At 36.0% G+C, this 141,500-nt stretch overlaps 4 protein-coding genes and 1 pseudogene across 12 annotated transcripts in view; 2 read left to right on the top strand and 3 right to left on the bottom strand.

Annotated features, from left to right (window-relative positions):
* The window catches only part of LOC109069652 (interleukin-6 receptor subunit beta-like), a 22,833-nt gene extending 9,216 nt beyond the window's left edge, over positions 1 to 13,617 (top strand). For 4 of the 6 annotated variants that reach the window (XM_019086276.2, XM_042712438.1, XM_042712430.1 and 1 more), the window contains exons 8-15: positions 3,078 to 3,300; positions 5,235 to 5,426; positions 5,789 to 5,887; positions 7,904 to 8,047; positions 8,171 to 8,299; positions 8,395 to 8,485; positions 8,693 to 8,774; positions 11,463 to 13,617. In XM_019086276.2, coding sequence (XP_018941821.2) covers positions 3,078 to 3,300; positions 5,235 to 5,426; positions 5,789 to 5,887; positions 7,904 to 8,047; positions 8,171 to 8,299; positions 8,395 to 8,485; positions 8,693 to 8,774; positions 11,463 to 11,945 — 1,443 coding nt within the window. In that variant the 3' untranslated portion in view covers positions 11,946 to 13,617. Of the gene's footprint in view, positions 1 to 3,077; positions 3,301 to 5,234; positions 5,427 to 5,788; positions 5,888 to 7,903; positions 8,048 to 8,170; positions 8,300 to 8,394; positions 8,486 to 8,692; positions 8,775 to 8,898; positions 9,035 to 11,462 lie in introns of those variants that run through there. The other 2 variants (XM_019086277.2, XM_042712448.1) reach the window with 2 other exon arrangements.
* Positions 13,618 to 14,540: 923 nt separating this feature from the next.
* Positions 14,541 to 39,623, top strand: LOC109069658 (phospholipid phosphatase 2-like). The gene is made up of 6 exons (XM_019086290.2): positions 14,541 to 14,872; positions 33,085 to 33,236; positions 34,856 to 35,118; positions 36,419 to 36,476; positions 36,952 to 37,128; positions 38,103 to 39,623. The coding sequence occupies exons 1-6, from the start codon at positions 14,809 to 14,811 to the stop codon at positions 38,247 to 38,249; spliced, it is 861 nt and encodes a 286-aa protein (XP_018941835.2). The 5' UTR covers positions 14,541 to 14,808; the 3' UTR covers positions 38,250 to 39,623.
* Positions 39,624 to 46,507: 6,884 nt separating this feature from the next.
* Positions 46,508 to 64,752, bottom strand: LOC109069659 (annotated as a pseudogene).
* A 3,756-nt stretch (positions 64,753 to 68,508) lies between these two features.
* Positions 68,509 to 85,406, bottom strand: LOC109105339 (TLE family member 5-like). Of its 2 annotated transcripts, none has more exons than XM_042712463.1 (7): positions 84,768 to 85,406; positions 76,587 to 76,681; positions 74,356 to 74,419; positions 73,397 to 73,441; positions 72,950 to 73,012; positions 72,700 to 72,774; positions 68,509 to 72,159 (listed from the first exon to the last, which is right to left on the bottom strand). In XM_042712463.1, exons 1-7 carry the CDS (start codon positions 84,792 to 84,794, stop codon positions 71,941 to 71,943), a joined length of 588 nt encoding a protein of 195 aa, XP_042568397.1. In that variant the 5' UTR covers positions 84,795 to 85,406; the 3' UTR covers positions 68,509 to 71,940. The 2 variants fall into 2 exon arrangements, with proteins under 2 accessions (XP_042568397.1, XP_042568394.1); XM_042712460.1 differs by having other exon boundaries at positions 68,509 to 72,162.
* A 5,298-nt stretch (positions 85,407 to 90,704) lies between these two features.
* LOC109105347 (guanine nucleotide-binding protein subunit alpha-11) lies at positions 90,705 to 121,590 on the bottom strand. 3 transcript variants are annotated; one of them, XM_042712469.1, is made up of 7 exons: positions 120,605 to 121,590; positions 100,624 to 100,808; positions 99,495 to 99,649; positions 97,108 to 97,236; positions 93,062 to 93,191; positions 91,934 to 92,087; positions 90,705 to 91,698 (listed from the first exon to the last, which is right to left on the bottom strand). In XM_042712469.1, the coding sequence occupies exons 1-7, from the start codon at positions 120,738 to 120,740 to the stop codon at positions 91,508 to 91,510; spliced, it is 1,080 nt and encodes a 359-aa protein (XP_042568403.1). In that variant the 5' UTR covers positions 120,741 to 121,590; the 3' UTR covers positions 90,705 to 91,507. The 3 variants fall into 3 exon arrangements, with proteins under 3 accessions (XP_042568403.1, XP_042568407.1, XP_042568413.1); XM_042712473.1 differs by lacking the exon at positions 120,605 to 121,590 and adding an exon at positions 120,451 to 120,526; XM_042712479.1 differs by lacking the exon at positions 120,605 to 121,590 and adding an exon at positions 120,252 to 120,270.
* Between the last annotated feature and the right edge of the window lie 19,910 nt (positions 121,591 to 141,500).

A 141,500-nucleotide genomic window follows, 5' to 3' on the forward strand; every position in this document is an offset into this window, starting at 1 on the left:
AGTTCATTTATTTCAGTAATGCAACTCAAATTGTGAAACTCTTGTATTAAATAAATTCAGTGCACACAGACCAAAGTAGTTTAAGTCTTTGGTTCTTTTAATTGTGATGACTTTGGCTCACATTTAACAAAAAACCACCAATTTACCAATCTTATCTCAACAAATTAGAATATGGTGACATGCCAATCAGCTAATCAACTCAAAACACCTGCAAAGGTTTCCTGAGCCTTCAAAATGTCCTTTCAGATGGGTTCACTAGGCTACACAATCATGGGGAAGACTGCTGATCTGACAGTTGACACTCTTCACAATGAGGGTAAGCCACAAACATTCATTGCCAAAGAAGCTGGCTGTTCACAGAGTGCTGTATCCAAGCATGTTAACAGAAAGTTGAGTGGAAGGAAAAAGTGTGGAAGAAAAAGATGCACAACCAACCGAGAGAACTGCAGCCTTATGAGGATTGTCAAGCAAAATAGATTCAAGAATTTGAGTGAACTTCACAAGGAATGGACTGAGGCTGGGGTCGAGGCATCAAGAGCCACCACACACATACGTGTCAAGGAATTTGGCTACAGTTGTCGTATTCCTCTTGTCAAGCCACTCCTGAACCACAGACAACGTCAGAGGCGTCTTACCTGGGTGTAACAATAAAAACTCCATAATCACGGGAAGAAGGAGGCGGGAACCGGCGAACATTCAAATAAAACATTAATAATAAAATAAACACAAAACAGCGCGACAGCCCCTCACGGTTGACTGCCGCGGACAAACAAAAACCAAACCACAAAATAAAACCCAGGCCTGGTCCTCTCTCGTCCTTCACTGTCGTCGCTCCTCTTTTATATCCTTCCGATCTCCTCTGAGGGACTCAAGACCGGTGAGTGGAGCAGGTGTTGCTTGTTTCCCAATCACTTCACAGGCCTCGCTCTGTTCCCACGGCTCTCGGCCCCGCGCCACTCGTCACACTAGTCTAAGGAGAAGAAGAACTGGACTGTTGCCCAGTGGTCCAAAGTCCTCTTTTCAGATAAGAGCAAGTTTTGTTTTTCATTTGGAAACCAAGGTCCTAGAGTCTGGAGGAAGGCTGGAGAAGCTCATAGCCCAAGTTGCTTGATGTAAAGTTTTAAGTTTACATATTCTGTTGTGATTTCGGGTTTGAATTTGATTTGGTTGTTTTGGTCCATTGTTTTTTTTTTTAAACAAAGTCACTGCACCTGTTTACCAAGAAATTTTGTAGTACTTTATGCTTCCTTCTGCTGACCAGCTTTTTGAAGATGCTGATTTCATTTTCCAGCAGGATTTGGCACCTGCCCACACTGCCAAAAGCACCAAAAGTTGGTTAAATGACCATGGTGTTGGTGTGCTTGACTGGCCAGCAAACTCACCAGACCTGAACCCCAGAGAGAATCTATTAGTTATTGTCAAGAGGAAAATGAGAAACAAGAGACCAAAAAATGCAGATGAGCTGAAGGCCACTGTCAAAGAAACCTGGGCTTCCATACCACCTCAGCAGTAACTGATCACCTACATGACACGCCAAATTGAGGCAGTAATTAAAGCAAGGAGCCCCTTCCAAGTATTGAGTACATGTACAGTAAATTAACATACTTTCCAGAAGGCCAACAATTCACTAAAAATGTTTTTTTTTTTTTTTTTTTTTATTGGTCTTGTGAAGTATTCTAATTTGTTGAGATTTGTTGTGAATTGTGGGTTTTTGTTAAATGTGAGCCAAAATCATCATAATTAAAAGAACCAAAGACTTAAACTACTTCAGTCTGTGTGCACTGAATTTATTTAATACACAAGTTTCACAATTTGAGTTAAATTACTGAAATAAATTAATTTTTCCATGACATTCTAATTTATTGAGATGCACCTATATATCATGTATTTGAGTGCAGCTGGTGTGATGTATTTAACAATCAGCATTGAGGGCGTGAATTTGTGGTTTTACTGTGCGTTAGATTTATCATGTATGCACAAACACATGATCATAAACAGAAAACAATTCTTCTGGCTGGTTTGTCTACACATACACTTATTGAGTTCGATGGAATAATGATTATTCACCTGCGGCTTCTGCTGAACTTAATAGGTTTTAATAAGCCGTTTTGTCCCAGTCTGTCACTGCTTGCAATAACCTTTGAAAACATAATAACCCCAGAATGATTCCTGGCTTACAGCTGCTGGAACATCTGGAACAGGAAATGAACACAGAACCCAAAACTAACCCTGTGCCAGTTAAATTCAGGAATGTTCATTGCTTTGCATGTTTATGCATATTTAGAGATTAAAAAAAAAAAAAAACAGTAAACATGACAAAAACCCACAACAAAAGTACTTATAGTAAAATAAAAATGGAAAATATAAATAAATAAAAAGTAAAAACTAATTCAAAATATTAATAAAAGATGTAATAGTATCGCAAAACTAAAGTAAAACTGATTCTTCGTTATTTCCATTGCTTTATACTCACTGAATAGTAAACTTTCATTTGTGGTCATGTTAAAATAAGTCTTTATAATGCCGATTTGCTGTGTGGTTCACCTAATTGCAAGGGTTGTCACCGTTAACATTTTTTATTAAATATGTTTAATGCAATTAATAATAAAAAATCTATATATTTTCTATTCTGTTTTACAAACACTGATTAGCAATAATTAGTCACTGTTATTTAATTCAAATGATTTATTTTATTTTTAACAGTACATATTAAAAACTTTAATCATTTCTTTTTTTCTTTTTTTTTCATAATTTCAAGAAACGTTTGTATTGCATCTTTCTTTCAAAAAGTGTTGATTTTGTACTTGAAACACCCCCTAAGATTTGATTTATAATAAATTTTCAACAAATGTAATGCAAAATGATTTGAATTACTAATTTTTGCATGTAGAAAAATATTATATACAACTGTGATCAATGGGTCAAGGTTTGGCTGGTCATCCTGGCCCTTTTAGTCCCTGCTTGTTGATCTTGTTACCATTTGACTGCAATTAGCATCTTTCTCCATTAACCTGTTTTAAAACATGACTAATTATTCATAACATCTCATATCTCTTGGTTTTATGTGTATGTTTCAGCCTGTGTCCTGGCCTGAGGTCAATGGTGTTGTGCTCAGTTACTCTGCGTCCTGTCACAGTAATCTGGGTTCATCACAGTGGACCTGCGGCGCTGTAAACGCATCCAGACGCTCCTGCGTCCTCACTGTCTCTGACGATACCTGTCACTGCAGCCTGACGGCAACAAACTCTGCCGGGACGTCACCTCCAGCTCACATCTCCATACCTGCACATACACATGCAGGTAAATCACTGGTGGGATGCTTCAGTGTGTTTAGGATTTTCAGTGGAATTAAAGTACAGCTAATAACAACTGTTGACATGGTTTCTAGCTGGTCCAGGATGGTTTTGATGCAACTTTCTGCATTAATAAATTTTACTGTGCTATATAATATAATATAATATAATATAATATAATATAATATTTTTTAATATTATTTTTTTTAATGTATTATGATTTTTTTTATTATTATTGTCACACCCCTGGACTCATTATGTGTGTTTTTGCCCCTGTGACCCAGTTTCTGTCTCCCGTGGTTGGTGAATTTGATTCCAGGTGTGTCTAGTTTCTGTTCCATGTCCCCGTTAATTTAGTCATTCCTCTCACCTGTGTTTCCCCAATTATCTTATGTATAAAGGTCCTAGTCTGTTCAGTCTGTGTTGGTTGTTGGATTTACCCATGTGTTGGATTAATAAATACTATTTTGCTTATCCTCGGTTCCGTGTTCCTTCCGGCACAGTAGTGTGACTATAATATATCTGTGTTTGTTCCCCCTGTGCTCTGTGACCCAGTTTTTGTCCTCATGTTGATTATTGATCCCAGGTGTGTCTCGTCTTCCATTATCCTGTTCAGTGTATAAATGGTGTTCCCCAGCGTCTGGTATTATTGATGTCAACTCCTTGTGCTACATGTGATTCCCCGCAATATGAATAAATGCGTTGGTTGTGTACTTATGGTCTCCTTGTTTCTTGCTCTGTGTTCCCGCACCGTAGCAAATCTTGACAAAATACCGGACCTTTCTTTTTCAGTTTTTTGAATTTTTTTTTCATTCCACTCGTTCCTCCACATCCCAAATGGAGGAACGAGCAATGTTTAGCACTTTGGCTCAGGCGAGCCCAGACCCCATCGTCTTTGCGAGGGCGTTCGTGCCACTCGCCCTCGACAGCTCCCTCGAGGGGGAAACCCTTGCGACACTGTTCCGGATCGTGTTGACATTCCATCATCCCACTGAGCTCCCAGACACCACCGACCTCGACTGGAAGGAGACAGTCATCCGGTGTCTCCGATCCCGATCAGGAACTCCTCAGCCGGCAGTTCCTGAGTCAAGTAAGCTAGATGTTAATGTGGCAAGCCCACCGGACATTAATGTGACAAGCCTGCCAGTCCCAGAGATCGCTCCAGTGTCGGCTCCAGCCACAGAGCTCACTCCAGTGCCAGCTCCTCGAAAGTGCTTTGCTGTGCCTGCTCCTCCAGAGCGTCCTCCAGTGCCAGCTTCTTTTAAGCACTTTTCTGATCTGCAGTTCAGCCCAGGGAGGGCTCCTGTTCCCTCCGTTAAGCCCAGGGAGGGCTCCAGGCCCCGAGTTCAGCCCTGTAAGATTCCCCAAGTATTTTTTGGGTGGGGGGGGACACGCCTTCTGGAGGGCGCCGTCATGTCAGACTCTGTTCTGTGTTTTGGTTGTGTTTTGTTCCCCATGTGCTCTGTGACCCAGTTTTCGTCCTCATGTTGATTATTGATCCCAGGTGTGTCTCGTCTTCTCATTATCCTGTCTAGTGTATAAATGGTGTTCCCTGTCTTTAGTCCAGTATCTGGTATTGTTGTGCCACGTGTGATTTTGCGCGATATGAATAAATTCCTTGGCTGTGTACTTCTGGTCTCCTTGTTCCTCGCTCCATGTTCCCGCACTGTAGCAAATCGTGACTATAATATAATTATTGTTATCTTTGTTTAATACTTTTTCTCTCTATTATTCTGCAAAAAGTCATCAGGCAGGTCTAGACATGTTTTCAAGCAGAATGGAAGACTGACATCCTGCTAAAAATACAAAGCAATTTCCTTGTGGTTGTTTAATGAAATGGTGATGCTTTATGGGAAATTCTACACAAAGGCTCATAAAAACAACAGAATTATCGTAAACCATGTGGTAATTTATCCCAAACTCTCCTGTTTCCTGTTCTAGAAGAACTCCCACCTGCTCAGATTTTAAGCGTCACCCCATTGGACAACACTCAGATAAAGGTGGAATGGACAGCTGCACTGAACCAATCAGAGAGCGGCTTTGTGGTGCAATGGACTTCTGTGCCTTACATTAAACCAACTAGTCTGCACTGGGAACATATGAATGAAAATGCAAGAAGTTTTATTCTCACAGGTCTGAAAAATCACTTTCTTTCCTACAGAAAAGTCTTCTTTTTTTTTTTTTTTTTCGCTGGTCGGTATGACAGTGGCCTGTTGGTGTGGATGCATCACACAAAAGTGTACAATTAATGATGCCATTAATATGTTTATTTTTGTCTAATTTTTTAAAAATAATCAATAACAATAAAATTATATTATGATTATTATAATTTTTTTGTATTGTTTATTTATTTATTTACTTTTGTATAGTCATATTGTGCTTAGCTATGCCTGGTTTCTAAGATATTATATTGTAGTCTTTTACTAATAATTATAGTTTAATCATAAAACTACAACAGAATAGTATTAGTCCATGTTTGTATGTGTGTGTTTCAGGTCTTCTGCCAGAAGTCCCATATAAACTGTCGGTCGTGAGTCTGTATGGGCAACAGACAGGAAGTGGCATGTCAGTCATTGCTTTCACACGGGAAGGAGGTCAGATATTACACTGAAAAATATTCAGTGCATTTATTGGAACTGAAGGTGTGGTTGTATTGCAGTAGAATTCATCAGCTGTTTTGCCTTAAGCCATGCTCAAAAAATTCAACAAAAAAAAAAATATCATCATAGAGAAACATTATCTTTAGAGGAGACTGGGGCTAGTTGTCACAAATGTTACAGTAGATCTCTATACAGTAAACTATAGCTACAGTACATAAATACTGGTTGATCTGTATGTCAAATGATGGCAGAACTATCCCTTTAAGCAATTTCATTAAGCATCATCCTTCTGCTAGAAGATCTATATTTTTAAATAGACTTAAAAAATATACAAATAATTACCAACAATATATTGCTTTTTTAGATTTTAAAATGTATTTACATAACAAAGCAATCAAAAATATTTTACTTAGATTTCCTCTTTTTTAATGCAATTTGTTTGTTTGTTAAAAAGTATTTTAAGACTGGATGTTAATTGTATTTAAAGACACATTATGTAAGATTTTCGTAATAAAATATCCAAAAACCACTTGCACATTGTTATATATTTCATGTAGTTGTGTACTTATGTTATCCCAAAAGTTCCCAAGGATTTGTAAATCCAGAGAAATTCCCATTTTAAATAATGGCTCATCCCGGTTCATTGTCGCTTATCAATGAGATAATATCTGCGCTATCAGTTTGCTTGTGGAAACTATGGCAACTCATATGGAAAAAAATGCTGCTGCAGTAAAACTAAATCTATTATGGCAGTCGTGAATAAAATGAAAATGAAATGAAAAGTGTTGACTGCAGCATTAAATTTAGATCTGCTCAATGTTGCACCATGAATCTTTTCCCGCATTTTTACAGTGTTGCGTGTTATAACCAATCACACGAGTCTGATGAGTTTATGAATGCAGCGGCCAATCAGAGGCGTTCTGAAAAAATCATCTCCCATCATTCCGCTCTCCTTCATAGCATCATCAAGTTTCGACCTTGGTTATTGATTTGAAAATGCGATGAAACGGTGAAAACTTACATATGAAAAACTTACATATTGTGCTTTTAAAGAGAGAGAAAAAAATCAATCTATATATACTATAGCAACAATACATAAATACTGGTGGATCTGCATGTCATAAGTCATAATTTTGCTGAAAAGCCATTAAATATGCTGTGGAAGATATGTGTGTGTGTGTGTGGGGGGGGGGGGGTCTATAAAAGTATATTATATATTTTTATATATGCTTTTATATAGTATATCTTATGTTATATAAGGTATTGATCTCAAATCACTGTCAATAGACTGCAGGTTCCCATTGTGACAACTTATCCCATATAATGTGACAACATGCCCCAGTCTCCCTTAAACATATAGTTTTTTTTTCCTGTATTATTTTTACTTTATTTTCTGATCATTTTCTTACCCATTAAGATAAAAAGATACAAGAAAAAGTTTTTAACTACAGAAAGGCTGTCAATATAATAATAAATAACAAAAAACAAACTAACAAAAAATGTCCAGCTGCTCATGGAATTGCATAACTTTCAATGTACACATCGATCCAGCTAATGGCAACACCTGTCTTTAAATACACACACACACACACACACACACACACACGCACACATATATACATATATATATATATATATATATATATTATATATATATATATATAAAACAACATTAAAAAGTTTTTATAATTAAAGTTTGTCTGAAAATAAAGGCACATTTAAAACAGTCATTTACTAAGTTGTTCCAATCCTGGTTGAGTTTCTTGCAGTAAACAAAAAAGTTTACGGTAGTCATTTACTTCTATAGTATGGACAAAAATACTATGGAAGTCAATCGCTACCAACAGTGTCAACTCTTTGGTTACCCACATTCTTCAAAACATCCTGTTTTGTTTTCAACAGAAGAATCTCACACAGGTTAGGAACAACTTGCATTTTCAATTGTGGGTAAACTGTCACTTTAACGGTTTGTCACATGGATGCAGTGATCGCTGTATTCCTGTTTTTCAGTGCCCTCTGTCGGCCCAGATATGACAGTGCTGAAGACGAGCAGCAGCGGTGTTGTTCTGAAATGGGACCCTGTTCCTTTAGAGAAACTTCATGGCTTCATCCAGAACTATACTGTACTATACAGCATAAATGGCAAAGACAAAAGTAAGATGCAAAAAGCAATGTTGAAATGTTGGAAAGCAATTTTATCAAAGGGGTGGGAATTAAATTAGGGCAAGTAAATGATGAAAGAACTATCATGTTTGAGTTTGATGCCTCATTTTGTAGGTGTGAAGGTAGACGCTCATGTTGAACAGATAACTCTTAGTGAACTGACAGAAGGAACCTATAAAATCTGCGTAATGGCTCATACTGCAGTAGGGGGCGCCACTGGGCCCTGTCAGATGGTGCTTGTGGGTAAGAATGAGGCCATTTGGATAAATTTTTTTTTTCAACATTCTTGCCCATATAAACACAGTGTTATCTTTAAACCTGTTTGTGTGTCTCCACAGGGCTTGATGATGTTCAAGTGATTCCCATACTGCTGTGTGCACTTCTGCTGTGCTTTCTGATTCTGATCATCCCAGTTTGCTTGAGGGTGAGGTAAGAGAACGTAAAATTATGATTCAGTTATTAAAATGTGGTTCATTTTCAGTGGATGTGGATTACTGATAGCATATTTTTTACACTAATGCACCGTTTTTCTTTTATTAACAAAAAAATAAATAAAAATATTATTTCAGTCTGTTTAATATGACATCATGCACTAACATGCAGTCTTTATAGTCACTGTTTATTGTTGTGTTTTAGGATCAAACAGTGTCTGTGCCCGACTGTACCAGACCCTTCAAAAAGCAGCCTGTCCGTCTGGTCCAAAACTAAACTGTGTCAGGTAAGATCAAATATAATATATATATATATATTTATCCAGCTGAGTCAGTGAAATTCATTAAAACCCACATGCTGTTAGGAGGAGCTGTGTTTGGTGACTGAGTTGTTTCTCTTGCTGCCTGCAGAGGGAGTTGTTATGTCTGGAAAGTGAAAGTGAAAGTCACAACATTTGCCAAGTATGGTAATCCATACTCGGAATTGGTGCTCTGCATTTAACCCATCCAAGTGAACACACACACACTGTGAACACACACCCGGAGCAGTGGGCAGCTATATCCAGCGCCCAGGGAGCAATTGGGGGTTCAGTGCCTTGCTCCATGGGCAGGGCCGTGCACAGACCTTTTGAGGGGCATGTGCTGAAACTGAAAAAGGGCACCCCCCTCCCTTTTTTTATATCAAGATTATTTAGTAAGCCTGCATAAAAGAAAGAAAATGGTCACATCTTCATGACAAATTCAATAACACAACTCAATTCCAGATTATAAGAAAACTATAGCCATACCGTTACTATAACATATCCAACATGTATCCGCCTACCTGGCAAAAATTTGATACTGTGTTGGACCAGGGATGTTGGTTCTCTTGAAGGTTTCTTATTCACTACACTTTCCCTAAAATAAGCCAGCAATGAAAAAAAAATAAATAAAAATAGTGTGAAAAGTACAGTTGCAGTGAAAAGCATTTCTGAAGGATCACGTGACACTGAAGAGTACTGAACTGGAGTAATGATGCTGAAAATTCAGCTTTGATCACAAAAATAAATTACATTTTAAAATATATTCAAATAGAAAACAGTTATTTAAAATTGTAAAAATATTACACAATATTACTGTTTTTGCTGTATTTTGGATCAAATAAATGAAGCCTTGGAATGAAGAAATGAATTACATTCTGCATCATGATAAAATATAAAGATTTCACAGTGATCTTCTGTAATTTTTTTTTAGTTACTACTACATTACTGTAGTAAAACCATGTTTTACTACATTTTATACATGTGAGTACGAGCGGAGAGTATACCATAACATGATTAGCCTAAATGTTAATAAATTAAGTGTATCAGCAATCATAAATCAAAGAAGAAATTTCTTATATATGTTATCTAGGTGACGAGGATCGCTCGTCGCTTTGTGTAAGTTCCAGTACGAAACAGCGCGGGGACGCACCTGTTGATTTTCCGATGGTAAAAACAAATTATATGTTGTTGTATTACTTATCAATATATAGTTTTTGACCAGCGAATGTGTGCAACTGTGAATTTTTTTTTTTTTTTTTTTCCGTCATTAAAACGGCGACGGCGCCTCACATTACATTTTCATCTACAGGTTACAAACTAGTTTTTGTAGTTATATAGACGGAGCGCTCAGTTTTTCCTGTGGTAAAATGCATTTGGACAAAAATCGCATTTTATAAAAGATGAAATGCTACTGTATGCACAGGCTATTTAAGTGTTGGCTATGTATTGGCTATAACTAGATGGCAAATGCTAGCCCTCTCTCTCAGGCGACGTCCCACGTCTCAGTCAGTGAGTCAGTCAGACATCAAATAAATAAAATATGAGCCTTTATAGACATAGTGTTTAGTAGTACTTATTCAAACAACAAGATATTTATTTACCCTTCGCAAAACTTTGTTCAGCTCAGCTGTTGTCTACTGTGCGGCTGCTGTGGAACTTCAGTTGATTCAATGAATATAGAGGGGGCGGAGTTATCAGCTTACTGACAGCTTGAGGATCGAATAAGATCAAGCTTACACAAGCTCGTTTTAAGAACTTTCATTTGCTAAATATTTGTAAAATAGACAGACAGACGTAAAGGGTGACCAATAGCATTGATTAAAAAAAGAAAACACCACCAAAAAAAGGGCACTTCGGAGTGTAAGGGCAAAAAGGGCATGTGCTCTGCACAGGTTGAGCCCTACCTGTGCACGTGCCTGTCCATGGGTATTGAGGGTGGAAGAGAGCGCTGTTCATTCACTTCCCTCACTTACAACTCCTGCCGGCCTGAGACTCAAAGTCCAACTCTCTAACCATTAGACCACAGCTGCTGCTGGAAAGATAGTTTTATACTATTTAGATTCCTTTTATTCCACATTATTGCATTATTTTGAATTAATTCTATTAATTTTAAAAATGTATGCTCAGTTGGCATCATTAACACCACTACAAACAATTTTGCCCATAATAAAGTTTTATTTAAAGTTACCAAGTTGCCAAGGTTACCAAGGAGACAGCCGTGTCAGAAAAGAGCATGCATGACATGAAATATAGGGCATGTGATGTATAAAAAAAGTACAATTCTGGTTAAAATATCACTTGTGAAGATAATATTTTTATTATTATTTTTTTAATATATACTAATTTATTTATAAGTATATATGCTGCTGGTTTTAGCACTGCCAAGTGAAGCACATCAGTGCATGAAATGTCACAGTTTTGCATTGCATAGCCTAGATTTATGCTTTCAGTTCAAATGAGAATCTTATACAGTATTACAGAATACAGTTGATCTAAAATGGTGATTGTGCATTAACTGCTGTCAAACATTTTGGTACGGCATGAGTGGTCTGAACTTATTAACCCAATGCATTTTATTTTTCTGCTTATGTGCACCCTTGTGTTTATATATATATAAATATATAAACCACAGCAAGATCAGTTTCATTCAGTTTTCGCTTCAATGTTCAACAGCATAAGCTACCATCCTCGTCCACCATGAGCTCCATCATCTCTGTGGGTCAGACTACAATCTATCAGGATTGTGGTGAGATAGACTATGTCCCTGTCCAGGTGCTCACCTACCACACTCCTCATGCCAGCAATGAGCCTGAAGCCATGACCTACAACAGCACTGCTGTAACACACCAGGACTCCAAACTCACACCAGCTCAAGCTTTCCCCACACATTTCCTCATCCAGAGCTACACCAAACCAGACCAAGTCATTCCTGCTGGATATAAAGAAGATCCCCAGCCCTCGTCTGACGATCTCTTGTTTGAGTCCCTCTTCTCCTGCAAAAGTAATCAAGCTGATTTATGCGGCTACATCCACGTGTCCCAGAGCTATGCGCCGGTCATTATGACCGTAAATGCATACAGGACTCTTGACCCGGAGGTTTTACCGGAGGACACCAGCACCACTATGGTTCATTGCAGCGTAAATAACGAGTCATAAATCACTGGGGTTTCAGTGTCCCACTCTCTCCAGCCCACCAAAACATGAGCCCTCGTATCAACCACCATCTCTGTGTGCTTTCTGATTGACAGATAGCTTGTGCAGGGATAGCTGGAACGGCATAAGGCTGGTACATAAAGCTGGGTGCAATTAAAATCATAAACTTTTGTACTCTGTAAACTGTGTCCAGTGTAGACACCCGCAGTTAATTATAATAGTTGCACATGATTTACAATAGTTTCATGGGCAGCTTTAAGAGATTGCATCCAATTGCATCCGCTAGGTCAAGGGCACCGCATGAGGACTGCTAGTCATTTCCACATGTGACACCTCTTTTACAAAACCACTCTGGTCTTGAGTCAAATGTGCATTAAACACTGATACCCAGTTGCCATTCGTTGTATGGAAACTTGGCCAATATTTGCTATTCCTGAGATAAAACAGTGCCATTTTACTGGTGACATAATATAGCTTTTCTCATTTTTTTTATTCGCAAATGGTGCTTGAAAAATACAAGTATCCAGATTATGTTACTTTCGTATTGTGATATTTGGTTTAATATTACATTTTTTTTTTACATAATGTCATCTTAAACCCTCCCATTTCTGTTGACACAATAAAGGACAAACAGCCCCAGACAGGACAACATGTTCCCCTGGTTACATCATGGACACAGCTTGAAATTATACAGACCTGCTAAAGAACTGGTGTTTTTCAGTGTTTTTTATTTTATTTTTTTATTTCTGATGTAGCACTGCTGCTTGCGTTATACCTGTCATCTCCTGCTTTCTGCTCTGTCCCAGTTTCCTCTGTTGGCCTTTTTGGATATCAGACAAAACTAAATTCTAACTGGGTTTGGATATCAGACAGAACAACATTTTTACTGGTTTTGAATATCGGACTACAGATTCCAGACAAAACTGGAACCTTTCTTGAAATGTTAGATCCAGTCTTTTTACAAGATCCCATCAGAAGACATCTATTTTGTCTGCTGAAATGACCACATTTGTGTTGTCAGCGTACATAAGAATGTAAGCTATTTTAGTCTGTGAATCAGACAGACTGGTAACCTGGAAAGCTGTGAAAGACAAAGGCATTCCAAAATAATGTCAAATAATGTTTATTTTTGTGGACTGTATCTGAAGATAAACCAGATTCTGTGGAAAAGGAAAGGACAGTGAGAGGGACACTCAACATCGGGAACATTTAGTTGGGAACGCTGAGACTTTGGGCCAGAGTTCACCACCGCTGGTCCGTCTTTCCTGTGCCTGGAATTCCCGATAAAGTCCCTCTTTGTTTGGACAGAGACGGGCCAGGGCAGTGTCACACATACATCCGGCTCCAGAGAGTTGATCTTTGGTTACAGGAGTGCAGATCGGCCGTGTGCCAGAGCTGGTGCAGCAATATTTATTGTGGATGAAATGTGCTATTGTTGACAATAGATGGATATTCACACTGACCTGCCAGAGCCCTGCGGACCGTTAACATACTTCTTGCATTCCACTATTCCATTGGGAATGTTAGCCTATGAATATGGCTCAAAAAAGGAATGGATTAATGCTTAGCAAGGTATCTGTCATTCCTGTAGTGATGCTGAGGAACTCAAGGCTCTGTATGTATATATTCTGACGAAGCACGTTATTGTTTGTGCAATAAAATAAACAGAAAATCACCTTGTGTTATTGATATCTCAAATCGCGAAGGTTAATATTTGAAAGTATACACTGTATACCTTGCTTAATTTGAGAATATATATATATAAGTTATACCTGTATTGAGCGCTTTGAAATGCCAGCATGTGTTGGACTTTGGTTATATTTACTGATATTTCTTGGGTGGGGTGATTGTTCATAGGTGAATTTTTCTTTGCACTTTGCCTGCTCTGCAGTGGAGATCTTTTGTGCATGGAGAAATTAATGTAAAAGATCTCACTTTTGTGTACACATTTGTTAACTTTGGGTATTTCTGTATTTAACTTCCCTAATGTCAACAGAACAATAGCACAACCTGACAAAACATCCTTGGGAAGAAGGAAGAAGGTTCATAAAAGGGCACAATAATTTATTTCTTTATTTTGTCCTTCAAAATAAAATATCATGCTATTAATGCTATAGCTGTTGTGTTAACAAGTGATCACAATAAAACTACAACTGATATACATACACATTGTGTGGCGTTTACTACATAATAAAAGTAAAAGGCTGGATTGTGCTATCAAGACAACGATGCTTTTCAGATTTAAGTTGCAGTTTAAATATTTTATACAATTTATTCATAATAAATAGGGAAAAATATTGTTACTTATCATTTTTCTGTTAAATTATTGTATAACTGTTTTACTCATTTTATAAAATATATTGATTTATAAAAAGTTTTCTTGAAATAACTTATAAAATATATAAATTATAATGGACATCATCATGTAACAATTAAAAAGTGATTGTCATTTGTGGATACATTGACACTAGAAATAACATACATAAATACTGTCACATTTGTGTTTGCTTGTAACACAATTCTAGTCTCGTCTGAACGGGTTGATCTTGTATTATATCTTTAATTACAGTGTGCGTGTCTGTGTATGTGAGAGAGAGAGCGCGAGATAGAACACGGATGACGTCAGCGGTGGGCGTGTACCTGGGCGAGTAAAGTCACTTCAAACTGTTAGTGGTTCAGTCTTCACACTCCTCACGCGTTTAGTTCACTCGCGTCCGTGAAATTAAACAGCACGAGAGCGGACGCGTTACATCATCAACGCACCTTAAACTCAGGTGACAGGACACCCGGAAGAACACGCGCACCGACTATCACAGGAGTCACTTGAGTTTCAGTCAACCCCAGAAGAGCCGAGCAGATCACAGTCATGTCAGACCTCAAGAAGAACAAGCTGTTTATGGTGCTGATGGATATCGTGTGTGTGCTCGTGGGTAAGTCTGATCTTTTCTTACATCTGCATTTCTGTCTTACATGATCTGAGCAGATGTTTGTGAAATCCACCTGTGTGTGTGTGTGTGTGTGTGTGTGTGTGTGTGTGTGTGTGTGTGTGTGTGTGTAGGCCTATGTAAAAGTCTCTCTCTAATTTACCCTTAGTGACTGGTGTATATACTGTATGAGGTAAATACTGAGCAACATATTGCCTGAAGTGTTACATTTATATGTCTAGTGTAACATTTCTCCCAAGTGTATCATAAGTGACAACTATGTATTTCGTCCCAGAGCAACAAAAAAATAAATTACAGAAACATGTGGATCTGACATTTAAATTTATTCTGAATATTGTGTCTCTCTCACTAATTTATATGATGGGTTGCATCCTGAATAATACTGTGTGTGCATTAAAAAAACAAAACATTCAGTACCATGGTATACAGTGGAGTCCAAAAGTCTGAGGTCACTTTTGAAAATGCATGTATTTTACATTATTTTCTAACTTTATACTTGCATTTTCATTGCAAATTATTTATGGCATGATGATCATGATTTCAGTTGCTCCAAAGAGCATCTTGAGCTTCAGTGGAAGCAAGAAAATCAGTTTGAGGAACAGGAGTGACATGATCAATGTCTCTGGTTTGTTTACTTGTTTAGTAACCTAGAAATACAGCAGAATCATTCCGTTTACATCAAAACTAGAGTCTTGGTATTGCACTGTCTCATCAATCAATAATTTTACCTTCTGATAAAATCATTTAAAAATCATTACACCATGGTGCTTTTCATAAGTTCAGAGCTTGTTCACACATGCAGTGCTTTTTTGGAAATCAGTCAGTCTTACAAAAGAACTGGCACTCTTTATTTCCATAATGATTAGTTTACTTGGAGCAATCATAATTTTAAAACGTTCTCCTAACTTTTTCACACTTCTTCCTTTCAAATGCCTATGCTGGTATATCTTTGATTTGAAGATTCTGCTTTATATTTCCCCACAAGCTATTATGAGGCAGCACATAATAACACATGTAATGTTACACCGGTGAATTGAATGGCATGCAGGCATTATCTGATGCACACAGCTGTATCCTCTGAAGCATAAATCATTACAGTAACAATGGTGAACTTTAGGAGTGTCTCCATCAATGCATGATTAAGGCTGAAGTTAACAATGCCTTCTACATACTGCAGCTCATACAGTATGCTCCAGTTCATCTGTGTGGTCTGTCCAGATGACTCAGAGTGAAGAACATTTGTAAATCAGTCTCACTTGGTTCACTTTAGCGTGAGTCAGATTTACATCCGAGAAATGTTCTTTAACAGCTGCTGATGCAGCAAACTCTGACAGATGAGGACCGATGAGTCTCCAAATCATGATATCAGTGCCAGGATTGGTGTGTTGGGATCTGTTCAGTTAAAGCAATAGTTCACGTCAAAATGGCGATTCTGTAATCATTTGCGTTCGAATATGACAAAAAAGAATAACTAATGCACAATATTGTGGACAGTTGTGTTCGCAAGAATCCCTATGATAGGTTTAACTGGCAAACGGTTTTCAGTCTGTTCCTCACACAGAGCAAACAAAATGCTTCAAAAGACTTGTGTTTGAATTGTGTGAACTGTTTTTATACAGAGTGCAACAGTGTCTGTCCACTTTTCAGCGACCTTGGTTCTGGAAGTATTTTTTGCCATCCTTTTCAACTGGGATTTAATACAAGTCTTTGTTAAAGAGTTATAAGAAACAAACTAACCAGCTACAAGGTGAATCACAACATTGCAAACTTTGACTTGAAGCAGAAAACTTGAAAATCAGACAAAGGTACAAGACTATGGCTTTAATGAAGGAAAGAACTACAATGCAGCACGCAAATTACATATAACTATTGATTTAAAGGGATAGTTCACCCAAAAATGAAGCTGTTCCAAACCCGTACAAGGTTTTTCTTCTGTAGAACACAAAAGAAGATATTTTGAAGAATGTTTTAACCAAGCTGCTGACGGTAACAAGATATTTTATGTTTATTGCAAAATGTGCATATATATGAAAATATTTAAGTAGTTGAGAGCGTAGCGAGACTAAGATTTCTGGAACTAATGATTTATTTGAATGTGATTTTTCTCATTGTGGTACTCTGATTGGTGGAGATTTATTTGCACATGAATATTTTTTAAATAAGTTGAACAGTTCCTGGCTCGAAATGAGGCGGAGGTGGTACCGTCCTGATCATATGCACACTTTGTACCCACCGTTCAACTCGCTTTTTACATGCAATGTATTTTAGGTGTTCTAATAATTAGATGATTAAAGAACATGTTTATAAAAAGCTGATAAATTTTACAAAAAACAAACCTGTTAAACATTAAATTAAATACAACATGACAGCTAAAAGGGGCTCTTTTATACTAAGCTAATTGTTATGCCTGATTAATATTCCTCAAGTAAACATGCTTTATTGTTATGAAAATACCCCACATTTCTTGAAAATCATACAAACCATATACTATAGTAATTGTTTGTTTATTAGCTTCATGTAGAAACGTTTCTCTGGTTTTGTTGTGGACAGAACAGTATGAGGAAGTTTAATGGAACCTTGTCTTCAGAAGAGACAGGGCGGGTTATGAACGCGTAATATGAGTGACATAATAACAGCGGCACAAAATTAAACGGATGCGGCTGCCTCATAATTCTCTGTTGCAGGAAAAAACCTGTTGAAATAATGTGGACCAACGGCTTCAACAAAAGCATTTACCATCGCTTAACAACCTTGTAGCTCACAGAAGGTATGTCTTTAATGGTAAGTTATTGTTCAAAATTTATTCCCATGCAGAGAAAATGATTTTTTTTTTTTTTTCTTTCTTTCTTTCTTCCAGAACCATGCTGCTGTAGTTTTGGTCTTTATTTTTATTTATTTATGTATTTCTTTTATTTGATTAAATAACAACAAAATTAAATATTTTGGGTGAACTATTACCTTAAAACAACTGTAAACAAGGCAAATTTCTATATAGAGCGCAGAGATTGACCGAGTGCAGGATATTTCCTGGCAGTGTGGGTGTGGCCTACAGGTAAAGCCCACCTGTGCCTTTCAGTGGGAAGACGTCAGCGTGCACTGACAGGAAAGACAAACTCAAACAAAGTGGGCCAAAGCAATGAATCCCATGCTTGTGTTTGTCTGTGCATTGTTGCTGTGCCGTTTGCGTCTGTAAATGTGATGCGACTCTGCGTGTCAAGGCTTGCTGTAGAATCAGGTTTGTGCAAGTTCAGCTTCGGGAGAGTTTCACACTATTCTCTGCTGTCAACACCGGAGAAGTGCTGATCCCCATTTGCACGTCTGTCCAGACCACTGCAAATATTTGTGCATGTGTCTGGTTATCCAGACTGGCCAATGGGGCAGAGGGGTAGAATTAGTGTGCAGTTTAATAATAGAAATAAAATTGTGATATGGCTTAGTGAGATTTAATTAAATCAATAAATGTGCTGCTTGTTTTAGAGTGAAGCGAAGCACGGTGTGTTTTTACACCCGAGCAGCTTGTGATCCAGTGTTTTCAGTGTCTCAGATGGACATAAAACTATTGTTCCAAATTGAAAATAAGAAGTACTTCTAAACCGTACAGCTTTCCACCAAAATAAAATCTTTAGCATTTGAAAATTAATAAATTACGACAGCGATAATATTGGTATTGTAATTTTACAAAAAAAAAAAAAAAAAATGTACAATAATTTTACAAAAAAAAATTTTTTTACAGTAATTTTACAAAAAAAAAAAAATCTTAAATAATTAAAATAAAAGTATTGTTTTTACAGTGAAATAGTAATAGTAATATTTCTTATTTTATTATTACTTATAATAATAATAATCATTATTATTACATAAAATATTAAAACAAGATTTTTTTTTTTTTTATCTAAATCCCTAAATCCCCAAATCATGCATCTATAGATCTCAGTCAAGTCTAGATATTTGGGGCTGGACTATTAAATTGCTGAAATGGGAGATGTATGTGGAGCTTTCTCCCTTCAGATCAGAAGGATATTGTTCATTTTTGGCTGCAAAATTGATTTGTAGCCCAGCTCAGGTGCTAATATTCCATGAATATGGTTTATCTCTGCTAGACCAGCCTTTCTATGCTAGTTCACGGCTCATTGGTAGGCCTTTGTGGGATTTGGTAGTGGAAAATCTGCAGCGGTTGGATTGGCAGTTTGCATTGTTTGTGACATTTGAGTAAATCCTCAGACGTCCACACCCATCAGAACCTCTACACACACATCAGTGGATGTAGAAACATTTCAAAGCTCTTCATACTGAAACTGGAAGACAAAATATCAGATTTCAAATCCTGAATGTTCCATTAAAGCTTCACTCTTAAAAATAAAGGGGATTTTCACTGCGATGTAATAGAAGAACCATTTTTGGTTCCCCAAAGAACCTTTCAGTGAATAGTTCTTAAAAACACATGATACCTTTCCCCCCACTATATAAAGAACCTTTTGTGGAATGGAAAGATTCTATGGATGTTAAAGGTTCTTCATAAAACCATAGATGCCAATAAACAAGCTTTATTTTTAAGAGAGTTGTGCAGGGATTCATGACTCTGAAGCTTCCTCTCTATGACTTGATGTCCTCTTTCCTTTGATGCATCAGCAGTTTTTGTGTTTGGCTCGTAAAGTCCTTCACTGGATGCAGAGGTTGAGTCTCTGCTCTTGCCTCTCTGTTTCTCATGTCCCATGATTCCCTCTGACTTATTGGAAATGCTCCATCTACTTGAAGTATGTATAGAATTCGCAAACATCCAAGCCTTCTTAAAAAATGCTAATTACAGGATTTCCTCAAACTATCTGGACTATAGAGTTTGATTAGAAGAAAATCTACCCTCATGTTCTTCCAAATCTGGGTGACTTTCCTTTGAAATATCTTGTTCTGCTGAAGAAAGAAGGTCATTTAGAATTTTGGAATGACATGAGAATAAATAATGACTAAATTTTCAATTCTGGTCCCTTTAATACTTAAAAATATGTTCAGACATGATCCGGACCTGAGAAGGTTTGCATTCCTCTTCTGTTTGCCTCCGATACACCCTGTAAATATATCTGTGAGAAAGGTTTGTTTGTGATGGTCCAGTACAAGTTGTCATCAGCATACTGAATCAAATATTTAGTTTTATTTTATACACATGAGGCTGAGCAGTAAGGACAAGCTCCTAACATTTGATTTGGAGTGTTTTGTTCTCTTCTCTCTGAACTAGTTTGGGACGGCCCGGCCAGATAACATCATAAAACATGCCAAACTGATTTAACCAAAATCCTCTGATTTTCAGAGAAGCTGTTGTGCTTTGCGATTAGAGGCTCCGTCTTTAATTCTTATCAGATGCTTTCCTTCCTTCACTTTGCTTCAATTTCCCCTCCCTACATCTGTGCAAGTCTGCAGATCGGTTCATATTGTTCACAGATGCCCTTATTTCCTCATTTAAATGTTCAAGCAATTACAGTGTTTGTGGGCAAAAATAACTGACAAATGATAAAATAATAGTACATACTGGAATGCTTCTGTTATTTTGTGTCACGCAGCTCAGTGGCTCCATTCCAAATTTTGCACTATTTATATATTATATTAAGTATGCAGAATTAAGATTCCTGCATTATAGTATAGTATGTTAAAAATAGCTTGTCAAAGGTGCTCAGATGGTGTGTTATGTCCATATTTTTGAAGTGTGGATCCATGCATGCTTTTTGCAAACATTTTTTCTTTACACTAACGAATCGTACACAGTAAGACCAGGAACAGGTGTTAAGGAAGTAAATAGTCAGTTCTGATTACATGAAAAATACAAGGCCTCCAAGCTCAAAAGTTTGAGGTTGGTAAAACAAAATATATATTTTGCTCTTATGCTCAACAAGGCTGCGTTTATTTGATTAAAAATACAGTAAAACATTAATTTTGTTAAATATTAATAGAATTTAAAATAAATGTTTCATATTTAAATATTTCTAAAATGTAATTTATTCATGTGATCAAAGCTGAATTTTCAGCATTATTACTCCAGTCTTCAGTGTCAATTGAGCCTTCAGAAATCATTCTAATATGCTGATTTGAAGTTGAAGAACCATTTCTGATTATTATCAGTGTTGAAAACTGTTGTGCTGCTTCATATTTTTGTGTAAACCTTAATCAGTTAATTTTTGTCAGGATTCTTTGATGAAAGTTCAAAAGAACAGCATTTATTTGAAATTGCAATCTTTTGAAATATTATATTATATATAAATATATATTGTTTTTACTGTCACTTTTGATGAATGCTCCATAATGCATATTTATTGATTAAAGCGTCTATTAAAAGTTAAGTAAAAGTAAATTTGAAGATGAAGAATTTATTTAGATGTGTACTTGCTAACAATGTGAACAGTTCATAGCAAAGGGGTGTGTGATCTCAAGATGCAAAACAAACTCCCTGCTAAAAGAACTGATTAAACTAGCTTAAGCTGGTTTACAAGTATTACCCGGTTTCCTAGCCTGACCAAGTTGATGTTTAGCTAGTTAGACAACTTGTTTCTCAGGCTAACAAATGGCAAAAACAATATTAAAAACTGGCCAACCAGACCAGCCAGATCAGCTGACATCACAGAAGTACATATTTGAATGAGTAATATAGAATCCATGTTAAAGAGGTTAAAGAACCTGTGTGTGTGTGTGTGTGTGTGTGTGTGTGTGTGTGTGTGTGTGTGTGTGTGTGTGTGTGTGTGTGTAAGTCTTGTTTAGTAGAGTGAATGAATCTGATAATCAGGTCTGTCTTCACTCTGTTGAACATTCAGAATGCATGAAACAAAACCACACACCACATGACAGATGGAACGAGGGACCAGAAGAGTGCAGGAGAGATGTGGGTGGTGATATTTGGAGATGAGGGAAAGAAAAAAGAAAGAAATAAAGAAATGAACAGGCTGAGTTAAGAGGGAAAGAAAGAGGAGGATTGGAAGAGGGAGGGGGTCTGTCCTATCCTGTGTGGATTAGATGTGTCAGGTTTAACGCCAAGTTCTGTGAGCACATACCACTGAGTATTACTCACACACTCTCACACACACACACACACACACACACACACACACACACACACACACACACACACACTTTCACTCTCACTCTCACTCTCACACACACACGTGAGTAGATCAAGAACTGAAAGGAACGTTTCTAAAACCTAGTGAGCACCCTGTGTAGGCAGAATTTAAAAACATCATAGCCAAGGCGATAAGTTCAAGTTCAAATTTTGGAACAGTGCTATTGAATACAGTTCTTCTGAAGGTTCTTCACAGAACTTCAGTTTCAAAGATGTTCTCGATGTCTCATTACAGGTTCTTTTGATCAGATTTTTGGTTTCTAGGTTCTTTAAAGCACCAGAATGTTGATGGTCTTCTAAAGACCCAGGATAGAATGTTATGTGTGGAACTTTAAAAGGTAGTGAAATTAAACTGTTTGTGTCTCTTTGTTTTAAATTGGACCTTTTTTTTTGGCAAACGGCAGTGTTTCTAAGGTGGATCTGAGGTTTCTGTCGGGCTGTTTATTCATTTGGTTTTGGGGGTGTATAATGGTTATCTTTTTGTCATGTTTGTTATGATGAAGAGCCATGGTGCTCAACACTCCCAAGGTGAGAACTGAATAAATTGGATAGATATATATTTTTTTAGAACTGTGCAAACTTTTCCCCTTTTTTTTCAATTTACCTTATTTTATTTTTATTATTATTTTAAAGAAATTACTACTTTTATGCAGCATGGATGCATTAAATTGATAAAAAGTGACAGTAAAGACATTTTTAATGTTATTAAAGATTTCTATTTCGAATAAATGTTTCCTTTTCATCAAAGAGTCATAAAAATATAAGGGTTTGGGTTTCCACAAAAATATGAAGCAGCACAACTGTTTTCAACATTGATACTAATCAGAAATGTTTCTTGAGCAGCAAATTAACCTATTAGAATGATTTCTGAAGATCATGTGACACTGAAGACTGGAGTCATGATGCTGAAAATTCAGCTTTGCAATAAATGCAGCTCACTCTTTGTGAATGCAGTTTCTTATGCAGTAATCCTGAAAGACTTCCTCTCTGTTATCATCTTTCACTCAGTCCTTTCTCTTTTAAACAGCAGAAGTTAAATGTTTTGCTTCATCCTGTCTAAACTGTGCTGAACTGTCTTCTATCCAGCTTATTTTCTTCTTGCTAACCAACAACGTCTGCAAAACAGCTAATATTTATCCAGTGTCACTGAACGATGTTTGTTGTTTAGTGACCCCTTTTAAACCCTTCTCTCTGATTGGTGCAGAGACTCTGTAGGGTGTCTGTTAGTTGCTCAGTGTGTCAGCATGATGGAAGTCACACAGATTGACCCTCTCAGCATGTCCGATTCTAAAGTTCATTGAGAAGTGCTTCGGGGTTTTTGTGCTTTCTCAAAAGTGGGAACATTCAAAGCATGCACACATGATTAAAACCCAAAACTGAAGTGTCTGCCCTTAGGTTTCTGGTATCTAGATACGTATTCAGTGTAAATTTGTGGGTTTCTTTTTTGTTTGGTTAACTACTAATGAAATATGCAAAAGTAAACTGGCATTCAAAAGCCAGCAGAAAAGCTACCATAGAGTTCATAATAGTGTATGATGAGTGTTGACCTCAGCTCTTCTTTCTGCTTGTCTCTTAAATGTTGTGAGGTCATTGTTCTTTAATTGTGCTTTCTCAGAGCCTGCACTTGTCCGGTGCATTAATTTACACTTGACATCATTTATAATATGTCAGGATATCTCAGGACTTGTGATGTTGAGGAGAGCAGCATGTTTGAAACAGCTTTCATCAATCTGTGTGAAGTGACTTATGTTTTTTTCTGTTTTCTCTCTTTCCTGTAATTTGCTCGGACTTCGTCTGTGCATTCCTTTAGACCCTGTCTCTTCATATATTGCAATGTCTTTCTTGGAAAAAGGAGGTCTTTTGTTTTTTCAATTGAAGTCAAATATCATGGTCAATCCTGGGTAATATTTGATATGTGTGATTTATTTCTCAAAGCATGCAGTTGTGCTGTTACTTTACTAAATCATTAGGCTTAAAATATTTGAATATTTTGTATTTGAAGTATTTGTAGTGTTTAGTGATTTGCAGTTAATAATTTTTTATATTTTCTTTAAGAAATGTGTGAACTATTGAAACAGTGGATGTAAATTCTGTCATCATGTTTTGATATAATGCAGAGACTGCACAATAATTTCTCTCAGCGGCTGTGTGTCTGCAGTTTTGTGTGAAAATGACACTGATTCCAGTTCAGAGAGAGAGTGAGATTTCACAAGCACACATCCAGCTCATAACTCAAGGGTTTTAGACCTTTTCAAGGTTGCCATGAAATACAATGGAATTTTAAAACGGTTATTTGCAAGCATTTAAAATGTTTACATTTACTGTAATAAATACACAGTACCTGACAAATACTTTGAGGTCGGTACAATTTTTTGGTTACACTTTATTTTAAGGTCCGATTCTTGCTATTAACAATGTTCAATGTTCAATTTATTTATAAAGCACTTTAAAACAACCTTAGTATACCAAAGTGCTGTACACGTTACACTGATCCAATCACACAATAACACGTCATTAGAAAACCACAGTCACAAAACTAACCATTAACTATGACTTTGGCCTCAATAAACTCCTAATTTCTGCTTATTAATAGTTAGTAAGGTACTAGTTTAGTTATTGGGTAGGATTAGGGATGTAGAATATGGTCATGCAGTTCTAATTAACAGCCAATATGTTAATAATATGCATGCTATTAAGCAACTAGTTAATAGTGAATTCTTTTAATAATATTTTTTAAAGAAGTCTCTTCTGCTCACCAAGGCTGCATTTATTTGATAAAAAAATTACAGTAAAATCAGCAGAATAGTAATATATTATTACAATTTAAAATAAGTGTTTTCTATTTGAATATATTTTAAAATATTTTATTCCTGTGATGCAAAGCTAAATTTTCAGCATCATTACTCCAGTCTTCAGTGTCACATGATCCTTCAGAAATCATTCTAATATGCTGATTTGCTGCTCAAGAAACATTCCTGATTATTGTCAGTATTTTAATGAAAACCATAATCCTTTTTCCATTTTCAGGATTGTTTGATTAATGAATAAAAAGTTTGAAAGAACAGCATTTAGAAATAGGTTGTGTAACATTCTTAATGTCTTTACTGTCCCTTTTGATTAATTTGATCAGTGCATCCTTCCTGAATAAAAACATTAATTTCTTTCGAAAAAAATAAAACTTCATTAAAGCTAGTGTTTATTAAATCCAAGACATTCCAAATGATCAATAAATTAGTTTAAGCAAATTAGAAGCTGATGCACAAGGTTTTTTTCAGTAATGGCTCATCATATTTTGCAATCTTCCGCAAGATTTTTATCATCTCTGTCTCAGCCAGCATTGCTGTTGAAATGTTGTCATATCTCTTTATCATTCCAGCGTGGCAGCACTTTCTCTCTAGTTTTCCATCATTGTAAAACCTTCATTTTGGCTGAATGCAGCCACTTTCTTCAAGCGTTTGTGAAAGAAAACAAGTTCCCTTCAAAATTCTCTTAAATTTGAGACCTGAACAGCTGTCTTTTTAAAAAATCTCTTTGGCTGCCGTTGAACACGGATACTATTGTGATATGATGTGTATTTTGGCTTTATTGAGCCTGGGAAGACAAATAACATGTATAATTTCAAATTTCTCTGGCCATGGGAAACGCAGAACAGAGTCAAAGGCCACAAGGATAGCAAACTCTGTCCAATTGTGAATTCTTGGCAGTTTCTTCATCCTGGCTGAAACACGAGGACATTGTGACAATAGCACTTCTTATTCCGTGAGTTCGGACCCATGCGAGCGCGAAGGCAAATGATCCTTTGGCGTAGCTCCCGATCACTCGGCACTGTAATAACTTCAAAATATGCCTGCCATGCAGTCGATCCAATATAAGGCCGAGCTGTGTGTGAGTTTTGCTCTCCGGGGAGGAATTACAGGAACTCAATGCGTCCCTGACCTTCGGGACAAACCACTGCGGTGAATAAGAAACAAGCTTATCTCTTGTGATTACAGAGGCGGGCCGTTTGTTTTGTTTGCCGGAGTGAAATTTAGATTAATTTACTGACAGTTTGAGAATATTTTGATAAAGTCCCCGACTGGAGTTGGATGGAGGGATTTCATTACAAGACATGCAGAAATAACAAGCAACAATTTTTATGCCAGAAACAAACAATTTACACAAGTATGCAAACACTAACAATCAAAAGTTTGAGGTCAGTATGATTATTATTTTTTTTTTATATGCATTAAATTGATCAAAAAGGACATTCATAATGTTACAAAATATTTCTGTTCCAAATACATGTTGTTCTTTTGAACTTTCTATTCCTCAAAGAATCCTGAAAAATATGTATATCTTGGTTTCCACAAAGCATCAAGACTGTTTTCGACCATGAGAAATGTTTCTTGAGCAGCATATTAGAAGGACTTCTGAAGGATCATGTGTCACTGAAGACTGGGGTAATGATGCTGAAAATTCAGCTTTGAACACAGCAATAAATTACATTTTAAAATATATTAAAATAGAAAACACTTATTTTAAATTGTAATAATTTGTCAAAGTATTTACTGTATTTTTGAGACTTATTTCAAAAACATCAAAATCATAGCAATTCCAGACTTTTGAACTGTAGGGTTCATGGTTAATGTATGTTTAGGCCTTTATTTTTGAGATATGCTGCAGTGATGTGCTTGCATAATCTTTCGTATAGTTCTTGAATGAGTGTTGCTTGTTGAAGTTCAATCTTCATGTAATCTGAATGGACATATTTTATTTCTCTCTGTGGAAAGAGTACAGTTAAAACAGATGTATGTTCTGAGTTCAGAATCATGCACTTACGGTAAATGACTTGAGATGCCCATATCATAGCAGTACGTTCTGATTGAAAAGACATGTGAGGTGTGTTTTGTTTTGTGTAAGCTACATTTCATCTGGATGTGTTTTAGCCAAGAGTGATGTGTGGATCAAAATTTCCATCATACCATCCTTATTATGATCACTGTAAGAACCAAAACTCTATGCAGGAATGGGATTCCTTGATTTCATGCATGCATATCAGAATGCCAATCATAATGCAATAAAAGTATGCATTGCATTCTAATTTACCTAAACAGATGGCAGTATTTTAATGCAGCATGAGGACTTTATGATATTAAAGGAATAGTTGACCTAAAAATGAACATTCACTGAAAATGTACTCATCTTCAGGCCATCCAAGATTTAGTTTATTTCGTCATGTTTCTATCAGCTGTTTGAACTCTCATTCTGACGGTACCCATTCACTGCAGGGAATCCATTGGTGAGCAAGTGATGCAATGCTACATTTCTCCAAAACTTTTCCCATGAAGAATCAAACTCATCTACAGCTTGAAAATGTCATTTTTGGCTGATCTGATAACTATGACCTGTTGTTAAACCCAGAGATTTAAGTGTGGACACAAGTGTCAGTATTTAGCGGGAACATAATTCTGTCACAAAGTAGTTTAGGTGAAAATTCCAGAAAATATAAAAAGATCCCATCTGGTGCATGTTTGTTTCAGGTGACATTAAACACACATACAAAAAGGACAGATGAAGTGGGACACCTGTTCAGATGGTGAGACAGGAACCTGTCTTTCTTCTACTAGACAGACATTTCCTGATGCCACAAAGATACTTCTGTAAGCCGAATGTCATCATTTGTTGACATTTTGAAGAGCTCTGGTTCTCTTGGATGTTTTGTTTACCATCATGGCCTCATGTGGCTGGTATGTTCCTTCAAATATAATATGTGTATGCCCCATATATATATATATTTTTTTTTTTGTATGATGGATTTATGTGTATGTTGTGTTACTTGGTATATAATATGTGTATGCATTAGCCCTGTGCAGCTGTGGTAGAAAAGAAATAGAAATGTTAGAAATGTACTGTGGTGTTATTGGTGTTTGTTTTATTTAGTGGTGTTGAGTTGTGGTGGAATATTAATAAACCATTTGCATACTTTATGATATTATAGATGGTCTAAAAAAGAAGTACTGTAGTGTTATGATTTTTATATATACTATGAATATATATATATATATATATATATATATATATATATCTTCTATATATATATATTATATATATATATATATATATATATATAAGCTTAATTTCTTTCTTTTTTTATGTATTTTATTTTATTTTAACTTACTTTACAGTACAAAATGATTTTTATTATTAGTTTTACTTAAAACTGTATTTTGGACACAGCCTTACAACTGTGAGCAACAAGTTTTCCATAAACAGATCCCAGAAAATATGAAATATGAAAAAAATACATTTGAGTCAGCAGTGTTCCCAGAATGTATTTGTTTAGGTTCTGTTTTTTTAACACACTCTGTTTGTTAAATACTTTATTTACACCGTTATATACTTGACTGTATTTAGTGTGAATTTGTTCACATTTACATATTTGTTCACAGTCTGTATTTAGGTGGCCTAAAAACAATGAGGATCTCAGTTTAAGCATCACTTCAGTTGAGATCCTCATTGTTTTTAGACCACGTAAATACAGATTGTTATTTACATAAGTTGTGCAGTCTAAAATGTTATTGCCCCTTTTAAATCACTTCAGTGTAGATAACTTCTTTAAGTAGCTTCAACAACTATTTTAATGGCCTTTTAGAGGGTAGTTTGGCTCTAGTTGAAATGACGAGTAGTTTGTCCAGTCTGAGCGTGCTGTGATCCTCCTCCTCTGAGTTGGCTGCACCTCTGCCAGTGGAAATTTCCCGCACATGCACTCTTATTAAAAGCCAAACACTTGAACTCTGCCATCTGAGTGCAATTCTCCATCGAATCCCACCCTTTATTTCTAAAGTGTTCAGTTTGAAATCTTTAGCTCTCGTATCTCAGTTCTCTAAACTGCATCAGTGATCTTCTCTGAGTGTTTCACATCCCTCAGGTTAAACCAGTATTCAGCACGAGCCGTAAGAGTGAACATGCCGATCTAAGACAGCTCGTCCATGTTACATTAACCATCAGGGTGCAAAAGAAAGAACTGACCCTACTTGAAGAAATTGTTTTCTTTCCCATGCTGACATTTAGACCCTTCATTGTTAGATAGCTCGTCAGTGTTTCTGTGGAATGATCTTTATGTGCTTGTTATGTTTTTGTTTTATTTTTCTTTTTGTTATACTGTTGTTTTTTTTGTTTTTTTATATTAGAACTTTTTATAATTTGTTGTAAAAACACCTTAACATAACCCTTTAACAATAGTAAACACTGGTTGTTTCATATAAGCAAAACTGGTTCATTCATTTATTTTTTGATTGTTTTGAATTGTATTTTGTTTTGGACACAGCCTTTCAAGCAAGCACGCAAACAAGTTTCTTTTAAGCAAATCACTTTGTTTGGATGGTTCGTTTTCAGTAAACTGATTAAAAAAATGATATAAAACATAACATTTGTTTATTTACTCAGTTTTATAGATTACTTGACTGTATTTAATGTGAATTTGTTCACATTTAATCCTTTCGTTACCAGTGATATTATAGTTTAAATTATGCAACAATAAAAACAATCATGCAGTTGAGATTTGCTAAATAGTCTGGATCACTTAACGTGAGTAACTGCTAACATAATGTGTACATAAGGTTTGGAAATAAGTTGCATGACCTAAACACATTTTATCAGCTCAACAAAAGGAACTGGAAAAATAATGACTGTTTCCCTCATCCTAGTTATCTTCATCTTGAACTTGTTATAATGGAGGGAGGTTTTGCTGTAGGTGACGTGATTGTTTTAAACTGAGTAAAACCAAATGATACGGTCTCTTCAAACAAGAAGGAAGAGGGAGATGTGCAAAAGGCAGATAATGAAAAGAAGGAAGGGAGAGAAAATACTTTGAGAAGGAGGTTAAAGGTTGTTTTTACAGTCCTGACATTCAGATAGAGATCTGATAAAGACTGTTTACCTGCCTTTGTGAATCTTTAAGGCTTTGAATATCCTGTAGTAGTGGACGGTTGTGTTCCTAATGGACAGTTTTACCTCCACACACATGATTTGAGAGTCTTGTGTGAAGTAACATTTAACTTGTTCAAAGCAATCACTGAAACTTGAGGTTCAGACCTTTCATAACTCAGCTGAATGTTATCAGTCTGAGTCAGACTGTGGCTGCGGTCTAAAATATTGTGGTGATATAATTAGGAGGATTTTTGAGTGTTCTTATTGTGAGTGTGTTTTTGTTGTTCTCTATAATACTAGCTTGGAAGTCTAATTCACCATGTGTTATGTGTTATTTAGGTTTTTACTTTTAAGCTTTTTTGTTTTTTTTTTGTTTGTAGTTAATTGTGCAGTTTCTTTATTTACACTACCGGTCAACTTTTGGAATAATTAAGATTTTTTAACGTTTTTGAAATAAATCTCTTATGCTCACCAAGGCTGCATTTATTTGATGAAAAACTTAGTAAGGACAGTAATATTCTGGAAAAAAATATTACAATTTAAAATAACTCTTACTATTTAAATATTTTTGATCAGTTTTGAAAACAGTTCTGAAAAAAATGTATCATGGTTTTCACGGAAATATGAAGCAGCACAACTGTTTTCAACATTGATAATAATCAGAAATGTTTCTTGAGCAGCAAATCAGCATATTAGAATGATTTCTGAAGATCATGTGACACTGAAGACTGGAGTAATGATGCTGAAAATTCAGCTTTGCTTCACAAGAATAAATTACATTTTAACATATATTCAAATAGAAAACACTTATTTAAAACTGTAAAACAATATCACTGTTTTTAATGTATTTGTGATCAAATAAATGCAGCCTTGGTGAGCATAAGATACTTCTTTAAGAAAAAAAAAAAAAACAAAAAAAACTCCTTTTGGACTGGCAGTCTTCATGTCACCCCACGTGAAAGTGAAAAAAAGTGAAAGTGACGTGAGACATGTGACCAAGTATGGTGGACCCATACTGGACAATTAGTGCTCTGCCCATATCAGTTTCTCGCATTTATCGCATCCAAAGTGCACACACACAGCAGTGAACACACACACACACACTGTGAACACACACCCGGAGCAGTGATGATGAACTCACATGGCAGCTGATTAATTAAGGCAGTTAATGTATGTTTTTGGTTTATGGTAACTGATGACTCTGCCTTCACTGACACAGTAAGGTTCTAATTAAAGTTTTATGAGTTCTCAACAGACGACCCCCAAAGCTCATTGTCATCTCGCATCCGTTAAAAGACAGCTTTACAGTCAAAGTCATTGTGAACATGTGTGTGTCTGCTGGTGCCATTGTCAGTGTTATGAATGTAGGCCAGGTTTTTTTTCTTTTTACAGCCCCGTCTGGGTTTATGGACATTTCCTTTTGTGCAAGAAAAAGCTTGTGTTTTTTGTGTTTGAAAACAATGCTTTGATTGCTAGGCCAGGTTTTTTTTCTTATTATATGCTTGTTTGATCTAAAAATGGGGATTTTTTTTTTTTTGGATATAATTTTGGGTTTTTTGTTGATTTGAAATTGATTCTTGGTTCACAGATGATCCTTCTGAAAGGGATAGTTCACACCTAAAAAAAAATAATAGTAATAATACTATGGAAGTCAATGGGGACCATCAACTAATAGGTTACCCACATTCTTCAAAATATATTATTTTTTTGTGTTCAAGAGGAGAGAGGTTTGTTTATAGGGGATATTATCTTTTTATAATTATTTTTTTATATATAAGAGAAAAGATATTTTTTTATAAAACCAAGAGTGTGCTCTCTGACACAAACATATAGTAGTCATGAAAGTACTTAAACATTTCTGAATGTGAATTTTGTTGTATTAGATAAAATATCAAAGTAAGTGATATTTGCAAAAAAATGATCATAGAGCTTGTACTCAAAAAATGTTGTAGTATTTGTATTTTTTTATTTAAATTTAAAAGCATTTTAATTAAACATTTTTTCAGTTGAATTTCTTTTATCAATAGCTTTGTTTTTTTAATCCATTGAATGTTCTTTATTTTACTTTTTCTTTTTACTTTTTTTAATTGTTTATATTTGTTTTTTATTTATAATGCGATTTTCCTATTCATTTTATATTTTTAAATGAATTTTTTTGTTTACGTTTTTTCTCTCTCATTCTCTTTGTTAAGCTTATTTAAAGCACTTTGAATTACCTTTAAAATTTTGCTGCATAAATCTATAGCACAATTGCCTGTAATATAACATTTTAAAATATTGTTTTTTGAAATGGTTTGCTTGAAACATGTGCACGTTTTATCTCTTTAACATATAAGCCATTTGGTTTGATGCATCTGATGCAATGACATTCACACATTTCTTAAGTGTCTTAAGTGTCCAAATACTTTTAAGGTCCATATTTTGGAGCCTTTTTGAGCACATCTTTAAACTTACTCTGACTCATGCTTTCAATCTGTCATTTGGTTAAGTACATTTGCTTCAGTGCTTGTGTGTGGATCCAAGTAATATAATAAATGACTGGACTCCAAGGTCCTGATCCTGGGAAAGTTACCATGGCTTTGGGAATAGAAAATATGTTGATGAACTTCTGAGATGAAGCAAAAATATTTTACTCTGAGTTATTTTCCCTCAATAGTCCGTGATAAATCTGATTGGCATCTTTTCTGTTCGATGGGAAAAAGTGCTGTGTGGAATATTCAGGCTTTGAGAAACACTGCTAGGGTTTATAAATATTCCCTCTCCTGGTTCTCATGACTTCAGATAGAAAAGATAGTGGAGTTACACATGTTGGAGCCATAAATCAATGTTTTCCTGGTTACAAGATACTGTTGTGGACATCCGTTGAAATGACATCTGGTGCCGTGACCCTGCCGATAATTCCTACTGACTTCCTGTGTCCGGATTATCCAGCGTCGTGTTTAAAATTTATGATTAGTCTGTTTTTTGTTTTGGTGTTGATTTCCTTTTGTTGTGTTGCAGATTTGTTGTGTTTGATTTTATTTTCTTTTTTTTTCACAGAAATACTGATGAACTTGCATGTTATCTGTTTCCTATTATAAAAGCATTTTTCTTTTTGTTCAACAAAAGACATGCACTAGATGATTTGTTTTGATGCGTGTTACCAAGCCAGCAATCGAGGCCAATAATAACGCTGTTTTTTGTGTTTCAGTGGCGATGCCGTTCATCATAATGACCATCATGTTCCGGCCGTACCAGCGTGGCGTTTACTGCGATGATGAGACCATCCGTTACCCCTACAGACCAGACACCATCTCTCACAAAATGATGGCAGCTGTTACCATCTCCTGCTCCATCATTATCGTGAGTCTCCACCATTCAATCAGCTGAGCAAACCCTTAAAGGAATAGTTCACCCAGAAATGAAAATTGGCTGAAAATGTCCTCACCCTCAGGCCGTCCAAGATGTAGATGAGTTTGTTTCTTCATCAGATTTAGAGAAATGTAGCATTCCATCACTTGCTCACCAATAGATGCTCTGCAGTGAATGGGTGCCGTCAGAATGAGAGTCCAAACAGCTGATAAAAACATCACAATAATCCACAAGTAATCCACACCATTCCAATCCAACAGTTAACAGCTTGAGAAGTGAAAGGCTGTATGATTTTAAGAAACAAATCCATCATTAAGAACTTCAAACCTTTGCTTCTGTCCAAAATAGAAGTCCATAATTCATAATAATGCTTCCTCCAGTGAAAAAGTCAATTTCCTGTTGTTCTCTCACATCAAAATTCAACCAAATTTTTTTTTAGGGGTTTTTAGGGATTTTTTTCACTTGTAAATGATGATTGATCTGTGCATATTTCTGGAAAAATCAATATTATAGATTATGGTATTATGGCCAGAAGAAACGGTTTGAAGTTAAAAGCTCTTGATGCATTTGTCGCAGATTGGATCCTATGTTGAAAAAAAAATGGATAGTGACTGTGAAGCTCCTTAAATGTAATCTAGAAGACCAAAAGAATCGAATTGTTTCGTGAGTTCAACTCACTGACTCATGTTATTGGTTCACTGAAGAGGAAGATTTTCTTCCAAAAAAACAACTTAATCGTCTGTTTATTCCTCACACAAAGCTATCGTATGAATTAGTTTGAATGTAGTGCACAATTCAATAGGAGCTACTTTTGTTGACTGTGACAGTTCAAAGTGACCACATTTTTACCTTTATGTACCAAACATGAGGGTGAATCTATAACCACATAAATCACATTTTTTTGTGTGAACTATTCATTAAAGGAGCATCATTCATAGAAGGATTTGATGTTGAACTACTTTTGAGAACCAACCAGTTGCTGTGATTCTGAAATGAGTTTTCTATGGCGTAATTTGGTTGCGAAAACATGCAGGTTGGTTTGGTATTGTGTCCACATTTTCTGAAAGAACATTGTGATTAGTTCAACATGATTCATCAGTGAGAATACAATTCAAAACATGAGTCATCTACATCACACAGACACTGACTTTCATTTACTCTCATTACTAAGAATGAATCTTTATGTAACACATCTGATGCACAATGGTAATTCAAAAGTGTGTTACATAACACATACTGTAGGTGCATAAGAAATACATAAAAAATGTATGGGCTATTGCAATTTTTCCCCAAAGAACCTTTCAGTGATCACTTCTTAAAAGAACCATTTTTTCTTAGTGTGAAGAACATTTTAATAATCTAAAGAACCTTTTTCCAATTAACAAAATAAAGAACCTTTTGTGTAATAGATTGATTGGATGTTTGTTGTTGTAACTAGATAAATAAATTCTTGAAAGATTTTATTTTTGTTAGTGTGAAGAACCTTTTGTGGGATGGAATTGAGTTTTCATCCATGAATATTAATGTTTTTTTTTCATGGAACCATATATATGCTAATAAAGAAGTGTTTTACCTTAAACCTAAAAATGGTGCTGTTTTCTCACTTGCAGATCATTTCTGGAGAGGCCTACCTGGTCTACACCAAACGTTTGGATGCCTATTTGGTCTTTAACCAGTACGCTGCGGCGCTCTATAAAGTGGTGGGGACATTTCTGTTCGGTGCGTGTGTGAGCCAGTCTCTGACCGATATGGCCAAGTACACCATCGGACGCTTACGGCCCAACTTCATGGCGGTGTGTGCTCCAGAAGTGTGTGTGGGCTACATTCTGGAGATCAACTGCACGGGAAACCCTCGCAACGTGACCGAATCCAGGTACAGAAGCAGGGCATAGGAAGGGTCCGGTGAAAGAGGTCGTAAACTGCTAACCTCACTTCCTGTATTTGTTTATATGTCACCTGTTGTTTCACTTCCTGTTTGACCAGTACATTTGTGCTTTCTAAGGCTTTGACCTTTGCAGTCAAAGGTCTCATTCGAGTTCTTAAATGCCTTGTGTCCTCAAGAGACCTGAAATAATAATAGATTTGATTGTACATGCACTAGAAAGTATGTAGTTCTTTTTTTCTGTAAGGAAATATTTGAGTGCTTTAATGCCGATTTGTCAATTAGGTGATTATTTTTTTTTTTTTATTATGATTTTAAATGTATTGTTATTATTATTATTATTATTGTAGTAATCCTTTTCCTTTTAAAGAGTACATGTTTTTTGTCTATTTGCTTAATTATTCTACTTTTTAAACATTTTTAGAATTTCTTCATTCCACGCAGTGTTGTTATTGTTAACTAAAACTATTTCAAAAATGTTTTTGGTAATTGATATAAAGCTGAAATAAAATAAAATATAAATATTAGATGAAAAAGAGGATAAATGACAACAGCATATAACAAAATTATTGAGACGTGTGCTTAAATGAAGAAAATAAAAGCTGAAAATATAAAAAACCTAAATTAAAATATTTATAAATACTATAATAAATATAATAATCAGTCAATAATAATAATTATTATTAGTATTATAAATATATGAAATAATACATAACACTTTTGACCAAGAATTGCTGTTATCAATATTGCTGTCATAATAATGTTAATATTTGGTTATTATATAAATGAGAAAAGTGACATCTCTGAGAGATGAAGATCAAAGATCAAACTTTTGAAGATCAAAAATGTTATTGTTAAAGATTTTTACACATATCACTAAACTGATTATTAAGAGTAGGTTTAAAGAGATAGTTCACCCAAAAATGTAATATAAAATAACAATATTTTTTATATTAATTTGTGTTCCAAAGATGAACTTGGGGTGAACTGATGAACTGAGGGTGAGTAATTAATGACAGAATTTTTCCTTTTTGGGTGAACTACCCCTTAAAGGTTTGTTGGTTTAGGTTTAATATTATTACCAAACCGATCAGTAAAAATTCACATCATCGCACATCATACCAAAAGGCACTTGAAGGTCAAGGCTGTTATGAATATGCGATACATTTGTAGCACCGATGAAACAGTGCCCATAAATGTGTCATTCTAAATGATTCCTTTTCCCTTCTCCTTGTATCGTTGTCTTGTATCTGTCCGATCCGCCCTTCCTCCGTGGATTGTGTTGTGCCAGGCTGTCGTTCTACTCCGGTCACTCCTCCTTCGGGATGTACTGCATGTTGTTTCTGGCGGTGAGTTGTCACAGGTGTCTTCTTCTCCTGCAATCATGCTGACACAGACAGTTAAAGGAGAGCTCTCAGAGCAACAGCAACTATGACCGCAAACATTCCCAATGTCTCCAGCTTTAAATCAATACAGTATACGGTGCTTAAAGGAACAGTACACTATGTTTTCATTTACTCACCCTCATGTTTCAAACCTGCATGACTTTTTCTCTTCACAGCAGGATTGCTTTTTTGAAAATTCTCGTTAAGTGTTTCAAACAAGAAACGGGCATACAGGTTTGGAGGGACATGAGGGAGGATTAATAGTTTTCACTCATGTTCAGACGTGTCTGTAGTTGTCAAGTCATAATAGCAAAAGGTGCTTTCCCGTAACTTTTAAGGAATTGCAATGGCTTGCATTGATTTTTCCATTTTCTTCCCATATCCTCTTTTACAGTATTGTGTAATTATTGTGTAACCCTTCCTTGTTTTTTCTGTGTAGCTGTATGTCCAGGCACGTATGGCATCCAAGTGGGCCCGCCTCCTCAGACCCACAATTCAGTTCTTCCTGGTGGCCTTTGCCATTTATGTGGGATACACACGTGTGTCTGACTACAAGCACCACTGGAGCGATGTGGTCGTGGGTCTCCTGCAAGGGGCGCTGGTCGCAGTCCTCACGGTGAGTGCACTGAATCTCACGAAATGAAGAACAAATTGTAAAACGATTATAGTTCGAATATAAAGAAAATAAATCCTGTTTTAGAAACATTGGGATTTTTTTTTTTAGCAGTGATAGGAATAAAAAACAGGTCTTTATTTTATGTTATTCGTGTAATATTTATTATAGTCCTTCACCAGGAATCTGGAAATTAAACACCTTTTTTTTTTTTAAATGTTTTTAAAAATATACAATCACAATGTAAAAATCATAATGATCCTAAATATACTGGAAACATGCCCTTTGGTTATATTAATAATATTCAAAATCAATTTAATTTAAAATTATTTGGTTTTTGGTAAACCAAAACTGGTCTTATTTTTATGAAACTACTTGTGCTGCCTGTCTTGGAAACTACAAGAGAGGTTAAAAAAATAAATTATAATAAATTATAAATAAATTATGAATAATATTATAAATAAGTAAATAAATAAAATTAACAGAGAAAGTAAAACAAAGTGTGTGTGTGTGTGTGCGTGTGTGTGTATATATATGTATAAAATATAAGTAAAATATACTTAAATAAAGGAAATATAACATAATGACAATGTACTTTTAGATGTACTTCATAATATATTTTGTGTGTGTATATATATATATATATATATATATATATATATATATATTCCTGATTAATGGTTGAATAAATATAATATTTTATTTAATAAATATATAATGATAAAAATATAATCTATAATAATAAATCTATAATAATATATTTATTTAAAAATTATAAGAATAAAATAAAGTATTATTTATATATTTATATATGTTTTTTTTACCTGGTCAAAGGTTAAATAAATATAATAAAATATTGTTTAATAAATAATATATATTAATAAAACATAATATATATTTAAAATATTATTTTTATTATTATTTCATTATTCTACAAATCTGCAAGCTGCATTAGGACTTTCTCCTCTCTGTCACAGGTGCGATACATCTCGGACTTCTTTAAAGAGCGCCCTCCTCGCTGCCAGGATGTTGAAAATGCTGAAAACGAAGACAGCGAACGCAAGCCCAGCCTTCAGATCGTAGACACGGACAGAAACCATTACTCCTACAGCAGGCCTGTCTGAGCCTGACCTTTGACCTGTGAGAGCACTGGATGCTGCACCATGTCTCATACAGACAGCCACACACACTGTACACCGGCCCTGACTGCGCTCTCTTCCACAGGATAATGCTCCCATTTCACACAGAGAGAGAGCGAGTGAATGCATGAACTAACACTGAATATTAGATTTTAAACTTCTTTACAGACCGGATTTTGTCTCACAGTATGCACGCTCATACACGCCAAGTGCACAGATCGCCTGACATATAATGAACCATGAGGGACTTTATTGTATCAGAGCACAAAGACGAACTTCTCCAAGGGGAACTGGTTGTTTCCATGACAACCTCAAAACCACCGCTTGACATTTACTGACTAGCCATACTTCTGCTGTTGGAAGCGACTCTTTCGGCATGAGAAAGAAAGTGAACTTTTTCATGCATGAATCATTTTAATAAAATATACATTTTTTTATGTTTAATTTGCTAAAGACTAACATGACAACTCGTGATTTCTTTGTCGCGTCGCTCGCTCTCATAACGATGCAATTTTATGAAAACCACTAGCTAACCGAGGCACATATATATCGGTATGTTTCATGGAAATTACTCTTACTAAACGTCCTATCTAACAATAAGGATCAGGAAATGTTTAACTATCAGATTTAATACGTTAAACAGCTGTTTATCTATGAATATTATCACTGCGTTTTAACCAAGTGAACGTGATAGTGATGGGTCGTTCTTGAACAAACAAATCTTTAATATGACTCGGGAACGACGAGTTGTCTGAGTGAGGGATGCACAATGCACAAGATCCAATAGGTTCGACGCAGGAAACAGAAATGATTAGTTCACCCAGAGATTGTTTTACTATAGGGAGATGAGAGGGTCTGTATTACTTACTACTGGAGAAAGCATAACGGTCAACTTGGTTCACGTGTGCCTTAACCCATAGATATGTATATGTAGATGCCCCATTCAACTGCGTCAAGCACATCTTTAATGGTCAACTTGATGTCATTCACTATAATAATCAACCCTTCGAATATGGAGGACGGCTTATGTTTAGCAGCCCATAGTAACAGTCACTAATGAGGCATCTACATATACATATCAATGCCTTAACCAATCACATTACAGCCGTGACGTCATTGACTTTCAGTCAGTTGTTCGACACTCAGTCATCATTTATGGATACCATAGGATTGAATGAGAAATGCCGAAATCTGTATCCCACCTGTCGCAAAAAGTCAGTGACTCCTCTTATAAAACGGCATTTTTTTTCGGTGTAAACTCTAAAAATAGTTCAATCCAAAAGTATCGCTTAGTATAAAACATGTTGTAGATTAGCTGTTTATTCATTAAATAATAAACTGTTTCTTTTCTATAAGATGTTTTTTATTTATTGTGGTGAAGCCTCTCCTCCATTGAGATCCATTAAAAAAAAAAAACGGCCTCTGGTCTCCTTTCCCATGTACTGACAAACCAAAAGCGTTAGCATTAGCCGTTACGTTTTTTTGGCTAAAGGTTGCAGGCTTGCTTTCTAGTGGCTTTGGTTCACCTCCTGAGTCTTCGGGTTCGAGTCGTTCGTTCATCACGTGACAGCCCAGAGCCCGTGCAGTCTGTACCGGAAAGAGAAATGATAAATTCATCTGGAGTCTTCGGGTCCGAGTCGTTCGATCTTTTGTCAATGTTTGCATTAGATGTGTTGGGGAATTTGAATATTACCATGTATCATTTTATTAATATAATCTGCTGAATTGAATTAAATTAACGAAATTACTTGAAAAAGGATTTGTTCATTTTGCTGAACGAGATTCAAAGATCCGAGTCAGTATAATGATTCGAACTTCCCATCACTAGAATGTGAAAAGGCTGCTTGTAATGTTAGAATCACAGCCAATCATAAAGCTGTATGCTGATTCTGAACCAATGAGGATTCACTAAGAGGCGGAGCTACCCAACATGACAAGAAAGTGACGTTTGTAGATTAAAATGGACTTGTTGTTACCTACATTTATCGGGCTGAATGTTTCCATAGCATCATGATTGTATAGTTTTATTTGCAGTGAAAAACGCCTGTCAAGAATCAGGTTAGATTTATTTTTCACCTTCACGACCAGCCTTTGCATATGACGAAATTACATTTTAAACGTAAGGTGTGTTTTAACGTTGGTCCAATATAATATTAGCTTTCGCTTACCTGTATCTCTCCAGAGACCATTTTTCTGGGATTTTGTCTCAATTTAGACTTATCATTTACTCTAATTTACCTCATTTTATATAATTCTAATTTTTAATCATTAATTATTCATTTTTAATTGTTCATTGGGAGCTAGAACTGAATCTCAGCATCAAGTGCCTCCTTCCAGGAAAATCGAATTAATCGCCAAGTCGTCAAGACTGAATGGGCAGGAGACATTGAAATATTAATTATAATAATAATAATAATGTGCAAATTAGAATACGATTACTGTAAGTCTGTACTTTGCCGGTGAAAAAAAGTAGTGCCATCTATTCTTAAAATCCTATAAACGCCTTTCTCGTACAATTTTCGCTAGCATGAGCTGAATTAATTACCATAAAATTAATTATTATCGCTCATCTGTTATCAATATTTTTCTACAGCTAAAAAGGAAAACGTCAAATATTCCTCCTCTCCTAAAGGCCTTGATTTTAACGTCCCCTCTCATCTATTATGTTATTAATGTGAGGAAAACTTTTTTAAAAATAAAACTTTTTCCTCACGCATTTTATTTATGGAGGAAAAACAATCATTTTTTTATTACATTTTCTTTTTTTCTCTCCCCTCTCAACGATGTTGTTTATGGAAAAATACATTCCTTTCTTAGTTGTTGACAATCGCTCATCTAAACCCTGCACAACAGAACCTGCTGTCTACTGTGAGTTGCTAATGCTGCAATTTTTTATGGACACTATATTTAGTGAATATGAATGATGTCTCCCTGTTTTTTGCTTCTATGTGGAACAGAGACTCTCTTGTGACTCCAGTTGAGTCACAGAAAACCGGAAGGCCTTAAAATAAATGAGGACTGAGCTCATAGAGTGACTTACAGGCTGAATGTGAAGAAGATTGTGGCTCATGTTTACACCTATATGCTGTTGCCAATATGTGTGAAATGCAACTATTGTTTTTAGTTGAGTGTTCCAGAGCAATGTTGAGGATTGTTGTAAGATATATGCACATATACACTCTTAAAAATAAAGGTGCTTCTTTAAATGATGCTATAGAAGAACCATTTTTGGTTCCACAAAGAACCATTCAGTCAAAGGTTCTTTAAAGAACCATCTCTTTCTGATCTTTTTATAATCTGAAGAACCTTCCTTCGCAACAAAGAAGCTGAAGAACACAAAGGTTCTTCAGATGTTGAAGGTTCTTTATGGAACTATTTAGACAAAAAGGTTCTTCTATGGCATCGTGAAGCACCTTTATTTTTAAAAGTGTATATATACAGAGAGAAAGAGAGCACAGCTTCATCAAGGATAATACATCATTTTAAAAAATTTGGTTGTGAAGTGTACATTATAAAAAAATAATGTGCAGTAAGTTGCATAAATTAACATCTTACAATATATGTCAAAACAAAAGAAAAAATATTGTCTGATTAAATTGAAGCTACTGAACTTTTTCTTCTAATAATTAATAATTCTAAAACACTTATAATGCTTAGAGCTCCAGACATTTTACATGAACCAATTATTATTTTGTATTGATTGGCATCCGTGACTTTATAAGAAGTTTTGATTGTATAGCATATAAATGATGCACATATATATATTTTTTTTATTTTCTTGGTATGTTTTGTATTTGTTTATACCCAACATTCAAAATAATTATAATAAAAAAAAAAGTTGTACAGCATCTTTTGTAATATTTCTGCTCTTACTGTAAATGAGCTCAAAATGGAAATTAATGAAAACTTTTGAAATTGTTGGAAGTTCACCGTGCAGATGTCTTTAATAGTTTATCTTATCAGTTGGTAACACACTTCATATTTCAGCGTCTGTTAACTAAATGACGTTTGCTAGGCCAAGTATTATAATTACTCATACTTGGTATTTAACATTACATGCCCTGAACTTTTCCAAGAAATTAGACTTAATTATTTATAGCGTGTTCACATGCATTTAAGTATATCATTTTATGTTCAGCATGTGCCTTTAATTGGATGAAAGTTTCAGTCCGGTGCCGTTCAGCCAAAAACTCCCCCGTCTCTAACAGAGACGATTGTACAAGGGAATTGTGGGAATTGAAGCAGCCAAAAATGTAACATAAATCCTGTTTCTTTTCATCAGAATTGTGTTCAAGGACAGTTCGGCTTCATTGTTAAACGCAGGGAGGGCTGGAGAAATACTGACTTCACATTTAATGTCCTCAAGGCAAAATGTATACTGTATGTAAAGTCTCTTTTATACTGTCTATAGGCGGGACTGGTTTCAGGCTGGTTTTCATTTATGTGTTGTGTTATGGACACGTGATGTCCTGCTACCACAAAGAGCTTTGTTTACAGTCCATGTGATCCAACAAAAGGAGTTTTTTTTTTTTTTTTTTTTCATCCAGCACTGATTCCTGAGAAACACCAAAACGTTTTCCACTTCAAAATGAGTCAGGGATGGTCACGTAACCATTATCACAAAAGTACCATTTAATTCAATTACCTTTATTTAATCAAAATTATGACAATCTCTTGCTCTCCCTAAAACCAGCCATCGTCAGAACTCAATACTTCAATGCAATACTTCTATATAAATATACAATAGTTCAATAATTTATGTTTCCAAATATATTCTTCAAATATTTTTTTTTTTTAAAAAGTCCTGAGATTTGTATTCCTCATTTTAAGAAGATCCTGTTAATATCTAATAAGTGTTATTCTAGTATCTTTGAGATACTATTATAATTGTATTGATATTTTGAATGTTTTTTGATGTATATGAATTTAAATGTGTATACTATTTTTAAATTAATATTTTTATATTTTTGATGAATTAATTTTCTTTATTTTTCCTTGTTTAATTTTATAGTTTTAGTAATTTTGTTTTTGTCATTTTTTTGTTTTCATTTTTAAATGTTTAATTTTATTAAGTAGTTTTGTTGTTTTTTAAATGTCTATATGATTTTTTTATTAATATTTAGAATTTTGACTTTTTATATTTTTCCTTTTTTCCTTTTTTTATTATTTCAGATATAGTTTGATTTATTTTAATACATCAGATTTAACTCATTGAAAATGAGAAATGTTGCCTTATCTACTAGTTGAAATAAAATAAGTTTAAGGTATTTTGTATTTTATTTTTAGATAAAGGTGCTGTATGTAAGATTTTGACTCTACTAAAGCATAAAAATACCATAATATGTTTGCAGATATTTAAGAAACATGCTAAGATAACATACTTGTTTATCTGAAAAACAATGCTACAGTCAGTCATTCTCCTTGGAAAAGTGCATTCAGGGCTGGAATGTTGGTGTTTGTTTTGGTGAAACCCGCCCACTGCCAGTTTACCCAATTGTATTGCAGCACCCCGGGTTGCCAGATGGTGGAAAAAAAAAAAAAAAAAAAAAGTTTCACTAAAATTCAAAAAAGGTTTGATTTGGCACTTCTGTCCCGGAATTCATCAAGAATCAGTGTTAGTGTGAAGACAAGACCCGAAAATGTTTCCAGTGCTTCATCCTCAAAGCATTCTGGGATGTATGACCTGTGTTTGACCTGCGATATTTCATGTTGCTGTCTTACATCAGTCAGATAAAACTGTTGCCATTTCAGCCAAAAGATTCTCTCATCTGTTAAGTGATTTTAGATGCACTAAATCTATTGGCGTTTGAAATCAACTGAGCAGGTTTCAACACATTTGAATTGATTTTTATTGGTTAGTGTTAATGCCATTTTGGAAAAGTTAACAAATAAACAGTCAAGCCATCACATTTGTCTAGATAGGGGTGAAGGTCTCAACTAGTTCCACATGGAGCAACAAATGTAAACCTGATCTGACTGATATGTGTTTGATTATAGCGCCGCCTAGTGTTGAAATCAAGCAGTACATCAAAAGATGGCAGCCTTTTAAAACCCACAGAGACTGTTCAAAGCCTGAACTGTCCTGGTTTACAAAACATGTTTTATACATGAGTTGTATAAAATAGTTTTTTTTTTTTTTTTACTAAAGTCTAGGTGACTTTCTGTGCATATGATCCACAAGAGAGAAACAGACATGAATTTAATAGAATTTAATAAAATGATATTTTAATCAAACTTTGCGTACTCATGTCTTTATTATGCATTAACCATTTCAAAATGCAATAAAGCACTCAGGATTGTGTTGTATTGTGAATATAAACACACTAACAGCATCCTTTGACCATGATTTAATTCACAATACAGCACAGGTTTTCATGCTTTAAAGTGAGTATTCATATTTGAACAACAGAAGCTGGTTTATTCCATGCCAAAACAGCATCATTTCTCTTCCAGAAGTGTCTGAAACTAATGCTATGCTCTCAAAATGATAGTTTTAATAAAGTCTGCTCCAGTGCGGGGAAACCATGCGATGACTTCAGGGTGTTCTGAGCTCTTTACTGACACGGTTGAAAGCTCTTGGGGGAGGAAACGTGAAATGGTGCTGTAACAGGAACTCCTCAACGTCCATTTGTCTAGAAGTTTCCATGTCTTTGTTTTGAACTCATTTTGACACAAAACTGGCAGAAAAAGCATCTCAGTCCATTTCTGTGTGGGAGATGATACGGAGAAGCCTGTCTCACTGAAAGACAAAAGCACACAGAAACAGAAACAGTATCAGCTGCAGTTATTGGGCAGCACTGCTGGAGATGTTAAGGACAGAACTAAACACATAAGAGATGATTCTGGTTGGATTTATGCTTTGATTTTCGATATTTTTCAGTTACCACGCTTTAAGGAAACATCTAAATTAATAGCCCACAAAATACATCATCTTCAAATAAACAATGTATTTCATGAAGCAATGAATTTCATGAAATGATGATTAAAACTAATATCTCAAAAAATTTTAGATTTATTTATTTATTTATTGTTTGTCTTTGTAAACTATCATCAAAAATCTACGTCTGCCCACTTGGAACTAATGATTATTAAATACCACTTTAATAAAAATGAATTATTGATAAATAAGAGCCCAAACTATATTTTTTCCTCATTGCAATATCTATTTTTAGTAATTTTTTTCATTTTTATATTTTTAATTTTCATTTTTGTTTCAGTAATTTTGTTGTTTTTTAAATGTCTATATATGATTTAAATTTTAGATATGATTTAAACATTTTGAATTTGGACTTTTTATGTAAACAGTTACAAATTACTAAAGAAGTGTTTTAGTAAATATATTGTTTTAGACAATATAAGCTCATGTATAGTTATCATTAGTTGTTGGCCATAAAGAAAATGTTTACTATATTAATAATTTAACAAAATGTATTTGTTTATTTATTTATTTTTAGATTTTATATTATGCATTCTTAATGCATTATTTAAATGTGCATGCATATATATATATATATATATATATATATATATATATATATATATATATATATATATATATATCTGTTATTATTTACGGGAAATATATATACATATTCATAAAATAAGAAACATAATATGATATGATAAGTATATTATATAATATATATAATATATATATATATATATATATATATATATATATATATATATATATATATATATATATATATATATATTTAATGTTATATATTATTAGATAAAAAAAATAATACATTACACACACACAGAGAAATATAATACTCACCAGAATATTCAGCTTTCTTTCTAATTGGCTGACAGAGCTGTCAGACAGCTGATTGGCTGATTACGCCCGGCGTGTGAGAACACAGATGCGGTTCGCTCAGAGTTCGGCTCGGAGGGCCACGAGGACAGATGAAGGGCTTCTGACAAGGCACCTGATGCCCATGCCCGAGCACTCTGGGGCCCGACCCGGTCCATTCTGGGACTGGCCCCGTGCATTCTGGGAAGGGCGGGCTGGGGAGGGGTAGCGGCTGTCTTTCACTAGTCTCACTCCATGGGTAGGAGTGGGTCCTGTGAGGAAAACCAGACGTTAAGGTGTAGAAGCATTCGTCACTGTAAAGGAATTGCAGGAATTGGAAAAAACATTTGGAGGCGAGCGAGAGATGAAATCACAGCCGACTGAAAAACCATCCCCCTGCCGCCCACGGTTACTGTAAGCTGTAAAAGCACGAGTCAGGACGTACCTAGTGTTTGAGAGCGGGAGACGGGCCGCGGGTGGAGGACGAGAGAGGGCGGGGAGGTGCTTGGGGAGCCAGGAGAGAGTGATTCATGGGACGCTGAAGGAGAAGGAGATCTCACTTTCTCCTGAGAGCACAGAGAGTAAAACAACTAAACCATGTCCACAGAAAACTCTCTTTTTCTTTCCTTTTTTTAAATAACAATTTTAATAATAAAACTATTAGATATAATAATGTATCTAGGGCTCTATGAAATACATTTTATTTTTCCCCAAATTCTGTGGTTTTTAATTAAAAAGGATGTCTAATCAATCATTTCATTTAATAGAATTTTAACAATAGGACAATATGAAATGAATATTTTTCCTTTAATTTTGTTTTATTCTGTGTTCTGTTTTAATTTTCACGCTTTTAATGGTTTAATAAAATTTTATTAAGAAAATGTCGAATTAGTTAAATTAATATTTTAATGTAATAATTTATTACAGTTTTAACAGTAACAGGGCTCTATGAAAAGTTAAAAAAAAAAAAAATTTAATCAATGAATTCTAATCAATGAATTCCTAAAATGTTAACAATTCAATAATTTATTACAATTTTAACAATAAGATGACCTTATGAAATGTGTTTCAATTTTTCAAAAATGTCATGATTTGCTTTCTCATTTTTCTGGATTAGGTTTTTAATGGTTTAATTCAATTCTATTAATCAAAACAGGATCTCGATCCTACTGAACTCACAAAACCTTAACAAAATAATCATTTCTGTGCTTTATGATATAATACAAATGTATTTTCAAACATGTTGGTAATCAAATGAATGCATAAAATCTCAACAATTTAATAAATCTTTTAAAATGTAATCAAATAAATTGGAACCAATGCCTTCACTCTTTGGCCAACAAAGTGCAGCACAACAGAGGTTTAATGTTTAAATTAAAACATGGATAAAATTGTGTGATATTCATTTAAATGAAATAATAAACTGTATTATTATTGTTATTATTACTTTAAGAAAAGCAAACTTGTATTTGGGGGAGTTTCTGTGTGTCTATGATGATATTTTCTCAGTGAAATGCTGGCAGTGAGACTCTCAGAGCAGCTCTGGAGATGAAGTTCATGTGTTCATGTGTTCACACCACTTCATATTTCAGTAGCAGTCTTTTGCGGTTCAATATCACAGACACTAGTCCATATTGTGATTTGATTAAGTGTGCAGCCCTACTTTTGATCTGTTCATCCAAATTTTGGCAAATACCGTGACTTTCCAGATCATACAGTAAAAATCAGTTTGCATGACTGGATTCTGTGATTCTGTATCATGGATATCATAGAGCCCTAGACATTTCTGATAAACTATGATTTACCAAACCATTTAAATAGCATGAAAAGGACATCGTTAAACACATCAATGGTCTGTTTCAGACCCGGTTTTATGGGAGATGTTGAGTATTTGTATGAATCATTTCCTAATGAACCCGCTCTGTACCTGAGTGGGGCTCTTGCAGAGTCCGGGCGAGCGTGGCTGAGATCGAGGAGAGGAAGAGCCTTCTCTGGACGGGTTCTTCCTGAGCACCGGAGAGCTGTTCAGTCCGTTCCCTTCCATCGATCTGGGAGAGACTCCTGTGGGTGACACACTTTTCTGCAAAAACAGACAGTACAAGATGTCATCAAAAACTTCAAATCATGCGACCTTTAACAAAAGCATCAGCAGCTACAACGGTGTTTGAGGCTGTGGGATTGAAAAGTGTCATTTAAAGCACAGACAAACGATTCTGATGAGGTCACATATGCACTGTATTTACACCTGGCAAAGCTCAGAATGTTTACTGATATGGACCAATCAGCTGCAGGCTACTCTTCAGCAACAGGAAATGAATAACTACAGTATGTAACCAACTTTACTGGAACAAAACCGACTGGCGGTGACTGCTGCAGAATGAAAGAAAGAGAAAGCCAGTAACTGTTTTCACACCTCTTTAGTGCCGTCTCTTCTGAGAGCGTCTTCACTTTTACTGCCACTTTCCTGCAGGAAACACATGATCAGAACAACCCAGTCACAAACACTAAATACTTCAGTGATGAGATTACAAGGAAAGCAAACGGAGACTTGTGCTCAAATCTCCAGTACGTGTCTCCTCTAGAGTTTTAGAAGAGATCTCAAACATGTCTTAAACTGTCCTCAGCCTTGTCAAGATAACACAGAAAATACAGCTAAATACAATAAGATATAAATATTAGAATTTTTTTTGTTGTTTTTTAGAAAATGTCAAAGTGTAAATGCTGCCTTGGCAACTAAATGAAGTAGGTTTAAAGTGAAGCATTGAAATGACAAACTAAAAATAAATAAAAGCCAAAACCAAAATAATAATTAATTAAAGCTAAATAGTAATATTTGAACATGACAAAAGCACATAAACTATGTACTACATTTGGTTGAAAATTTTTTTGTGACTAATTCAAAATATTAATAAAACTATAACTGTATATAAATAAAACTAAAATAACACTGACCTCAATATTGACATTTATTAATTTTATAGGTCCATAATCCTACTGTATGACAACTATCGACTCATTTGTGTCTATATTTTATTTCTCCAAAGGAACTTTGGGTGAAACATCTGAGATTTATTAAAACTTGCTGCATGATGTCTCCAGAGATATGAAAGAGCAACATCTGAGCAGTTTGTCTCTGGTTTGGTGAGTGAATTCACAAGTCAGTTAATAAGGGATGAAATGATATCACTTTAAATAAATAATGAGCATTAATATTCTATCGCAGTCGGCAGTCTGGTGATGTAATTTAGCTGAACATGGAAGCACAAGTGAAAATCACACAGACGTTTAACACATCGTAAAAGAGACGCTTAGAAACTGCAGCACCTTTGGTCTTGACTTGACTTACCCTCCGTGTCCGTCTTGTGCTGGTCTGGTCTGCACCGTCCCGTTTACTGTCCATATCAGCGTGAGAGGATGAGGAAGAGGAAGGAGGAGGAAGACCCAGACGAAGGCCCACCGGAGAGCCGCTACCGCTCTGAAATACACACAGACACAACATACACAACATACATCACATAAACACACTATAATCTAGCACTATCTGTATGTATATGCATGTATACTATGTGTGTTAATATAAATAACTGTATAAACAGTGTATGAAAAGAGGCGGAGCTAGGGTTGGCCACCCCACTCACGACTGACAATCTTATGCATGTCATTAAAAATGTTACTTTATCTCCCAAAAATCCAATTCAACATAAAATCCAATCAGCAGTGCATTCCTTACATGCAGACACATGAATAATCTACTTCTCTAATGAATGGACCAATGAGAAGCTGACTATTCACAAAGCACTGAGGTGTAATACTCACCCTGTTTGGAGCTCCATCTACAGAAATGAAGAGAGACAGAGAAGGATTGACTCGATGAAACATGATGATCCTGTTATCTCAAGCATTCACAATATATATCAGGAATATTCCAGATTAACTTCAATCTGATGTCTATGGAGCAAATCTCCTGCATGCTGTCACTTACTACAGACGATCGAAAAAGAAGCAAAAATCACATTTGCAGTAATGCATGTACAATGGAAGTCTATGGGCCTTTCCAGAAAAACTGTAAAGCTTAAAATCTGTAAAAATGTTGCTTTTTGAGCTGTCTAGTTGTCTAAGTCACCACTTAGAGGTGGGACTACTTTTCTAGGCAAAGGAAATTCACAGATTTCATTCCATGTATTTCTGATGAATGGAGTTTGCAGTGTCCATGTCTGAATATACGTATTTCATTTTGCATGAATTAAAGGTCATACAAGAAAAACTAGCATAATTTGAAATTACTCTATATTTAAACCACTAATAGATTCCCCGCACACCTCTGCAGTCCAGGGGCTCGGGGTGAGTGATGTCATCTTTAGGCACCAGGTGCGGGGGGGAAGGGGAGGGCCCGGGGAGGGGCATTGGGGTAAACCGGCTCAGGGTGTGTGTTGTGGGGTGTGGCGTCAGAGGGAAGCCCTGGGCATGATGGGATAGATGCTGAAACTGCTGCTGCTACAAAAAGGGAATGGAGAGGAACTTTTCAAGTCAATGTAAAACCTTTTTTATGTAAAAAAAAAAAAAAAACATTTGGTTACACTTTATTTTAAGGTGTCCTTGTTACAGTGTAATTATACATATAAGTACTGAGTAATATTAATTAACTACATGCACTTATTATATGGTATGGGTTAGGAGTTGGGTTTGGATTAGGGTTACTTGCATGTAATTATGCATAACTAATTGTTATTTTAATAATAAGCACATGTAACGTGTAAGAGACACCTTGAATTAAAGTGTTACCTATAGAATATATGAGCACATTAAAAAAAATGTAATTCAGTGCACCTACAGTTTGTATAACAAGTCTTGTCAGGCATACAAGAATCATTAGATGACATTAAAAGACTATTCAAGGATCACAGTGCAGAGCTCAAAGTACTTATTAATTGTCATTTTGAATCTTCCACCATTCATCAAACCACTAGGTTTTACCTATTAGTCAGCAAGAAGTTTTTAATCATTTAAAATACAATAAAAATTAATATAATCACGTATACATTTTTATATAATTTAATATGTATTAAGACATAATGTATTTTTACATAAATATATATGTTACGCTGAATGATGATGGAACATTATTACATCCATATTTGACATTTTATGTTCACAAAAGTTATTTGAAACATTAAAGTGTGTGTATATATATATATATATATATATATATATATATATATATATATATCACACACATATATATGTAAAATAATTCATACTCTTGATTTCCAGAAGCGGTCATATAATCTAGTTTTTTTTGCATTTTTGTCATTTTTATTAGTTTTTTTATGTCTAATAGTAATAATAATTTTTATTTATTAGAAATTAGAAATGTTTCTTTGGGAACTAGCTTCTAAGTTTACTTTTTTAAACATTTTATTTTATTTTATTTAACGTTTTTTTTTTATTTCAAGGAACAAAAAATGTTTTTATGGTTTTCGTTTTAGTTAGCTTTAACAATCCCGAGCAGAGCTGAAAGATATCAGGCTGATGAAGGGCCTGCTTATTCTCATCATCGGTCAGACTGAAAACTCTACTGATGTCTGATTGATTAGGATGACCTGAATTAAAACAGACTCACCCCGATGATAGCATTGAGCTCGGCCATGCTAACGTGTTTGGATCTTTCCACTGCTTGAGCGACCTGATGCTGATGCTGCAAGAAAATGAAGCATGATTAAAACAAATCAGCTAATAAAGAAGATATTCAAAGATCAAGAGCAAACATGCAAAACTACACCCAAGGCCAAACCTGCTACAGGACAGCACCTTTCATTGTGAAGAACCACAAACAAAGCAGAAGCGCATGTGCCACAAACAGCAGGTCAACTGAAAAGAGTGCTTGTTGTCTCTCTGGCAGGCCTGATGTTCCCAGAGGGCGTTGCGATTACAAAATAACCAAATCCACTCAGCGTGGCTTAGAAAAGAACAGTATGAAATACTGATCCAGGAAAGAGCCGGGCGATTGGAAGCTCTCTGTTGATGACCACCTCTGCTATAAATAATTCATGTGTAAATAACCCGCGGGGGGAGAGCAGCTTGGAGAGGATGAGTGTGTGTGTGTGTGTGTGTGTGTGTGTGTGTGTGTGTTCACCTCTTGGGACAGCAGTGGAATGATCTGAGTGCATATAGCACTGAGCCGCTTTACAATCTCTGCCTGCAGAAACAAACACAAACTCCCATCAAACAACAGACCACACACTACAGAACACAGGCTAAGTGAGGTTTACTGCTTTGTTTCTCTAATAGAACAGAAGCTAATGCGTCAGTTTGTGCTGTTCGTTCAGGACCGTTTCACATTATATTTTATTATTATATCTTAAGAAATCTTTCAAGCCCTTGTGTTTGATATACTGATCTATAGATCAGCGGTTTGATAGGTTAATATCATTTGGATAAAGTTTGGTCTGTTTCAGTTTGACACCATTTTTGTATATCAGACATTTTTGTAACAATTTTTGTAACTCATTTTCAAAATCAAAAATTACATGCCGTCAAAATAAAATGGACTAAAATTAATTATTACCACTGAATGATAAAACAAATGATTACAGTGACATATTCACTAAATTTAAAGAATATTTGTGTCGGGAAAAAAAATACAAACAATAAAACAAAACTATTGAAAATGATTCAGAGTTAAATAATGATTTAGAAAATGATTTAAAATAACTAACAGATAAATAAACAAAAGAGCTGATAGAACAATAGACAGAACAAAAGAACAATAGATAGAGAGAACAATAGAGTGAACGATCGATAGAAATATAGAGAACAATAGACATTATTCTAGCATGATTAGCATGTTACTAGCATGGTGATAGCATGTTTCCAACACATTTAGCAAATTGCTAGCATATTTCTAGCATAATTTGCATGTTACTAGCATGGTAATAGCATGTTTCTAGCATATTTAGAAAAACTTGATAGCATGTTTCTAGCATGATTAGCAAGTCAGTAGCATGTTGTTAGCATGATTCTAGCATGATTAACAAGTCACTAGCATGTTGTTAACATGATTAGCAAGTTACTAGCATGTTGTTAAAAATATTAAGTTCAATAACATGTTGCTTGCATGATTAGCATGAAACTAGCATGATTAGCATATTACTAGCATGATGCTAGCATGATTAGCATGAAACTAGCATGATTAGCATATTACTAGCATGATGCTAGCATGATTAGCATGTTACTAGCAAGATGTAACATGCTATTAACAAGATTAGCAAGTTAATAGCATGTTGCTAGCATGATTCAAGCATGATTAGCATGTTACTAACATGTTTTTACCATGATTGGCAAGTTACTAGCATTTTGTTAACATGATTCTACCATGATGAGCAAGTTACTAGCATGTTGTTAACATGATTAGCTGGTTTACTAACATGTGGCTAGCATTATTCTAGCATGATTAGCAAGCATGTTGTTAACATGATTAGCAAATTTACTAGCATGTGACTAGCATGATTCTAGCATGTTTACCAAATTGTTAGCATGATTCTAGCATGATACGCATGTTACTTTCATGATGCTAGCATGTTTCTAGCATGATTAGCAAGTTACTTGCATGTTAGCATGATTCTACCATGAATAGCAAATTACTAGCATGTTGTTAACATGATTAACAAGTTTACAAGCATGTGGCTAGCATGATTCTAGCATGATTAACATGTTACTAACATGATTCTAGTTTGATTAACATGTTTCTAGCATGTTTAACACTTTGCTAGCATGTTTTTCTGGTTAGCAAAGTTACTAGCATGTTGTTAACATGAATAGCAAGTTAGTAGCATTTTGTTAGCATGTTTCTAGCATGATTAGCAAGTTACTAGCATGGTGCTAGCCTTTTTTAGCATGATTAGCAAGTTACTTGCACGTTTCTAGCATGATTAGCCAAGTTACTAGCATGTTGTTAGCATGTTTCTATGCTAATCCAGCTAAAACCAGTTGATTCAGTAAAAAAAACAAAGCAAAAAAAAAAAAAAAAAAAAAAAAACAGCTAAGACCAGCCTGGCCTGCTAAAAAAGTGTCCAAAACCACTCTAAAAGCAGCTTGGGACCAGCAAAGCAGTCAATCAGCTTAGGCTGGTTTTAGCTGTATTTTCAGTAGGGAGTTTTAAGGCGTTGCTATATCAAAAGGCAGCTTAAATACACCACAAGTCTAAGTTTTCACCCCCTCAATGAAAGTCTGTGGGATTTTAGGTGGTTTTGATAGTCTGGTTTACGAAAACCGTAAGCTTGATCAGTGAGAAAAGATATAACAACCCGAGTCAGACCAGTCTGAAGGTCTGGCCCAAGTTTGGTGGTTATAGCTTTAAAAGTCTACGAGGAGATACATTTAAACATTTGGACTCAGAAGAAGAAGTTTAAATAGGATTTCAGTAAGTTGGCTTTCTCAAGACAACTTCATGATAGATAGATAGATAGATAGATAGATAGATAGATAGATAGATAGATAGATAGATAGATAGATAGATAGATAGATAGATAGATAGATAGATAGATAGATAGATAAAATCAAGCGGTCTTTCTTGACTGCCAGAGGTGTTTTTAATACACTGTGCGCACACACACACACACACACACACACACACACACACACACAGAGAGAGAGAGAGAGAGAGAGAGAGAGAGAGATATGTACACACTTCCATTCAGGCTGATCCCACACACTCTGACCCACATACACTCTCAAATCCAGGCATTTCCAACAGATGGCCTGGAAAACGAGGAGAGATGCAGGGGTCTTATCTGGATTAGCCCACTCTAGCGCGCGCGTGTGTGTGTGTGTTTGCTCATATAGTGTAGTCAGGCTTAAACTCTGCTTCAGAGTAAATACCCAACAAAACACTGAATCTGGCACATCGTATTTATACAGTACAGCTCTCCTCAAAATGACAAAGAGAAATGAAAACAGACAAAACCTTAAGCTTTCTTTTAAATATGTTTGAGGAAAACAGAGATGGTTTACTTTTAGCTCTGAAATCTGATTGGATGAGCCACATTTAAATCTGCTGTATATTAACATTAAACTGAATTAATATTAACACTATATCTATATCACTACACCTTCATATGCAAGTCTACACATTTCACATATAGTTATACACATTTTACCTGTTATAAAAAGTTTTTATTGTGTGTATTACCTTTAAGAAATGTACATATTTATTGAACACTGAAGCTTTTTTAGCATATTAGCTGCAATAGAAACAGTTTTATAAAAGCCATTTTTTACTTTTAACCATGGTAAAATCACAGCAATGCATGGACACTACCATTCATGGTTTTTATTGAAATATATTAATACTTTAATTCATTTGTTCATCCGGTAGCATCAGACACCTGGCGACCTGCCAACCAGACTCCGTAATTCCCGCACACAAGGCCACCTCATACTGTAAAGCTCATTACACAGAGATCATGCTGATCTGTAATGAAATCAGGCTGCAAACAGCACATCAGTCACTCACCTGCTTCTGCATTTCAATGTTCAGCCCGTAAGACATTTCATAATACTGTGGAAGGAAACAAGCGCAGTTCAGTTACACAACATAAATCACAGTCACTTCCACCTAAATGACAGAAATGCTCTACATGTGTTACCAGAGGCCAGAAATAACCCATATTCACAGTGAAAGACCTGACACTCACTTGTCTTTCATATTAATGTGTGTAGTTCATCATTTGTATCTATGCACTTGACAGACGCCTTTATTCGAAGCGATTCATAGTGCATTCGTATAGTGCAGAATGCACAAAGTGAGGGGGCATGCACAATTTTGGGGGAGAGGGGGGTGGGCATCTTCATTTCAAGTGTTATATGTTTCACTTGGATGTTATAAGTTGCACTGAGTAAATACAGCTGGATAAAACAAAAACTGTGTACGTCTTCATTTTGGGCTGCAAAGCAACAAAATGTGATTATTTTAAAGGGGGGTGATTCTTTTCCACACTCACTGTAGATATAATATTATTTATTATTATGTTATTTATTTATCCCAGGTTTTCTATGGTGCCTTTGACAATACGTACTGCCATTATATTGGTCAAGAGCAAACTGGCCACTAAAAAACACATATCAATCAACATTACTATCAGCTCAGTCACAGCTGGGCATTATGGGTAATGTTGTTAGATTTCACTCTTACCATGATATAATGTCTGTGCATCTCTGTTTTCTCACTCGCCAACTTCTCACATTCCAGCTTCAGACTGAAAAACCGAAAACGACACACGTTGTGAGGTCATGTGACACTGTGTCCTCATCATGTGATAGTGGTCAATTAGGCCCTTCCAACATGAAACAGAACCACTTCTAGAATAAACGTTTCAACTACAGACGTATATTGTATTACTGAAGCCGATCCAGTTTTATAATGTCCATTGATGTTTCCTGTTCCAAAGAAAGGCGTTCAGTAGCTTTTGTAATTGCTCCTGATGAGACAGGATTAGCTGGCTAATAGTGTGTATCAGCTAATACAGGCATTTCTAGTGATTTTAGAGCATTATGGTTTGATAATCTCATCAGCTTTGCACAGGTGATCCCAACTGCAGTTCAGAGAGGATGTAGATCATCGAAATCACAACATAATTGAATACAATGTAGATGCAATTATAGAAAATGAAGCTAACAGCAGTAAACATCAGAGAACACGGGAAGCTTCTCAACCCTGAGTCAGTTGAGTTAATGTTGCAATAAATCCTCCTGGATGAGGTGAAATGAAGGTTGTGTGTCTGTACCTGTGATACTGGGCCTGAAACAGCTGGAATTCCTCTTTTATATGGTCGAGAGTTTCCAGGACTGTGAATTTCATGCCGGCGTGGCCTGACACCAGCGGAGCCTGAAAACACACGAGTATTGTGAGGGACAGCCATCAGTTAGCCTATTATTTACTATGTCTGCGTTGTAATGGGATTATCTTGCTGATTACTCTGTATGGAGCAATCATGTTAGGTACTCTCAGGAGGACAATACAAGAATAGTAGGCAAATTCTACTTTCAATTCTTCATGTAACATACAAGTTATATATGTATATGCATGTTATATATGTTTTCAATGAAATAGTGTTATTTGGTATTGCATAACTATAAATTGACCATTTTGTGTGTATTCTCATTTTGCAAAACAACTTGGATGATTACGCTGTAGGGACTTATGGCACTATGAAATGAAATGAAATAAAATAAAATAGACTGAATAAACATACACCATGATTTTGTCCATACACCATGGACTTGTACTATGCTTTTATCAATAAAAAATAAAATAAAATAGTATGGACGCACACTGTCTTTTTCATTAAAATAAAATAAAAATACAATATATACATTTTTTTAATTTTATTTTATAATTAATCAAATCTATGCATTACAAATTATATATATATATTAGTGTGATTTGCACTTTTTTTTCCTTTTTTTTGTTTTTTAATTTTGCAAACCATCTTGCATATGACAGCATGGACACACTATAGTAAATGTCCATAGTAAAACAACATAATAAAGCTCTCCAAAACATGGCATTACCATTGAACAATAGCCAGGAATCCACAGGAGACACTGCGCTACATTTTTGTTAGTACAGCCTTAACAAATCAACAAAAACATCAACAACAATAAAAGCATTTAAATTTCAATTAGTTCACAGAGCAAGTGTGCTTGTGTGCTACCCCAAAGAAAGCACGTGCAATGAACATGCGAAATAACATTTGTTGGTGCATGTGAAATTAGCCATGGTTAACTGACAAGTAACAGCAAAAACAGAGAACTGTCTCTAAAATAAAAAATAAAAAAATCTGATTACAATAATGCATTATGATGACGCATGATCAGTGGAGCTGTGACCCAGACAATATTTATTATGCTTAAGATACATTCAGAAACCTCACTGTCATACAGGTTATGCCATTAAGAGTTTAAAATGAGAAGAAAAGTATTGTGAGAAAAGCCTGCTTGTGTCTATCACTAAATAAATCAATAGCAGCCATAATTCATCATATGCACTAAAGAGAACGATCACAAACAGATGTTTAACTAAACTTAAACATTAAAAAAATACCTTTAGGGTTAGTGGGAATACACAATCAAATCCTCTGATACACACCCACACACTGACTGCACAAAGGAGGCTTCACTGCATGAGTAAAGAGACACTTTATATGGCCCTGCTGTTGACAATAAATGCTTTGTTTTGTCAGCTTTATCAAAAACACGAGACTGACTGTAGGCATATATTCAATATTCACCTTCATATGACCCCTGATAGAAGCCAGACCATCAATAACAGCTAACAGCACTTCTTACAAACTTCAACATTTGTCTGGCTTGCTTAGTTGGGGACGCTTGACTGATTGCACAGACACTATTGGAAGAGAGCTGAACTGGAGGATGACATCACTGAATCATCAATCAACTGACTTTAGCTGAAAAATGCCTCTGTTATTGTCCTCTTGGATTATTGACACACTGTTTCCTGTTTGACACTGTAAAGCTGCTTTGACACAATCAGTATTGTATAAAGTGCTATATAAATAAAGGTGACTTGACTTGGAAAATAAAATAAAAAAAATAAATTAGCAAGTTTATTAGTCTGTTATAAACTAAGCTGGTTAGACATGACAAATGATGATACTTGCACTATGCCTTCTGCATCAAAATAAAATAATATTTTATCTGATAGACAATGCCAAAAAATGATGTATTGAGATATATTTATATGCATTCTGGGATATGGTGAAGAGCAGATATTCAGAGGAATCAAGGCTATGGTCAGGAAACAAGAGGGCGTTGTACAGAGAGCCGAGTACAGCAGACAGAGCCATGAATTGTCACACAGACTGTTCCTTTCACACCAGCCCTGAAAGAACGCAGTCATCTATCTCACACTGTTTACTGTGCAGGGCACTTTCAGACGAGAGATAGAGACGGAGAGGGGAGGGGGGGAATCACAGAGCCGTGAATAACCGTAGGCTGCTGAAATATTCAGCACATGTGGCACAAATACAAGAGCAGTAACAGCCGTGTGTGTGCAAACCACACATGAACCTGCTGCATTCCCAATCGATGCTTCCTGCACGGATAGCTGCTACTGACAAAAACAGAACTGTTTGGGAGGGAAAAAAACACGCACATCTGTTCAGAGGGATCGTCTCATTCCAGGAGACTGCATCTGTACTGTACATCAGCTCTGATGAGCAGCTTGTTAAGGCCTCGATACACAATACTGCTCTGATGAGAACTGACACCATGCACCGCCGCCTCCAACACACACACACACACACACACGCAAGCAGCCGATGCACTTTATCTGTTTATTAGGGCTGCTCATTTTACATCTTCATTTGACGCCATTTAATTTATTTAAAAATGACAAAACTTTAGGCAAACATAAATAATCATTAAAGCAATTGTTCAAACAAAAATGAAATTGTACTCCCTCTCAGACCATGTAAGATGTGGAGGAGTTTGTTTCTTCATCAGTACAGATTTGGAGAAATGTAGCATTTCATCACTTGCTCACCAGTGGATCCTCTGCAGTGAATGGGTGCCGTCAGAATGAGAGTCCAAACAGCTGATAAAAACATCATAATAATCCACACCACTCCAGTCCATCAGTTAATGTTCTGTGAAGCGAAAGACTGTGTGTTTGTAAGAAACAAATCCATCAGTAAGACATTTTAACTTAAAACCATCACATTGACAAAAAAAAAAAAAAAAAAAAAGAGTCCTGCATAAATAATATTGCTTTCTTCAGTGAAAAAGATGCCTGAATCAGGAGAGAAATCTGCACAGATTTACAAGCAAACAGTCCAAACCAGCTCTAGACAAACCTGCGGGTGGATTTTGATGTGAGAGGACAACAAGAGATGGACTTTTTCACTGGAGGACACGTTATTATGGATTATGTTAACTCATATTTAATATTTTGCCAAAAGTGACAGTTTAAAGTTAAAATATCTTGATGCATTTGTTTCTTACAAACATGCAGCTTTTCACTTCACAAGACATTAACTGATGGACTGGACTGGAGTGGATTACTTGAGGATTATTGTGATGTTTTTATCAGCTGTTTGGACTCTCATTCTGACGGCACCCATTCACTGCAGAGGATCCACTGGTGAGCAAGTGATGTGATGCCAAACTTTGCCAAATCTGTTCTGATCTCATCAAATCTGTTCTCAAAACTCATCTACATCTTGAATGGCCTGAGGGTGTGTAAAATGTCAGCAAATTTTAATTTTTAGGTGAACCATACCTACCATGTGAGAAATTCAAGCTCGAAGTACCAGCTAAATGCATTTTTGCAAATTCTGCAGTCAGTGCAGTCTCAGCTGCAGCTATGTGCAATATGTTTCATTAAGCCACATTTATTCAGAGGAGATGGCACAGAATGAGTGTGTTCTCAAAGATGAACTTTTTAAGTTGACACAAGTCAGTGTCTTGAAAACAGTGTTAATGCTGCCAGACTGTTAGAAGTGACACAACGGCCAAATCAATCCATCCGACACATATGTACACAGATAAAAATATAGCACAGATTGAGTCCAACAACATCCTGTGTAAACAGATCCTCACTCTGCTGTTAGACATCTCAATAGAGAGAAACAGCTGTGAACTGTAGGTCAGTGATGCCTCGAATGGTCTTTATCTGTGGGCTTTTCTCACCAAATATTGATGTATGTGATTAACTGTGATGAATTGCACTCTAAGAAAGGTCTGTAAAATACAGTCCAATTTTGTGTATTGATTTTATTTTACAGGTGTGTTATCCATAATCTGAATAGTGAATTGCACTGTATGGTGTTTTAGACAATGCCAAAATAAAATATGTATGGACTTGGACTATGCCTTTTGCTATGAAATGATAAATAAAAAATATATACATATTTGAATACACATTGATAATTTTCTGCTTGGTAATTTTTTTTCTTTAGTGTGCTTATGTTGCTCTGTCAAAAAGCATATGTTAAATGCAAAAACACATGTAAGAATTAAATTGTCATTAACTCAACATATTAACCAAGAAATCATACTTTAAGTAATTCTAATGAATTTTTAATTTTAAAAAATGTGCATATAAGAATGGGCTTTTGAGAGGTGTTAAAATGTGTGTGTGATTTTATGTTGTGTTCGTAGAGCTAGTGTGTGTTAAATTCAGATCTGATCATTAACACCATCAACATAATGATATTAAATACAGCTCAGACGGTGAAAGATACAGACAACCACACACATTTACATGCAGATATCACTCTTACACACACTCACACCGTGCTGCTTCATGTCTGAGGCCGCTTAAAATTAATGTCACAATCGTGTGACTCGATCACAAATGCACAGCACTGAACAGAGTGTAACCGAACGGTTGCCAAACTAAAAATCACATTCATTTCCCCATGAAGAAATTGTTTTTTAAAAATAACATGAGATCCTCCAAAAGCAAGAGATCAGCAGTGACCCTCCACTCCCATGAAACACTGCAAATGTCATAATCAAGTCTCCCTGCAGTTAAAATACGCGTATATATTTGCCTATCTATCTATATATTTTTAATAAACCTAATATATTGTTCTAATACTTGTAAAGAGTAATACTTGTATTTCAATTAATTTAACATATTGTTTATTATGCATCCTTAACAACTGCATAGGGCTGCAAACTCAACTGTCATTTATCTGTGTTTTAAAATCTTTGATCAAAAAAACAAAACAAAAAAAACAACAATTCTCAGCTGAGCACTTGTGATAGATGGGGGTTATTATAGTTAAGTAAACTAAAACCATAAAAACAACTTAGTTACTTGAAATAAAATAAACGTTAACTGAAATAAAATAAAATAAACACTTGAATTTTTTTTCAGCTATTTGCCAGTTTAATTTAGGTTAACTTGATGTACTAAAACTGAAATAAAAAAAAAACAATAAAATCTAGTAAGACATATATAAAAAAAAAAACTAATAAAAATGAAAAAAAAAAATTAAAGGCAAAATTACTACAACTTAAAATAAAAATGGAAAAAATAAAAATAAAAACTAATTCAAAATACAAATAAAAAATTATAACAGTATCTCAATGATACTAAAATAATAACATTTTCAGCTGTGCACTTGTGATCGGATCAGGGTTATTATAATTAACTAAAAATTAAAACTTAAACTAAAACCATTAAAAAAATGTAGTTACTTGAAATAAAATAAATATCAACTAAACTAAAATAAAATAAAATATATAAACTTAAACTTATTTTTTAGGCTAGTTGTTAAGGCAACATTTAGTTTAACTTGTGCTAAAACTGAAATAAAATTTAATAAAATGTAAATATACATATTTAAAAAAAAAATACTAATAAAAATGAAAAAAAATTACAACAAAAATACTAAAACATTAACTAAAAATATGAATTAAAAAATTAAATAAAATGACGCTGCTGCAGACTAAACGTTAAAAAGAAGAGCACAGAACACAACATCCAAACATAATTTCAGTGAAAAATCTAGTTTAAAAAACTAAAATAAATTAAAAAACAAAGAATTATATTGGGAAAAATGACTTAAACTTATCTAATATTAAAATAAAAACATAAGACAAAAACAAACAAACAAACAAAAAAAAAACAACAGCATCTGAATGGTTGGGATCACAGAGGCAGATGTTAATCCCAGGTGTAAAGCAGGCATGAGCGTCCTGTATCAGATCCGACAGGGTTTTGAGAGCAGACAGAAGCTGCCCACTGGAGTCAGATCATCAGCGGCCCAGCAGGCAAGAGCACACACAGTCATTACGTATTACCACATACTGTCCGCTAAACACACAGACGTCAAAACAGCACACACTAACAAACCAAACCACACTTGCACACTCTCTAAAGGTTATTCATTATCCACACGAAAATTCCTCACTTTAAATCTAATGCATGTTTCCACAAAACTGGGTCTCCATGGGCTTGTAATAACATGCCATCATAGCAAAGGTATCTTTGAAGTGCAGCTCAGTGTGAGTGTGTGTGTGTTGTATCGTGTTGCCCAGTGACAATAACGGAACATGACATTTGCAGTGGAGAGTGGGGTGGCCTGGATCCATATGTAGCAACATGCAGCAATAACTCGAACAAACCATTCATTCACCCGTCCATCCATCTGTCCATTCCTCCGCCACACAGAGCAAACTCATGCCACAAATCTCTCCCTGTGTTCATGAATGTCCTTCTACTGTAGTTCTGCCTTGAATAATGCCTCATTCCTCCTCTTCTGCACATGCACATCTGCCCATCAATCTCTCTCTATTCAAAGAGTTTTATTGGCATGTCTGTTTAATATACAATAATAAAAAATGAAAGTAAATTAAATTAATATAATAAATGTGCATATAGATATATATATATATATATATATATATATATATATATATATATATATATATATATATATATATATATATAGTATACACACACACACACACACACACACACAAACATAATTATATAAAAAAAATTCAAATACATAATATTTACATCAAAACAATAACTCCTTTTAGCTACTTTAAATAAAATAAACATTAACTGAAATACAATAAATATTAAAATTATATATTATATAATATATTATAAATACATAGTTTAATTGTAATTAGTAATATAGCTAAAAGCAGGTAAAAGTGCTTTTTTATTTTTATATAAATATTACTTGTTTATTATTTTTATGCATATGGGTTATATATAAATATATATATATAATATATATATATATATATATATCTATATATATATATATATATATATATATATAAACATTTAAAATAAAAAATAATTTCCCTGGCTAAGTTTTGGTTCCTCTTGAGGTTTCTTGAATGTAAATTAATGTAGATGTGGATAAATGTAATATATAGTCAATTAATATATATATGCGTTTGAGATATAGAATAATGTGTATATGTAAATAAAATAAATACATAATTAAAACACTAAAAAAGTCAGATAAAACTCTGGATGCAGAACAGAATCATGTACAATCTAAAAGATGAAGGCTGCTTAATAATAAGCTGATTTTTATATATTTCTATCTCACGGTGACTGTAATGGGACTCCAGGTCTGCGCGTTTCTTAGTCCGTGCATCAATCATTGAACCCATAACGCTGTAATTAACTTTTCATCGTGACCGTAACCCTGACCCTAACACCAAACATAATGCACGTTAAACCGGGCCACCGCGCGCAGCTCAACGATCCGCTAGAGACGATCTGGAAAGGAAAGTTGATTAGGCTGCGGTACCTGGGGTCTTCCGTGCGGATACATGGTTCTGGAGGTCATCCACGGGGATCTCGATGGTCAGGACCGAGTCCGGAATCACTGTCCGACACCGAACACCCCCCCTCCCTCCCTCCCTCCGCGTCCGCTGCGTAAATCAGGTTCGCTCCTCCGCGCTGCAAACGTTCTCGAGTAGCCTGAGAATTACAAGGTATCCGATGAAAAGTTTGAAAACGTTCTATTCGCCTGGATCAAACGCTCTTCCCCTTTATGACGCACAGTTACGCCGCGCTACAATGTAACAAAATCATCCTGTGCGGGGCGCGTGCACGCTGAGCGCGCGTCGGAGATCAGAAGAACATAAACAGCGCTGACCCTGAGCGCGCACACGCTGTCTGAATGAGCGAATCGGTTCGCTCTAACGATTCACCAATTCACTCGAGTCTCCTTAAATAAGCACCATGACAAAAAGCCAAAATACCATAATATTATTACTACGGGTTTTGTCACCGCTGTGATCAGAGAGAGAGAAGGAAACTGGCCAAATCAATTCACGATTTTGGCATGAAATGAAAACATTTTTACTCGCAAATTTAAAAAAAAAAAAAAACGCGAAAACCCATAGGGAACATATAGCTCGAAAATGTTCATTACTCTTCTGCCTCTAACTGCAAACTGATCATCTCTGTAGTTTGTAATGTGAATTCACCAAAGTTTAACATGTTTTGAGGGAACCTATAGCAATCATTCTGTATTAAACGTATGTCAATTTAATACTAAAGCTCTGCGATTCGGCACGACTGAATCATTGAAAAGATCCGGTTCAAAACAATGATTCGTTCTCGAATCGGCTGTCAACGAGCCAAACTGCAGCCAGCAAGGGGTGTATTGGATTTCTGAACATCTAAAATAAATATATGAGAGATTGAGAGGGAGAGGAAGGGGTGAAAGATCAGAGGAGAAAAGAAAACGCACGCAGTTCTTCTCAGCGGTGCTGCTGCGTTACTGAGATTGACATTAACTGCGGAGAGCCAAAGCTGCTCTTAAGGTCGACCGCTTACATTTGCTTATGAAGACTATCTAAATAGGATAAAACGGGAAAAATGCAAGTGATAGAACAGTTGAAATTAAATTATATTGTTATATGTAATATTAGTATTATAAACTCAGCTATTTAAAATGAAATCCTGAAAGCGGGAAGCCGGAAAGTACAAAAAAAAAAGTTGCAGCCTTAACGTCTCTTTCACGACTGGACTCTGATTGGCTAACAAGATTAAAGGCAAGGCCAATGAGTGACCCGAGTGCCCACGTTGGGTTATTACATCTGCTTTGATCTCGACCAATTGCGATGCAGGACTTCAGCGCCGGCGCAACGGTATTGCATTATGGGTAATGAAGTCCTTTACGTTCTCAATCGCCGCATAATAAAGACGGAAATCAAATCAGCGTGCAGGAAGCGAACTGATACATGTATACAGTACATATTGTGCATATACAATGAAGTTAAAATTAATTTTAAATTAGAATTACAAAGAGATTTTAAACAAGTACATACGCTCTGCAAATAGGCTCGACTGAATCGCCTAAAAGAACCGGTTCAAAAGAATGATTCATTCGCGAATCGGCTGACAACGAGCCAGACCGCAGCGAATGAAATATTAAAACTGCTAAAGATGCAAATCATGATGATACGTTTTCTTTGATCACAAATCACAACAATGTGAACACAACCGGTTAAAGGAAATTAAATGCATAACATTTGCATTAAAAATACATTCAAATTAATTTTAAAATAAAATTAAAATGCAACTATTTTTAGTTAGCCATTTTTATACAGCTAAACTAAAAACTCAAACTGGATATTTTCTTAGGAATATTGTTTTCATTATTATTATTTTGCTCAATATCACTTTCCATTATGTTTCCATTGTGTTTTTTTAAATTCCCTTCAACAAAGGAAGTGACATTTTTGTGGTGCAGAAAATGTATATGATTATATATATATATATATATATATATATATATATATACAGTATATATATATATATATATATATATATAGGCTACACACACACACATAAAATGTACACAAATTAAAACATAAATTGTACCTCCATCAGATATAAAGATGGAACAAAAATGTAAGGTGGAAGAAAGGAGAGAGAGCCGCAGACCTGAAGAGGAGGAGGAGAGGAGGAGTGGTGCACTGTGGCGGAAATAAAACAGAGATGGAGGATGAAGACAGGCTGAGGAATGAAAAGTGAGAGACAGTGACAGCACACACACACACACAGACATACTCTGCCTGAAAGAGTTTAATGAAATATCATGTCAGAGCTCCGCCACAGGCCACATATCCATCAACCAGAGGAAATGAACAGAGAGACAGAGAGAGTTTGGATTGTCTAGAGAAAGAAAGAAAGATTGGTGAATTGTTACCTTCATTCAGCAGATCATAAAAACTCAGAACACTTTACGCTACACTGCATTTAAATGCAAATATACAACCATTATTGTTATTATTATTAATAAAACAGTTTGTATAGCTCTACAGAGGTGAAAAAATAGATGCATATCTCAAACATGCTGGTTTTAATACTTTTCCACTGGGTGAAAATTATTATTGCAGACCGAACATTATAAGAACAACACTGAACTCCAGACATAAAATAAATAAATAAAAATAACTAAATAAATGAATAAATAAGTTAAAAGTAAATGAAAACTTCAAAATAAATTAATAAAAAAAACTCAAAATGAAAAAAGAAACTAAAATAAAATGTTAAAATAATGTAATAACTTAAAAACACATTAATGATAAATAATAACAAAACATCAAATAAATAAACTGAATAAAATAACTTAAAAAATAAGCAAAAATAACTGAAAATCACTTAAAAACTTAACAACTAATGAGGTAAAAATAACAAAAATAAAGAAAACCATACAAAACAAAACACCTGAATAGTCACAAGGAAACCAAATCAAATAACAAATTAAAACTTAAGTAAAAACAAAAAAAGAAAATTGAAAAGCATAAAAATGTGCACAAAAATAGTAAGTTCTATGTGATCTGTGGTGTAATAACTGATGTGCTAAATAATCCTCTATATGCTGATGAAGTGTGCAGGTTAATGGTGTGTTTCTAAAGCGACGCGGTCATGCAGATAAAAATGAGATACACTGATGACTGTAATTTCTGCTCATTTTGCATCATAACACAAATGAAGCTGGACAAACATCAGTGGTTTCTGCTTCATAAGCGATTTAGACTATAAACAAATATGCAATTTAATAATCTTGACGGCATGTTTAACGTTGATACTGAAATAATAATTTCCTTCTCATATTTATGAAATATCACCACCTGTACTGTGAAAAGCATGCATTACTGTAAAACAACAGCAGCACCTGGTGTACAGAACAGAAACTGTCTCCTGAAAAAGGAAGAGTTTATATAGAAAAGTCAAGTATTAACCTTAAAATATCAGTTAGCAGATCTTCTAGTTTGCAGAAGTTGTTCAAGAAAGAGTTTCATTAAAAATGAGTGTACACTGCTGTTCAAAAGTTTGGGGTTGGTACATTTTTAAAAATGTTTTTAAGGGACATCTCTTCTGCTCACCAAGGCTGCATTTGTTTGATCCAAAATACAGTAAAATTGTGAAATATTATTACATTTTAAAATAACTGTTTTCCATTTGAATATATTTTAAAATGTAATTTATTCCTGTGATCAAAGCTGAATTTTCAGCACCATTACTCCAGTCTTCAGTGTCACATGATCTTCAGAAATCATTCAAAGATGCTGATTTGCTGTTCAAGAAACATTTCTGATTATTATTATCAGTGTTGAAAACGGTTGTGCTGCTTCATATTTTTGTGAAAACTTTTTTTTAGCATTTGTTCAAAAAACTAAATCTTTTGTAACATTATAAATGTCTTTAGTAACTTTTGATCAATTTAATAGTTTATTGCTGAATAGAAGTATTAATTTCTTAAAAAAAAAAAAAAAAAAAAAAAAAAAAATTGCTGACCCCAGATGGTTTTATTATTTGCTAACATTTTTTACACTTGAGCCTTTTTTTTATAGCTTTATAATAGAAAGCTACAGTGGAGAGGATGAATTCTTTGTTCTTTAAATGAAATGCAAGCCAAACACTGATAAAGGTCCAATGAATCTTTTATTTGTAAGGCACCATAAATACTTCCTTACTGCTCAATCTCTCATAGTAAATGTTTTAACCTTTTTTCTTCCAACAATCATCTTTAAATGAAGTTATAATAGCACAAAAAACATACATTTCCATCAAGAACATCATGTTACATACAACACACACACACATTTGAAAAAAAAAAAAAAAAAAAAAACTACTACAAAGCTTCAAAATGTGGCAAATATCAGATGAGAACTGTCAGAAGAGGGAGGCTTCAGGAATCGCTTGTGTCAGTGGATTTACGTAACGCTTTTTCAGCTGATGTTCATGAGATTGAGACCAAGTCAGAACCACTGAACAAATCATTTACCCTTTAGCAACTAGAACTAGTCGAGACCAGCCAGTGCTACGCGCATCTAAACAAAGCAGAGCGGAAACATTTGATTTGACAATTAAATGATTATAGATTTCTGTATAACTTGCGCTAAATGTCCTCTGGGCCACATACACCATAAACATAGCTTTATACATACAAAATTGTTTACAAAATTAAATGTATATTGATATATTTATACATGATGTATATAAATGGGCCGACAGTTTTTGAAATCAAGCAAAATCAACTGGAAAATATATCTAAAGAATATAAGTCAGAAAAGTCAGAAATAAGAAACCAAGGGCTCAACGGTGAGCATCAATCAGCACTGCTGTACTGAAAAACTAAAATACAAAGGAATCATGGGACAAACTCTAATACTCCCTAGACACATACAAGAAATAAATGTCCAGGGATGCACAATCATAAAATACCCACAATGCACCAGTGCATATGTACAACCTTAGGTAGTCTTGTCTTTAAAACAGCCTGGAATACTAGCATACTAAGTACTGTGTGCTGCACTGGGATGACCTCATCATTTTGCAGGTTTAATTCAGCAAGTAGTGTCCATGTAAAATAATAAAAAAAGGTTATTCTGCAAATCACAGATAGATTTATTAAACTGCCTTAGAAAATTTTGACTGCTAATTTTTAATAAGGAAAATTGTGAGCACTGATATACTGGTAATGCTTTACAATAAGGTTTAATTTGTTAACATTAGTTAAGATGAACAATACTTCAACAGCATTTATTAATCTTAATGTTAAGTTCAGCATTTACGGATACATTATTAAAATCAAAAGTTCTATCTGTTAACTAACACGGACATGAACATTTTCAGAGGTTAATAAGTGTGTTAAAAATCCATTATTCATATTTAATTCGTGGTATTTAATGCATTAACTAATGTTAACAAATGAGACATTATTGTAAAGTGTGATTTTAGAAATTTCAATAACTTCAATTAAACACAATAGTTATTGAGATGAAAAAATAAGCATTTCATTACTGTATTTTATTATTATATCATATAAGAAATACATTTCAGTCTTAAATCTTGATTTTTTTGCATTTTAGTTTGAAATTTAATTATGTTAATATTTATAATTAGCTTGAAATGTTTTTAGTCACTAATAACATCATTTTAGTCATTAATATTTACTATCAACCAAAATGCTAAAACCCATCAAAGGTTCAAGACTGAAATCTACTGAGAACCACTGCTGTAGTAGTAGTATGATAGTATGCCATTTCAAATAACCTCATACATGCACAAATCATTCAGCACACACTCATTGGCTGCCACCTGCTGGTCTCACATGAAACCATATTCACTGCAAGGATGTGGGTCTGAATTGGGAACATCTCTTTGTGTTTGTCAGAACTGTTCTGGGGCCTGTCTCTTTCCTACACCGATGCTTGGGCAATATAGATAGAGTGTCACCTTTTTATGTAAAGCACTAGAAATAATTCTGTGAAAGGGTCACTACAGTGTTAAAACCCTTAACTAGATATGCCCAGAATAGAATATGATGAAATATGTTGACTAGTAGCTAAGAGAGGAATCGACTGCAGGCTTATCTGACATAAACAGAAGACTGACTGGCCAACTCAAACACACACAGACAACATCACAATCAAGTGCTCCGCTGTTTCAGGTGGTTGCCAAGGCATTGCTATGGTTGCTAGGGTGTTCTATTGTTTTAGCATGTTACTATGCCACTACTAGAATGTTCTGGGTGGTTGCTAAAGTGTTCTGAATGGTGCATTGCTATGCAAACGCTAGGGGGTTTGGATTGGTTGCTGCCGTTGCGATTTCTAAGTTGTTCTAAATGGTTGTTTTGCGCACTGCTGTGTTTGAGGTGGTTGCCAGGGCGGATATGCAGTTGCTAGGGTGTTACGAGGTGGTTGCTAGGCCATTCTGGATAGTTGCAAAGTTGTATGCGTGTTTTAGGTGGCTGATGTTCAGAATGTTTTGAGCATGTCGCTTTGCCGCATATGCGTTTGGGGCAGTTATGCAGTTGCTAGGGTGCTCTGAATGTTTTTAGTATGTTGCTATGCCACTACTAGAGTGTTCTGGGTGGTTGCCAGTGGGCCAGACACTGCAGTACTGGCACTTCAATATTTGAGTCTTTAGCATACTGGCTGTTTTATAATGAATGCCAGCTGGAGGGGTTTTAGATTATGCGTTGGTCAGTGGTTTAGTTATTCTCAATGGATCCGTATAGTAGCATGTAGTCAGGTTAAGGCAGCAGGTTTAGTGGTCTTTTGGCGTCTCCCTGTGGTCCTGTTTGGTATCGCAGCTTAACTGGTGCTTATTTATATTAAAAATGCTCTAAACATTAATCTCACTAGGTGGTTGCTATGGTGACAAGTTGTTTTAAGTGGTTGTTTGTGCATGTGTGTTTAGAATGGTTGCCAGGGCAGTTATGCGGTTGCTAGGGTGTTACTGGGTGGTCGCCATGGTGTTGCTGCTGAAGTGTTTTGAATGGTTGTTTGTGCATTACTATGCAAACTCTAGGCCATTTTGATTGGTTGCTAGGCTGTTGCTATCCAGTTGCTAAGTTGTTCTGAGTGGTTGTTCGCGCATGTTTTTGGGGTGGTTGCCAGGGCAACTTCGCAGTTACTAGGTTGTTGCTAGAGCACTGGGTGACTCATAAGTGGATGATGCATCATCTGTCAATATCTATGGGATTTTTTCATCCATTTTACTGACTGCCAAGAAAAATCAAAAGTCAAACTTACAGTAATAATACAGCTCTCCTCAACAAGACACACAATTTGAGGTATGTTACATGCTGAAGTTTAATACTTAGGGTTAGGGGTTTGTCCAAATCACTAACCCCAAGTATGAGCAATAGTAATAGAGCCTTAGCAAACATCACTAATCAAAAGAAAATTAATCAAACAAAATTACCGAATAAAGATTTGCAGTATGAACAGAGAGAGAGAGAGACTGAATCAGACCCAATCCTGTGAGACAGGAGTAGTAGTTTCGGCAATCTCTCCTCCTCTCTTTCTGCACTCCGTCATGACAGAATCTAACTGTCTCTATGAAGGCTAGTCGGATTTGTCCGCGTCCTCCTCGCGGTGACCGTCGGCCCCATCGCGGAAGTTCTTGTCCTCCTTGGCCAGGTGCGCGTGTGATGCGAGGATGCTGGACAGTGACAGGAGGCCAGAGTTGGAGGTGGGCAGGGTGGGCTGAGTCAGGCCCAGGGGCAGAGGGGTCATGGGTAACGCCAAACCCTGAAGCTGAGAGAGCTGGTGAACCTGAAGCTGCTGCTGCGTTTACACAAACAAACAAACAAACAAACAAACAAACAAACATGCATGGAGGTTAGAGAGAGATCACATATAACTTACATGTGACTTGACTTGCACGTGCAGTCTTTTTGAAGTTTAATGACAAAGCCACATCACATTTAATTATGCTGATATGACACTATTTTGCAGAATAACTGTACTCCGATTACTTTGCATTTACAACACTTACTGATAAGAACAATTTTTATTTACTTTTTATGTTGCCATTTATTTTGTCACCGTTTTCGCTATTATTTTGCCTTGTGAATATGAGAAAATTAAGATTTTTTTATAGCGTTACTTTAATTTTAGTAGCAAAAACTAAAGTGTTAGGTTAGGCTTGGTTTGTTTGAAACTCTACATTTGAATGAGTCATGCAAACATGAATCTATGATTGAAAGATTTACTTGTGTCATCATCACTCAAAAAATATTAATGGAAATTTAAATATATATTTTTAGGCCCTACACAATAACACAATAAAGTTAACAAAGTTGACCATTGAGAAGTCCCTACCCGAATAATTGAGTTCATCTCAGGAGGGGTGACCTGTTTGGCTCGCTCAATCGCTCCAAGGACCTGCTGCTGGTGCTATCCACACACACACACACAAACACACACATTTAATCTCTTCAGGTAAAAGGAACAATGAACAAAACCCAACAAAGGCCTCTTCCCATGACACAAACCAGTGGCACATTTATGTCACTAACGAGGCTGAGGGTCATTATAGAGAATGTGTCATAAATAAATCACACAGTCTGACCTCTTGAGACAGGTAAGGCAACACCTGAGCACAAATTCCATTCAATCTCTTCACAATCTCCGCCTGCGGACAGAACACAAGCACATCTCATGGGTTTACATCCATTAATAAGGTAGCTGGGGATGCACTTACAGGCTGCTGATGTTGCACAAAAACACATGAACAACACAGTCAGTCATGATAATGTATGCTGACCAACCGTGTTTTATGAAAGACGCTACTGAATCTAGGACGCTGCATGTGTACAGACCATATAATTAGACCTGTGGTTTAAAGGAAACTGCAGATTTTACACAACTATCAATCTAAAGATCGACATATCCTCCTGCCATATTTATTTATTAAATATTTTGACAAACAGAATAATGCATAATAACTTTCCCCAACATTTGATGCAGAAAATATGCAAAAAGTGTGTAGATTGTGGCACAATATTCAGATTCTCACCTGTTTGTGCATTTCAATGTTGAGTCCATATGACATCTCATAATACTGCAGTCAGAGAAACAGGAAAGAGAAGCGTAAATCAGATTAAAAATCTCAGGGAAAAAATATATTCAAGCAGAAAATAATATCTCACTATTTTCACCGTATATTTAATTTTTCAGCCACATATAATATATGATAGCTGCACATGTAATCACATTTGTAATTCACATTTTGGGACATTTGGTACAAACTGGGACATCACAAAATGTAAAAAAAAAAAAAAAAATCACCTGAATCTACCCTATATGCGACTCAAAGAGGAAATAAAAACAAGTGTAGAGAGAAGGCAGCAAGAACATTTAAAAAAAAAAATTCTCTTCAAGCAAAAGAGGTGTAGAAGACATCTATTTAAAATCAGTTTTCTTGAAACTTCAGAGCGACCCGACTGTGATTTGGGCTCATGGTTAGGAGCATTGCTCTGGGCTAAAGCAGCAGATCACTCAGATCTCTGCGGTCCCGCTCAGACACAGCTGTTACAGACACGCATTCACATCGATCCGTCAGCAGGACGTCAATACACTTGTGCACACTTATGACCCATCATACAACCAATCAATGAGACGCTTGTGTAGGAATGACTTCAGACACCCACAGGGTACAGGCAAAATCAAAACAGAAAAAACATTCAATCACATGAAAAATAAGAACAACTTATTTATATAAGAACTAAAATTAAGAAATGCACATATAAGAAACTATACAAAAAAAAAAAAAAAAGCACAATTCTGACTTCTCACGATTGTGAGTTTATATTTCACCATTCAGACATTTCTTCTCAGTATTAAGAGTTTATATCCCTCTAAGCATGAATTGTGCAATAAAAAGTTGCAATTATTATATTTATACCGTGGTGGGAACAGCTTCCATAGGATCTGTGCATAACTGTAGGTCTGATAAAACATGCATGCTTTACTCACCATTATATAATGACGCTGCATTTCAGATTTCTCACTCGCCAGTTTATCACATTCCAACTTCAGACTGAAAATACAAGACAGCATGAGATGTATTACTGTATTAATGTGTTTACATGTTGCAAATTACATGATGCCTCTTTAAGTATTGGAAACGAGGAGAAGTTCCCAGAGTTTGAATGACACAGCCTGTGTATTTACATTTCAGCCTGAAACACACACACACAGACACACACTTCATTGAGGCTGTCAGCTGCACTTTCGCTCTCAAAACGGGAAAAAAAACAAAAAACACACATTCTGTCACCATGACAACCAGTTTCCTGTCTGGACTGCCTGATGGAGGCCTGTGATTGGCTGGCCTTGTCTTTAGAAGAATGTAATAATAAAAGAATGTATGATTTTCTCCTTCATATACAACTTTTTATATTAAATAGTGTGTGTTACACGTACATTACCATTCAAGTTTGTGGCTGACAAGATTTTCATGTTTTTGAAAGAAGTCTCTTGTGCTTACCAAGGCTGCATTTATTTGATCCAAAACACAGGAAAAAATATTATGAAAAATTACAGTTTAAAAGAACTGTTTTCTTTTTCAATATATTGAAAAATGTAATTTATTCCTGTGATCAAAGCTGAATTTTCAGCATCATTACTCCAGTGTCACGTGATCCTTCAGAAATCATTCTAATATGCCGATTGGCTGCTCAAGAAATTTTCAAATATAATTTTTCAATCAATTTAATGCATCCTTGCTGAATAAAAATTCTTTAATAAAAGATTACAGTACTATATACCTACGATTAAACACTATAAAATTAAAATCTGACATGAATGCATATTGATTAGCTTTGATGTCATCTATATGCTAATGTACTCCTAAAAGTTGATGAAATAAACCTTATGTTGTTTATACATTTAAATATTACAATTCCTTCTCTGCTGGGAAACTGGTTTATGGTCTAATTTTGGAAATAAACATGTACAAATGCACTCTAGAATGGGAACGTCCCTCCCCCAACACCACCTGCCACCAGCTAGCAAGTAATAAATCATGGTTTATGACTGAGATGTAAACTAAAGCCGACTGACTAGAATCAGCCCATCCTGACACCCTTACATCAACACAAGAAAGAAAACGGCATTTGTCAGGCCATTTTATGAGGTCTTTAATCACTAAAGCAATAATAATAACAGTATTATGTCATCATAAGCAGCTCCACAGAATAATTCCTCATTCATTAGCATTACTTGTGTGACCTGGAGCTGTGAGGTGACGTGGGCGTGATTTGTTTTTAAACATACACCACAGTTACAGCCTATTGATGCTGAGAATGAGTATTCAGAGAAGTCTGAATGAAACAAACACCTAAAGCACCGCAGTGTGTTCTGAACGATCTGAAGGACATCAACACGTTTGACTGTTTATCCTGCTCCATTTCCCTCTTCCTTCCTCTGTCCGTGGTTGCTCTGATGTGTGATGGCCGGATGGCCTCAATGATCGCTCTTATCTCTGGTGCTGACAGATGATGACAGGAAGCTTTTCCGGGTGGGGCTGCGTTCACACCATTTGACGTCCCGGAGAGGAATTCACACGGACAGAGTGTTTTTAGGGTGTAGAGTGAAAGTGTGCTTCTTAGAGTTGTGCTGAGTGTGCATTAACTAATGGTTAAACTAGTTTTTTGTGTATGAATGCTTTTAGTATGCTCCTGGTTAATGTTTTTGAAAGAAAAAGTCTCTTATGCTCACCAAGTCTGCATTTATGTGATCAAAAATACAGTAAAAACAGTAATATTGTGAAATATTATTACAATTTAAAAAAACTATTTTCTATTTTAATATATTTTAAAATGGTTTTTATTTCTCTGAGTCACAGCTGTATTTTCAGCATCATTACTCCAGTCTTCAGTGTCACATGATCTTCAGAAATCATTCTAATATGCTGATTTGCTGCTCAAGAAATATTTCTTTTTATTATCAATGGTGAAAACAGTTGCGCTGCTTCAAATTTTTGTGGAAACGGTGATGCATTTTTTTTTTTCTTCAGAATTCTTTGATGAAAAGGAAGTTCAAAACAGCATTTATTTGAAATCGAAATCTTCTGAAACATTATAAATGTCTTTACGGTCACCTTTGATCTATTTAATGCATCCTTGCTGAATAAACATTCACTGCATTCAAAAAAATCATACTTTTGAAACTTTTGAGCAGTATTGTACATGTGTGTGGTATACCTGTGATATTGGGCCTGCAGGAACTGAAATTCGTCTTTGATGCGATCACAAGAGTCTGACGTGGTGAATTTGAGCTGTGTCGATTGAGACGAAGCCTGAAAAACAAAGACAACAGATGAGAGATTCGGTTGGTTAACACACCGAACCATAAAAGAGATTCAAATGGTAAGACTCTTCCTCTGTGGTTATCAAGCTAAATTTTAGACTTGTGCTAAAATAAAATGCACAAAATGTTTGAACTATGACCACAGAAAAAGCAAACCCCAGCTATGATAACAATCCTTTTGCTCAGAGTTATAACAACAACATTTCATTACTGCAAACAGGCTAAAAAAATTCTTCTGAACGCCAGAACAGAGCCAGTGATTGCATCGCGCGTTTGAGGTCAGCTTGTCAGGTCAGGCTGAAATTAAAGCTTCGTGCAAATAGAAAAGAAGGGCCATTGGCTTTTCACCTCTGACCTGCTTTACCAGGGGTCACTGGCTTGTGAACTTTAAGACCAGACAGACAGGAACAACACAACCCATCACACATTACAGAGAGGGAAACGGGATATGCATCTGTGTTCAGTGTGCTTTATGGTCACACAGCCGTTTGAAAGCAGACAGATATACATAGATTCTTCTGGATGTGTGTGTGTGTGTTTGTGTGTGTGTGTGAGCGTGTGTTTAAACACAATTGGCCCCCAGAGGAGGAAAACACAGACTGAATAAAAACATCTCAGCAGGGAATGCTTGCTTTACACCCCCATCTCTGCAGAATAATTTGTCAATGTGCATGTCTTGTGAAATAACATTTTTACAATGCAGTAAAGATTTCATTATTTTCACTATTTTAAGTATTAAAGAGTCACTGTTTTCATTTCCAACATTTGTTAATAATCATCCTAATCATTAATTAAATGTAAAATGTAAATACTTCCATTCATACTTCTTTCCTATTCTATGCTGTTCTTTGTGATTTCTATCCATTCAGTAAATATGCGTATGTTTTTTTATTTACCATTTTACAATGTCTTCATAAGCAGAACTATCTGTTTCATGAAAAAACACTGAAAAGATTGAAGTTTTAAACTGAAGCACTTTTCCCATCTCCTCCCTCACATTCCATTCCTTCATGTCTCTCCTCCAGAAGATGATAGTGTCTCCAGGGCCAGGAGAGATGTGTGTGTGTGTGTGTGTGTGTGTGTGTGTGTGTGAGAGAGTGTTTCAGTAAATCCCTCTAGTCTATCATTGCTATTAGAAGGAGAAACAGCAGCATCACCTGTGACCGCTGAACACGAGGCTGTTCCTCCTCCTCCAGCATCCCTCTCAGTGTTATTGTGCTTTATTGGCATGACATTATTGACACTAAACCCCAGTCAGAACACCTTAAGCCAAGCACACACTACAGGACAGAAGGTTGTTGTCCTGCGCATAAAGTTTTCTGTTTTGTTGTTGTGCACTAAATTGTTTTGACACTAATTTGCACAGTTCCAAAGGACAAATAAGAAAAATCAGATTTTTTAAAATTAATTTTTCTTTGCTTGTGCTTCACAATGCCCTGCTTTCTTTTGCTTGCAGAAAAGCAGCTATAGCGTCTGCGACTAGTGCACACACTACAAGATCTGCGACTTCTTGCAGACTAAAAAACAACAAAAGACTAAATGGAGTCTTAGCATTATGACAATAGCATTGTGAGTTTTACACAAGCAAACATGTTTTCTTAAATTTACTCCATATTTTCAAAATTAAAAAAAGTTTACAAATTAAATAAAAAAATAAAAATAAAAAGCCTTTAAAATTAAACCGAAATAAAAATAAAAAAAGAGATACTTTAGTATATATATATAAAAAAAAAGAGTCTCTAGACTAAAACAGAATTGGAATATAAAAATAAAACAAAGGCTCTAGAATGAAACGGAGATAGAAAATTTAAATAAAGTCTCTATCATAAAACAGAAAATAAACAAAATAAATAAGTCTCTACAAATAAAAATAGTAATAAATTAAAGCTTCTAGACAAACTGAAAAAATAATAATAGAAACAAAATAAAGCATCTAGAATGATGAAAAAAAAGAAAGTAAATCAAATCTTTCTCTCCTCTGGCGGCTGGCAGGGCTAAAGGCTCTGCTGTTGCACCCTTTGTGATGCTAATGAGGGACTTTGGGCTGAGTGACCCAGACATCTGCTGCACGCACACACACACACTTACAGCCCTCAGGCTCTTTTCTGCTTTTTGTCTCTGAAATTGCGGCTAGTGTGTGTGTTATAGTAGCAAAGGAAGTGAGATGTTTCAGGGGGGAGCTGAACACCACAGACAAAAACCGCCTCGCAACTACACTCAAGCTCATGTGTGCAAGCATATATATATATACACACACACACACACACACAGTATGATGGATCTTTCAACGGTTCACAAACACATTAGCAGCAGCGGTGGCAGGGTGTGGTGGCGGTGGTTGTACACACAGTTAACAGCTGAGAGTGTGTGTATGTGTGTGCGTGATTATTTCAGAGAATATGAAAGCGTGTGTGTGTGCGTGTGTGCTGGAGGGATTAACCTCTCTCTCTGTTGGGGGTGTTGTAGTGAGAGGGGGGTCTTGTTAATTCAGTTGTCCTTAATAATGTCTTCCAGACCCCTGTCCACCCTCACAACACAATACACACATAATGAACCCAGACTGCTCTGTGTGTGTGTGTGTTGAGAGACAGAGAGTCTCATACTCAACAGAAACACAAGGGAAAACATTTAAAAATAGATTAAACTCTAAAAGAAAATTTAGATTTTTTGCTTGTTAAACAAAAAACTCACTGCCACAATGATGAGGGGGGTTGCTAAGGCGTTGCCGTGGAGTTGCTATGCAGTTGTTACAGTGTTCAGAGTGTTACTGGCACATTGACAAGAGGCTGTTACAGTGTTCTGGTTGGTTGCCAGGTTGATTCTATGTGGTTGCAAGTTGCTATGCAGTTTTTAGGGTACTGCGTGCTGGCCCAAGTCAAAATAAATCTCTATGATATTCTACAAGAAGTCATAATAGTTTGTATGGCAAAATCATACATCAACAGAAAACTAACCATAAAGCCAGAACTTTAGACAAACCCATTATATGTATGAACGTTCACGTCTGTATTATAAAAACAGCTAGGTGAGCAACAGGCCAAACAGTTTGTTTAAATTAAAGGGGTGCTATTATGCTTTTCACTTTTTGAATTTTAGTTAGTGTGTATGTTTAGACATAAAAAAAATCTACACAGTTACAAATCTCAAAGTCCACTCTAAAGGGATATCTTTCGTTTTAAAAAAAATCCCTTTTCAAGAACTACAACGAACGGCTCATTTGGACTACAGCGCTGTTTTCCGGGGTTTTGTGATGTCCAAAAGCGGCCCTAATAGCACAGACACAGCCCTGAGTGAGAAGCAGCGGTCCAGCATTACTTTTTTCTTACTGTAGCTGCTGGAGAAACACTGTCAGCACCAAAGAGGCATTACAAGTGTCGTGTTTTGGGATGCACTAAGAACATAGGAGTCTCCATAGACCACTGAGGACAAAGTGGTTAAATTTCATTTAAGGAAATGTCCCAGAAAAAAATAGAAAAGTACTAATCATTTTACACTCACAAACAAGGGTCAGTTCAGCGCTGGAGTTGTGCAAAGGTTGCTTCTGAAAGAGGGATCGATACCAACGCTTCATGCGTGAATGTCCAGACTTCAGACAGAGTAAGCATCACGTGTCATATTTTGTTTTCCAAAAGAGCTTCTTGGCTCTCTGTAAGGCTAATGTTGCTAAGGCTACTATTATCTCTGCCTGGTTTCACTGATACGGCCTTCACATGCTACCATAATGATCGTGAATAGCAATGTGGAGTCGACCGCTTGAATTTGTCGAGCTGATAATGTGATAGCACACACAGGCACCATGAGACCAGCTATGTCGTTATTTTTATCGCGCTGTGCTCCCCGTCTGTGTAATACATAAATGCGCATTTACTATGCACAGTACAGTCAGATTGGATGAGATTGTTCTGTTTTGTTGTTACCGGTATGCTGGAGCATGAGCTCTTGAAGCTCCGCCCTCTTCTGAAAAGGGAGGTGGGAGCACCAGCTCATTTGCATTTAATGGGACAAACACAAAAAAGGTTCGTTTTGGCTGATACCCTAAAAGTGACAGTTTCAACAGGATATAAAAAATTATTTGTGGGGTATTTTGAGCTAAAACTTCACATACACACTCTGGGGACATAAGAGACTTATTTTACATCTTGTAAAAAGGGGCATAATAGGACGGTATTACGGCTTTACGCAATTGTCAAATATGCATATATATGCATGTTCAAGAAAGAAGCACAGTACTTTGTTCTTTTTGCCATAGATATTAATACATAGTAAAATTATTATTTATTATTTTCTTTATTTATCATTAATACCAAGTGATTTTTCAAACGTTTACTGATTTTTTATTTGGCAGTAAAATATTAGCAATATTTCTTATTTTATTTAATTATTATTATTACTAAATAAAAATATTATTATTGTCATATGGATAAATTATAATTGGAAAATGTTTGACCAATTTGTTCAGAGTTACAAGCAAGCACAGCAAACCTGGAGCATTTTAAGTCACAACTGTAATTTTCATAAGAAAAAAAATTCTTCCTGGTTCAAATCATTAACTTGTGTAATATGAGCAGTAATAACAGTGCTGCTGACTTTAGCAAACACCACTACATAAGGACATGTGATGAGAGAGATATGCCTGAAACACACACACACACCCGCTCCTGTACAAACACGTGTCTCACACACTCGTTCCTGCTAAACACTCACAGCTGATTAATGACTTTCTGATTTCAGAATTCTGAAGTGAAATATAACAATCATGCTGTGACATCACAACATGAGCGGAGAACAGAAATCACATGTCTAGTGGCACAGTTATAACATCACAAGAACAAGCTGAAAGAACACGAATCACTCGCGTTCAATTTCCCAGAAGACGACGACTGACCTACAATCAGCCTTTCTGAGAACTTCCTGATGAATCATCACACTAATAACAGATATTCAAACAACCATGTGACGCTGAGATGTAATATGGTTCTTTGGATACTTCTAAAGCTGTTGATGATTCGTTATTGGTTCTTCGGATCAGTGTTTTGGTTTCTGACCTCTTTAAAGCACCGGTATGTACTGTAGATGATTTTCTAAAGCACTAGAGAATAAAAGGTTCTTTGTGGAGTTCAGAAGGTTCTCTATGAAGTAATCTCTAAGTACTACAAGCAAACAGGAGTAAATGCTGGTTCTAATTGGAACATACTTTTTTTTTTTTGACTTTATGAAAAAGAAAAAAAAAAAGGAAAAACTAATGTTTCTTAAACACAAAACAATGACAAAAAACTTTTCTCAGTACAAAACAGCTGCTGAATTCAGAGAAATGGAGTCTGGTTTCATCCATTATCTCCACTGAATTGAAGAGTTCAGATAGAGAGGAAGAGGAAGGTCAACACAATCTGACGAAGAGCTGTTTACAATCACCAAACCCATCTGAAGCAGTAATCCCTACCCATAATCCACTGGACCTGAATGATGAACACAAACAAGCCGAAAAGGACCAACAATTGGATTAAGAGTAATGGCTTCTCAAACACTTCATTCAGAAATACATTTTAAAAGAAATCATTCTCAAATGACTGTGAGCACAAGCACCACTGTCTGCAGCCAAATATTAGTTCTGAAGGATTTGTCCCACAACAGGTTATTAAATCTATCGACCAAAAGTCTGTTTTTAAGTCACTTCAGAGGTTTGATAAGACAATCCTGATCCTGAAGATCCTGAATTCCAAAGAACACAGTAAATCTTTGAGGCTGAGATTAAACGGAGCAGTCGGCTGTAAGTCCTAATCCAAGATTTGGGATCCCGCAGTAAATCCGGCTGATTCCCTTCTGCTGGAATCTCAGAGGTTTAAGATCAAAGTTTGGTCAGTGTACTTAAGAATTCATCAGCGGCAGTAAGACATGTCAAAATAATGACTTCAAAGGTCATTTTTCGCTGTTGAGGTATTTCTCTGTTATTTTTTTGACACTAGAGCCTTGTTAACAACAACAACAAAAACTCTTAAAGTAATGTTTCTGTCATACTTAAAACAATTCAAATATGATTAATCAAGAATTCTCTACAAACTAAATGAACTGACATTATAGATTTTGACATTTAGACTGACAATGACATTATACATTTAAGAATATATTTTATTATATATTATAAATACATATACACACACACATATATATATATCATTTATATTTAATATTATATTTAAAGGTGTGAATACATGAAGATGAAAAAAATTAAAAAAAATTGTATTTTAACTAATTTTATAGCTGATTATTTATGTATTTTATATTTATTACATTTAGTTGGATATACTTGACAATACATTATAATATACATAATATTTATAATATAATAAAAATATATAATAAATAAAATATATAATAAGAAAATAAATAAATAAAGCAAATAAATAATAATACAGCAAGATCTTATTTCATTTTCAGAGTATTCTTGTTTGATTGTATTAGGACTAGTTTGAGATTATGAAACAATTCCATTGGCATTCAGATTCCTTTAAGATTTCTGGACAAGTTGCTGAAAATACACAGACACGGTTTGAGCATGTTATGGTTACAATGTCACTTCATGAATCTATGAGGCTAAACCAGTACCAACAGGAAACACCATCATTAACATACCACAAAGTAAAATATTAAATGCAAGACTCAGGATTTGTTTCAGGATGTTTCTCAAACTCAAATTTCAGATCGTCCCATTCACTTCCTCACACATCCCAAGCTAGCTGAAGACCGAAATGTTTTCCTAAATCTCCACTCTGAATTAACAAAAGGGCCTCAATTAGAGACACCCCCAAATCCATCCACTTGTGAGGTTTTCATTTAGCTTCCCTGTGTTTGTGTTCACATACGTCTGTGTGCACATGTAAAAAAAAAAAAAGGCAATTAGGCTTGAATGCAAACAAAATAATGACTGGGGACTCATTAACACAAGCTGCCCACTGTGTGCACAGGAACAATTCATGGAAACGACACAATTAAGCCTCTACAAGGAGGGAACCAGGCAACTGGTGTGCAAACAAGCAACTCCAACCCAACCTGAACCAGAAAACAATCAGAAGCGCTTTCATTTAGACATGCTACCTGCAAACCTGATATCAGAGTCATGAGAAAAAGACCAAACACGTGGAAGAAAATTGCCAGAGAACAAGAAAGAAACATATTAAGAGGCAAATGCAATGAAACAGCAATGCAAAATTAATTCATATTTAGAGATGTCTTCTAATATGTCTCTGAGGTGAACTTTGATGTAAATTTAGATGCTTAAATCTTAACATATTCCAATGGAATGAATAAAACAACACTGATAAATATTAGTAAATCGATCCTTTCTGAAGCTTATTTTGACACTGCATTCAAATAATATGATTTATGTACATCTAGGCACTTCTACCATTTTATATTTTATGTATATTTTTATGCTTATTTTTTAAGTTTATTCAAATAATATGATTTATGTACATCTAGGCACTTCTACCAAATACACACACACACACACACACACATACATACACACACACAATGGTTTACAATGTTGATTTATGATAAACTCATGTGATGTACCAGAGATTATAATAATGTTAAATTGATATATATCTCTCAATGTAACATTATTATAATTTCTGGTGCATCACAAGAGTTTATCATAAATATATAAAAATTGTTATTACCATTTATATGACTGGTACAACACAAAAGCTCAGGATGACAAAAACATACTGTGGCAGTATTATATTAATGGTAATACCATGATACTGGATCATTAGCATATTCAAATAGCATGGTATTATTTACATGTAAAGTCATCATATTTCAAAGAATAAAACAAAAAGCTTGAATTTCACATATAAACAGATAAATATCAAAGTACCATCTGATACAATGACTGCCAAAGTACATTTTTGTAAGGGGATACATCTAAAATATATATATATATATATATATATATATATATATAAATATATATATATATATAAATGGTACTTTTGTGTTGGTTTAAGTGATTAAATGTGCACATCACCTGCTGTGTGACAATCAGCATGAATGAAGGAGAACGAGACACTTACCGAGTGCCTGGATTGTGGAAACATCATATCAGCCTGTTTTTTTTTTTATTTTGTGCTTTAGTCTCTTTCTGTAGATGGAATAAAAAGGCTTTGGATGGATGTTCTCTTTGTTCGGTCTTGATTTGGTCTAAACTGATGAGTTTGAAGGCAGAAAGGGCTCTAGTCTGCTCTCCTGAAGAGATTTCCTGGCTGTGATCTCCAGTTTTCCTGGGTTTTGTTCAGCTTTACAAACCTAACGTAACGTTACATCAACTTCAGACAGCGCCTTTGGAACGACACACACAACACGCAATCGTTACGACACTATGTGACATCGCGGTTTCACTTGAGAAAAATGAATCTTCTGTTACAAAAGGTCGATTATTCCGCCGCCAGGCTGATCATACTTGTCCGATTTCCAGATGCAAGCTACCTGGCTAAAGCTAACGGAGAAGTTTATATAGCAGGAAATGAACAAAATGCGTTTGAAAAGGAGGAAAAAAAACGTTTAAAGCTGATCGTGTGTTCGCTAGTCGTGCGTGTGTCTGTCTAAAAGCGGTAAAAGAGCAGCCAGCGCTTGGAAAATCATGCCTCTTCCGCCGCTTCAGGACTCGTATGGACGGACTCTTGATGCGACACGCTAAATTACGGATTCTACTATCGAAAAGGCGTACTCATGAATATTAATTACGCCGTGTGCGCGCGTTGCCAGGTTACCCTCCGGGAGCGTAAGTTTACGTTTTAATATATATATAAATATATATATATATATATATATTTATTTATTTATTTACTTTACTCGTCTCCGAAGCTAATTATTGAATTTGTTGTTACATACAGTAAATGTATGTGTAATATTATACTATTATTGATTAATATTATTATTAATGTTTATTTTAGGAATGTGTACTTGGAAGATTCGTTTTTAAAAATCTGTTTGTATCCATTAATAATCATTTTTTAAAATCTAGAGCAAATTTTAAAATAAGACGTGTTTGGTACCGTTGAAATAATTAGAAGTGTTTGCAGCCAATCGAGGCGAACGTCACTTTGCGTCATTAATATTCATGAGACAATCCTTTCTCGTAGTAGGATTCGTCCCTTGGTACATTCGCATGCGGGATTTAAGGTGGCGCTCAGGAGGCCCATTTTAAGATGTCAAATGGATGAAATGACAGTGGCCGGAAGTGTGTTTTGTCGGTGGAAGGTGTTGGAATTGCGCTGCTTTTGTTCTCTGGTCAGTGTACAGCGACTCCAACCTGCAACACTGTTAACTGCACCCAAGGGAGTAATTCCACTGTAGTGAACATGTGATTTATTATTACCTCTAAGAGCTGAGATCATTACAGGTGTGAGCTGAAGACGACATCCTGGGATGATATTATATTATAATCTAAGTTTTAGATATTTTAGACATTTTCCTCAATGCAATCTCTGTGTGCCCCCTTCTGGACAAAAACTAAACCATATTTGGCAAAAAATTTAAAAATAAAGGCCATGAGAGACTTTATGTGCTGCAATTATAATGCAGATAAAACAAAATTAAACGACTTTCATATGAAACATCTGAAAAGCAGCATTCTGCAGGATTTTAACACTTCAGCATTCCAGGCACTGCAAAGAAAACAAGTTACAAGACCATCCGCAAGTATAGGAACAAATTTATTTAAATTTAAAACAGATACTTTATAATTGTTTTTGTTTGTTTTTTTTTTTATAGGTTTTTTTTTTTTAGAAGGCGGTTATGAAAATCATTTCCATGTTTGAATGAGGTTCAGGCAACAGTGGTTGAAATGAAACAAATACAAATAAAAACAACAATAAAATATGGCGTCGTAAAATAAATTTCCACTATGTTTCCTCGTCTCGAGGATTTTGTTGCTTGTCTGAGCCCAAAACTCCCGCCTGGACAAAGAGCACATGCTTTAATGATTACAATTCCTTACACACACACAAAAAACGTGGAAAAACAGCAGTTTATCTTCTAACTTAAATACAAAGTAAATCCATTTACTCTCTTCTTTAGTGTTTTACTCATTTTTAAAAGGGGACCGTGTCTAATTTCACGGTCTGCAAGTGATTTGGACAACAATTGGCACTTGTTACGAGTCAGTCTCAGATAAGGGGATTGGCACACACAATATTATACAACATTTACATTTGGTATAATTACAAAATAAAAGGGTACAAAGAAGCAGAGAGAGAGAGAGAATGAGAGAGAAAACCCAAGTGAAATGTACATGATCAAGTGGTCCTGGACATTACAGCTTTCAGGTAATGTATTACAATGAAAGAACGGGATAAAAAGCAGAAATCAAATGAATGACTCTTTCACTGGGCCAAGACGTCCAGCACACAGATGCACCTAACCGTACCAGTAAACATGCTTGCATGGAAATAACATAATTGTCTTGCATCTGTAGAAATTTGACTCTGTGACAACAAGCTTATGTGTTCAATGCATCTTACCGAGCGAGTCTTTACAAGCAATCAAAAGCAACGAGTCATTGAACTGAATCACAACCATCATGAGAACTAAAGCAGACACAGAACTCAAGAGGCAAGAGACCTTATTTTATGCTCCTGGACTGAGACTTATTTTATGCACACTAGAGAAAGACAGGAATGCGTAAGATTCATTTTCGAGCCGGATAACTGGAAAGTGAATACAGTGAATTTGGCTGCCACAAAAGCAACTTCCACAGCCAATTTTCCTTTTCAGGAATAATAACATCTGGTTTAATGGCACAGATATTTGAAGGAAACTCTAGTGCCCTCTTGAGTGCTGAGGACTGTATCAACAAGACATGTTTGCGATGCTCTGGTCAAGCATTTATGCATTTGTATACGGTATTTTCTAGCCTAAATTATATCTAAACAGTTTCCCAGAACAGCCAAAGCCTTCATAACTGATATGTCTATTCACTTGTCCACCGCTGAACTGAAACAAAGCCACAGGCATACGATTCTCTTGCCAGCAGCGGGACAGATGACCACTCATCGGACACTTAAGGAGGTTTTTTTCTGGCCTGAGAAATGTGTTAATCTGTGTTTAGCATACAGGGCGAACAAAATACATGCAGGTTGGCAAGATCTAATAAATATACAAAGTTTGGCCTCCAAACCTCACTGACTGTGGTGAAGTGTGCTTGTCACGTGACTACCAATCCTAAAATGCCCGAACATCTCACGGATCACAGAGGTAGAGGTTCTTGAGGAAACGTCGAATACGAGACTTCTGGGACTGGCACATTTATAGATATGTGTAGCTGAAACGGTCGGCCTGCTGCTCGAAGCGTTTGCCTTGTGGCATGAAAAAAAAAGAAAAGAAAAGTGCAATGAGAACAATCAAGTTGCGCCGAATAACGCCCCTTCTACTTGCAAACCGCAGATTCAACAGAGCAACACATTCTCCTAGTGAGCAGAGACATAAACTCACCAGTCGCAGTAAACTAAGGTCCATTTGAACACTTTAGAGTAAGATATACGTCGAAATGATGGCGCTTTAGATGATTTAGTGCTCAGTTTGCTTTGTATCATTAGTTTCTTCAAATCTAAATCACTACGAACATCGAAGAAAACACTGCAGGATTTACAAAATGGTGTGGCGTTTCCAAACACCACTTAAACACTGAATTAAGTTTACAAATAACACATCCGGTTTTACATCCATCCAGAAAGTGTTTGGGACTTTGCTTCTCTAGCAGAGCGTCTGATGGCCGTGGCAAGTGATGGAACTGAGATGCATGGCAGCAAAAGTGATAAATAATGAATAATGCATGAGTATTTGGTGGAGTGGGTGCATTTGTGATCGCATTGTGATCTCCTGCTACCGAATCACACATTGAGCTGTGTCCAATCGTTCCTGGTTTTCATGTGGCGTGTTTTTCGTAGCCCTTGATGAAAATGAATGAAACATCACCTGTATAAAATATAGACTGTAAAAGAACCGTAGAACACTTTTTTTTCTATCTGTGCATCACATACACAATGAAGGAAACAAGCTGTGAATTTATAAAGAAATCGAAATGAAATCAGAATTGAAAGAAAAAGTCACTACTTGCAAGCATCGACCAAAAAGATCTTCAATCACAGATAAAAAGCTGTCTATTTTCATATGATACATTTCCTATGTTTGTTTTTAAATACTTCACCTAAACATCATTTGGAAATTTAACAAATAATAATAATAATAAAAAAAAAAATCTGTAGGAAAGTGAAAAGTGTGGTTAGGGAAAAATATTTATAGTACAATATATTGCGTTTTTTGGGGGAAAAAATTAAATAGAAAAAAAAAAGGCTGATAATTTTATCCATAACGGAGGTTTATACAGCAGTACAGACACTAGAGTCTCCTATTTCTGTCTCATAACATGGGAGTGCTTCAGATAGGAAAAGTGGAAACAATAGCATTCAAATTATCAACAACTTCAGATCTGGTCCATAAATTATATAAATAAAATGTTCTTTATTTAATAATTTTTTTCTTTCGCCAAAAAAATCATATTTAAATTTTTATCTTATATAACATTCACACTGTAAAGGATGCTGTCTGCCTATCTGTCTCCTGCGCTTTCCAAAGTCTGCTCTAGACTATTGCTCATCACGTCCGTCCTCCACACGTTACCGTCAGGTACAGCTATGTGTATATCATTTAACGTATTCATAGTGACCAAAAAAGAAAAATCAAAACAAAGAATCACAGTATCAATAATATTGTAATTCAGAAGAAAACCAACAGAACCGTACACAATTACGAAAAAGTGATTTTTTTCTTTTTTTGCCAAAGATAGTGTACCACAGACGTTTTGTACATAAGCAATAATGTGTATACGTATTTACAAATATAAATATACACAATCAATTAACTTCAGCGCATGAATGCTTTCCTATTCCCCCAACCTCGTCCTCCCGCGATCCCACCGGAACTCAAACGAAATTCTAGAAATTGTCGACTGGAAAAAGTTACGTTATGACCAAAAAAAAAAACTGCATAAACAAATGAAACCACTGATGATGTAACCTTCCTCTCTTCCATGTGGGAAGTCGTGGCCTAATGGTTAGAGAGTCGGACTCCCAATCGAAGGGTTGTGAGTTCGAGTCTCGGGCCGGCAGGAATTGTGTGGGTGGGGGAGTGCATGTACAGTTCCTCTCTCCACCTTCAATACCATGACTTAGGTGCCCTTGAGCAAGGCACCGAAACCCCCAACTGCTCCCCGGGCGCCGCAGCATAAATGGCTGCCCACTGCTCCGGGCATGTGTTCACAGTGTGTGTGTGTGTTCACTGCTCTGTGTGTGTGCACTTCGGATGGGTTAAATGCAGAGCACGAATTCTGAGTATGGGTCACCATACTTGGCTGAATGTCACGTCACTTTCACTTTCACTTTCACTTTCGTCACTTTCACTTTCACTTTCATAATGGATTGTGTGCATCCGTGCCGCTAGATGACGACGATACCCATCGTCTGCAGCCTGGATTGTGAATTAATAAAGTATCTGTTCATGAGCGGAAAATGATAACCACGCACTCCGAAACTACTTTTTAGATTGTGAAATTAGAAGGATAAAGCATAAAAACTAAGGGGGAAGGAAGCAATGCAATCATTTTCAACGTTAAATGTGGAAATCTGCGGAACAATACCTATCGTAAATGTATAATCCTGTTTTGCACACATTTAAAAATCCTTAACGTTGTCTCTTACCCATCATTAATTCGACTGCCGTTATAATTTACTTTATATTCGGTAGCAGTAGAAGTAGCTATAGTTACTTATCGTTAAAAAGTTTTTAAAATGATCATCTCAGCAATATACACAGATTTAATTAGTTTCATCTCTCCCTCGCGTGCTTTGTATCGGTTTGCTTATATAGGCATTCTTACACTATTTTCGTTCATTATAATTTTTTTTTTCGGATTTTTTTTGTCGTTTTTTTTTTTTTTTTTTTTTTTTTTTTCATTTGCATTTGCGATGCTCTCACATGAAGTTTACATTCATCGATGCGAGTTGAAGACTAGCCTCGCAGAGAGAATGATCTCTGCGAGTGAAAGGTTCTCCACACCATCAGTGGAACCCGCTGGAACCCACTGGATTCTAGAATCCGCCGGAATCCTCGGAATTCTAGAAGGATCCGTTTCAGAACTTCCGGCACCACAGCACTAGTCCATGTGTCCATGTACAAGTATGTAAATATGTTGTGATTTTTTATTTATTTTTTTGTCTTTTTGCAGGGCTGTGAAAACCAAATTTTTCCATTCATCCAGGCGGAATTCCAGAGGAACGCTCAGAGCAGATGACGTGATTGGAGCGAGTGATAGTACAAGACAAGGAACGTCACTTCCAGTTTTTCAGACCAGCATATCACACGTCATTCTCACCGTATGCTCCGTCAGTCCAACATTTCCATGCAATATGTGAACGCTGAAGTGGCTAGTAGGAGTCTAACGCCCTTTATTTATTTTTTTGGGGTGGTCAAATTTGATAAAAGGGAAAGAGGCCTTTGACAAGACCTGCCAGGGATGAGTGGACAGACTTTGGCAAACAAACAAAAAACAAACGATGAGCAGGACATGTCCGTTATGATTCCGCTGGACAGAAAGAGAAAAACTCTGGAAGCTGGGAAAGAGAAATCACAAGAACCGTGTGTTTCTGGAAGTGTACATGATGCATGTGTGTGTGTGTGTGGTGTGTGGACGTAGGTGTGCGCACGCTCTGTGGGTGCCTGATCTATGCTGATTCAAGTGTCGGATTCGTCGCACATCTCACACCAGGTTGTATTCCTTCAGGTTTAGTTGCAGGATGGTGTCTTTCACCGCTGCGAACACAAAGCGGATGTTCTCCGTGTCGGTGGCGCAGGTGAAATGCGAGTAGATGATCTTGTCGCTGTCGGGGTTCAGATCCACAAACATCTTCAAGATGAACTCCCGTGCAGCCTGGGCGTCCCTTTGGGGCCCTACAAAACAATGTGTACACTTCAGGAGACCTGAACCAGTTCATCCTTCCTATTCATTTACTCCACAAAAAAAAACTTTTCAGCATCATTACTCCAGTCTTCAGTGTCACATGAGCCTTCAGAAATCATTCTAATATGCTGATTTGCTGCTCAAGAAATATTTATTATTACATTGGGACTGTTTACATAAAACCAGTCTACATGGAAAACACTTTACGACAGGAGTCCAACATACCGTCGAATTCTGGGAAATAGTCGACCAGGTGGGAGTAGGTGATCTTCTCCTCCAGCAGATCCTTCTTGTTTAGGAAGAGGATGACAGAAGAGTTTTGGAACCATGGATATGTGATTATCGTCCTGAACAGAGCCTTGCTCTCCTCCATACGATTCTGAACACAAACACAAAGACTGGATCGTCATTTGTCAAAATGCAGATTGAAAAATAACTTGCTGACAAATAAAAACGTTTAGGTTTTAGGGCCTTGAGTCCAAAATTTGCAAAATGTTAATTATTTTACCAAAATAAGAGGCATCATACAAAATGCATGTTATATTTTTATTTAGTACTGACCTGAATAAGGTATTTTACATTTTAAAAAATTTTTTATTTATAGTATTTTACATATAAAAATTTGACATTGATTCAAAAGTTTTAATATGATTGATTCTTTTTAATTGATTCAATAGTTTTGTTACCTGGATGATCCACAGATGTTTTTTTTTTCTTTTTTTTTTTATGATAGTTGTTCATGAGTCCCTTATTTGGCCTAAACTGTTTGCATGAACTACCACAAAAAAAAAATAAAAAATAAAAAATAATAATAATAATAAAATAAAAAACAAATAAAAATGCTGTGGATCATCCAGGTACCAACACAACTTTTGAATGGGGTCATTTTAAACTAGTATTTTCTCTTGTGGACCATATGTAAACATCTTTTATGTGAAATATCTTATTCAGGCCAGTAAAAAATAAAAAAAATAACATCCATTTTGTATGATCCCTCTTATTTTGGTAAAATAATTAACATTTTGCAGATACTCCAAAGTCCTTCAAGTTAGATTTTATATTTTAATTCAATTTTTAATACATTTTTATTTCCAACGATCTACTGATATTTTAATTTATTTACTTTTTATGATTGTTTTTAAATCCCTACTAAGGAAGCACTTTCAGCTACTACTGTGTATGAATTGTGCTTTATAAATAAACTGAAAAAGTGAAAAAGTATGCAGTGTGCAATTATGAATAGTTCAAACTATCAACACTGTTGTCAAATTACCACCAGAAAATACATTAAAAACTACAAGACCACCACAGAAGGGTACAGATAAACACATCTATAGTAAATGAGTTGCTTACCTCGTTGTCCGATTCGACCAGAACCTGATCGTACTCGCTCAGAGCCACCAGGAACATGATGGACGTCACATTCTCAAAACAGTGGATCCACTTCCTGCGCTCTGACCTCTGACCCCCTACATCAACCATCCTGAAAGACAAAGAGAGCGAGCGTTTGCATTATTGATTTGTTACTGACTTTATATACATTAATAATTCATGCTCATACTGTGCACAGTATGCAGATCTTCTGTATGCATGAAAAGACGTGTTAAAATGCACAGTAAACAACCAGAACGTGCTGCATGGAGCACTGTATCCCATAATGCAATGACATTACAGTCTCATGTGCGCTGAATGCACTAAAAGTGATATCAAACACTTGAACTCCTTTTTGAAACATTATTATATGCAAGTCAAGACATTTTAAAGCATATTTGAATTAAAAAAGCAAATTAACTATATTCATCGCTGAGATAACACCTGGGTTGATTGAATCTACAATATAGTGAGGCCATGTGACAGCAGCATAGTATAGTACTGTTTGTTTATCATTGAATAATGCATACTTTTTTAACATATCAAAAAAAATATTAAGCAATATACAGTATGTATACTTACGGTATACAATGTACATCATAGTATGCACTATGCAAACATTTAATTTTGAACAAAATCACTTTATGCATACTGTGCAGTATATACTGTATATTATTATAATTTGTTTTAACATATTTGATATATATATATATATATATACGTTGCAGGTTAAATCCAGCCAGTCCAGAAATCATCTTCCAAATAAAAATATTTTTAATGCAATTTAATGCAATGCAGATTTGTTAAAAATCTAGGCAATCTGCAAACTTTGGTAATACATTATTTTAAGGTGTTCTTGTTACACGTTACGTGTACTTACTATTATAATATCAATTAATTATGCATAACATGCAAGTAGCCCTAAGCCAAACCTTAATCCTAACCCTAACCATACAGTAAGTACATGTTGTTAATTAATATTACTCAGTACTTAAATGTATAATTACACTATATCAAGGACACCTTAAAACCTTAAAATAAAGTGTAACCCTTTTTTAATTAAAAAAAAAAAATAGTACAGTACTGTATATTTACCATGGCATAATGCATACTTTTTCAGTTTTACATGCCATTTTAAAAATGGTAGGCAATATACATTAGATGTATACTTACAGTATACTGCATACAATGTAGTATGAATAGTATAAATGTTTCGAATAGTATGTCCACATTACATGTGTAAATAAAAACATTTTTAATGTAATCAAATGAAATTTTCAATTTTGCGTAAAATGTTTTTATGTGAACACCTGTCAGTCCAATCACATAATGGGTCAATAAAGATAAATGTGGAAATGTGCATCCTATACACAATATGCATACTGCATAAAGAGTAGAGGTAGTATTTTAGAGCATGCTTTTCTGAACATATTCGAAGTCCTAGATTTCAGACACATGGTAAATGTGTGCATCCAGAACTGGGGCTGATTTTGGATTTATACGGCGCCCCCTAGTGGAGTCAGAGCTCCAGTCCTGAGCCAGCAGTTCACAGAGGGGCCTTTGATAAATGAAGCCCTCTAGGATTGGCTGCCCAAAATAAAGCTCCTTCAGATAGAAAGCGTCCTCATTTCCTTCAGCCAGGGGCTCGCTGACCTACTTCTGAACATACACATGCTCTTTAATGTAGGACGAGTCTCCACATTCACGTCGCACTTAGCGAACTTTGGCAGGAGGACAGACAGAGAGAGAGAGAGTGAGAGAGAGATGTAAAAAGATAGAGAGTTTAACTTTTCAGGGAAGCTTGACGCAAGGTGCGTGAGGGTTTAAGACAGTTTTACAGAGATTAAGAAAACCACAGAGCTGATGGTAATCATTTATGGAGTCAGTATGGTAGAAATAATCTCTTGTGTGTTTTGATGAATTTTCATATCATCACACACATAGGAACAATTCCAAAACACATCGTAAATCTCATCAGCATCTCTTCACATGCACGTTTAAACGTGTTGTCGCACTGTATAAATGTGTGCAACTACAGTAATTTTGTCATTAAACTTCAATAATTAAGCCTCATGCACACCGATTATTGCGTGTGCTTATCACCAGTGTTTTGAGACGTTTTTTTTAAGGGTCTTGTGTGTTCATACCCAAGCGATTTTCGCTGATGATGAGCCGAGTGAACGTGTAAATTCGCTCCCTGACGTTAGATGGCGCTTAATGAAAAACAGAAACATTCCGGTACACATCGAATCCTATTTGATCTGCAATTCCTCTACATAATAACTCCCTCTTATCAAGATTTTTGTAGTCGCTGTCGCATTTGTCATAAAGCCCTTTGTGTTCATACTAGGGCTGGGCGATACATAAAAAAAAAAAAAATTTATCTCGATATTGTCAAAAATGTAGCTATATTCGATATATATCTCGATATGTTTGCATTTGCATTTAAATAATAAAAAAAAAAAACATGATTTTCTTTTTCCCTTTAAAAAAATCTAGACCAAGTGATCACTTACTGCTTTTTATTAAATGAACACATGTAGGCCTATATGTAACTGAAGTAGTGCAAAACAAGTACAGGAAGTGCATTATGTCAACTTTTTTAGTGCATGCAATTCACAATTTAAACTATGCAACTGGGGGAAATAATTAAGCTGGGATAAGTATTTTATTAAAAAAAATTTTTTTAGCTAAGAACACAAGTCTGTTAACTGTCTGCGGTTTTAAGAGAAGCTTTGTGGCATGAAACTATGTTCCCACTGACACTAAAAACCCTCTTAGATAGGGAGCTAGTTGCTGAAGCACATAGCTATTTCTTATATATATATATCTTATATATAAAAAACATTTTTTTCCTAGTTTTGTCTTCACAGGCCACACCTTGGGTAATGAATATTAACTTTATATGATATTCACCTGCAATGATTATTCATTTATTCAGCAGATGCTTTTATCCATAGCAGGCAATAACACACAAAGTGCTACCAATAAAAAATTTCAAATATCATCTAGAAATCTGATTTGCTTAAAGGCAGAAGTTGGTAAATGCTAACCATGGTGGGATTACCATTTACCACTTGTGCATCCGTTTAACCACAGCGACCAGATGACACAGACTTCAGCTTGGAGTCATTTAAACTGCGACCATGAAAAAAAGAAACTTCTTTAAAACATAATGAACGTCTTTTAATAAGCAAGGGGTTTCTATGTCCCTGCGCTCACTACAGTTCAAAGGAAATGAATACTTTTACCAAGCAAAGCTGCATTAAACTGATCAAAAATTACAGTGAAGTCATTTATAATGTTACAAAAGATTTACTTTTCAAATAAATGATGTTCTTTTGAACTTTCAATACATCAAAAGATACTGGGGAAAAAGGTTTTCAATAAAATATGAACAAATATTAAAAACATTAAATATAAGCACAAGTGTTTTTAACGCTGATAATAATAAAAATGTTTTCAAAAGCGAAACAAATTATATTAGAAATTATATCAGCATATTAGAATGATTTCTGAAGGATCATGTGACGCTGAAGACTGGAGTAATGATGCTGAAAATTAAGCATTGCATCATAGGAATAAATTACATTATTAAAATATATTCAAATAGAAAACACGTATTTTAAATTGTAATAATATTTCACAATATTACAGTTTTTACTATATTTTTGAACAAATAAATGCAGCATTGATGAGCATTTCTTTCAATATCATTGAAAAACCCTCTGTCAGTGCTTCTCTCTCAAGAGAAAATTTGAAACTATTTTGTGAGTTTTTATGGCTCAATAAAGACAAATAATAATATTAATAATAATAAAAAAATCAACAGAAGTGCAGCAAAGACAACTTTGACTGATGTGGGGTGCGACTGCATCTTTGTAGGTCACACACTAGAAAGTTGCTTCAGCTCGGGAAAATATTAATAACTCTCCTCCATGGATGTATTCTCAATGCTAACCTACATTCAGTGCAAAGTTCCTAAATTTCAAACGGAAGCTGATGAATAATTGGTCCGTGTCCTCTACCTGAAAATGATGCTTTGGAGGTCGAACGGGTATTCAATAATCCCTGTGGTCGGGATTCGAACCCTCAGAACATCCTGCTGAGTGGGAAGGTAGGAGGGCTCGGCAATACGATCCAGATCAGATAGATAGCTACAGAAAGACAAGGAGAGAGAGATGAAGACATCATTAACCCCTTTATATCACAAGCTGGTGGTTTGGTAAGGAATGTTTCCAGCAGTATTCAGAAGATGTCCCCGTTAGCAGATCTCAGAGGATCTCTATTATGCTGTCTTGTGAGACAATCTGAACAAACACAATGGCTAAATAGGGAAGACAAATGTTATGTGTGTCTGGTCAAACTTATTTTCATAATGTACAATGCATACGGTCTAATATTTCTGAAACAGTATGCTGTATGTAATGATAAATCTCTTTATTGTCTTATTTGAACTGAATGTCGAATGAGAAGGAAAACACCACGAAACCTGCCAACAACTTATCCAAAATCAAAAGAAATTAGAAATTATATTCTGGATAAAGAATATTAAGATGTTTTTAGAACAATAAAGATTTTATTGCATTGTGACATTACTTTCATGCAATTAAAATTACAATTCTTCCTAGAATAAGGAAATTAGTGTTAGTAATTTTTTTTTACGTTACATTTTATTAGTCATTCTTACTTTTTATTGCACAAACAAAACATCATAATTTTCCTCAACTGCATTTGCTGAATTTAACATGCAATAAGCATACTGTGCATTGCATACTATGCAGTAGTCTGGCTACAATGTTGTCACATGACCTCATTACGTTGCATGTTTAATTCAGCAAATGCTGTCAAAATCTTAAAAAAAAAAAAAATTTAAATGAGATGTGTCCATATGCATCCCTGACCGTTGTTTTAGCAATTAAACTACAATATATATCGCAGTCATCAACCTAATAAATAAGCAAATGCTTTTGTAGAACATCCCATCTTCTCATATGAAGAGCTGGAAAAGTCTGAAAAGTTCCTGTAAATGAACTTGTTCAAAAAATTCATTTCAATACCTTTGGATTTTGTAGGAAGACATTTAGTCAAATTCTGTAGTTTCTCACTGCCGTTGACACAGATTAATTATACATTTGTATGAATAAAGAGTCAGTTTATCAAATGTTGATTATTTGTTGAATTTGTGTCAGTCTGTTTAATTGACTGCGGTCACCCAGATATTCCTACTGTACTGATGTGACCTGTATTACCCCAACAAACCAGCAGGGGGTGTGATTCAAATGATGCCAATGATTCTTGAACCGACTCCAGGCTTCATACATCTGTGTGTATTAATGTGGTGAAATTCGCACTGCCTCTATATTATATTGGGCCAGTAAAAGAAATAGGACAAGACTGACTGCCGCCAAACACTTCAATTAGATCATCAGAGAGGCATGGACACAACCTCATTGACAAAAAGAAAACTATGAAACAATAAAACACAGTCTATAAGACATGAACTGATTTGTATGAGTTGCACAAGCTCAAAGGCATATTAAGTTTCTTTTCCAGACTTAAAAACATCTTGGGTATTGGTTAGCAAAAATGACAATTTGTTTACTTGCCCTCCTGTCTTTTCATATCTGTTTAAATTATTTATTTCGTGGAACAACTGAGGAGAACGTTTTAAGAATTGTATTTGTCATTTACAATGAATAGGAACACCAGCTTTCAAGCTCTAAACAGGACACAACTGCATCATAAAATTAGTCTATATGACTCATGTGCTATATTGTAAATCTTCTGAAGTCACATGACAGCGTTGTGTGAGTTATTAACTGAAAATTGTTCTCGTTCAGAGTTCATAAGAAATAGCGTTGTGCGACTGAGAATTTAAAATGACCTTATAAAATCTGATTTTTTTTTTTCACCTTGCAAATTCACTCTGAATGACTCATTCATTAATCAGACTAAATCTAAAAGTCAAGAATTAAAGACTGAATTTGACTGATTACAAGTTCAAATTTCATCATACGAATTGAGTTGACTAGAGTACAAGAGTCAAATCAAACTTCTGCAAGCCGGAAAGCCTCAGTTCTCATTTATTGTAATTGCATGGGGGAAAAATGACCTTTAGTGTTCCATGAAAGAAATAAAGTCATACAAGTTTGGAATGATGTGAAAATGAGTAAAAATTGAAAAAAATTCCAGAAATGTTTTACAATGAATAAAATAACATTCAACACTAATCACTTACAATATCACCAGAAGCACATATTAGGAAAGTAAATGGGGACATTTTTGATTCCATTTAGATTGTAAGCATGCACAAAAGTATATATATATATAATTGCTAGAGAATTTGACTGTTTAAAAACACTATAAATAATCATACTCTATTCAATAAAAAAATGATGACGGATATACTCACTATTTTGTGGAGTCTGACAGCTGGTACTCTCTGCGTCTGTCGTAGGCCTCTTGAATGCCTGGATCTGTCCACAGCATCTTAATGGCACTAATGTAGGGCTGGTTGAATGACGACACCTTCTCAATGTCCACCTCCTTCACCAGCATGGCGTTTGCCTGCAGCCCGGAGCAGACGAACAGTTTAAGGTAAAAGTAATGGAGAAAACTTGATAACATACAGCAGTGTAGATGTGCAATACTCGATCTAACCTATTTTAAACATACTCTGATCCTTCTCCATTTATTATGGAGCTTCTCTTTAATCTTAATCTTTCTAAAAATGTAGAGGAGTTGGTTTCTTCATGGGAACAGATTTGTAGAAATTTAGCATTCCATCACTTGTGCCACAATGGATGCTCATCAGTGAATGGGTGCCGTCAGAATGAGAGTCCAAACAGCTGATAAAAACATCACAATAATCCACAAGTAATCCACAGCACTCCAGTCCATCAGGCCATCACTTCACAATCTTGTGAAGGAAGAAATTGTGTTTGTAAGAAACAAGTCCATCAAGACGTTTTTAACTTCGGACTGTTGCTTCCAGCTAAGTCCATAATCCATAATAACACTTCCTCCAGTGAAAAAGTCCATCCCCTGTTGTCCTCTCATGTCAAAATAAACCCACATAATTGTTTAGCTTATAAATGAATCCTGATCTGTGCAGATTTCTCTCCTGAATCAGACGAGACAACCTTTTCCACTGAAGAAAGCAACATTATGGATAGAGGAGGTATTTTAGTCAGAAGCAACGATTTGAAGTTAAAAACATCTTAATGATGGATTTGTTTCTTACCAACATGCAGCTTTTCGCTTCACAAGAATTGAACTGACAAACATTAATTGACAAACTGGAGTGGTGTGGATTACTTGATGTTTTTATCAGCTGTTTGGACTCTAATTCTGACGGCACCCATTCACTGCAGAGCATCCATTGCTGAGCATGTGATGTTATGCTTCATTTCTCATATCTCAAAAACAACAAAAACTTCCTTTATGATTTCTTTTTGATTAAGGTGTGAAACATGACCTAGACATGTTTTCATCAGTTTCACCCTGTCTTACTTAAAACACTCAACATGAACCATTCTCACCTTGTTCTGCTCATACTTGTAGCCGATTTTCAGGGTCTCGGTGGCACGGATCATGGACTGCATGGAGGTGAAGATGTTCTGGTACACCAGTTTGGTGAATCCGCGTTTGTCCTCGTCTGTGTATCCGGTGCCATGGATGATACGCATCTGTTTGATGAACGTACTCTTGCCGCTCTCACCCGTGCCTAGAGCAGAGGGAAAGGTCAAAGGTCAGGTCTCTTTATCTAGGATCAAGTCCATCGGTACAGCATCCTTCATTCATGATCATCTGTTCACATGTGCGGTTTGGTCACAGTGTGAGAGCAAATCAGGACACTTGGAAATGATTTAATTAAACAACAACAAAAACTCATTCAACTGAAGGAAAAGAGCCACTTCTAATTAATGAGAGCAAATACGTGCCTGTGCGATGTTAGCTGCAGATCCTTTTTCAAACAGAAAAATGGCATGGCTCACTTCAGTGTGAGTTTATGGGATTTATTTTACTTGTTTAATTTGTGACCAGCACACTTCTTGGTTCGTTTTATGCTCTCTTTGGTTAAATCAGCATTTCCCAAATGGGGGTCTGCGAACACTTGGGGGTTCATAGAGGAACTGGATGGGGCAACACAATAAACCAAAATGAAATAGAAATCACAATATAATTAAGTGTATCAATTCACAGTAAATGCTTCATCTTTGTATGCAATATGAATTTAAAACGCATTTTGGGAATGCAATGTGAACTAGGTTATTTACACATTTCCAGAATTTTACCAATATTTAGCCAAAATAAAAGCATGAGGGTTTGAATGATTGAAAATGAAGAATTTTAGACATAAATATTGGTAAATTGTAGTGTTAATTAATTGTTTATAATTATCAAATATTCTTTTTTTTATTTTACAGTTCAACTGTAATTTACAACAGTAATATATTTATGTCTTATTAAATATTTAACCATGAAATTTGACTATTAACCAACAACAGAGAACCATGACTATGCAAATATGCTGTTAGAAATATATAAAGGGGGAACTTTATATATTTGACATATAAGAGGTTCAGCTGACAAAAAACTTTGGTAACCTCTGGGCTACATTAATTCAATGCATTTTAATCTAAAAAAAAAAAAATCTAAACAATGTTGACTGTCTTTGAAGCCTAGTGTACATGCTGAACTTCAAAAGGGTTTGTATGATCTGTCACACATGAACTCGCCCACACACAAACACACACGCACACACACACAAACACACACACACACGCGCAGTCTGCCCTCATACTGAAACGCAGACTGAAGTCAACATGAAATGACGCTCACATTTGAATTCTACAACATTTCCAAGTGCAACAGGATATTCAAGGAGAAAAGAGGCAGGAAGTTCTTTAAAACAGCATGAATCACTTTAAAGAGCCCAATAAACAAAACATGCATTAAGAAAGTAGATTGTAGTAGGTTGACTGTTCCCATCTACACTACCATCTAAACAAAATAAAGGTTCTTTATTGGCATCTATGGTTCTATGAGGAACCTTCAATGTCCAAACAACCTTTTAATTTCACAGAAGGTTCTTTATAGAGAAAAAAGGTTGTTTAGATTACTAAACAAGACTAAGAAAAAGAAAAAAAAAAAATTCTAAGAACTGTTCTCTGAAACGTTCTTTGTGGAACCAAAAACCGCTTTACGGTGGTATCGCTGTGAGTGTAAAGCGGCTTCTCCCAAACTGTAGCCACAATAGAAGGAGGTGAAACCCTTTGTGTAGGTTTTCTAAAGAGCTACACCTCTTACACTGGAAACACAAACCTATCGAGTGACACCGACCATATCAAAAGATGCCGTTTTTAAAAAAAATTTCAAACTACAAACCTCTCAAACAAAACATCCCCTCACTTCCTGTGTTTCACACACAATTAAGCTCTTTCTCCTTCCCTCTCTCGTTACATAACACTCCCGTTTTGCTTCTCAGTTCAGCTGAGTGAGGATTTCAAAGGAAGGCTGCTTTTTTAGAATGAGAGGAGTCCTTCATCCCCTCTGTGTCTGCAGGAAGTGAACCGATCAGCGAGGGGGCACGAGCCTATCTGTACAAATAAAGCCAAATCCTACTCAGTTTTTGGAAAAATGTCGAGGCTCCGAGGAATGTAAATGTGGGGCAACAGTTAAAGCTGCTTTGAGCAATATCAATGCTACTTGCGGCACAAAATCTACTAGATTTTTCTGTCACTTTTATTGTCCACCAGGTAATGACAAGCACCACTTCCAAAAGGTTTTCCAAACATTTTCCCTATTTGCAACTTTTGAGTTGTTCACAATATTTTGCAACCCCAACTACCAATTTTCCAATATGAAATAAGCAACAGTTAGCATTTTTACACACCCATTTGCTTTTTACATTGCACAAATATTATATTTTGTTTCTTAAAAGACATTGCTGGTCATGTCATAACTTTCACTTAATGGAGCACTTTATCTTATAAAAGAGCAACAAACATTCTCTTTCAACAAAAAAAGGCTGCATTTACTGTGCAGGGTCAACCTATTACGCTTATATTTTCATGTTCTGATATTTGTTGCTTTTTAGCTGGGGGGAAAAAACTTTATATGAATTAGGGATGTTACCACATACAATATTTAAAATATATTTTTAGAAATCCCCTGGAAGTTTCATGACATTGGGCAAAGTGCTTGAAATGTCCAATTATACTATAAACCAGTCATCCCCAATATACATAGACATTTCTTATTAATATATAATTAAATACAATCATTTTGAATTTAATTAAATAAATAAATAATAATTTAATTATATTATTTTAATATAAATAATTGTTTTATTTTAATTAACTGGTGCCACTGAATGGCACAATGGCAATTATACATACACCAATTGTCTAAAATTGTTTAAACCTTTTTGTCTAAGATTTACATAATTCTTACAAATTTAAGAAGTGCAGAATGATTGTGTGTCATTGTTTCATGACACACACACACACAAAAAAATACAGTTCTGTGCATTAGGCTTTTACAGTGTAAACGCAGACAAATGACAATTCTATACTTGCATATTTAAAACACTTAAATAGGTAAATACAACACAGAGAAGGTTGTTTGATAAAAGAAAACATTAAAGTGCAGTTACTGCCCTTACAAAAATAAATGTGCATTTCACAGTCACACAGGTCAAATTCAACTGTCTCTCTGCAGACATCAAGAACCAAATACAAAACTAGAGAAATAAGGTTTATTGATCTTTTAGGAGAAGCAAAATGAATGTTATTTTTCTCTTTTCTCTTAGTGTATTCATGCATTAAACACACTGACTGTATAGCAGGTCCAAAATGGAAACACATTAAGACGTGATGCATTAAACAAGTGAGGTGACAACACCCAAGGTTTAACCAAGAGAGAAGATAAAAGTACACATTGGTGTTCCAAAGCAAAACGAAGAGTTCAACCCGAGCTGGTTTTTAATGGGTCAGTGCTGATTACGTTATGACAAGACTGAATCTCTGGAGAGTGCATGAGCTTCATATCAAACAGGTCAAACTTTGTTTCCTTCCCATGCTAAACAGATGCTAATCCAACTGCATCAAATTACAGTACCTGTGCATCGAACAAAACTCATATGCAACCCGCAAAACAAGGGGTGACAACAAGGCCTAATTGTTTTATGTTTCAACCAAGCAACATGCCACAATGTTTCTAACTAGATATTTGCACAAAAGCAGAAAAGATGGTTTTGTTGCTCGCACAACCAGGAAATATCCTCAACGCTGAAAGCATGTGAAAAGGGGATTTTCCCGATCACAAAAAACATCCAAATATAGGGATGCATTAATGCCAAGAGACTCCTGGCTTATTATAGGATGTCCATCAAAACAAACCCTAAAGCCTATTTGGGGAAGAGATAGATGAGATTGGGCTCTAATGACCCATGATTCATTTCAGGTAGAAGGGAATTTTCTAGAAATGTCTGATATTGAATAAATCTGTTGTAGCTCTCAAAAGAATCTAGTGAGTATGTGACTCACTCTCGTCTCTGTCCTGTCCAACAACCCCCAAAAGACAGATAAATAAATCCAAACTTGCTTCTCCAAGACAGTAATGAGATTAAATGGAGACTTTTGCTGAAGTCTCCTGCTTCTAAGATGTTTAACCTGTCAAGAGAGACCCCAGAAATCTCACGTCTTCTTTAGAGTTTCAGAAGAGAACTCAACAATGTCTCAAACTGTGCTCAGATCTGCCAAAATACCAAGGTCTCCAATCAAAAGCCAGAGATCTCAATAGGATCAGCATTCCTCATCAAAGCTACTATCTACATTATTACAAATCAATAATTGTCTCATTCAGCTACTGTCCATTAAATTTTAAATCTGTAAGAATAATGTTTAAAGTTATTTGGATGTTATGGGAAAAATCTTAAAGACAAACATCCGGCATTGTTGCACAAACTCTTCTATACCTCTATGAATGTGTGAATGAAAGTTTCATAACAAATATTTGCAATGCTTTAAAGGGAAAACAATCTGCATTCAAAGTGCCAGTCATTTGGTTGCTATAGTAACAATGCCTCCCTCTTGTTTGCTATAGTTCAGTTTCGGTCACAGAAATGCTACACGCATCAGCATCTCTCTGGGCTGGATCTCTCGTGAATGAGTTTTTGCTGTAGGAAGAATCTGAAAAAACACTTGCTGCAGTATAATGTGAAATTTGGCACTATCACATTTCAGTTTTTTAGTTAATCAGTCAGCTACCTGCCAAGCTGGATGCCTTTGTCCATATTAGGAATTTCCTGGAACGTCATCAGTTCTATTACTTCTGTGATGCACATGTGGAGTTTCTGCCCTCTGGCTTCCAGTATGAATGAAACAGACATTACATGTGTTTATAGCACTCAATAATGGCTAATCCATCGTATTTTGGATAAAAATAGGAAAAAAATAATACTTCTCTCAAAAGAAATTTATAGTAGACACATTTTTTGGTAATTTGCGAGCGGCAACCTCGCACTCTCTCTCGTGAAGCCAATAAGGAATTGACTAAAACTGCAATTCATCGACTGGCCGCTTGAGGCTGGCTGCAAAAGGGAGTCAGTCCCATAGACTCCCCATGTTAAAATGCCCAACTTTACAGCAGAAAAAAACATGTTTACAGCCTGGTGCAAAAAATTATTTTTGTCTATATAGCTAATTTTGCCATCATGACAACTGTGAGGTGGGTGAATTTTTTTATAACTCATCCATTTAAATTATATTAAGCCTTAAAGTTCTGCATAATTAAGGGTGTGGCCACGTGAGTAACGGTTGGACTGCCGCTGCTGACAATGTCGTCGTGCTAGGTGGGCGTGGCTTCAGCAGCCAGCTCGCGCCTTTTTGCCCATTTTCGATTATACGGGAGAGTCGTGCGGTGATGCGCTGCCAAGATGGCGACGGCCCGCTCTGCACACTTTGAGCTTCAAAACCGCTCTTCAGGAGTCTATGGGTGACGTCACGGACACTACGTCCATATTTTTATACAGTCTATGGTAATTTGTTTAAAAATCCCATTTTAAATTGCATTTTCCCAAACCATAAGAACCGAACTGAACTGAAAACCATGGTAAAAAAACCGAGGTACGTATTTAACTGTGATAGATAAATAGAGGCTTTGATCAGTGGCTTATTGACACAGACTAATCGTTGACTTGAAGCGTGGTGATTTTAGATGTGACCTCAGGCCATTATGACACCGAACGTCCTGTATTTCTGTCTCTTGCAGCGCTGTTTTCGTTCACATCAAATTAAATATGGCGTTTCCTCCGACTGAGCTCTAAACGCACTCATTCATTCATGAAGAAAGTGGATCCTCCTCCAAACCCTTCCCAGACGTGCAAAGGAAAAGAAACAGAATAATTTAAAACATCTGATTTATTTCTCGTGACCCTGTCACAAGATTACAACACCCCCCAACATACACTCCACCCTTCCAGCAGCCGGCAGTTGTTATCTCCGTCCTCTCATTCTGCTTTGTGTACGAGGACAGACAGACGCTCCTCTTAAATCAGTCGTTTAGCTCCTCTGAACAGCCGGCCCTCCTCCTCATCCAGTATTAGGCATATTCATAACTCAAATGTTTCTCTATGCTATTTTTTGAAGCAACCTAGAAATAAGGAAGCAGCTATTATAGTCTCCAGCCGGTACAGTGCAGGCCTGCGGTCATGTTTCAGGTTCAGCTCCCTTACAAAACCCAACACAGGACCCGTCGACTAGACAACTGGCTCTGTTGGAGGAGAACTAGGGAGCGAAAGAGTAGGTTTGTACTTTTTATGGGGGAAAGAAAAGTACCACTATAACAGAGAAAAAAAACGTCAATGGAAGCAGATACATGACTTCTGAGTTGACTAATCAATTTTGTAAATTTACTCACCCCAGTGACAGTGAGTGGTGAATTACACAGCACCATAAAAGTAGTTCATAAAACTTGTGTAACTAAACCTCTAGTCTTCTAAAGCCATACAAATCTTAAGCAATTGCTAAAACCTGGTCTTAAACCAGAACCAAAAACTGCTTATGTCAGAGGCCAATGGACAAGAATACTAACAATATAAGTTCCAAAACAATGACTCAGTCTGCATCAGCTGACTCTCAACAAAACTAGATAGCATAAAACTATCACTCCCACTATAATAAAAGCTGCTTACACTGGAAGCACATAGAGCAATGCATTAGACTGCACATTTGGTTTTCTCAAGTTAATTTATTTTCCCTGTATGACCAAAATGAATGATTTAATATTTATTTAACTTGTGACACTGAAGACAAGAAAATTCGGCTTTAATGTCACAAGAATAAAATACATTTATAGAACACAGTTATTTTAAATGACTGGAATCATTTTCAAAAATAATCGTTATTTTAAACTATTTTCATCCTCTTTAACGATCATCATTTCAGAGTCAAATTAATCAGGGAAAAATTACTAAATCTGAACTGAACAGCATCCCAAAACCACTTGCCAATTCTCAGGCCCAACAATTACTCCAAGAACAGTGGAAATAGGAGCGCAGTTTGGGATGTAGGATATGGCGGCACCTCGGGCTACAGCCCAGCATGAGTGGCCCGTATAACACCAGAGACACTGGAAGCAGTTGAGTGTGCGAGCCAGAAAAGTCACTCTAATCTAGGCTACAACTGTCCCTCAAGTCCTGCAGGAGTCTCATTCAGAGACCGGCCTGAAACCGTGTGGCTATGTGTGTGTGTGGTGGGGGGAGCACCACGTGGGTGGACAGAGCCGAGAAACTGTGTTGTTGCCGTAGCAACAGGCCAACCCCCCCCCCCCCGCTGCAAACCACCATGTCAATCCCTGAGTGTACATATAAAACAAATGCACTTGCATCGTATCACCCCACTGCAGTCAAGCAAGGAGATGATGCTGGGAAGAGGAGGAGATAGAAACAAAAAAATGAGGTAAAAAAACACTCCAAACCTGGGGTCAAACAGCAAATGTGGCTTCGTTTTAATAAAGTATTTCCTGCTTTCAGCAGAATGAAGCTATCGGACCGCACAACAGGCTGCACCCACTTCCACTGCGCTCCCTCCTCCATATGTTACACTGACCCTACGGTCAGCGCAGGTTTGAATCACTGCAGACACCCAGACCGTGAGGGGGAAGTGAGTGACGCGGCTGCTCCTGGAAAGCATGCAAATCTAGCCAGTAGGCCATTTGCAGCGAGTCGTAACCGCAGTGAGCTGTTTGAGATGTGTGTATCAGATAAACAGCAACCACAGAATTTGCATGGGCGGTAGAGATTACCTTCTGAGGTTTACATGATTCAAAAAGGAAGTGCTGGTTATTTTATTTGACTACGTGAAATCGAATAGCACCAGGTGCAATGAACTTTCTCCCAAAGGCCAACGAGTCTCACAGCTTGACCCATAAACATGGATTAAAACAGGCTGCAGTGGATCTTATTCTGCAGAGATGTAATATTGAATGCCACATGACTGAAACGGTACAGCCAACTAAACACTTCAAGTATGTCTTTTTAACACAAAAAATTACATGGAACAAAACAGAAATATGGGCTGCTGATTTGTTACCAATATTGAGTTATCCATCAGGCTAACATAGAAAATAATAATAATAAACACCAAATCTGGATCCATCTGAAGGATCATGTGACACTGAAGACTGGAGTAATGATACGGAAAATTCATTCTTACCCTCGCAGGAATACATTTTATTTTAAAATATTCAAATAGAAAACAGTTATTTTAAACTGTAATAATATTTCACAATTTTTTCCCGTATTTTTTATCAAATAAATGCAGCAATGGTGAGCCTAAGCGGCGTCTTAAAAGGTATAAAAATATTATTTTTTAAACATGAATTCTATTTAATAATATAATTAATGTGCATGCATCAGTAATTGAGATTTATCTGCTCCACCTGCACAATTTTAAACAATGATTTACCAGTTTTACCTGTGTTTTACATATTTAAAGTATAAAGATTAAAAGCATTACCTACAAACTGGATGGCCATAAGCTGTTTAAGTTCATTCTAATACTACCATTAACTTACAGCGGGTTGCAACAATTACTTTTTTGGTTGCAAAAACTACACTTTTAATGTGTGGTATAGCACTAAATAATGTTAAATAAAGATGTAATGTAACAGAGACCATAAGAGACAAATGCTATTTTACTGAAAGTAGAAACGAGACGATTTTAAACCCTCTAAACTTCAACATACTTCAGACACTTGATTACGTGCTTCATGAACAGAGAGACGGCAAACTAACAAGTACAAACAATCATCTCTAGAATCACATGACCACTGTCAAACTCCATAACAAAACAAAATTCAAGGAGTGCAAAACAAAACACAAATAATATCTAAAGAAAATGTTAGAATGTCAGGCGGACACTGTCCACAAACACGTCTCGGTTGCTTTTTAACAGGTTATTAGTGGAACCGAAGACTCTTTTTTACTGGCCTTAAAAAGTCCTCATTTTGGAGCCGTCTGTCATCTCTCAAAAGTATGCTGTCCCTCACACTAGTTGCCTTACGATTCCTAGTTAAAGCAGCCATCTAGATGGAATGTAATGTTAATGAATGGCTACTTGTAGACTGGTAGCGTCGCCTCCTGTTCCTTCTGTGTTCTTTATAAGTGACGGAGGGAAATGCTGAAAACCAGGGACACTCCATGCCTCAATGCTACTACAGCAAAACAGGAAATGCTGCAGGGACAGAGCCAATAACAATTAAAGAAGTCTTTTCCTTCTATAAAGAAAACAAACAGTAACTGACAAAAAAAACAAAACAAAGAAAACAATGAATCGATGCTTCATTCTTCAAGACGACAATGTAAAAGCATTATCAACAAGAGATGTGGTAAAAAAAAAAAAAACAAAAAAAAAAGATTGCTTGTCTGTACTAGTTAAAACTGTTCTGGTGCTGGTCTAGCTGATGGACCGGCAAAACTAAGATGTTTGGCTTACCTGTAAACATATCTAAACATCCTTAAAAAAAAAAAAAAAAAAAAAAAAAAAAAAAAAAAGACTCATTTACTTAAGAATCTGAATTTTGTAGTCTTATTTTCAGAGAACTCTAACATAATTTAGTGATCTGTGTGCAAAAAAAAAAAATGATTCCAACGGGGTAAGAAAAACCACTTTATTCAAAGGGAAAACAAGTTTATTTTTCCAACCCCGCTGGCAAATGGTTTCTGCATTTTGGTTGTTCTGCTTCTCAAGTTGTCTTGTTAAAAATGTCATATTTACTTGAAAACAAGACAAAAATACTGAAGCAAAAGATATTTTCCATGCACCAACATTCAACGCTGGAGATCAGCATCTAAAACACAACATATGCTGGTAAACAGCAGAATTTAGCAAAATTCAGAATTGGCTCCTTTCACTTCATAAATGTGAATTTAAATTGAACTGCCCACAACACACAGGAAGTTAAATTAGAATGACAGGAAGAGGACTATACTGAACTGTAGAAATTCAAAGAAACTGAACGGGTAATGCATTCTCAGAAAGCGAAGTGTTCTTCAACTATGAAACAGCAAAGTGAATTTATTAAATATAAACAAAAATTTTATAGGTGAGACTTCCATCCATCAACCTTTTTAAACTTTTCTTCAGCCCAAGATTTTATCAAGCCAACAAATGAAAATTCTGCATCTTGTTTTCTACCTCAATTCAAAATCAAAATCAGAAATTGAACTGGAAAAGCCAATCTCAATTCAGCTCTGAATGAAGCACAGCCCTGGTAACCAGATGGTCGATAGGCCTTGCCATCAAACCTGATGACGAACACCAAGTATCCTTCAAATTACACCAGCAATGAGCCAATGCCTAACAAAGAGGCAAATCACGCCAAGTTCAAACTCTGCATTTTACTGAAATGATTGGGATGTGAGCATGCACAGTATACAGTCGAGCATCTTCGATTAAGTGTCAGCATACTATTAACTGAAAGCTTGCTACCAATGAGACGGCACGGAGATTGCTTGTATTCCACATCTACGTGCTAAAAGCTCCCACTCTCTCATCTGTTCCTTCCCTTTAGTGGGCTTGCATTTCTTTGGTCTACTTTGAGAGGAAATTGATCCGTTAAATGTGTCAAGGATAAGAAAAGGAAAAGCGTGTATGCATGCAACATGGCTGACAGGAAAGGGCATTCGAGGTTTGCGGTGTATAATTAGATACTCGGTCACCATACAAAGTCGTATTTTTTGGCCACCCAATATCTGTTTGTCGTATAATGCGGCTGAGCTTAAGCAGAAGAAAAATGATGAAAAGAAAGGGAGCAATAAAGAATGGCATGTGTGTGCCATCCATCCCTGCAGGTCTCTGTGGTGTTGCTGGAGAATGGCACCTGTTCTATAAATACTGCCACAGGGGGAGCAGCGGACGAACTCAGGTCGGTCAACCTCCTTGAAGAATTTCATCAGGGGTAACAGAGAATGTGTCTATAAATACATGTATGTCAGTGAAAATTAGACTCTTTTCATAGAAATCTCACTGTAAGGCAGGTTTGGGATGAAAATATTCACATCTGAACATCGTGAGGGCAAGGCACCATGTGCAGCCTGGCTTCGCTCTCACTTAGCTCTCCTCCGAGATCACCTGGCCCTGTTTGGCTCTAGGCGCCGTGTGTGGCACCATGTGCATTCTGACAACAGCGCTCTCTACAGGCCGGTTAGGATGGGGGCTGCTTATGTAAGAGTAACAGCAGGGACTCACAGCCAATTAAAATCCAGCCTCATTAAAGAGTAGATCACCTACGGTTAGGGACACTTCAGGATTCCACTTGCCAGCTGTCATGCAAAACTCTGATACAGGCCTTGAAGGACTGACAGGTGAGTGATCGGATGCAGGATGAATATTAACAAAAATTCTAGGGCAAATTTTGTGAGGGTGCACTTGAGAGCTTTTCCACAGGTGCATGAAAATGTATCTGTATAAATGTGGACCCAAAAACAAAAAAAAAAAAAAAAACAATTCTGTCCACACCTACAGTTAGTCCATATGATAATACAAATGATGGAATAATAATGCAAGGCAAGGAATTGCCGTATGTGAATTAAAGTTCCTTTTTCCTGATGTCAAACAAACAAATTACTTCCTAACACTTAAAAACATGTCATCAAACCTACAACAGCTGACCACAACAAAACAACCCGGTGTCCACTATCACAGTCAAAAAGCTGTTTGTCAGACTCAAGCATTCTCAATATTTATAAACAACCATTACAAACCATGTTCATGATGTCACTGTTGTCCACAAATGTCAGCATTTTGAAGAACGTCTTCAAAAACTTCAGTTCAGAGTGCTTTGTTAGAGTTTATGGAATTAAATTTCAGAATTTGAACTGACATAGTAAATAGCAAACAGAATTTAAATTTAAACAAGGCAAATAACAATTAATTGTAATTTAATGAAATGTATTAATTCCAATAATGGAATTCTTAACAAGAATTCTAAAGTGTAATTCTTAACAAAAAGGAAATGTTTTGTCAAGACAAACTCTAAATGTTGGCGTGACAGCCTTATTTAATCATTTTAAAGAAAAATTTAAAAGTCCTGACGTTTGAGGGTTTTAGAAACCTTATAGACAGATTTGTGGACTGAGGTGGATAAACACCTAATATAGCAGGATAATGGACTCAGAAATGGAAATACTGTCATTTTACTCACCAAACAACAACACTGAACCCATTAATTTTCATTCTATTAAAAAAAGAAAGTCATACAAATTTGGAAAAACACGAGGGTGATTAAATGACGGTAGAATTTACATTTGGATAAACTATCCTTTTAATTTTCTAAAATGCCTGTTGAATCTCTTGGAATTCAATAGATTCCACTTCCTTTCATTTCAGTTTAAATGTGTGTTCTGGTCAATTCAAATTCACACTCATCAACTGAAAGGGAGCCAGTTGTTCAATTCTGAAATGTAATTAACTCTGCTTAATGGGAGTCCAAAATGCAGAGAAAACTCTTGAAATATTGTATTAATGTGGACAGAGGGCTGAGACAGTCAAACAGAATAAATCAGCTGATAGAAACATCATAATGTCACAACGCATTTAGCTGCAGCATAAATGTGAATCTTGGGGATTTTTATTGAGTATCCTAGCTCCTGGTAGTGATAAGGAGAAAAATCATCTCAATGACTGGCACCAACATCCAGCAAAGATCCACTGCTCTCTAAGAAGAGAAAGCAGGCGGTTCTGTGATAAATTCAGTCTATCAGCTCTCCTAACATGGACAGGAGTGACAGGAAGCAACCCTCCAGCTCTAGACGGGCCTGTCACAGCAGCTTTTCACAGAGGCACAGTCATGCCTTATTTGATTATGACGGATGTTTCCGGCACGTTCATATATCCATTATGCGCTACAACAGTGGGTCGCAATTAAACAAAAGCCCTGCGCAGACACCTGATGCACACGCCGGCCAAGAGTTTCGTCACCTGCTAGGTGATAGTCCAAAGTGCAAATCCTCTTGTTTGCACTGGCCATGGAAACCACCGTAAAGCCTTGCTTGGGAGGGAATGGAAAAAGGGACGGCGACTGATCGGAGAACAGCTCAAGTGTTGCTCTGAAAACAAGGTAGGGTTTAGTTAAAGGACTGCTCATGAAAAAAACAAGACAAATGTGTCCTATGAGCACTACGATTGAAAGTGAAAGTGTGTAGAAGCCAAGGCCCTTACTGAAACATCATGTGGCCGTCAGAAGCAAAGTTTAATCTACAGTAGGACAGCCAGGAACAAAGCACTCCAAAACAACAGCTGCCAACGCTAACATGCAGTCAACAATGCAAACTCACACCAAATCACCAGGCCATTTTTGGTACATAAAAAGCTGAAATCTAATTGGCTGGCTTTGTTGTTCACTTTTATGCGTGCCACTGGCCAACCCAACATTAAAGTAAAAAGTTTTAGTGCAAAGACGCGGTGAAACTAGATACACTCATATGCATGTAAACGCAGGAGAATGAAAAATTCACATTCTGCTGCAGACTAAAGTTTAAACTCTGACCTGTGAATCTGTATGACAGGAAGACTTGAGACAAACAGAGGCTCTAAACATTACAGACTGACCTCTTAGCTACTGTAGTGTACTTCACTGAACCAAGAAATTACAGGTGGTCTAAAGAGGTACTTCCGGTCGCGGTGAGGGAATTTCCCTTGCGGTGATTTTGAGTGGCCCAATAGCGCGGTATGCTGTTTTATCGGCATATATATAAATATACACACACAAACACATACATATAGAATCTGTGTGTGTATGTGTTACAATATATCTTACAAGGTCATTCAGAAAACAATGAAACCAAAACCAAAAAGCGTTGAAACAGGAAGTGAAGTAAACAGAAGAGAATGAAAAAATTACGGCCCACATAACAGAACATAAACCTGGAAATAAGATTGTTATGCTATCGTTTGCCTATATGTATAATCTTATCTTCCAATCTGACTGGACAAGTGACTTCCTATTGATATTTCCACCTGTGCGCATTCTAGACGCGCTGTCAGTAAGTGCAGTTAGATTGTCAAGGGACTGTCTTTGAGTGAGTCTTTAAACCGTTCATTCAACTACACGTTCAAAAACGCTAATTCATTCATTCATAGAGAGACATAATGAAACACACTGTTGAAATCATTTTAATTTTGAGCCCCACTTTAGAAGGCTCAGCTGACCAGCTGTGCGTCAATGCTAAGACAGATTTCGCTTTCCTTGGACATGACAACCTATTTTCACAAATATGACTCTGCCTGGTCATATAAAACGAGAAGGGCATAACCTTACGAAAAAAGAAAACACGCAAAAACCGCGGTTGGTGCGGTTCTTGCATTCCTCTGCGGTTTGCTCATCAATAGTTCAGTATTGCGATATTGCGGTTATCGCAACAGCCCTAAATAAAACTATAAAAAATAGCGTTTGTTAATTGAAATAATGCTGAAATAAAACAAATATTAGATGAATAACTTTCCAAATTTAAAAGAAACTTTCCAAATGAAAAAGAAAATTAGAAATGCTGCCTTGGAAACTAACAGAAATAAAAAAAAAAAACCTCTAAATCTAAAACAGAGGTAAAAACAGAACTAAAGCTATACAGAAATATTATAGTATAGGTAAATAATATTATAGTAATAGTAAATAATAAAGACAAAAGCACATAATAAAATTACTAAAATTGTAAAGAAAATTAAGGTTTAATATATATGTGTAATACTAAAATGACACTTTTGAGGTGTTGCATGCTTGAATGGGGATTGAGGTTTAAAACTGCTACAGCGGTTATTTAACTCATCCTTATAAAATCTTCAAGCTTGAAGCCAGAATAGTGCGAGTACGTCACCAGAGACCCTTATAACAGCTTACCTTAAACCATTAACTAGCAAGAATAATATGAAGCACAGTGCAAGAACCTCTAGGACCAGAATCACTTCTACAATACTGTCCATTCAAATATAGGATACTTAATTTTGGGGGGCAAATTCTAGCTTTAATCTGTTTTGACCAAGTACAGACAGCGACAAGGCCTAGTGCGCCTGGCCCTTCCATAGCCTGATAAGGGCTTCAGGGCAGACCAGGGGCAACACAGACCGCATGGACAGCGGGAAAGGGTGGAGCGGCCAGCTCAGTGAAGTGAGAGACAAAATGAATGGCACTGGCAGGAAGTTGTGGCCCTGTCAAACGAAGCCATCGAGAAGCTGGATAAAACAAGCACTTTACCGTTTCAAACACCCATATGATAGCAATATATACAATAATGAATATCCATTAAATCCATTACAACATACTTGTCAATGTATTAAAAGTTGCATGGGTGATAGCATCTCTGTGGTTCATAAAACATGATGTAAACAGTACGATTATATCATCAGGAGAACATTTCCATAACTGGAAGCATGTATGAGATTACAACATGGTGAAGATCTCATACTTGGTTCCCATATGACAGCAAGGTGCAGCATATTTTTTGAATGCATCTTGATTACATAATTAGGAATCGCTGAAATTTTTTAAATGAGCAATCATGTTTAAATGAAATGGCTACACTACTAAGTAGTGCATATGCATAGATGTTTTGTTGCTACCAAACTTTTAATGTGTAGAGCCAAAGGCTTCTGAGGAGATCCGAGAAGCTAAACAACACAGACTAACCTCTTAATAAACTAAATACAAACCTTAAAGATGCATGGATTGCAGGAAAACGGACTAGCATATTTTGACATTTCCAAATTCTTATTTATTAAAAACAGAAGTCCTTGAGCATGGCATCATATTCTGTTTCCCATGTCCTTTGTGGGGCTAACTAACCTTTACAGTCAGTTACATCTACAGAAGCATGACTGAGCTTCTGTATTAATGGTAAGGTTGGTTAAAGGCCAAAAACAAGATTATTTCGTTTTCAGAGGTCATACAGAAAATATGAGGTTTCTCTGTACATCTGAAATTATTTAATATCTCACATTGTTAATGACAGAACATATCCAGATTTCGGGTCAAAAGGTCACAGCTACATAAAAACTCTCTGAGCCCTCAAACAATACACAGCACATTACTTGAGCACTAGGCATAGACAGCAAGGAATTCATAAACTTTATTTTAAAATAACAATGCATTTTTTTTGCAATTGCATTAAAACGATTAATTATTGTTTTGAACCAGTTACCTCTGATGAGGTAATCAGCAATTAATATGTTTGTTCTGTTAATTTAATCCAACGCTTCCAGTACTCTTGCTTTTCAATCTGCAGCTCACTGAAAATAGGACACTGTCCCAGTATGTTTCAGTGTGAATGTGTGCAATGAAAGTCAATCGAAAATAGGACAAATCCTACATTTCACTGCATTCAGCAGTGAATCTGCATTACGTGTAACCCAAGCAAACTGTAAAGCCACAAAGTGATGATCCTAAAAAAACAGGCATTGGAGTTACAAGCTTGAATCAGATTCAAAACAGCCCTGCCCTGAAAGGCACAAGTAGGATTATTTTTGGACAGAAAATGCTTGAACAGCGGATCATTTACATGTACATATTATGCAGAAACTTTGATACAAGGCGACTGACACTGCATTTAACAGTTAATACATTCACTGGGAATCGAACCCATGACCTTGGTGTTGTTAGTGCCATAGTATAAGTAGGTGAAGTGGGACGCAGCATCCTAAACATCCCAAAGGTACAAAGGTATGATGCATATGCACTTCAGGAGTGTCGAAGTCATCATCGGATTGGTTGAATTCTACACGATTTCCACGAGATGTGAATGTCGCATTCTTTAACGTTCCACCTCGAAACAAAGATACCATGGCACCAAACCCCCTTATGAAAAAAAGAAAGCATTTGTGTTTACAACTGTGACGACGTGCGCTTATAGGGATCAACTAAACGCTGGATTTTTAAAAATATGTGAAATACTTAAAGTTTGCGGCATAGAATCTTTAAAATATGTCCGAGAGTTTTACATACCGGTCTGTTATTGTGGTGACATTTCCAAGCCTCATAACGTGGCGATGAACAAAACGAACTGTGATTGGTTGTTTGACAACCAAGAATTTCACTCACCAAGGCACATGTGCTGTGGTGATGTGACAATAAAGTGACTTGACTTGACTTGACTTGACATGTTGGTCAAATGGCCTCATGGGCGGGCCATGGCCAATGAAAACTGCCATGAATTCCAGACCTTCAGTCTGAAGGTCTGGCTATGCGAGACTATTAGTGCCATGTCCTAATGTTTGAGTACAGGTAGATCTGAGCGCTGGCAATGCCAAGGTCATGGGTTTGATTCCCAGGGAATGTAAGTACTGAGAAAAATGTTAAAGAAAAATCTTATAAGCAATCAGTGCAGCTTTGGATAAAAGCATCTGATAAATACATGTATGTAGAAATATAGAGACAGTCTTTGTTTTAACAAAACTTTCAAAAGCACAGCTACCATATGGACTTCATATACTTAAAATATATTAAACATTAACATATACTACTGCTAAATATGAAATAATTAGGACTGGGCCATATACCATTAAAAAAAAAAAAAAAAAAAAAAAAACTTAATTTTGCCAATATTAATTGTTTGTTTCCTTTTTCAATCAGAGAAACCATAATTTTGACCAAAGAGCCACTGTAGTCAATTAAATGCAAGACATACAATGCAGTGGCAAGGCATGTTCTGCGTATCGATTTTCAGTAAATTAACAGAATGATATATGAACCAAAACAACATATAGGCAGCAATATTTACCATCAAACATTTTAGCACATGAATACTGCCACACAGAGACAATGCCCTCGTACATCCAAACCATAAGACAAGATCGCAGAATTTATGGCCAAAAATCATTGCACATACATTGTGAATATCTGAAATATCGCCCAGCCCTACTAATAGCCACAATTTGTCAAAGCTTAACTATCTAGACTAAGCTGTTTTTACAGAGTGAGATGCTGGTTAACACAAAGCAGCTACGGTATCAGCAATGGAGCAAATATGTGTTCACAAAGCCTATTAAGGTCTTGGCTAATCCAGACTAGCCAAGATTTATCCAGCGTTAGGCTGACAGTTTTAACTTATTTAGGATGGGCCATTAATAGGATGACTGAGCACCAACAAGCTGCTTTTTTATACTTCTTTTTGGTGGCACAGGGATGGCGAAAGGGAGAGAACTTTTACTTATTAATTCTCTCATAGCGGTAAAGGTCAATCTCGCGTATTTTCACAGAGGTCACAGATCCACATAGGAGCCACAGTGTCCTCGGGATCATTCACTGTTACAGAAGTGCTCCTGTTTCTATCCAGAGTTCGAGAACGCTTATGCAAAGCTCTGGTTGCGTTGACAAGCTTGGGTGGTGACGACTTCAAATGAAAGGTAAAATAATCTTGCATACAGGTTCACCAAGTTTAAGTCAAATGACCCTTCCTTACACTCCGTTCCCAGCTTCACAGAACATCCCAGAAACCTCTTGGAAATTTCTCTTAACACTTTCAGTGAAACATGCTCATGAATGACACATTAACTTAATTTAAAAACCACAGAAACTCAACAGATATCTTTGGTTTACGTTTCTGCATCAAACATGTGTATCTAAAGATGTGTAACATCAGAAAAGTGCAAAAACATTTTACTGAAAAGAATTCATATTGTTCGCGGAAATCGAGTTCTTTCCAATATGATGTTATTTAAAGCTTCTCTGAGTTGGCAAACGTAACCAAGGAGGGTGGAGTTTAGCCAGGGTCATTTGGACTTCATCTCAGCGCGATTTCATCAAAACTCACACTTCTGTCCATATCTCCCTATCTGACTTTGTCATCAGCTCATTGTTTCATCCTACTGTATGATCCAATTTTAATACAAGCAGCTCATTTTGTGGTTTCAAGCGGAAAAACAGTCCTGACTAATAGGAAATGAATGAAGGCTGTCCGTGTCAGATATCACTGCTTACTAACTTACTGAGTCATAGACAGAACAGCAACCAAACTTCACAGCTTGATAAAGAATCCAATTCGCCTTCCTTGGGAGTAAGCAGAGTCCAGTGTGCAGAGCAATCACGCCCTCATAAGGCAATAACTGTCCACCATTTTGAGATAATTCAACCCAGGAATAATTGGTAGAAGTGCAGAGACGACCCAAATTTGACAGGTGGCACAGGTTGACATAGTAATGCTCCCAAGATGCATTCGTTGATTGATGCTTTGCACTCAATGCTGATACTTGCATACTAATTGTTGCTGTTTTTTCTCACTCTCATTAACTTGTCAAGATTATCAAGGCAAAACATCACCTGCACCAACTAAAAAGCATTTATACTTTCTTCACTAAAGCAATAAACGCTCAACTGACAAACCTCAGCCTGATTTACCTATGATTTGAATACTGTAATCCAACAGGATTCATGCAGTTACACAAATCATTGTCGTTTAATGTGCACTTACTGACACTGTGCAAAGCAACTCTGCCATACAGTACAGTCATTCTCCATTGCTCGTTTTCACACATTCCTCTCAAGCTCTATCACACTGCATGCAACATGCATTATCATAGAACTTATCACTTGGGACAAAAACTGACAGCTAGAAAAACAAACCAGGTAGTATACAACCATTTCGCCTAAAAGCAGATCTCTGGTAAACACTTACATGTATATGCATATACACACAACAATGAGCATGCTGAGATTTGTGTGCTGTAGCATGCCAGGCCCTGTCCAGTATTCGGCCCGCATAGGCTAACGCCTTAGCATATTCGCTAACGTTGATAGCCTGCAAACTATTCACTTGGATTAAAACAAAACAAAACAAAACAAACAAAAAAGGATCATTAACCGCAAACACCTACTTTAGAAAACCGCCACCGCGATAAAACGGAGGTGGCCTGTTTAGTACCACAAGTCACCGCTGAAAACCACAGCGAAACCTGTCGACTAACTGTATATGTGTGTGTGTGTGTGTGTGTGTGAGTTTAACGGCGGCGGCAACGGCGGTTATCGTACCGAGCAGGAGCAGCTTCAACTCCCGTCTCGCGTCGCGTTTGTCCCGACGCAGTTGCCTTTCGATTTCGGCGTTGATTCGTTTCGACTCCTTGGCCTCTTCGCTCAGGCAGCAGGCCATCATCGACTCTAAAGTCATCCCCACAGCTTTACTGTACGCAGCCCGTCCTCGTTTGGGCTTCAGAAACGAGAAAAAATATATATATTTATATATATATATATCACTTGGTTCGGGTGGCCGCTGGGAAGAAGGCGGGTAAAAATGAAATAATCCCCCAATTCTCTTCCTCTGAGGAAAAATATTAAGAAGAAGAAGGGAGGTGAGGAGATGATCTGAAGGGGGTTTGAGAGTGGGGGAGGGGCCGGGGGGCCTCGCGCGCTGCGTTCAGTCCTCTCTCGCCGTGAGCGCGAGCTTCTACCCCGCGTGCGGCCCGCAGCAAAATCACGGAGGTGAGAAGAGAGGAAGAAAAAACCGGGAGGATGAGGAAGGGAGGGCAGCGTCGACGACGACGAGGAGGAGGAGGAGGTCCGGGAGCCTTATCTCGCAAATGATTGAAAAATCCAGGGCAAACTATCCTCGCGTACGTGCGACACTCCCACAACAGCTCCGCGGCTGCTCACCACCAACAACACTGGTCCCGGTGAAAACGGGACAGATCGCACAGTCGCGACATCCACTTCCCCTATATCCCCCCTCTCCAGCCTTATCCACCCCTTCAAATGGAGGAAAAAGAGATTCCTCCTCAGAAACGGAGGAATCGGTGTCCGATCGGGTGAATGAAGCGTCACTGCCTCACAGCCAGTAACTGAATACTGTCAAAAACATTCCCTTTTGTGTCGTTTTATAACACGGGAGCGCTCAGTCACAACACTTGTAGAAAAATAAAATTCCTGGAAGGGGGGAAAAAAGCCAGTTGCCTTTAAAAATGGATTATGCCACTCTTTTTTTTTTTTTTTTTGCAGATGACAGCAGCGTCTCCTCCTACATCAGCGGATGGAGCTGCGTGCGCGCACACTAGATTGATTCCACACGGCCACGGATGATTGACAGGGAGAGAAGTCGGGAGCAGGCGAGAGAAGGCGGGAACTGTGCGAGCTCGCGTTCTGGAGGCGGATAACAGGAACTGTCAAGTTTGGTCGACGGCACAAATCAGTCGGGCATTCTGAGAGCGCGCGCTGCCGGGGTGTGTCGCTCATTCTGAGGGAATAGTGTTACTTCCACAGAAGTCTCGCGGTAGAGAACACATTTCCGCATAAACCATGGACGGTTCTCACTTAAGATTAGATAAATATACGTTAATGATGCCAAGCGGGAAATTGTGAATACGATTTATAATAATAATAATAATAATGAAACGAAATAATTATGATTTGCTATTTCCCTTATCAAATCATTAAAGTACTTTACTAATACCACTAAGAAAAATGCATGCAATGGCATGGAATTACTGTCCCTCACACAAATATAATAATATAACCACCTTTACGAAGACAGAAATTAAAAAAGTAGGTTATGAACATATTGGACATATAACAACATATATGACAAATCTATGTCTTGGTATCGCCTGTGTAAGCTGTTAATAATTTAACGATGCTGTAATTAAACATCACAGTTGTTGGACTCTGCCTACATCTAGTGGACACACCTGGTATTACATGTTGAAAATGTTTTATCAGGGGCATACTAGAAACTTCCAGCCAGGTGTCTTGAGGCAAGTTGGAGCTAAACTCTGCAGGACACCGGACCGAGTTTGGAGACCCCCAGTTTATATCAATCAAGTCCTCTTGGTCTTGGTGGATGCTGAATGTTATGCAGATGTTTATATAAGATGCATGGAAATATATAAAGTGTAGCAGATAAACTTATACAGAAAACCTACAGCGATATCGTGTAAATCAATCAAATAATCTGACAAAAGGATGACTATTATTATATATATATATATAAAAGGGATATGCCGGTATCAAATTTTCATGTTGCAATTAATTGCTAATGCTTTTATCACGGTATTGAAATTTAGTTTAAAAAATGTGGTCATAATATACAAACCCGATTCCAAAAAAGTTGGGACACTGTACAAATTGTGAATAAAAATAGAATGCAATGATGTGGAAGTTTCAAATTTCAATATTTTATTCAGAATACAACATAGATGACATATCAAATGTTCAAACTGAGAAAATGTATAATTTTAAGGGAAAAAATATGTTGATTTTAAATTTCATGGCATCAACACATTTCAAAAAAAAGTTGGGACAAGGCCATGTTTACCACTGTGTGGCATCCCCTCTTCTTTTTATAACAGTCTGCAAACGTCTGGGGACTGAGGAGACAAGTTGCTCAAGTTTAGGAATAGGAATGTTGTCCCATTCTTGTCTAATACAGGCTTCTAGTTGCTCAACTGTCTTAGGTCTTCTTTGTCGCATCTTCCTCTTTATGATGCGCCAAATGTTTTCTATGAGTGAAAGATCTGGACTGCAGGCTGGCCATTTCAGTACCCGGATCCTTCTTCTACGCAGCCATGATGTTGTAATTGATGCAGTATGTGGTTTGTATATAAAGTGTAGCAGATAAACCTATACAGAAAACCTACAGCGCTATCGTGTAAATCAATCAAATAATCTGACAAAAGGAGGATGCCCAGTGTAATGACTATTATTTGTATGCTTATTCTGTTAAGAAAAGGAAAAAGACTTATTATCTTGTCAATTATGAATTATATCAACCATGTAAATGGCAGCATATATATATATATATATATATATATATATATATATATATATATATATATATATATATATATATATATATATATATATATATATATATATATTAGGGATATGCCGATATCGAATTTTCATGTTGCAATTAATTGCTAATGCTTTTATCATGTTATTAAAATTTTGTTTAAAAAAAGTGGTCATAATAGTATAACAGGTTAAATAACTTTTTTCTTATAACAAAAATAACTGAACATTTAAATACAATAAAGCAATACAGAAAAATAGTAAAAAAAAGTTTTACACAGATTAAAGTGCAGAAGAACTATAAAGACCCATAGGTACTACTTTACAATAAGACCTCATTAGTTAACCTTAGTTGTATATATATATATATATATATATATATATATATATATATATATATATATATATATATATATATATATATATATATATATATATATATTATTTGGCGCTGTGATGAACACCATAGTGAATACACAAATCTGAATGGCTATTTAAAATTATTTAAATATTTTTTTTGAAAGTAGCAGCTGCTTTATTTATGGGGTTTCCAGGGTAAGGGCTGCATTTTCTGCAGTTTAGCGCCATCTGCTGTCAGAGAGTGAATGTGCTTTCATTCAGCGCGTCTCTCACGTGCTCTCCATGTGCTTGTTTACATCAGAGCCCACAAGCAGCATACAGCGGTGTTGTGCATTTTGACCAGAAAAGTATTCTTAAAATGCATTCCAAATTCTGAATAATTTGTAATATATAATTATTCACGTATTTAGAAGTGCCCACGATAACAATATCGTGCATATGCATTACCGTGATATATCACATTACTGAATACCGGCACGTGTCTAATATATATTATATATATATTATTAAAAACAACAAAATTTGACAATAACTAAATAAACAAATAAGGGGTAAGTAGTTTGCATCCCTGGATATTACTGTCTAACATTTATATCGTCAAAGTTCACATCTTACCTCACACTTTTTCACAGTTAAAACAGATACTCCCCATTAAACAGTAAACCCCACGTTGTTTAATATGATTTGTCACCTCAATCATTTAAACACTTAGACTACTGAGGCAGACCAGTCTAAAAATGCACAACTTTTTGTCAAATACAAGAGACGATTTGGCCATTTCTAATTATTGTCCCCTCAGTGTCAATGGGGTCCATCGTTGCTTGGACTCAAGTGTTCTTCAAAATATACTTTGTGTTTTGCAGAGACAAGAAATCCATACAGGTCTGAATCGACATGAGGATGAGAAAATTATGAATTTAAATTTTTGGGTAATCTAATAATATTACTTTAAACACCAATATAGTCAAAATATGTGAAAGGCGTAATAGTGATGTTTGTCTTTGCAGTAATAAAAATCAATGTCCACAATGTGATTTGGTTTTGATGTAGTTTGATATGATTGCTATATCTCACACACACAAAAAAATAAACCCTTTTTTGCAGAGTAAAGAGCATTAGATCCTGACAGCAGAGGGCAGCAGATGTTTGTGATCAATAATCCGATTATTTTATTGTTCATATGTTGTCTTTTCAAACAAAGAGGGCACTGTTTGATTATAAATGCTCTCAGACGCCCGCACTTATTCAGCCATGTAAAGATCTCAAGAACAATTTAATCTCTTGCACATACATGTCACATATTTCGTCATTGTGCAAGTTTATTTTCATTGCTATCAGAACTGAAACTCACTTCAGATAACGTGCTCTTCAGTTTTCTTAGTTGGCATTGCCAATTTTGTGTTTCCATGCTTCTTCCGGTCTCACTTTCTCTTTTCTCGTTTTGCTCTAGATGCAGTATTTGCCTCTCCACAGCTGTGAACCCGCAAAGACAAGCTGTGAGTAACATGCATGGCCGCTGACAGCATGAGAGAAGCTGCTTCATGTTACAGCCTCTGGCAACTGATAAGCAAACACACTGCCAAAGCGTCCCCATGCAGACCTTAGAGACTTTCACCTGCCTTTGGAGAAAAAAATAAAGATGGCTTGATGGCTTCTAACTCCTTTGATGGTCGTTCTGCACAACATTTCATGAGACTTTTAAATTCAACACTCTTGATTATCTAAATATTTAATAGGGAAAAAAGTATTTTCACAATTTACAATGAGCACAATTCCTCTACTACACTCTTAAAAATAAAGGTGCTTAACGATGTCATAGAAGATAAGATATGTATAGAAGATATGCCATAAAGAACCTTTAACATCTGAAGAACCTTTCTGTTTCACAAAAGGTTCTTTGTGTCGAAAGAAGGTTCTTCAGATTATAAAAAGATAAGAAAGAGATGGTTCTTCAAAGAATCTTTGACTGAATGGTTCTTTATGGAACCAAAAATGGTTCTTCTAGCATCGCTTAAAGAACCTTTTGAAGCACCTTTATTTTTTAGAGTATATGTATAAACAGAAAATAATTCACTTTATTTTGCAACAAAAAGTGCTTTTTTCTGTGAATGCATGCGACTTTGATTCATTAGCCCCTTATAGGTAAATAATTAGAAGAAATATAATAAAATGATATACCAGTTTGCAATATCAAGCTGTTTTTGAACTGGAATCTAATGACATCGGAAGCCCGCTCATATGTTCAAAATAAGGTGGATAGAACTGAAAGCAGTATTGATTTTAGTTTTGATGTTTGATAGTGAAGGTCTCGCCCTGGGTTTATGTGCTTTAAACTGGATCTGAGCTGGGAGTGCCCGAGATCACTTTATACCCGCCAGAGCTCTTCCAAGCCTCTGTTTCCAATAGCAACCGTATATGTGCAGCTCAGCGCAGTGACTAGAGAGTTCCACGGGGAACACAGAACTTTCTCTCGTCATCTGATTGCACAGCGGGAAGTTTGTGATCTTACCACCCGAACAGTAATGGAACGTGCTGAATGCCAGAACTCTGTACAGAAATGAGAGCTCTGTCATCATTTACTCACGATGTAGTCGCGCAAAATGCATTTGCTGTGTGAAATTTATGCAGGGATTCACTGAAAATCTTCCTCTCTGCCGCAGCTCTCAAATCTAGCTCATTCTAAATTCTGAGCTTTTTCTGTACACTTTAAGGAATAAAATGTACAAAGGTTCTCTCTAGAGTGGTATCCTTTCAAAAGGCACTACTATGTACCATTAAGGTACTAATATGTACACTTTGGGGGTAAATAGGGGTAAACAACTTTAGTACCTTTCATTCTGAGAGTGTACTTTTGGTAGCTTGACAAACATTGTTGTTGCTCTTGTTGCATTCAACAGTATTCATGTTTGGAATGACATGAGGGTGAATAAATAGTGACATTTGAATTTTTTTATTTAACATTTCATTCAAGGTTGCAATTTGTGCCAGACACCTCAGAGAATGGCTGCCATCATGTTTTATTTCCTCATTGCTTGCTCCGCTCCATTGTCAATCTTAAAATCCCTTGCTTGTGTCTGCAGTCCAGCTCTAGACAATGATTTGGAAAGCTCCGCCACTGTTCGCCTGTGGACGCACACAGTAATGGTTCAGGATTAGTGCTTCTGCTATAAAGGTCACGGGATCATTTGTGAGAAGGAGTGACCCGTGCTGTGAAGATGTCAGTTCTGCCTTATAGCTATTGTACACTTGAAAGTGAAAGTGAAGTGAAAGGGATGTGACATACAGCCAAGTATGGTAACCCATACTCAGAATCGTGCTCTGCATTTAACTCATCCAAAGTGCACACACCGTGAACACACACCCAGAGCAGTGGGTATCATTTATGCTACAGCGCCCGGGGAGCAGTTGGGGGTTCGGTGCCTTGCGCAAGGGCACCTCAGTCATGGTATTGCCGGTCCGAGACTCAAACCCACAACCTTAGGGTTAGGAGTCAAACTCTCTAACCATTAGGCCACAACTTCCCCAAATTCTTGATTAGGGCACTTAACCCCGGCTCTTCCCTACAATTAATAAAACTGTCAGTGTAAGTGCTAATTGAGACTTTCACTTTTGGTATCAGGGATTTATTATTTTTGGCAGCAGTAGGGTTTTTTTTATAGGGAAGTTATTGCCTTGCATTTTATTTTCACAATAAAAAATAAAAAATAAAATAGAAACAAGTAAATAAATAAAAATGTAACATTATCAAAAACTACATTTATGCAATATTTTATCAACACTGAAAAGACACTTTACAACAAATAATTTAGGCTCTGTTCTGTCTGCAATAACAGCATAAAATGTTAAGTTATAATGTAACACTTTGCTGGAAACTGATGGCATAGCCTACAGTGCAAAACATTAGTCATTTATCATTTATGACTCCAAAACTGTCAGACATTAACACAACAACAAAACCTCATCTATGTCTGTCAGCTTGATAAATTTACCTGTAGGTGTCAGAATTGGCAAAACAACTTCGTACAATACAAACAAGTTTGGATTATATATAAAGCATTTTTTTATTATTTTTTTCGTGAAACTTTAGCATAAAAAAAAAGAAAATTTCTATCAAATATAAAAACTGGAAGGTTTTTTTATTTATTTATTTATTTATTTTTTGCGGTGGGGCTGGTGAAAATATTTAGTAAACATAAAAATATTACAATTAATTTGTCCTGAAAAAAATATATCTGAAAGTATAAAATATAGACATATATTTTATATATAATACACTATATATATTGTGATGGGGCCAGTGAAAATTAAAAGATAACTTAAAAAAAACAGCTTGTCTTAAAAAAAAAAAAAAAAAAAATACACCACACACACACACACACACACACACACACACACATATATATATATATATATATATATATATATATATATGAGAGTATACAATATAGAGTGTAAATCTGTAGTTATATGAATATTAAAATGTCATTACTAAGTCATAGTGAATGTTTTTTAGGAAACTGATGTTACAAGAATGCAGCTGCTAAAGTTTTCTGTTCAAATCACTATCCTTAAATGAGCAATAACTACACCACTTGTTCCAAAAAAAAGTTGCTATCTCTATTTGATAAATGCTTTTGAGGTACTAGCATAACAGCTCAGTGTTTTGCTTGGTTAAACAATTCATCAGGATTATGAATATTCCCAAATGGTGCTGCAGGAAATGGCCACACAAATACCCAGAGTGCTCAATGTCTTCTGTTCTTGATGTCAGGATTACTAAGACAGTTCCCACATCAGGGACAGTCACTTCCACAAAGACCAGAACGCTTCTACTTTCATAACATAAATCACTTGACAGATAACATTTCATCCCTGTAGTTCTGCAGAAAACATGCACACTTACAAAAAATCCCTGACAGTGTGTTTTGACGAGTTTGCAGTTATCTATCACAGAGAGCGCAGGGTAGACGGGGTCCCGTGGTGAAGGAAAACAGTGGGGTATCTCTGGTATCTTGCTTTTTGCAAACCCAAGTCTTTAATTAAAACCTCCTTCCTTCTACATCAGAGTCACAGATTGAAGCTAACCAAGAGGCCCTTTGCAATTAAGATGCACAGATCCAATTAAGAGAGTGATTAATTGGCAGGGAGGGAATTTAAATAGGAATGGCTGCAAACGAAGGCACAGCGGTCGGTCCTGAAACAGGTCTGCTGTCGGCGAGGATGAGAAATCAAGGAAATAATTGTCCAGCACCAGGAGGCTGAAAGGTTATGGTTTAAATCAGAGCTATAAAGGACGACCGAAATCTTACTGTGCCGAGTCCACTAAAATAAATTTATATTCTTTTAGACTTTCACAAGGAAAAATCTCACAGCCTTTTAGGAAGGAACTCTAGCATATCTCAACAAAATCTTTCAAGAATAGATTATCTTAGCTATGCCACATTAATTTTATAGCTCTATACTTTACTGTATGTCAACTATTGTCTCATTTGTGTCTATTTTAAGGGAAACACCCCACAAAGCTGATAATTCAGCAGAGAACTACAATAAAGGCCCATTCACACCAAGGACAATAACTATAATGATAGAGATAACTATTAAGTTTTAATAATCATTCAAATTATGTAAGAATAGTAAAGTCCACACCGCAACCATAGCAATAATGACAGAAAGAAATTATATTGTTGGATCTCTTTCAAAACATTATTTTTTTTTCCAGTTGACCAACAATAAAATCACTGACAGCCAATCATAATCCTTCTTGCTTTAAAGAGCTCAAGTATTTGAAGATGGCAAAACTGCAGCCCACGCTTATAATAAACAGAGTGTTATCATGCATTGATGTGGTTGCTAATTTAATTATCATTATATCATTATCTTAATAGTTATCGTTCTCTGTGTGAATGGGTCTCAAGTCTCCCGAGCTTCCTAAATCTATAAATGACCATGTTTCTGACTCACCATCCTAACTTACAAGATGACTTTTGTTTGTAAATTTGCATGAATTTAATACATGAACGAGAGAACTTATTTATTCTGCATACTGTAAATGACTTGTTTCAAGCATTTGTTATGAAAAAATTGACATACCATTACTCACACTTGTACTGAATGGTATGATCTGCTCCTTTAATTCTTTTATTTACTCTTTTATAGTCATGTTATTGTGGAGAAAGGTATTGTAAATGATGGAGAAACTGGATTTGAACATCTATCGCCCATATGAGAACCAGAGCTCAAATATGCTGGAGCATGTGCACTAACCTCGAAGCCACGTCTCCTTAAATCTGTTTCTCAAAGCTGGTCTTTGCCTCATCTTCAGTCGTTTATTCAGATAATGAGAATAATTTGGTGTTCCTGTGACTCAGTGTGCCATTAAACTGGAAGAAGCTTGTCATATTGGGTCCCTTTCATTAAAATGACTGAATGAAAGACAGAAAACATCAGATCATAATAAATATGTAGGGGTCAAATCACTGACTCCAACAGTCATAATGATGCTAGCCATAGCAAACAAACAAGCTCCATTGGTTATGTTAGAAATCAGGATGCGAAATATAATGTCAAAGTTGTTTGTCATCACTATGGAGCTGATTATCCACACAGATAAGTCATACCTGCAAAAAGAAACACCATAATTACACAGCAATCTTGGCAAAGCAGCAGGAAGAGGGTGAATAAAATAAAGTGTGAACTAAAGAAACTAGTTTATACTCTAAAGAAAGAGAACAAATACCCACCTGAAGGCTGGCTAATCCACCCCCCCCCCCCCCCTTTCTTTTATGCCAAAAATCATTAGGATATTAAGTAAAGACCATGTTCCATTAAGATATTTTGTAAATTTATGAAAACTTTAAAGGCGATTTTCTCAGTATTTAGATTTTTTTTGCACCCTCAGATTCCATTTTTTAACTTTAAAGGTCCTCAGCCAAATATTGTCCTATCCTAACAAACAATACATCAATGGAAAGCTTATTTATTCCGCTTATTTATAAATGTAAAAAATATTGACCCTTATGATTGGTTTTGTGGTCTTTTCAAATTCTTTTGAAAGCTTAAAAATAAAAAGATCTCAATTTGCTTTACATGGTAAACAACTGAGACATTAACGTTCTTTCCTGCAGGGGTTGTTGATAGGAGTGTGAGATTTTGAAGGTGATGTGATGAGCAGTGTCAAGCCCTCGGTGTTCAGGACTGCACCTCCAAAACACGTTGGTGTTCTCTGTCCACCTCCATACATTTCAAAATCTGGAGCAAAAACAAAAAGCCTCAGCACCAGCTTTTTTTTTTTTTTTTTTTTTTTTTCAGGAACAGCATTAGACCATTATGGTTGGTAATAACCTGTAAACGTTGAGCTTTTTTCACTGGTTGATTCCAGAGACTGAAAAGAAACTTTACAGCCTCCTCCCATCGTAAATAACCATTACTGCAAATTATTCTGCGAGCAAATTGTACTCGGTGGGAGGTGTGAGTTTGAGAAATGTGATATATTTTGTTATTTTTCCCTTCGTTCCCATCTCTCCGCAGCGCACACTGAGTGCTGAAATTGAAAGTTGCCCCAACGGCTGATTCTACAGCTAAAACTGCTCCTGTTGACTCTCTTTTCTACCATACGTCTGTAAATGGGAACGCAACAGCTGTGCTCTGTAGGCTCTGAATGAATCAGTCGTGACTAAAGTGGCATTTTGGAGTGGGTTTTGTTTCCATAATTGACTTCAGCACTGGAGATCGGCGTCCCCTGCCGTCTCCGGTACCAGGGTCAGATATTCAATGCACTATTGACCAACCAAAACTTATCAAAAGAGAGGAAACATTGATCACGTGCTTCCGCCTTACAGAGCCAAGTTCATCGGTTTTAACTAGTGCTATTCCTTTGTGAGGTGGCATTTAGATGGATTGATCCCTCTGTAAGTCGGCTGTATGAGAAAGAGCCACATTATTGAGGTGGTATTATATAAGACAGTCCCATGAGCTGAAGAAATCCATCGCAAAGGTTTTAATCATGTGCAACATGTGCACCGACACCCATCTAGAGACCCGGTACACGCGCACCACATGTTCTAGCAGCAGACCAAGATAAGGCTATCCGGTTAATCCGGGCTGTGTGGAAAGAGTGTGTTAACCGTGGAGGCTTCCTTTGACCATGAAAAGTCATTGCTGAGAGAGAGAAGTGGGCAGAAAGGTAATGAGAGCGTGCCTGAATCAACTGGACTTTGAATCAACTCGCTCTAAAGACCTTTCACACTTCTGGCAAATATTCTTGTTGTGAAGTGGACGTCGTAAGATATTCAGCACAGTTCCAATCTGGCACCGCACACAACATACATAATATCAATACAATGAACCAAAGCAATTGATTTCATATGAAAGTATAGTCTGACTAAAAACACCTTTAAAGGTGCTGTATGTAGGATTGACAATGAGTGGTTGAAATAGGTATTGAAGTCCAAATTCAAAATATTGGAGAGGGTATTTTTCACCCGGCCCCTCCTCCTCAGACTTGACGCACATGCAGGTTGCCAGGTTGACGACACAAACAGGAACGAGCACACTTGATGATGAATGAAATGAAATACGCTGTTTTTCCGCCAACTGGCAACCCGGAGTGCAATAAAACAATTGGGTAAACTGGCAGTGGGCGGGTTTCACAAACCAAAACATATACCGACATTCCGGCCCGGAACACATATTTTCAAAGGAGAATAACTGACTGTAGCATTGTTTTTCAGATAAACAAGTATGTAAACTTAGCATGTTTCTTAAATATCTGCAAACATATTATAGTATTTTTATGCTTTAGTAGAGTGAAAATCTTAAATACAGCACCTTTAAGTGTTATCTGCTCATCTTAAGTTTTGGCTGTGCATGATGTCGTTGCACTCAACACTGTGTAGGGACCCTGTGACTTGGAACACAGCAATTATTTGATTCAATTATATTTAGTGCTGTTTATGGCCAGGTAATTACACACTTCACATTTAAATCTCCACCACCAAGGGGGAAAATTGGATTTCCAAAGAGAAATCTTTAGAGGAAATAAAATTTTAATTCTTATTATAATCTATTGATCTGTTAAATGACTACGGTGTTCTTCTTGACATTATGTGAATGTGATGAAACCAGCGCCAAGCACCACTCAACATCTGCAAAAATGGCTACATGACATCATAAAACAGCTCATCAGTGTCAAAGACAAGGAAATCAGAATGATACATGGTTAACAATAGTTACATATACGTTAGAGTGTAATTTCCTCATCCACTGCAAGTTTTAATTAACAGATCATACAAATCATCTAAGAATTATGGAAAAAGGCAAGAAAATACTTAGAAATGCTCCTGACTACTATTATTACATCAGAAAAAAATTTTACGGGAGAAAAGCCAAACTGATAAAACTAATGATGATGGGTGGTGAAACACATGAAAGAACTGAGATCTCTTTAATATCTCAATTGTTTCTCCCAGACAGCATAAGATTAAATGAAGAGACTCTTGCTTAAATCACCTGCTTCTCCTGACAGTGCTTCAAAGTCTCTCAACATTGTCTCAAACTGAGCTCACGCGTACCAAGATGCCAAAGACTGCAAAGATTCAGAGATTATTATTTATTGAGTTATTTCTCATCAAATAATTTAATGCTATCCCCAATATTTTTACTGCCTCATTTGTTTCTGTTTCTCCAAAGGCATTTTAGAAAAAGAAAAAAAAATCTTAAATGAAACCTCAATTGCATTGCAGTTGAATAAAATAAACAAACACACTCCCTTTATTAAATATACTTTTTGTTAAATATACTCTTGTTTATCTATATATAGTGTCTGGGTAATTTTTTTTTCTTTTTCTTGTTGCTACTGATCAGACTGGTTTATGTGAGGCATCCATGAGCTATTTTCATTATTAGTGCTGAGAAATATTACATGCAAATAGTGGCCAATTAGAGCGGGTATGAATTGGAGAGACGAGCCCCCCTCTGAGGACAGTCTCTTAACGCTCACTTACTGCACTGGTGCGACAGCAATAAAGCCAAAAGAATACATGGCAACAACACATCTGAACTCCAGAGAGGGGTCTTAAAAGCAAGGGATTAACTTTCTGCACCGAGACACTTTCATCATTTGTGAATGCACAAGTTTAATGATGAATCTGAATGTACAGTAGAAGACTAACAAACACCAATTAAAGCTGCACTGTGACACTGTGTTTTACAATAATGCAATGCATGGAGAATTTAAGCCATGTAGATGGAGACCAGCACTGGAAAGCCTAGGTGACATTTATCACTGCATTTCAAGACGATGCATTTCTTTTTCATTTTACATAACAAATGAAATATTTATTTTACTTAAAATAGTTACTTTTTAAAACATAGTGTTAGCTAGCAGTTTTAGCTGACTGGCTCAGATTGGTCTAGTTCGATGATTTAGAGAGGTTTTGACACTAGATAACCACCTTAAACCAGTTAAAACCAGCAAACCAGCCAGTATGGAACTATGGTAATGCTTAGCAGAAACTATGGTTTCCATGGTAAATTCTGTGTAACCATGGTTAATGTTATGGTAGCAAAAAGACTGACAAAGAAATGTACAGTATGAAAATAAATGGATCTGTGATAGAGCTGTAATTTTATCTCTCTTAATTACATGCATCACTGATATTATAAAACTGTTTCTTATTCTCAGTATGTGTCTTGTTATACTGTGTGATTTCTCTAGCAAATAACATTGTGAACCACACATTCGACGACAGGGGATGTGATTTCAAAAAATAACACTAAAATCAACAGCCAGAAGCTACAATTAGCCTTAAGGAAACATTAATTTCATTGAGGGGAAGCGTGTGGATACTGAGTTATTGTCTCAGTGGGTCTGACTGCTGTTATTGTGCTCCGTGTTCCTGCACCCCGGCACCTCTCTCTGTTTCATTTCCACATCACAGCTGGTGTCTGTTTCACACCTGTCTGAGCAATTAAAGCATGCACACATCTACCTCGCTATCTGAAAGAAGACGTAGCATTGACTTCTGTTGTTTTTGTATAAGGCAAATTATAATGACTAGACACTAACCCTGCCCTCTGAACAAGGATGGACTGTCCTTCAAGCTCTCCACACACTGTAATAAAAATGTTATAGTATATTGTAAAATTGCAACTTTTGGAGATGTTTGCCAAGTTTTATGAGTCCTAATTGTCCTTTATTATTTGACATATCTTGGATAAACCACATCCTAAATTCTAGTTTTATATTGCTCATTAGTGCAGTAATGAATTCTCTCAGTAACTGTCTAGTGCACAAGTTTCGATTTCTCACACATTAATTTATGTCCCAGCTCAAATGACTAACAGGAAGCTGAGATCGTGAAGTGGTGTGCATTTGAAAAAATAAATAAATAAAATGTATCCTTTGAAAAAACAAAAAGTTGCTCACCTCCCATAAGTGGCTGTAATATCTCATTAAAGCTTGTAGCAACTCATAATACATTATGAGTTGCTATAGGCCTTTTTGCTCTTTATGATACCTGTGAGTTTAAGAGAAAAAGAGTTTTATAATAACTGTATGAGAAGGTCTGACAATATTGAGCAATATTGTTTCGGGCCATTGCTCACGTTTTCACATGCCCGCATATTTCCATTAATTTGTCATTCGAAAAATATTACCTCTCCACAATATCTCTTGAGCACATGGGGTTTTGCAATCTGGTTGGGGTGATATTTTTTTTTAAGAAAGTATCAGAATATTTCACTTGTTTCCGAGAGGTTGCGTTTCAAAATGAATCCAAACAGAGGGTTTAATTGAATAAGTGAACCTCAGGTTTGTTTGGGTATCTAGTCTAAGTTTGATTGCTTGCTGAAGCAACCATCACTTTTGTTATTTTCTACATCATTTTCAAATTTTCTATATACAGTGTTGTAACTATGGCATTTTGGCAAATACTGTGGTTACCATGGTAATATTTTGTACCATACGAGACGGAAGAATTGTACAGTAAGACAATAAATAGAATGGAAAAAGAGAGAATGAAAGTGAGAGAAACAGAAAAAGGATTGAGAACAACAACATGTGAAACATGCGATATGTGTGGGCGAATGCGATTCATGATCTTTAATGCCTACAAGATCTATTTTTTTCCACACTGATGATAGCAAGTGTGTTTGGGAGGAGTGTCTAAGAAACCCCATCTGTCTTTATCATTACAAGACCACAATAAATACAACCACTGACTGACCAACACGGGGGAGAGAGAAAGGACCAGAAACTGTTGTTCGGTTAACTTGCAAATAAAGATCCAATTAGAACCATCACATCAGTGATTTGAGGAGTACATGCTGCTTGAATGAGTCATTCACCAAAATTTAACCCTATACGTCCTGCTGTATCACATTTGCACAAATTTCTAAGGCTTCTAAATTATCAACATGGTTAAAATTTGTTGATGAAAACTTACTGGACTGAAGAAACTTGAGTGTAAGTATTTTTAGAAAAATTATGTTAAAATGTATCAAATACGATCTATATGTTTATTTCTTCATCTCTCAATCATAACTGTGTTGCATTGCATTATATGTTTTGCTTTGTAAGCCATATAAAGCTATATAACCAAATAAATATCAGCAACTCCAGTTTGCACCTCCTAATTTTTTCCTCAATTATGAGCTCCACATTCTCCTGCATCATACTATGATCCATAAAAGCCTACATCAAATATGACTCAACAAAAGACATATCTTTTTTTTTTTTTTTTTTTTTTTTTTTTTTTTTTAGATTTGACTAAAGGTTCAATAAACTGTTCAATTTCAAAAACAGATTTTTCAGACTATATTATTTCATGTCAGTCTTTACAGGGTTTATACTTGTTTTCCAAGTCACACGTTATTATACATTATTATCCTACTATTGCTTGTTTTTACAGATAGTGATTTGAATACACCCTAAATCTGCTGTAAATACAAAACACGATGTCTGAATCAAGTGATAGAAACATATCGTCAATCAGTTCAGCTCAAGTTTTGCTTGCTGCATCTTATCCATCACTTTGTATAAAAAATGCAACATGCAATGCTTCTCTTCAAAGCAATGCAGAAGTGCTAAATAAACCTATGCAGGTAAAGTATGCCAATTTAAACTGATCTCACAGCATTGAACATAGGTTGCATAAAGGGTTCCCCTCGTATTGGGCTCCTCTCCATTTATGAGAAAACAGAAAACCAAGAAAACAGCATAAATGCTCTGGTAAGCTGAAGTGGTCTTTTGAGTGTTCATGCTGTCACCTCGATGACAAGAGGAGCAATTCCTAGAACAGTGAATTAGGAGATCACCATCTTCGAAATTCTCCAGCTCAGTGGGCAGTGACTTGTGGTGTATGAGAGGGTGTCGCTCCTTAATTACACTGATAATAGGACGCTTTTTTTTCATGCTGATCACACTGAATGTGAAACCCCTGGACTTTTGAATCAGAAACTTGTGATGCCAGAGAGTGGCAGCGGTGCAAATTCAGAAACTCCACTCACACCTTCAAGCTTCAGTGGTTTTCCTGATAACTCTACTGATTCAGTTCATTTTTGATCTAGATTTTTAGATTTTATGAAAAAAATAGTGGTGCTTGCCCATGCAAAACTCGCCACCAGGATGCATTATGTGTGGTTACTAAGGCATAACTATGCAGTTGCTATGGTGTTCAGGGTCCAGTTGCATAAACTGCTTAGACTAGTCTTACAAGTTGGTCATAATATGGGCCAGTTGCATAAACTTTGTTAAGACTATGTCTTAATTACTAGCTTGACCAACTTGTAATTGGCCAATGGGTAATCAGTCTTACTTTCCAGATTCATATTAGACCAGTCTATGTTTTTGTAATGGACCTTAAAAAGTTACAACAGTCTTGAAAAAAACAATTAGATGACTAACTTTTTAAGACTACTTACTGTAGTTTAAGCAGCCTTTCTTTCTTTCTTTCTTTCTTTCTTTCTTTCTTTCTTTCTTTCTTTCTTTCTTTCTTTCTTTCTTTCTTTCTTTCTGCGTTTGGGCTGCTGTGCCAAGTGTGTGTTTGCATTAATTAATTTATTTAATATGGCAGCATTTTAGTGCCATAATATTTTTAGAATAAAGTCAAAAATACGAAATTAAAGTTGTTATATTGTGTGAATGAAGTTAATTTATATGAAAATTCCACCTACTCTGGGAAAAAAACAAAAAACAAAAACAAACGGGCAGTTAACTGATTTATGAAAAAAAAAAATAATGTTGGTAAAGTTATAGGCTATTGTTGGCGTTTCTGATTTAAATGTTATGTTATGACTGTTATGACTATTCATTCATATTTTTATTGACAATTTTCAAAATACTAACTGACCAATTACATGAGACATTCATTTTATTAAGTTGTTCAGATTTTCTTCTGATATTGATTCATGTTTATCTTGTGCTGTAACTAGTAGAAAAGAGGAAAAAAGATGATTGATTCACAAGCCGCTTGAACGGAGGTGAATGCAGTGATCTCATGCCACAATAAAGAGTGGAAAAATACATTATTGTTTGCATTTCATGATAAAATTGACAGAATTTAAAGGCAATTTGTATTATATTAAAAGTAACAAAACACGCTTATTGCAATTATTGGGTGGCTGGCGCTATATTATTTCCAAACCTTTATACCGCCAGTAAAACAGCTTGTGAACAGTCCTGTGATGTTATTTACCTCAGAAAAGAAAACAATAAGAAGCGTTGAAGCCCACATTAACCTATAATGTTTGGAGGGGCCTGTACAAATGTTTTTGCATATGGGCTCGGGGCTGACTAGATACACCACTGGCTGGATAGATTAAATCAAGTATCTTGCAAAGCAGTGTAACACATTTTAATAATATCTAACCATTACATCAAAGGCAGCTTATTTTTTAAATGGTAAGTATATGCAGTTCTAGCAATAAGGACATCATTTGCAGTGTTAATCTTTGAAAAAAAAAAAAAAAAAAAACACTAAACAATAAATCACTTTTTTTTTCATGCACTTGCATTTAAAGTGCATCTATGCTAAAGTGTATCAATTTGCTTAGCTGTTTTCATTCATTTTATGGTAATTATTCCCAAATCAACAATGCATCAGTGTCAGTATCATATAATCTCAAGATAAGCATGCTCAGGTGGCCACAGCTCTCCACTTTCTACAGTCATTTCACTCATTTCGGTTAGCTGTGGAATGTGAGTGAGCACAATAAGAAAAGAGCTACCAGTGATAGACATTCTCTCCAATTACTGTACAGAGGTGAATGAGCAGTGAATATGCAGACGGGTGTGAGGTTAGTTCTAGAGCTCTGATGTTAATCACCTGTTCTGCATCTGATATGAGCCGATGGTGACGCTCTAGTAATGGCTGATTTGACCTGCTGTTAAGTCCACTGGGATCACTAGGCCTTCCTAATTGCACCCAAACTAACAAACATTAAAGCTCTGGACAGGCCCAGTATGTCTGTGTGCTGACAGAGCTGCCCTCCCATCCCGATACTCTTTCTCTTTTACCTCCAATCCTCATTTCATTCTCTCAATCCTCCTCGGATCTCCCCGTCTGCCTGTCCTCTTCCTTTCTGCACAGCTTGTCTGATGTGTAGATGTTTCATTGTTCTGTTCCTCTGTTTCGAGACGTGCCATGACTGGTCAAGCTGCCTGAAACTGAGCATAATTGACAGTCTTCTCCTTGTTCTGAATTCAGTTAGCAGCAGAGAACCAAACCCAGCATCACGTACATGCTACACCTGACAGTTTTCATGAATGAAGAACGTTTTTGAAAACTGGAGACAAAAATACAACTAGAGATAACATGATAATTGGTTTGACTAATTTTTGGTTTGACCATTTGCTAGGTCTCTAAAGAAGAGCACCCAACAACATTCACAGGATAACTTTATTCATGTATTGTTCAGAGAAGTATTAATATATATATATATATATATATATATATATATATATATATATATATATATATATATATATATATATATATATATATATATATATATATATATATATATATATATATATATATATATATATATATATATTAATAAACAGCCATCCATTCTCAAGTGATAAATGTGAAGATTACCCATTTACCATTAGACAAAGACCAAAACAAAGATGATACATTTACAATCTGTGGGAAAAAATGAACACAATAATGGTAATAATAATAATAATTCCTATCATTATTATATGGTTTTATAAGTTTATATCAACCAGTCCATTTCAGTAGTGATTCCATTACTCTGCACACACATGCATTAGTAATTTAGGGGAATCATTACTGCATTTTCCAGACCCATATATGTACATGGCCTCAATTTACCTTCCTGAGCAGAACAGAATTCATTTCCACACATCCTCATTTCGTGCAGGGCAGTAAACTGCAACGAAATCAGCATGAGCACCCAGAACAATTCAGTTCAATTAGTTGCTTGTTTGTGTTCATCACTCACTTGCTTATTAATTCACCCATTTTTCAACATCTCATCTCAATCTATAAATGAAAATATTTACCAAGACAGTAAAATCCATGACGATGGCGACTCCATAAAATGAACTCCTGGAGGGGATGGGCGCCAATATCTGAACGGAAATTGGAAAATGGATCGTCCTCCATCTGTTGGTGCTCTTATTGACAATAGAGCAGAAAATCATGGAGAGAAAGAGCATCTCATGGTCCACCGCTGTTCACCAGTGACAGCGTCCATTTCTCAGCTCAAGACTGAGGTGGACTACAAAATAAAAGAGAAATATCCAAATAAATCTCTTTAAAAGCTATTTCTCCTAGACAGTTATGAGATTAAATGTATAGACTTTGGATAGTTTTCCTCATAAGAAAAAGACAAAATATGAGAAGCAATCAGGAGATATCAACAATGTCTCAAATTTACAATTTACACATTTATTTCTCTTTCAATTTCTCCTAAGGAAACTCAGTGTTTTAAAGTTTGGTATTGGAACAGTTTTAGTCATTACTGCTAAGCCCTGCAGAGAGTTGTTTGGTTAGCTGAGCGCATCTCAGGGTCTGCTCTCCCCTCTCTGCAGGACATCTACCTCAAACGCTGCAAAAGAAGAGCTGTTAAAATAATCAAGGACTTCCATTCACCCCAGTAACCATCTTTTCACTTTGCTGCCATCTGGTAAGCGTTTCCGTAGCCTGATGTCAAAAAACCGAGAGACTTAGGAGGAGTTCCTTCCCCAGGCCATCAGGCTCCTAAACTCAAAACCAGCCTCCTAACATCTTCATGTCTCCACTTAATATTCACTTTATCAGTAAGATATTCATCATTCACTACCTCACATTGACATACTGAAAGTGTCAACCTGTTTGCACATTTGCCTCTTGTACATTCCTGTGTATCTTAATATTTAAGACTACAGTTTACTTTCTTGCACATTATTTTCCACTATATATTTAATTCTACAGTATACATCTCTTTATATATTTTATATTTTATTCTTATATTTTTATTGTTTACTTTTATTTCATTCTTTCATAGCTATATTTATGTATATTTTCATCTGTGTTGTATTCTTTAATAATTGCACTGTCTATGGAGCAGACCTGACTCACATTTCACTGCTGGTTATATATGCTCTATATAATTGTGTATGTGACAAATAAAAAATCTTGAATCTTGAATCTTGAATCTTGAAACATCTCTTTAGAGTCTACATTTTTCAAACGATGACTGAATTGTCTTTTTGGGTGAACAAACCTTTACATTTTACCCAAGAATTCCTCTGAATTGAGTTGCAAATAGTACCAGAATG

Source organism: Cyprinus carpio, chromosome A2, assembly GCF_018340385.1.
Source record: "Cyprinus carpio isolate SPL01 chromosome A2, ASM1834038v1, whole genome shotgun sequence".
NCBI classification, from domain to species: domain Eukaryota; kingdom Metazoa; phylum Chordata; class Actinopteri; order Cypriniformes; family Cyprinidae; genus Cyprinus; species Cyprinus carpio.

Coding starts and splice junctions, on each gene's coding strand:
- LOC109069658 (XM_019086290.2), top strand. CDS start 14,809: ATGTCAGACCTCAAGAAGAACAAGCTGTTTATGGTGCTGATGGATATC. Junction 14,873..33,084: donor TATCGTGTGTGTGCTCGTGG/GTAAGTCTGATC, acceptor TTTGTGTTTCAG/TGGCGATGCCGTTCATCATA. Junction 35,119..36,418: donor CGCAACGTGACCGAATCCAG/GTACAGAAGCAG, acceptor GTGTTGTGCCAG/GCTGTCGTTCTACTCCGGTC.
- LOC109105347 (XM_042712469.1), bottom strand. CDS start 120,740: ATGACTTTAGAGTCGATGATGGCCTGCTGCCTGAGCGAAGAGGCCAAG. Junction 99,650..100,623: donor ACAAGTATGAGCAGAACAAG/GTGAGAATGGTT, acceptor TCCGGGCTGCAG/GCAAACGCCATGCTGGTGAA. Junction 91,699..91,933: donor CTATTTCCCAGAATTCGACG/GTATGTTGGACT, acceptor ATTGTTTTGTAG/GGCCCCAAAGGGACGCCCAG.
- LOC109105339 (XM_042712460.1), bottom strand. CDS start 84,794: ATGATGTTTCCACAATCCAGGCACTCG. Junction 74,420..76,586: donor CTGCAGGCCCAATATCACAG/GTATACCACACA, acceptor TTGTATTTTCAG/TCTGAAGTTGGAATGTGATA. Junction 72,775..72,949: donor TGCCTTACCTGTCTCAAGAG/GTCAGACTGTGT, acceptor GTGTGTGGATAG/CACCAGCAGCAGGTCCTTGG.